The sequence below is a fragment of the Prunus avium genome, chromosome 5 (genome assembly GCF_965620075.1).
Source record: "Prunus avium chromosome 5, drPruAviu1.hap1.1, whole genome shotgun sequence".
NCBI classification, from domain to species: domain Eukaryota; kingdom Viridiplantae; phylum Streptophyta; class Magnoliopsida; order Rosales; family Rosaceae; genus Prunus; species Prunus avium.
The window spans coordinates 21364734-21475450 of NC_142288.1; the positions used below are offsets into that span (position 1 = coordinate 21364734).

Below are 110717 nucleotides of genomic sequence, written 5' to 3' on the forward strand. Positions count from 1 at the left end.
CTCTCTTCTGTCTTTGGGTTGGTCCAAGCTTAAGTAGCTTGCTAGATTAGGACGATACATTCGAGTTTCCAAAATACAATATTGTTTGTGTGTCCAAGACGAGCCATTGCTTTTATGACTCTACACTTTTAGTAGCGGTAATAAAACCCAAAAAGAAAAAAAAACCACCCATGGGTTGGTTTTGGATTTTTAGTCTTGGATGATGTGGTGCTCTCTGTGTTCGACTTTTTTTTTTTTTTTTTTTTTTTTCTGGGTGCTGCAAAACGGCCAGAGAAAGGTTCAAGTCCCACTGTTGCACGAGTTGTGAAGATAGTTCGTGTGATGAAGGTTTATCACAACTTCGAAGTTGCTGGAGTAGGAGGGGAGAATTTATCCTCTATACCAAAAATAGAAACATTAGTAGCATGTAAATGCATGTATAAAAAACAAGAATATATGAGGATTGTAGCTCAAGTAATTAAGAGTAGTTATCATTAGACAGAAGAGTGTTCGATTCCTTTCTAACTTATATCATTTATAGAAAAAAAGAAAAAACTTGGGGATGATATTTAAAATAAAACTGTATGGTAGCGGCATGTGTGTGTACAGAAGAAACATATACTTTTAAGCTTGTTATTTTTAGGATAAGATTTCATAAAAATGAATTAAATTTTAATTAAATTAGTTTATTATTCAGACAAATTAGATTGAATTTCGAACACCCATATTTGGGCCAGTAAAGTTGTAAATGCATGCTAGGCCCATTATCAAATCTCAACCCGGTTCAGTTGGCCCACTACTTCTTTTTCTTTTCTTTTTTCTTTTTCCGGTGCCTTATTGTTTCACTATTTAAACAAAGTGGGTTATGGCAGGGGCTTTATTCTTTCACGCCCAACAAACAACGAACGAACGAACGCTTCTCTATCAGCCTCCGATCGTCGATCTTCGACTCTCTCTCTCTTACCGCAGCCAAGAGCAACGCCATTGCGGTAAACGTGAGTATGAAATTTCCATTTGTTTAATTTCTCATGAATCACTTACTGGGAATTGTGCATAATCCAAGAAATTTCAATTGGATTAGGTCTGCGTATGTTCATGGACACGGGAGAATTTTCTGACAAACTAGGTGTATAATTGTAGTAACTTTTTATCTACTTGGAGCTTAATCGCCCTCTAGATTTGAGCGGGGATGAAAGATTGGAAGTTTCCGATAAAAGCATGTTTACTAGCTTAAACTGATTAAATAAAGAGTTCCCAATTTGAAATCTTGTAGGAGCTTGACTTTGCAGCAGTTTTTTATTTGTTTTTCCATATTGGTTGATAGATATGATGCATTCTAAGTAGACGTTGTGCCGCGGACATCCGTGACAAACCATTTATGGTTTATCAACGAAGGGGGAAACGATCAGCCAATCCAACATTATCATTATGGTTGGGTTGAAATTTTAGTTTTCCAGATTTCACTAGGATTTATTTTCCAAGTTTCAGTAGGATTTCTAGTTCCCTAATTTACCTAGGTTAGAATTTCTGTTTTAGCAAGGGATTTTTATCCTATTGTCTCTAGGTTTTGGTTTGCTATAAATACCCCTCCCATGTAATCCATTATGCAAAGTTGAGTTATTGAGTAAAGTTTATTTTCTAGAGATTGGAGAATTCTGGGCCAAGGTCTGGTGTGAAGCCACATGAGTGATTCCAGACCTATTTTATTGTTCTATTTTCTGTTTTCCATTGTTTCACTTCCTCTAATCTACCCAAATCTATAATTCACCCATATCCTACATCACATTGTTAATTGCAGATGTCACTAAAAGAAAGCTTAGAAAGATTTAAGAAGCAGCAAGAGAAGTGCCAGACAACCCTTTCCAGCATTGCCTCTACCAAGGCCGCGGCAGCTCCGAGACCCGCTCCTGCAGCAGCTAGGGCTCCTCCTCCAGCTGTCAAATTTTCAAATGATACCGAGAGACTCCAACATATTAATAGCATCCGGAAAGGCCCTGTTGGAGCTCAGATCAAGCGTGTTATAGACCTGCTGTTGGAGGTTCAAACTAAACCCACATTTCCCATTCTTTCCTTGTTGTAAATTATTATTATATTGTTTTATCAGTCACAATGGTTCATAATTAAGTGGTGTGTGCACTTTAAAGCCTGAAAGGAAATGGCTTTGAGGTTCCCATCGTTGTAAACTTGTGTTTGTTTTGTGTTGGAGATATACACAGCAAGGAAAATTGTAGATGTATTTTTATATACAGATGCAAGTTGTGTTCATATTTTTATAATGATGTTGAACTCTTAGGTGAATATATACTATCCCAATTTAGTAGTTTGGAACCAGTTTTGTGGTTAAAGATTTTAGATTCATGACGGGTTCAATTGGAGTAATCAGAAAGGGGGGCTAAAATTGGTAGCAAATCTGGAATTGAGTTGGAGTAGTTTTATGCTCTCTTGTTAACATCTTTTAGTCTCCCTCCCTTCCCCTGCTAACTTTGCTAGGACCATCTAGTGACTATGAATCTCTGTGTTTACATATTTTTGCAGACAAGGCAAGCCTTTACGCCAGAGCAAATTAATGAAGCATGTTATGTTGATGCGAATGCTAACAAAGCTGTCTTTGACAGTCTGAGGAATAACCCAAAAGTTTATTATGATGGGAGGCGCTTCTCTTATAAGGTAACTTTGGATTGTATCCACCTGCATGCTACAGTAGACTAGCATGTGTTTTATCAGTTGAAGTATTGATAGCATTTTTGTTTATCACATCCATGAAGGATGTATTTTTACTTGTATTTTTTTTTTATATGTAGTCCAAGCATAATGTCACGGATAAAAACCAGCTTCGTTCTTTAGTACGGAAATATCCAGAGGGCATAGCTGTCATTGATCTCAAGGATGCATACCCGAATGTGATGGACGATTTGCAGGTAAATGATTATTAACTAAATAAATTTCTGAATTACTACATCTCCTACAATAAAATATTAATAAGGAAAATTATTTTTTAGACTTTGAAAGCTGCAGGTGACATCTGGCTGCTTTCAAACTTTGATTCTCAAGAGGACATAGCATATCCAAATGACCCCAGGTTGCCTGCGATGAATGTTGATGATGAGCTTAAGGTGCTCTTTAGGTCGATTGAATTACCTCGTGATATGATTGACATCGAGAAAGAACTCCAGAAGAATGGGATTAAGCCGGCCACGGATACTGCAAAGAGGAGGGCCTTGGCACAGAGTCAAGGCATTCCTAACAAAGCCAAACCCAAGAAGAAGAAGCATGAGATCAGCAAGAGGACAAAGCTTACAAACGCCCATCTTCCGGAGCTATTTTCCAGACCCTAAAAAGTTAGGTGAAGCTGCTATGTGAAAGGTCTGCAAGATGTTATGGATGTATGCAGATTGTACAAAAAGTATTGGAAGACAGATAAGATAGCCCAAAAAATGTACTTGAAATATCCGCCATGTTTTTGGCTCCGAAATGCCAGTTTGAGGATTAAATTTGTTCTTATCAAATGCTTTGATATAGGAACCTGAAATTTCTACTCCTGCGTTTCAGTTAGTTCATACATTTCAGCATTCAATTTCATGCAAGCCACACAGCCAAAAGACTGGAATGTTTTTTTTTTTTTTTTTTGGTTGAAATATGATATATGATGACATTCAACAGAAAATTGTCCAGTAGACAAGCTTCCTAAACAAACTCAGCCTCCTTCATCAGCTTCCGCTAATCAAAGCCGAAGAGCTGACGAGCTACATCTTGTAACAAAAAAGTTGGAAGTTTTAAGAGGCATCATCAGCCGTACCTTCACTCAACACATTTTTATTTCTATTTAATTTGTATTCTTTCTATTTTTATGATTGTTAAGTCCAATATCACACAACTTATTTTAAGAAAATGTGAATTCGTATTTACACAAGAGGGTATTTTGGTAAATGTGGATAACTAAGCGCCAATTTAAAAGTTCGGTTTTTTTCCCTTGTCCACCCATTTTATACTGGAGGAGATCGTCCCCCTTATTTTGATCGTCCCTCAACTATGTCTCATTGTCCCAGGCACGGTCTCGGGATTAAAAATGACTAGGCTAACTTTCATGCCAAGTTTTTCAGTCGAAAAGTTTTTATTGAAATTTCGATGGAGTCTATTTTGTTTTTATGATACTTCCCAAATTGTATATAACAAGCATATCAACCAAAGAATTAGGTACTAATAACTTAATAACACAAATTTCATTATAAAAAAAATATATTGCTCCAGACCTTGGAAAATTACTACTATTTTGGAGAATATTCATATGCTGAGCCGATATTGTGAGATCATCCAATATCAACATATTTCCAGAGAGGCATGTTCAAGTTTTTCCTGCTCTACTCTTGGATGTTTTAGGTGGCGGTGTTTGTAAAGGAGCGCGTAGCTTTTTTGGTGTCATTTTCTGATTTTTAATTCATTTTTGTAATTTTTTTTTTAAAGATAAACAACAACAAAAATGCAAGAAAGAAGACATGTGGCGGTCTCATAGGGTGACACCTGTTGAAAGCTCATACGTGTCAATCACTTTAATTTAATATGAATTTTTCTAAAATTCACAATAAATACATTAAAACTAGAAAAATACACCGAAAATTCCTACGAACTCTTTGTGACATTCTCTTTGCCCAAAAGCTCCGAAAATCTTATTTTGACTTTGAAAAATTGAAAGTGATAACAAAAGCTCAAATTTGTCTATAAACAAACCAAAACACTACTTAATGTTTTATAACATAATACCTTTGTTCCCTTGGTCCAATGATTACCATCAAATCAAATATGTGGAATCATGAAATTTTATACCTCTAATATTGAAGGCATTTTCGTAAGGAGCACGTAGATTTTTTTGGTGTATTTTTCTAATTTTTTATTAAAATTTTCAATTTTTTTAAGATAAACAACAAAAATGTAAGAAAGAGGACATGCGGTGGTGTCGGAGGCAATATTCGAATAAGGATTTAATTTTATTTTTTATACTATAACGGTATAAAATTAAAACATATAAGGATCTTATGTCTATGACTAATTTACTATAGTCTATATGTTATATCTATTTAATATGAATAAAATGCATATAACATCATCAATTAATCTAACAAAAATTATTATTAATTAATTTAATAAATATGCATATCAAATTATCAATTAAATAAATAAATCATAATTGATCATACCTAGTCGTGTGCCGCGTACCCTCTTCCTCCTCAAGTTTGCTATTGATTATACAATAGAGTGCCAAATCAGAAAAATAAAATAAAATAACATATTATACAAAAAAACCTGAAGAAAAAAAACGATTTAAAAAAACAAAAAGAGATAAAATATGAATACATAGTTTGCTTCTGATTGGGACTGTTGGCTACTGCAAGAGTCTCAATGTAAGGAGGCTTCTTTAATTCAATTCATTTTGCAATTTGGACTCCGCTTTGTATTAATGGTAGTAGGTTCTACAGTGGAGGTTTTACAAAGGGATTAATGGCAGCAGGTTCTACGGTGGAGGTTTTAAAAAGGGATAACCTTACAAAACAAAGTCGTATTAAGAAAGGTTCTCCGCTTTGTATTAATGGCAACATGTCGTATTATGGCTTCTTATGGAGGTTTCATCTTTCTTTATTTTTTGTTTTTTTGCTCTAGTCCAAAATGACGTCGTTTTTGGCTAGAAATTTAAAAATAAAATAAAAAGGTGCGGGAGCTGTGTTGTGCATATCAGCCCAGCAACACACGCACAACAAACAGAAAGGAGTTTCGCTTAGGCATTTCATCGAGCAGTTGGCGGGCACTTCCATGGTAGACCAGAGGGGCAAAAACTGTGACCTCCAAAGTGTTTTCCGGCAAGGGGAGGTGAAACTGCACCTCTTTGCGCCTTTGTGGGTCCACCAGTGGTCATAGGGCGACACAAGTCAAATATACTGACAGCACAATAGTCATAAATTGCCACGTGTCAATAATTCAATTTAATATAAATTTTTCAATGATTTAACTTCTAAAATTCATAAAATATATATTAAAAAATCAGAAAAATACACTATGAATTCCTTATCACATTCTATTCGCCCAAAAGCTCTAAAAAGCTAATTTTGACTTAGAAAAATTAAAAGTTACAACAAAAACTCAAACAACAAATAAAAACCTAAACCCATATAAGGACACTTCAAATTTGTTTCTATCAATATTGAAACTAGCAAATTAATCTATATATATAAAGCAAAAGGCCGAGAATGGTGAAATATTCAAAATACCAGAAAATGCCCTTGGTTAATCCAAACATTTAGAATTAAAATTATTAATTAAATGAGGATAATATGGTAAATTCACACTTTTTCATATTATAAAAAAATATAAAAATAAAAATCAAATAATGAATCCTATTATTATGGAACACAACTATCCATTATCTTTTTTAATTTTAAAATAAATTTAAATTTGTTTTAAATATAATAAAAAATAAAAATAAAAAAGCCTCTCCCAGGTGTGGAAGTGCATGTGGAGAGGCTAGTGACTTATAACCCAAATTACTTTTCCTACCTTATAATAACACAACATAATTCACCAAAACATAATAATATAATTTTATACCAATTCCATTGTAATTCATCTATATATTATATACTAGTCTCTATGCACGCGCTTCCGCGCTTGCGAGAGGCTTTTTTTGAAAAAATTTAAATTTATTTTAGAATTAATAAAGATAATGGGTAGTTGTGTTCCATAAAAAGAGGATCCATTATCTAATTTTTCTTTTAATTTTAAATTTTTTTATTATGAAAAAGTGTGAATTTACCATATTATCCTCATTTAATTAATAATTTCAATTCTTAATGTTCGCATTAACCAAGGGTATTTTATGGTATTTTGAATGTTTCACCATTCTCTGCCTTTTGCTTTATATATATAGATTAATTTGCTAGTTTCAATATTGATAGAAACAAATTTGAAGTGTCCTTATATGGGTTTAGGTTTTTATTTGTTCTTTGAGTTTTTGTTGTCACTTTTAATTTTTCTAAGTCAAAATAAGCTTTTTAGAGCTTTTGGGCGAATAGAATGTGATAAGGAATTCATAGATACGTTCGATATTTTCGATATTTTAGCGATATTACACCGATATTTTGACAAAATATTGCTAAAGTGTGAGCGAAATTATCGACATCGATATTTTCCGATATTATCGATATTTATACGATATGTACATAGATATGTTTCGAAATAATCGTGATTCGAAAAAACTGAAATATCCTCAATATTTCAGACTATGGACGTGACCAATATGGATGTTGTTGTTAAGTGTCAGAAAATGCAAGGATGCAAGACTTGGACAGGTTCTTCAAAGAGGACTCCTGCTGCTGCTGAATCCAATGAGAACATGAACAAGAGGTTCAAGGTTTAGGTTATTTTCTACCTTTGACTTCTAGCAATAGGTTAACCTACATACTGGATCCCAGCTCTTACTTTTGACTTTGATGAGTTAAATGAGTTTTGAAAATTACATCAAATGTGAATATCCAAAGAAATTATGCCAACATATTATGAATATTTTAAGTTTCAATTATTTTATACTCCACAAGAGCCAAAATTGTGCCCCACCACCCAGGACAAAATCAATTAGATGGTGTTTGCATGTTGATTTGTTATATACAGCATCACAGATGCTTTATAAGTACACACATACTTATAGTTTGTGATGTAAGTTAGCTGGTCATCTCTTGTTCATTGAAAACCTTTTCTGCAAGAACTTGCTTTGTAAGTTTTGATTTGTTTCTTTGAACTATAATATTTGTTCAATGATAGAATAAGAAAATATCAAGATTATTCATATCAGTATATTATCTATTTCTTCAACTAAGATATTCACCGCATAATGCAACACCTCTTGAGAACATTTCTAATAAAAAATTTTACCATTCAATCAAAAACATTTTATAGACTTACACTTTGTTCATTGATTAGAGTTGCTCACATGTTTATCTTCTATATTGGAGAAGAATATAACTTGTTCATAGACTAGAGTTGGTCACATGTTTATCTTTTATATAGGAGAAGAATATAACATGTAAGGAAGAGCTTCTTTCTTTTATTGAGAATATCTCTGATGGTGTTGTTAACTTTGTTGATTCCTATGTCTCTCTCATGACGGATTTGGAGGTAAGTTCGAATATGTAATTGATTCATATTTTTGGTAGGATGTTTTATTGTTTTAACAATTTTTTTTTATTTGTTTTGTACATTGTGCAGGCTTTGGTACATTACAAATAAGTCGTTATCCTTTATTCTGATGTTGTTGGGGATGTGATCTACCCAATCCAGCATCTGGACTTTGATGATGAGTTGAAGGGTTTGTTCTTCAAGTTTGACGTGACCAATATGGATGATGTTGTTAAGTGTCAGAAAATGCAAAGATGCAAGACTTGAACAGGTTCTTCAAAGAGGGCTGTTGCTGCTACTGAATCCAATGAGAACACGAAACAAGAGGTTCAAGGTTTAGGTTGTCTTCTAACTTTGACTCATAACAATAGGTTAACCTATATACTGGATCCCAGCTCTTATAATTGACTTTGAAGAGTTAAATGGGTTTTGGAAATTACATCAAATGTGAATATACAAAGAAATTATGTCAACATATTATTATTCATATTTTTGGTAGGATGTTTTATTGTTTTAACAATTTTTTAAATTTGTTTTGTACATTGTGCAGGCTTTGGTACATTCCAAACAAGTCGTTATCCTTTATTCTGATGTTGTTGGGGATGTGGTCTACCCAATCCAGCGTCTAGACTTTGATGATGAGTTGAAGGGTTTGTTCTTCAAATTTGACATGACCAATATGGATGCTATTGCTAAGCGTCAGAAAATGCAAAGATGCAAGACTTGGACATGTTCTTCAAAGAGGGCTGCTGCTGCTACTGAATCCAATGAGAACATGAAATAAGAGGTTCAAGGTTTAGGTTGTCTTCTAACTTTAACTCCTAGCAATAGGTTAACCTATATTCTGGATCTCAGCTCTTATTTTTGACTTTGAAGAGTTAAATGGGTTTTGGAAATTACATCAAATGTGAATATACAAAGAAATTACGCCAACATATTATGATTCATATTTTTGGTATGATGTTTTATTGTTTTAACAATTTTTTTTTAATTTGTTTTGTACATTGTGCAGGCTTTGGTACATTCTAAACAAGTTGTTATCCTTTATTCTGATGTTGTTGGGGATGTAGTCTACCCAATCCAACATCTAGACTTTGATGATGAGTTGAAGGGTTTGTTCTTCAAGTTTGACGTGACCAATATGGATGTTGTTGTTAAGTGTCATAAAATGCAAGGATGCAAGACTTGGACAGGTTCTTCAAAGAGGCCTATTGTTGCTGCTGAATCCAATGAGAACATGAACAAGAGGTTTAAGGTTTAGGTTGTCTTCTAATTTTGACTCCTAGCAATAGGTTAACCTATATACTGGATCATAGCTCTTACTTTTAACTTTGAAGAGTTAAATGGTTTTGGAAATTACATCAAATGTGAATATACATTATGTTTGTATTTTGGAGCTGTTTTGTGGGTCTTCAAAAGGATGGCTAATAGCTCTAGATGAGAATTTAGCCATGACCTTAATGAATCCATTTTCTATGGTTGAAGGATGTAATGAGAAAGAAAATTCAATCATTCACCTTCCTCCACTAGCGCGTCTTTATGAATATGGAGAATTGGATTATCATGTGTATAAGGCTACAATTTCAGCGGACCCAATTTTAAATGCACATGATTTTATTGTTACGGTCATATATGTGCAGTTTTCTAATTTCGCTGTTATCAGACCTGGTAAAGACACAGATTGGTCGTATATTAATTTTGATTCTGGGGATGATTGGGAATTCCGCCGATTTCATGAAGTTATTCACCTTGGAGATAAATTTTATGCTGTATAAAATAAAGATAGAATTTTAAGTTTTGATGCTCGGGATACAATTTTACGTTTTGACATTATAAGTAAATTGGAAATAAAGTGGGGAAGCTTTACACCTATGGGAGGGTTTGGTTCACAATGCCGCCCAAACAAGACATATATTGTGGATTCCAATGAGAATGGGTTTTTTTTTGGGAAACGGTATAAAAAGTGGAAAGGCATTTGGTCATATGGGAAATTTTTGGTGGATTATTTACCAAATAAATGGCTATTTAAAGAAGATTTAAATGATTTTTTGTGGTCGGTTTTATAAACTGCATGTTGCGGTCGATTTTTGTGATAGATCGGTTTAATTGCGGTAAAACTTCAGTCGGTATTTCCTGTTTATTTTTTCCTTTTTATTTTTTGAGACATAAGATATTGTATTGAAGGATGAGGAATCAAACCTAGGACCTCGATGCAAAGGTAATGTCTTTAACTACTTAAGCTACAAACCCATTACACCTCCTCTTTGATGGTTAATAAATAGATATGTTAGCAATCTTTAACTATATTTTCTATTTGGCAATAAAGAGGAATTCAAATTTAGGATATGTTCCAATATTGATTTGTTAGTCATTATGATGTTGTTGGGGATGTGGTTTACCCAATCCAGAGTTTGGACTTTGATGATGAGTTGAAGGGTTTATTCTTCAAGTTTGAAGTGAGCAATATCCTCAAATGCCTCTATGCACTTACTATCTCTTCAAATGCCTTTATGAATTGGCCGGAGGAGTAGAATGCCCAAATATGTTCATCTCTTCACCATCTCCATCTCTTCACCAATTGTCTCTCCCTAATCTGTCCATTTCTTCGCCCTAAGCACTCCTTATCTCCTCAAATGCCTCTATGGATGTGCCAGAGGAGGAGGAGAAGGCCCAAAGCCTGGATCTGACGGTTGGTAATTTCTTACCGATTCGGTTGCTTTTGTGGTTTTCGGTTTTGCAACAAACTCCTCCTTCTTTCTCATTTCGCCATTGACTGCTTTACTAACTTCCCTCTATTCCGTGGAGGTTGCGAAGATGAATTTTTTCGCCAAATCTGTGCTCTATGTTGGCCAGATCTGGCCACATGTAACCATCATGAGGCTATTGAACATTGGAATCATAAATTCGACGTTTCTTCCTTATTTCGGACAATCGGTTGAAGTTGTTCCTCCCAAATATGTACTTAGTTATGCTATATATAACAAGTCAGCATGCAAACACCATCTAATTGATTTTGTCATGTTAAATCTAAATCTAACAACAATACCTAGGGTTAACAATAGCTAGGGTTTAGGGTTTACTTGGTCTGTGAGGGACAACTTCAGCCGATTGTCCGAAATAAGGAAGAAACGTCGAATTTATGATTCCAATGTTCAACAGCCTCATGATGGTTACGTGTGGCCATATTTGACCAACACAAAACACAAATTCGGTGAAAAAATTCACCTTCGGGACCTCCACGGAATAGAGGGGAGTCAGTAAAGTAGTCAATGGCGGAATGAGAAAGAAGGAGGGGTTTGTTGCAAAATCGAAAACCACAAAAGTAACCGAATCGGTAAGAAATTTGCCTAGGGCATAAAGCACTTTGAACTGAACTGAAGCTTAACTGAGTTCAAATGCTTTAAATAGTGCCGAAACCCTACAAAAAATTAGAAAAATTAGATTGCAAACCGGCCATTTTGTTAAAATTTCTTCTAACATGGAAGTACTAAATCTTATAATGTATGAATAGAGCAATATATTTGGTTGGAAACTTTGTCTATCTTGTCTAAACGCAAAAGTGTGCAATGTATTGCTGTGACTCAGAACCATCTATCGGGCACTCAATTCATCTTGAAAAATCCTCTATTCAAAATTCAAGCAATCTAATCAGTCCAATCGTTAGAAATCATAAGAGGAAAAAGTGTTTACCATACAGTAGGATATGTATATTTTATTTATAATATTTCTGGTATGATTTCAAATCATCACTTGCATTTAGAGGAAAATTCTTTGTGAGTGATCTATATCATTCTGATCAGTCAAACTTTGTTGTATGTGTGTTCATAACTTGATATCTGACTGATCATGAAGATCACACATACAACTCTGATATGCTGAATTATCATGATTCTTGAAATTTCTAATATTTTTTGGTTTTATACAGGAGAAAAAAATAATGTGCAGGGAAGAGCTTCTGTCTTATTTTGAAAACATCCCTGATGGGGTTGTTGTTGCTGACTTAGCAGATGCTTATGTCTCTCTCATGACAGATTTGGAGGTAAGTTATTAATATTTTGGTATGATGTTTAATTGCTTTTGGTACGATGTTTAATTGGTTTAACAATTATTTTAATTTGTTTTGTGCATTGTGCAGGATTTGGTACATTCCAAACACATCATTATACTTCTTTCTGATGTTGTTGGGGATGTGGTCTACCCAATCCAGAGTCTAGGCTTAGATGATGAGATGAAGGCATTATTTTTCCAGTTTGAAGTGAGCAACATCGATTCTGTTGTGAGGTGTCAAAGAATGCAAGGATGCAAGACTTGGACAGCTTCTTCAAAGATTGGTCGTATATTAATTTTGATTTTGAGGATGATAGGGAATTCTAACAATTTCATGAAGTTGTTCACCTTGATGATAGAATTTTAAGTTTTGATGCTCGGGATACAATTTTACGTTTTGACATTATAAGTGAATTGGAAATAAAGTTGGAAAGCTTGACACCTATGGGAGGCTCTGGTTCGCTTGAGCATGATGCATGTTGGTGGCTTGCCTCCCCAAACCTGCGATATACGGATCCCCTTTCCGGGTTCCCCCCGAAACTTCTTCTTCTGGCGGCGGGGGCAGATGCTTGTTGTTTCTAGGGTTTTTTTTGTGACTTGAGGGTTCTTTTCTTGTTTTGGGCCTAAATTATTTGTATTTTGGATTGGGCTTTTATTTTCTTTGGTTGAGCCCTTGCTTTATTTTTGTAACTTTTGTATTGGGTTTTTATGTAACTCTCTATGACAATGACATGTTCACATCCTTCCCCGAAAAATCTGGCTGGGCCATTTGTTTGGGCCATTGTTGCCGGTTTTTCACAAAATGAAAGTGGACCGACGGCCCGTCTCCATTTCCTAACAAACAGAACCGGGTTGCAATCAATTTCTCTTTTCTTTTTTTCTAGGGTTTCGTCAGTATTTAAAGCACTTGAACTGAGTTGCCTTTCTCCCTTTCTCTGAGCGTTTCAACAAGCACTCAAGCAAAAGCGAAAGTCACTTTTCTAATTTTGTTGTTATCAGACGGCCCGTATACAGACACTTTTCTAATTTTGTTGTTATCAGACCTTGTAAATATACAGATTGGTCATATATTAATTTTGATTTTGAGGATGATTGGGAATTCCACCGATTTCATGAAGTTGTTCACATTGGAGATAAATTTTATGCTGTATATAATGATGATATAATTTTAAGTTTTGATGCTCGGGATACAATTTTACGTTTTGACATTATAAGTGAATTGGAAATAAAGTTGGAAAGCTTGACACCTATGTGAGGCTCTGGTTCGCTTGAGCATGATGCATGTTGGTGGCTTGCCTCCCCAAACCTGCGCTATACGGATCCCCTTTCCGGGTTCCCCCCGAAACTTCTTCTTCTGGCGGCGGGGGCAGATGCTTGTTGTTTCTAGGGTTTTTTTGTGACTTGAGGGTTCTTTTCTTGTTTTGGGCCTAAATTATTTGTATTTTGGATTAGGCTTTTATTTTCTTTGGTTGAGCCCTTGCTTTATTTTTGTAACTTTTGTATTGGGTTTTTATGTAACTCTCTATGGCAATGACATGTTCACATCCTTCCCCAAAAAATCTGGCTGGGCCATTTGTTTGGGCCATTGTTGCCGGTTTTTCACAAAATGAAAGTGGACCGACGGCCCGTCTCCATTTCCTAACAAACAGAACCGGGTTGTAATCAATTTCTCTTTTCTTTTTTTCTAGGGTTTCGTCAGTATTTAAAGCACTTGAACTGAGTTGCCTTTCTCCCTTTCTCTGAGCGTTTCAACAAGCACTCAAGCAAAAGCGAAAGACACTTTTCTAATTTTGTTGTTATCAGACGGCCCGTATACAGACACTTTTCTAATTTTGTTGTTATCAGACCTTGTAAATATACAGATTGGTCATATATTAATTTTGATTTTGAGGATGATTGGGAATTCCACCGATTTCATGAAGTTGTTCACCTTGGAGATAAATTTTATGCTGTATATAATGATGATAGAATTTTAAGTTTTGATGCTCGGGATACAATTTTACGTTTTGACATTATAAGTGAATTGGAAATAAAGTTGGAAAGCTTGACACCTATGGGAGGCTCTGGTTCGCTTGAGCATGATGCATGTTGGTGGCTTGCCTCCCCAAACCTGCGCTATACGGATCCCCTTTTCGGGTTCCCCCCGAAACTTCTTCTTCTGGCGGCGGGGACAGATGCTTGTTGTTTCTAGGGTTTTTTTTTGTGACTTTAGGGTTCTTTTCTTGTTTTGGGCCTAAATTATTTGTATTTTGGATTAGGCTTTTATTTTCTTTGGTTGAGCCCTTGTTTTATTTTTGTAACTTTTGTATTGGGTTTTTATGTAACTCTATATGGCAATGACATGTTCATTTTTTCGACCCAAAAAAAAAAAAAAAGTTTACCCTAGGTGGAACTTATTTGTTTGGGCTCTACTAGTTTTGTAATACATGCCAGAAGCCCCCCAATGAGAATTTGTTGAGCACAAACCAATTTAAAACCCAATACCGAAAGAGTGGTTTTAAATTGTTTCGACAAAACTAATTTTCATTGATTTTATACCCAACAAAAAAAATTTCTCGAAATGACAAAGTTGGCCTTTGAGATTAGATTACATATACTTCATTGAGGTTAATTGGGTCATTTGCATAAGTATTTTCTTCCAAAGAAATCATCAATTTTTAGACAAACAATCAACGAAAAGGGGTCTTGTGAAAACAAAATGAAATCTTCGGGTGTGTTTGTGTAATTTTTGAGGGCCGATGGGGTTTTGTGAAAATCGAAAGAAGAAAAAATAAATAAAGTTAATTTAAGATGGAGTTTAGATCCTCTGTCTCACATGTGTCGAAAGATCTGAACTCGCTCTTTCTGATGGACTTTATTCGTGACTTAAATAGTTGAGAAACCCTAAATTTTTGGACTTATTTGTGAGTTGTATATTCCCGACACTCTCCCTTTCTCTGAGCATTTCAATTTTATTAGTTTTTCAAATAATGGAAACTTGTTTTGTGTTAGGAGGAAATGTTTTTAGTTTGAAACTTGAAAATTTAAGTCAAAGAAAAACACACAATTGTAGAAACACTGAGAGAGTATTCGCAAGTACTATTATTGAATGGATAATTAGATAGAAAAATGTGAATTAGGGTTGTTGATGCTCTTTTTGGGAGGTTAACTTAGGAAGGAAGTGTAGGATCTTTGGCAGGGAAGAAGGTGTAGACCTTCGGTAACTGAGTAACCTGCAGAAGACAATGGGATGAAGCAGTCATTAAGCTTCAGACACCAGTGTGATGCCTACCGAAGGCTCTCCGATGCTTAAGTCAGTTATTTATGGTAATTTTGACAGAGTAACAGTAAAAGTGAGAAAATAGTTACATTTTTTTGTCTTGGGCACTGTTCCCTATTTATAGGGAGATGAAAATGGAAGTCTTGCACAACGTTTCAATGTGGGACTTTGTGCAAGTCGCTGTGGTGGTGACACGTGTCCCTGGAGACTAGGTTCGGTAGTCGAGAGTTTCGGCAGGTGTCCGCTGCCTTGGAAAAGTGTCTTCCTTCGGCAGGGAAGAAGGCATGTCTGCCTTGGTGCTAGTTGTTTTGGTGCTAGATATGCTCGGTTGATTATGGTGTAAACAATAGTCCCCCAAGTTCGCCGTCCAGAAGTAACTTCTGGGTTGGGAACTTGTAAGATTTTTGCATAATCTTTACCGAGCATTCTTGGTAGGAGCCGTGGGGCGTTCCCTAGTCCCCCAAGTTGGCAAGCCAGAAGTTGCGTCAAGTTTTAAGAGTATGGCCTTGGTACTAGGCTGACCGAGAGTCGTATAGGTCTTGCCATTCGACTAGGCTTCTGGCAAGGAGAAAGAAGAATGTGTGAGCTTCCAGAACTGTTGGGAGTTGAGTACCAGCGTGTTCGGCAAAGGGGCCGTGTTCGGGCTCTGTGGAGCGGGGCAGCTAGGGGTTAGGGAGGAGAATTTTGCCGTGACGTGAGCCATAACTTGAGCATGGGTCTTGCCGTTCGGCAAGGTCCAATGGTAATGATTTTTAGGGCCTAAGAAACTTCAGAAGGGGTGAAGTTACTTGGCCTAGGGTTAGGCCCTTGAAGCTTCGGTAGGGTTGGTGTGGAGAGAGCATTCTGTGAGCCTCCACTCTCTTCTTGCACACCCCTTGCTGTTCGACAAGCCTGGGTTTTTTGGGAAGGAAAGAAAAATTGTGAAAGGCTAGGCTGTTTGGGCTTTCGACAGGGAGAGGCATACTTGAATTGTGAGCATGCATGCGTGAGAGTGAAGAGAGCCCGTGAGCATGTCTAGACTTTAGTATGACCCTTGCTGTTCAGCAAGGGTGGTGTTGGAGATTATTATTTTGCAAAGATTGGGCTTTTAGGGTTACTAAGGTTCGGAAAATGCTTGGGGACTTGGTGGTTAAGCTCAAGCTTCGATATCTAATTTTTCACTATTTTCAGAAAGTTTGGAGGAGAGGGCCGCCTCTTGGAGAGAATTGGTGAAGGAGGGTGTTGTCTCGAGACTTTGGATCGAGCCATGCCGTTTGGCAGGGCTGATTGGAAACCATTTGCGCAAGTCCAAAAAGGTTCGGCAGGTATTGTTATTGTGGCTCTATCGTTTTTCGTTCAGCCGTCATCATCCAAGGTTGAAAGCTCTGTCTGACTTCGAGTTTTGGGTGATTGATTTGCTCGAGCTTTTGCGAGTCTGAAGCTAGGCTTTGAGGGATCCTTTGGCAAGGGAGTTTCCGTGAGTTCCTTTCTCCCTGCATATGCCTTTGCCGTTCGGCAAGGCTCTTTTATTTTTTTAAAGTAGTGATTTATACCTTCGGCAGGTGGATCCTTTGGTATGGCAAAAGGGGAGCCTCCCTTGCGGCTGCCGAGAGTAGAGACAAGGTTAAGGAGAAACACAGGTTCGGCAAGGTCCATTTGTTGCTTGGTTTGAGCTTATGGTCCAAGATTGCTACGGAGCTAAGCTGGGCTTCGCAAGGTTGATCCTGGGCTGCGGCAGGGGGCTAGGGTTTGGAAGTTGTGTGTACATCTTCGACAGAGCTGGAACACTAATATGCGTGAGAGGTGGAGCACGAGTCTTCAGCAAGAGGTCCTTGCGAGTGCGCCCTTGAGTTCGCATAGCCCTTGCTATTCGACAAGGGTGGTCCAAAGGAATTCCGTGAGCCTCCCAGCTTTCGTCCTCGGCTGGAAGTGTCGATCATGACGTCATATCTTCGATAAGAGTATCCTGGAGAGGTGTTTTCGAGTTTGCCCTCTGATCTGGAAGGGACATGCCGTTCGGCAGGCCAATATGCTCGGGAAATTCTCGTTCACCAAGATTGGAGGTTTGACACAAAGGTTGATCCCAGCCAGTCACCAAGATTGGGGTCATCACGATGTCGATAAGAAACCTGAATTTCTGTAGGGTATGTTTTTTTTGTGACCCCCGAATTTCTCCATTTCCTCTCTTCCCTTCTGTACAGCCCTTGTCGTTCGGCAAGAGGTCTTTGTTGTTTTTTGTTTTGTTTTGTTTTGTTTTTTTGTTTTGTTTTTGTTTTTTGGTTCTCCTTGCCCATTGGAAAGCAACGTGGGTCTGAGCCTTCGGGGCCTTCGGCAAGGACTGTCTCCAGTCTGCGGGGCCTCGGATGTGTCGGCATGGGGTTCTGGAAGGGAAGGATTGGGTCTGCCTATGTGGGCTTATGGCGTGATCCTTGCCGTTCGGCAACGGAGGCCTGGGCTTCGGAATGGAGCCGGGCAGTAAGAGTCCTATTTTGCGTGGGCCTCCATTGTTTCTACACGGGCCATGCCCTTCAGCAAGGCTCTTTCAAACCTCTTTATTCCTTTTTTTTGTACTCAATTTGAATTTTGAATTTCAAATTATTTGGAGCAGGTGTACAAAATTCGAGCGAGAAGTTGAAATGGTGCTAGGGTTTTCTCGTGAACCAAGGCATCGGTATCCTTGAGCTTTTATATACAGGAGCTTGGGGTGGAGAAGGCCTCACACTTGAGACTTGAGAGAAAAATTTGGAAAAAGTGAAGAGGAGAAAAGGAGATTCCGGCGAGATATTTGGTGGTGGTGCTGTGGCCAAGGTGATTTCTGGCAAGCTTTTCGTGGTGGTGCAAACAAGGTGAGGCTTCATTTTCCTTGAATTTTCGAATTAAAATGTACTGTTTGGCATGAACATGTTGAATGTTAGGATGAACACCTTGAATATGGGTATGAACTTGTTGAATGTTGTTCGTAGAGCAAAGAGCATATAGGTGTGCCATCTTTTTGTGTTTTGATCTTTCATGCATGTGCATTAGTTCATTTTCCTTGTTTCTGCATGTTGTAGATGTCTGAGAGTTCTGATAAAGAAAGTCATGACCCCCCTGCCTTTGGTGGGGAAGATACTGAAAGTGATAGTTCCCAGTCAGAGCCAAGCCTTTATGTGTGTTCTGAACGTGAGAATTCCTAGTTAGAGCATGTGGTAGAATGTGTAATAGAGAGTAGGATGGCAGTTCGTGATTGTGAGAGGAGGGAACCATCAGTAGATTCTCGAGAGGCTAATTATAGGGAGATGCAGAGAAACTATAGCATGTTAGAGGCTATGGCTAATCGTGTTCTGGCTTTGCCTCATACACCAGAGGTGGGCTCGAGCAATCAAGCTGGGCCATCAGGGTCTGTGGAAGTAGCTGTGACTTCTGCGTCAGAAGGGTTGGAGGTACGGGTTGGTGTCCCATTACCGAGAAGGAATACATTGACAGAGGTAAGATTGGTGGAGATTCAGACAGAGTTCAGTGTTCCACCTTCGGTGGGGTTGAGGTTACCTACTGCGGCCGATGTGGTTAGATATCCTCCAGAGGGATGTGTGCTTATTTTCACGGATATGTATAAGCATGGCTTCAGACTACCGTTTCATCCATGGGGAAAACCCAAAAAGAAAACAGCTATGGATTCAGGTATGTCTTTTCCAAGAAATTATTGTTGTTTTTCTATTAGTTATATATCTTTCTTTCAATCTAAATTTTTTCAGTATTAATATTCCAAGTTTTTTCTATTTTGGAGGCGTTTTAGTTTTGGTTCATTCTGGTTTTACCCATTTGTCTTTTCCTATTGGGAAAATTTGCCTAAGGACCTGTTAGATCTAGTTTTAGAGAGATTAAAATCGATTTCAGACTATTTGGCTTTTAGTGTTGTTTGTAAGACATGGAATGGTGTAGCAAAGAATAATCGGAGCCAAAGTCGACACACAGCTCCAATGCTCTTAATTTCTAGTGACAAAGAATATACATGGAACTTATACAACGTCATCAATGATAGGGTTCTTGATTTACAATTAAGACTTCCAAGTAAGCGATTTGTGGGTCTTCAAAAGGATGGCTAATAGCTCTAGAAGAGAACTTCGTAGTGACCTTAATGAATCCATTCTCTATGGTTGAAGGATGTAAAGAGAAAGAAAATTCAATCATTCGCCTTCCTTCACTAAGGAGTTGTTATGACTTTGGAGAATTGGATTATTATGTGTATAAGGCTACAATTTCAACGGACCCAATTTTAAATGCACATGATTTTATTGTTACTGTCATATACGGAAAGTTTTCTTATTTTGCTTTTATCATACCTGGTAAAGACACAGATTGAACGTATATTGATGATTGGGACTTCTCATTCTTTCATGAAGTTGTTCACCTTGGAGATAAAGGTTATGATGTATATGCTTGGGATGCAATTTTAAATTTTGACATTACAAGTGAATCCGACATAAACTGGGGAAGCTTGAAAACTATGGAAGGGTTTGGTTCACAAAGGGCGTCTGCCAAGACATATATTGTGGATTCCAATGAGAAAGGGTTTTTAATCGTGAAAAGGCATAGAAAGTGGGAAGGTATTTGGCCAGATGTGAAGTATGTCACATTTAAATTTGAAATTTTCGAACTAAATTTTGATAAACACGAGTTGATTGAGAAAGAAACCTTGGATGATGCTGCTCTTTTTTTGGGTGATAATTCTTCCGTGTTTGTTTTGGCTTCAAAATTGCCAGGATGCCAGCCTAATTGAATATACTTCACCTTAGATGATCAAAGTACGCCTTGGGTACCTGAAGATTTTGGCGTGTATAACATCAAAACTCAAAGCATTTCAAAGCCTTACACGACAACTGCTATGACCCTGTTAGGGAGGGCTAAGCGACCATCAATTTGGGTTATGCCAACTTGTCGACTGTGAAAAGCTCCTTTTGCGTCTTCTTGTTTTTATTGTTAATTTGTGACTTGAATGTCTTTTTGTTTTACGTTTCAAACCATTTTGTTTCGTTGAAGCTCCTTCTTGTGCTCTTGTATTTGACATAGTGTGCTCTAAGTATTTGCCATATATTTTGTACAATGAACACTTTTGCCATGGCTGAAGCTGGATATAAACTCATTTTATATAATTATTTTTTTCATATCATACATTTTCTAGACCACAATTTCATATTCGAATGAATGTACAAGTCAAAAGTATGGTAGTTTGTGTTGAGTTTTTAGGTTTTCTCGTCATTTGTCCTCCTTAATGCAAGTGTGCTCGAAGCTGGATTGTTGTAAATTAAATATGATGGATGAAATATTAAACACTATGATTGGGTTTTAAATTTGTGTGCTTGTAGCTATATATGCTAGATTACTAGTTTGGTCTAGCTGCCCTAAATCTCCACTTAAAAAAAGGTTAAAAGTTTATAATTCCTGGATATTGACAGTATTGGGTTTCGAAGAGGTGACCATGAGGGGCGAGGGGGGTAGCTTACCGCTATGGTAAACTAAACTTTATTTTTAAGAAAATGTGAACCCAAGAGGGTATTTTGGTAAATGTGGATAACTAAGCGGCAATTTAAAACCCACAATTTAAAAGTTCGGTTTTTTTCCTTGTCCACCCATTTTATACTGGAGGAGATCGTCCCCCTTATTTTGAATTGATATAAAATCACACTCAGAGTCAGAAAGATGCACAGATAGCAAAGCAAGAAAGATGCTCATTCAATCTCAGTGCTCCGTACTCTCTCCCATTCGCCTCACAAACCCTCACCGCCGTTTACCAATCATCTCCCGCCGTGCCCCTTTTAACGGTAATACGAATTTCATTCTTTGGATATATATTTCTTTAAATTCAGTGAATATTTTATGATATTTTGTTTTCTTTCTACAATTTAATTTATTATTGTTCAGCATGTGGAATGAATGGAGCTGTTGTGACCAGTACATGGTTGGGGAGGAAAAAGAATCGGGGAGTAACAGTTTCTGCTACGGAGGAGCAGAGCTCAAGCCTCAATGTGCAGAAGAAAAGGTTCCATTGCTCTTCCAACTTTTTTCATTTTCTTTGATGAATAAATTTAAGAGGCAGACTAAAATATAATTTTACCCAATTTGGGGTTTTGCATTTTTACTTTGATAACTTTGAGATTGGCTTTACCATATCTGAAAGTTGCATTCTTTTGTAATTTTACCCAATTTTGGGGTAATGCTGCATTTTTGTAACACTTTAAGCTAAGCCTGTGACGTAGCCGATGGGCGTTACTTGTTACATTAGTTGTTATGTTCAGTTGTTAATGTGGTCAGAAAATGTGATCCTTCTCATGTTATGAGGTGAGTGGTAAGCACAAAGCAACATTTATAGTTTTGTGTTTAAGTTCGTTTTATTAGTTGAATACTTATTGGATATGGTTCCCCAATCTGACACGCGCAATGTAACATTTCTCTAATTTCCATTTTACTCAGAAAGGTGGTTGACCACATATGCCTACTGAAAGCAAAGGAGGATTTATCTGATGAGGAAGAGAAGGATATGCTGGATTTTCTTTATACAACCCAGTATCAAATGAGAGGCATTCTTGCAGTATCATTAGGTGAGCTTTACTTGTATAAATCAATATACAAAACAATGCTGTCTCCAACTTTCAAAACTCAAATACTTGTTTCAGTTTAATCGTTTTTCTGTTGTCTGATTTTCATTAAAACATGGCCTTATATGTTCGATCACATTTGTAGGACGTATCTCCAACGAAAATATCGACAAGTATACACATGCTGTCTACATGCGTTTCCAGAGAAAAGAAGACATTGGGAAGTTTTACGAGAACCCTTTCTACTTGCGAGTACTCAATGAGCATGTATTGCCTTACTGCCATGTATGCCCTGACATGTAAACGCCGACACTCTGTGCTTTAGGCTTCCATTTCAAAAGTTTCTGCTTTATCAACTATTGGTCTGACATTTAATGTACATAAACAGGGATTGACTAATGTGGATTACGAATCTGAAGTAGAAGATGATATCATACCTATATTCCGAAAAGGAGAGGTTGGAAGCAACATCCTTCCCAATTTGGTTTTATTGATTGAATAAAATTATTTCGAGTTCAGATACTAGATTCTTTGTCTAGTACACAGGAGTTCACGTACTTTATATCTCATTTCTAATTATGGCAATGAAGATGCGTACATTCAAAAGAATTTTAATGCTTTGGAAACTATACATGACTTTGCTTATTGGCATTTAAGTTCTAAGTTTTCTGAACCACTTTGGTTGCAATCTAACTTTCTAAAACTCTTTTGGTTCTAGACATTTCCATGTGCTTTTTGTTTCTGATTCTTTGGATCTAAAAGTTCTTTCTCAAAAGGGAAGCTAATTGCTCTTGCAAGCAGGAATTCAACTTCGGTGTGGAGTTTGTGCTTCTGCTTTCCTTTGTTGATAATGCATCTGGACGCGTGGAAGAGGCATTAGTTTCTTTGGAAGGGCTTATTATGGGATTTCCATCCATAATAGTCCAATCTACTCAAGGTTTGTTTGAGCTAAAAGCTGATTAACTGCAAAACAAAGCATATTTTATTTTCTCTTAGCTCTTGTTTCTGTTTGTACAATATTTATTCTGAAGATATAGTAGAAAATCCTATGTGTTGTACGAAATAATTATGTATCATATCTTATTAGTATTTGATTTTCAGGTCTGAATTTTAATCCCAGCAGCAAGGAGTATACACATGGAGTAGTGATCCGATTTCGGTCTCGTGAGTTCTTGTTTGCATTATGTAGATTCACATACATGCTGCCTTTGTTTTGTTGACTGTCATTCACTGGTATATTTTGTAGTTGACGGTTTTGAGATATTTGTGGGAAGCTCAGAGTACAAAGAAGTGAGTAGTTTGTTTCTATTTGGATCCTACTTTTCCCATCAACTTCGGCATGAACCTAAATAGAATGCATGCTTATCCAAATCTTACTCTAAACCCAAAAAAGAAAAAGAAAAAAATGTAGTTCTAAACATCTAGAGTCCATGATGAAAACTTTCAAGTGTTCCCAATCTTTTATACCAGCTAGTATAGAGTTTGATTCTTGCCTAATTTGAGGTGCAGACACATTTTGGAATTATAGCTCTTGGATTTGTCTCCATTGCAGTCAACCGACATTTCATTAACATTTGGAAATTTTACAAAATTGCAGATATGGAAGTCTAAGTTTGATCAAATGACTCGGAAAACACTTTCGCTTCATTTTTCAGTTGATCCAGTCGGCAGTGAGATTATGTAGCGAAAATTCTTTGAGGTTTGTTTCCCCTATTTGTCCAAACCACGGAATCTATGAAGAGTACTAAATCGTATAATGTATGAATAGAGCAATATATTTGGTTGGAAACTGTGTCTATCTTGTCTGAACGAGCACTCAATCCATCTTGAAAAATCCTCTGTTCAAAATTCAAGCAATCTAATCAGTCCAATCCTTAGAGATCATAAGAGGAAAAAGTGTTTACCAGACAGTAGGATCTGTATATTTTATTTATAATATTTCTGGTATGATTTCAAATCATCACCTGCATTTAGAGGAAAATTCTTTGTGAGGGATATGTATCATTCTGATCAATCAAACTTCCACAGCGTTGGGTTGCTTGTAACGTTAATCTTCTATGTGTTTTCAGGAAGAATAAAGGAAACTAATTTTATATACATTACATTGGCCTATGTACTTAAAATTTTCTACCTTCCCATTTGTTTTCTTCTAACATGGAAGTTACATCAGAGAATCCTTCCAAATCTATTGTTTGACCTCATATGGAAAAACAAACTAACACATAAATATGCAAACAGATTATGAATATTTTCAACTATTTTATACTCCACAAGAGCCAAAACTGTGCCCCACCACCCAGGACAAAATCAATTAGATGGTGTTTGCATGTTGACTTGTTATATACAGCGTTACAGATGCTTTATAACACACATACTTCTAGTTTGTGATGTAAGTTAGCTGGTCATCTCTTGTACTTTGGAAACCTTTTATGCAAGAACTTGCTTTGTAGGTTCTGACTTTTTCTTTGAACTGTAATATTTATTTAGTGATAGAATAAGAAAAGATCAAGATTATTTAGATCAGTATATTATCTATTTCTTCAACTAAGATATTCATCACAAAATGCAGCCCCTCTTGAGAACATGTGTAATAAATTTTTTTACCATTCAATCAAAAACTGTTTACAGACTTACACTTTGTTCATAGACTAAAGTTGCTCACATTCTTTCCCAATTGGATCTATTAGACTATGAGTACCAAAAAAAAAATATTTGATTTACACTAGAAACTGATGAAAGTATTTGTCTAACTGAATAATACACTTAATTGCAAGAGGGCTGATCAGTTGTGAAGAGGGTTTGGTCCCTGTGGAACTTCTCGTAGAGAAACGCCTTTGCGGGGGCCAATCTCATCTCTGCTGCTGGATCCCTCTGGAGATTCTGTAGAGAAATGCCTTGAAAACCTGGAATAGGATTCAGATTTATCTGTTTGCTTGGATTCTTTAGCTGTCACTCTGTGGATGTGACGATAACTTGATATCTGACTGATCATAAGCATGATCATGAAGACCACACATACAACTCTGAGATGCTGAATTCTCATGATTCTTGAGATGATAAATTTCAGTATATCTTACAAAGAAAAAGGAAGCAAGTTAGGAAAACTGAGTATGTTCTCTCATTCCTCAAATGCAAGCAGGCGTGAAGTCTTTTAATATGGGATGGCAACCTGTGGGAAAGATAGAGCCAAAACTCACAATTAATTCTACTGAAATGACATAAATGCCCGATCGTCGTTGCGTATTTGCGAAAACATCCTTTAAAATACCCAAATTGCCCAAACTTACAAAAATCATCTTGCATTTGTCATCTCATTCTGCAGTTTTATGCATGTAGCTGTTGTTCCCAACTATACTAATCGAAGATGGTTTGTGTTGCAGCCTTGCAGGTCATTGCAGAAAGCTCTGAGAGTGTGATTATATGCAAACAGATGCATGTTTCTGTACTTTTTCTGAACTTAATTCTTTACATTTGAAGGCTAATCTGGTCTTTTAGTACCCAATGAAGTGTTAATGTGAAAAACGGTTTGTGATGGGCTGTGGGGAGTTGACTTGAACATTAATTGTTTCTTTCTATGCTGATTTTAGGTTCATAGTTTTATTTGTGCTGTAATTATCGGTGAAGACTTGAGGTACAGTTAGAGACACTTGGTGCAAGATCCCACTGACACGTGGCATCCACGGTCTGTGTTCTTAGGGTTTGCTTGCTGCATCACCATCACGTGTTTTGGCTTCTAAGCTATTGATTTAATTCTAATTGGATATCAAAGGATGGTCATTAGATGACTAATTAAGTATCTTCCAGCAGGATTATTTATAACAAGTTGTACCATATATACACACAAACACAACCACCCAAATGTGGGCTCCCATTGATCCTTCATCATTCTTCCAATCTTCCAATGATAAATAATTGGGCCCATCAAAAAGGAAAAATTCATGACAAGTTGATTAATGCGAAGAGAATTTAGAACAAAACAGGTTTGTTGTAACCCGGCAAGTGGCAAGGATGAATGAGAAAATGAATTATAATTAGGTTTGGTAAAAAATACAAGAAAAAGAAAAATAGCAGGTATAATGTCAATCGTATATATATCAACATTTGACAGTTAAATGCGGACTTAATTGACCGTCATGATAATAGTTTTGGTGGACACGAAAACTGATGAGGTTTTGAAGTTTTCAAAGTGTGGCGTGTCTGAGTTGAAGTGAATCCATTCAAAGACAATGTTGTCTTCTAGCTTTTATAGTTTTCTTTGAAACGTCATCAGCTTGCACCGACCCTGAGAAATAATGCTCTTGTCGTTGTTTGCAATTCGAGTCAAGATGATTATTTAAGTTCAGATAAGTGCCATATTAATAACGCTGGTGACGGTGAGAGAATGTTTATATAGTCTCCTTTTATGATATGTATGTGGAATCTAAAACACGTTAAGAGAGAAAAGTTATATACAACCGGCACATACAATGAATTCTCAAATCTACTATATTATTGCGATATTAGATGTTAAGCATCCAACAATGATTTATTAAAAGAAATTTTTTTCAAACATGGCATCTTAAACGAAAATCGTGATGGCAAAGTGGAGCTTTTTCTATTAGATTTATATATCAATAAATCAATTCTAGAGATTAAGTCTACGAAATATAGGAGATCAATCATCTGATTGGATGCAAGACTAGGGCGCAAAGAGTATATGGTCTTCTGTCATTCGTTTTGGCATCCATATATGATAGGCTAGAAGCCTAGACTATGGTCTAGTAGTAGCTTCACAGCAGCCTGAAAGGTTAGTTTTGCAACAACATTCTTTAATAGCTTCTTTTGGATCCTTAAAAACTTGCATGTCACGGCTATCCCCAACCAATCACGTTCCGTCACTCGTAACAAGAATTTCACATAACATAATGTAATTAGATGGAGATAGCAAAATAGTGCTATTCCCGTGGCATGCAAATTCTTCTCCCTATTATGGGGCCTGAATAATTAGATTTGATATTTTGATTAGGACAGGCTCTAAAGCCTTGTACACATGCTCTACAGCCTCTATTGCTAGGGTTGTGAGAGACACACACATACCTACCCATGACCTCTCACCTAATACAAGTTTTGGTATGCCTTTGTTTTGTTTCGTTTTTTATACAAAGGATATTGGGGAGGGGACAATCAAACCTCAGACCTTGAATGCAAAAGTAAATGCTCTTAAGTTTTTACCCAATTGAGCTAGAAGCCCCTTGCGCTTTTATTTATTTTTCTTAGTTTGAGCTTTATTTGACCATAAGCATTTTGTTCAAAGCCTCTCCATGTTGTTTTAAAACTGAATTGAGAGCTTGATTCGGCTGTAAGAAGAACATCTCAGTAATGTTTTTGGCCCTTTGAGCATTAAAACAGCAGCTGCCTAATTTGACTTCCTTTATAATAAAAGAAAACAATATTTGCTTCCCATTTTTCTTGCCTGCAAACATTTGTAAGTGATGATGGCCATTGGCCGCCTTGTCTTTGATTAAAGAAATGCACGGCAGATAAATTATTTCAATACTTGTGACAGAAAAATGGGGATTCTTCTGACGTCAGTGATGTTGAACTTGTATGGAAAAATTCACGATTAATGTCCTTATCAAGGAACATTATCAAATTGAGTGATGGCTTGAATTTGCAATCTATTGCGTACTAGCCAGGCGCAATCAAAATGACTGTTGTAGAATACGGTATTCACCTTCGGAGAAGTATGTAAATCACATTAGACTCTAGTATAATTTTTGGACAGCTAAGGTTACAATTGATGATCCTTCTAGTCCAGAAGTTCTGGAGCTCAGAAAATGTCTAAGGTTGCTTTGTTCATCAGAGAAAAAAAAGACCTTTATAGACGTATTCAGGCTTAACACAAGCTATCTGCAGCATGAAAAGGAAATAGTCTACAAAAGCAAACTTTATTTACAGCATGTCCACATTTATAGTTCAGACATTATGACACTCACAAAGTTCAACCATGCAATGGTGCCCCTTACATTATGCAGGACTCTCTCTGACAAAAAAGAAACGTATTGAGCCGTGAGGTCAAGGATTGACTTGTCGAGATGTTTATGTTCGACAACGGAGCCTGGAGATTCGGAGTCCTCTGTGAGGAGGCAGTGAGATATATTCAGCACTTCTAAATGTTACATTTTGTCCAATATAAACACCAAAGCTTCCTTGTGCACTATTATGCTCTGAAGACTTAAAAGACCTTAAGTTTTGATGTATAGGCAGCATGGCCCTTGCAAAATCTATGTCAAAAGGGAACATAACTTCAAGTTCTTGCAATGAGTGCCAATAACCTTGATGAATTCAGCGCACAATAAAGACAAGGAACAGCCAATGACACAAGCTCTTTCCAATTAATTCTTGATAGCTTGTTCATATCCACCCACTGACATGACATTCCAGGCTGACATTCGAAAATCTGTGAGTTGGTGGTTCTGATAGAGCCGTATAGGTTTGAGCATATAGATTGTGCGAATGTGTTGCTCTTATTTCTCATTTGCTTTTGAAATTGAGAATCAATCAATGACTAAATATTTGATTTTTTTCCTCTTCATTGACCAACATTGATGTGGTGCGAATGCCTAAATTTCACATAACAAGTTGTTTGAGGTAAGTCTGCAAGGAAATAGAGTGTCAGCATTAGTCCCTGATTCAGTATGATCAGACAATTTCTGTTTCAATCGAACACCAATTAGTACACTTTTGGAAGTGAAATTTAGACATTCGGGCTGCGCAAATCAAGTGTACATTACTCTTGAATGCATGGGAATAGAAAATCAAATTTAGACATTTGGGCTGCGCAAAAAATTTACTCATTCTTTCCAAAAATATCATTGTTTTTACTACGAACAATAATAATTGACATTCACATATATATAATATGAGTTGCTCAAATTCCCAAACTCAATTAAAAACTGCCATTACCTTCTAAAGCCAACATAGATTTTGTCCGATTGCCATTCTACTACTAGCGATGCTTTAGTTCATATCAACATTTTTATGAGTTGCTCTAGTTTTTTACACTGAAGAGGAAATAAGAAAGAGAAATGCAGCTTCATATTATAATTAGAAAGTTTACAAAACGGATAGAATGTACAATGAGGCATGCATCTGCTTCACAAATATCACTATATAGCATGATGCAACCTAAAGAAACCATTGTATATGGCAATAACATGCGATAAAGGTGTGCTTCTACAGCCATTTCAACAACGACCAGTGCTAGACCAGGCAGGCATTCACCTCAAGACAACTTTCATGTGAAACAACTTCTTGAACTAGGAATGGAGGTCCTTGACTTCCTTGTCTTCCTATCCCAGCCAGTCAAATCAGCAGGTTGCTTATCCATGTTCCAAATGTATGCTACTTTCGTATTCTTATGCCAGGTATATCTCTCAAGCCCATCTTCAATGCTGTCTTTCTAAAGAGAGAAGGAGGTTTTTGCAAACCGATTGATTGACAAAATTGGTTGGCTTGCTCAACAAGTGTGGTTTTATCCCTGCCAATTTCCCTGATCGAGTTATAGTACCCAAGCCAAGCATGAAAGGCTGCTTCTTTGACACTACCGTCAATCTTGGCTAATGAATCCTCAATCTGCAAGAATAAGCAAAAACCCAGTATTACAAATAAGAAACATGCACATGATTGTATTTCAAACTAACTGATACAAACAAGATAATGAAAACCTAGAAGCTACTAGCAGATATATCCTAAATACTAATAAAACAAATATGGGAAATTTTAATGAACAAAACCTTTCATCACTAGGATTGAGGTACTGACTGCCATGTCTAGTAAAAATTCTAGAAATCTGAAATCTACAAATTGACTTAATTAATTATTTCATCAATGGTTGGATTGGACCATGAAAAGAGAGCAAGCTTTAAGAAACTTCAACTTGTAAACTGTAAACACCACCTCTTTTTGATTCAATAACTTCTTCTTTTTTCAGATTTTATTCAACTTCATTTTAAATTTTGTTCTTTCCCATATGGCCAGAAATAGTATCTGAACTCAATAATGTGATTCAGAATTCAGATACAAGTACAAAGAATAGAATTGGAGGTGATGCAAGAACCTTAAGTTTAGTGCCTGGGTCCAATCGCAGTGTAGGAAATTTTTCAACAGGCAAATCTTTTAATTCATCCAGAAAATACTCCTCCCATGGTGCTAGTAACAATATGCCTTGTCCTTCTTTGCCTTCTCGTCCCGTTCTTCCAAGACGATGTATATATTGATCCCGGTCAGAAGGAATACCCACCTGGTAACAATCAGACTACGTATTACTTTTACTACAAGGCAATGCAGCCACATGCAAAAACTCATTCATCAGTTATATTTTAAATCTTTTTTTTCCTTCTTTGTTAGTTTAGCGTGAAATAGTTAATAGATGCAGACATTTATGTTCTAATGTGCTAGTGTGAGTAGCTCTTTATGCATTCAAATATGTTCGAGTCCACCACAAACCTCGATGCTGAATGAGTAATTTAATAGAAACAAATATGTGGCTGTTGGAACCTCCACATAGCTGAATGAGTGGATCAATGCAAAGTGAGCTAGTTCTGCCTCTTAACATATTTTCAGAAAAACAATTCAACAAATCTCATAACCCCTAAATCTAAGTAATGATTGGGAAACTAATACTCAAGAAGAAACTATATACATTAACGCTCAATGTGAGAAGCACTACCATCGTCATTAAACATAAAAGCCAACACTATACACAATGTAGGCTTGGGAATGCTATGTAAATCTAAGAAGAAGAAAAATTGAACTCCTGCTGAGCCACGGCCTCTGTATTCAGTTAGAACATATTAATGTTGGTCCACTACATCATTTATGTACACAGAAGATAGATATACAAGTAATCTTTGCATATGTTAGAAAAATCAACTAATTCACATGTCAGTGATATAATTAAGGTTCAACCTATAAGAAAAACATAACTGAGATGGCAAATACCTGAATGACCAAGGTAACATCAGGGTAATTCATTCCACGTGCGGATACATCAGAGGTAACAAGAATCAGCCGTTTTGATACCTTGAATTCCTCAGAGATACGAGTTCGATAGAGTTGAGGCTTCCTGGAATGCATCTCCTTAACATTCATTTTCATTTCACGAAGAACATGAAAGAGGAGGGATGTTACCATTCCAGTTGTACAGAAAACAATAACCTGAAAGGTACAACGTTAGGCCTCAGGCACAAACAACACAACCAAACATTTGAATCCACAAGCTATAACATCAAACCTTATAATCAGGTGATTGCGAGATATGCTCCATCAGAAGCTGGTGCACTATTTGAAAATGCAATTCATGTGGTTCAACAAGACATGACTGCTTAACCTGCGCTCACAAGTAGAGATGGATTCATGACTCCAATTGTCATATTTTATGCTTCAGGTATTATCAGAACCATTTCAACCATATATAATAAAGTAATTAAAATGATGAACACCAGAACTGTTTCACATTAACACATTAAGAGGCTGAACAGAGATGTAAAAGCAAGATTCATAATAAATTCTATATTGGAAACTACACCAACTGGTCAATGTTATATACCTTATCATGAGTTTCAACACAACCTAAACCCACTGTGTCAACAAAAGCATGGTCCTTCTTCAAGACAAGCTGTGATATTCGGCGAACCTGCATATAAATAATCAAGTAAAATCTGGGGTTTGAGTGGTTTCATACAGCAAAATATACCAAGTGCCTAGTAAAATTGTTCCTTTAAACTTCAGACTTGAAGTATAAGGATAGTCGAACCTCTTTCGGAATTGTTGCAGTAAAGAGCAAGGACTGCCTTCGACGAGGCAAACAATCAACAATTTTCTCTATATCCTTCCGAAATCCTAGGTCTAGCAAGTGGCCAGCTTCATCAAGTATCAGCATTTTCAATCCCATCAATCGCACCGACAAGCCTGACTTATTCTCAATGTGGTCCAGCAACCTGCCAGGAGTTGCAACTATTATCTGCGAAATATTTGTACAATAGATTCTTACTCTCTTCACAACCACACTAAAATTAAGCAGGACTTTCAATGACCAAGCCAAATGTACAAACCTGGCATGGATTTGATTCAAGACGTTTCTGGTCCTCTTTGAATCGTGTGCCTCCAACTAATGTTTGCAGACCTATGCCATCATGGTACTTCAACAAAACATTTGTTTCTGCAGCTATCTGACTTGCAAGTTCTCTTGTGGGGCAGAGGATAAGAACAAGAACTGGAGACACCCGTTGATTGGTATTGCTAGTCTTAGCCTTCACAACTGCTTCAATAGCGGGAAGCTGTTTGTGTTTAACAAGAGAATTGAAAAGAGAGAACCTAAAATGCTATGAATCACTCCAAAATAACAAAAAGGTAAAATGATGTACCACAAAAGCTGCAGTTTTTCCAGTGCCTGTTTTAGCTTTGATCAACGCATCTTTTCCTGTAACAAATGAGAGTGAAAATCATCGCATACCGTCTGATTTTTTTTGTTAAAAGAATCGTCACACCCATTTTTCAAGTCAATTAGGCCGGAGGACCAAGAAATTAACTATTGATCATAGGATATGATCATATGAGTTTGGACAAATTGATTAACAAAACGTCCCCTAGAGGACACCTTAGCGGATTAGGATCTTATCCACCCCTAGGATGACTTGGGTTTGAACTACAAGTGGAGGTGTTCTATGTAATTTAGCAAGGAAAGAAAAAAACCAAATAACATGGCTAAAACGAGTAGCCAACTCCTCACCTTCAAGGCAAACAGAAAGAGCAGCCTCCTGTACCCTTGTCATTTGAATATAGCCAGCAGAAGTCAGTGCCTTGACTGTCAATGGAGATATACCACACTCATCAAATCTGTGAAAAACCAAAAACCAACAGGATCACCAATGGGCACATACACATTTAACTGATCAAAGACTGAAATTCTAACATGTCCACAAATGCAATCTAAGAAAACCAACCGAAGTACAATAATTTTGCATACCTCTTTCCACTAAGAATTGTCTCCTCCAGTTCCCTATCCTCCCCTCCTTCATTTCCAGCAGCATTTTTCTTACTAAGCTCGTACCTTATCGACTTAACCTGCTGCGCAAAATCACTCTCCTCGTCTAATGAATTAAGGGGCACCCTCCTCTTAATAATCTTCACATCATACTTCCCCAATGAAGCACTACTCCCTAATTTCCTCACATTTCTCCCAAATTTCGAATTCTCATTAGCAAAGGGCTGCACGGACTCACCCTCTGAATCGAAATCCGAGTCTTCATCGCTTGAATTATCGCTTCTCCGAAACCTCCCTCGGCTCTGAACTGAGTAGTTCCTACCCCTAACGTGATTGCCACTCAAATTTATCAAATTTACACTTCCACTATTTCCCGCCAAATCACGACCTTTCGATATCAGCTTACTCAGGTCTAACGGCGGTGCGGTAACCGATCTCGTCCGTGCGTCCGAGCCAACCGGTGGAGGCCGGTCATCAATCGGCCCATCCTTTTCGTTCCACAAATCTTCTGCGCCTTCTTTCATGAACCGATCGGCTAGGGCTTTAAGGTGCTCGTTGGGGTTCATAGGGTTGTGCCCGGTTTCTGAACCCTGATTTGAAAACGGGTCGGGTTTCCCGACGACTTTGGCCCGGATTTGGGAGCGGAGACGGGCCTCGTAGAGCTGTTTCTCTTGTTCTAAGAGGCGCTTTTCCTTCTCTTTGGCTCGTTTTTCGTGCATGCGCTTCCATTTCCATTTGGTGACGCCTCCCGGGAAGGTCCGGGGCCCGCCGCCCATGGGTCGGGTCAGTACGAGCCTGCATAGAAGCTTCGAGAAGTCTCTCGACCGTTCCAAAAGGATCGAAGCGGACATTGTGTGTGGTTAGTGATTCAGTGATCGGAGAGAGAGAGAGAGAGGGGAAGGGTTTTACTGGTTTAGGGTTTAAGGAAGACAATGGGGATGGGCCTACATTTTAATTTGAAGCTGAGGTTTGTCATGCTTCGCTATAAAATGGGCCTTTGTTGTTTAGGATTGAAGGAAGACGATGGTGTTGTTGGGCCTCCTTGTGTGTGGGTTTCAAATTTCAATAAAGGGCCATTTCTTGTTATTTTCAGGTTTTTTCTTTCTGGTCGCAATTTGTTATTATTTACAGTTTAAGGAAGAGAAAAAAAATGTCGTACAAGTGATTAAGAGCGTTTAACCCACACACGAGTCCGAATCTTATATGTATCTTATTTCTAAATTCAACGAAAGGATACGGAGTTATACATTTAAATACAAAAATATTTTGTTAAAAATGTGACGAAGTTTGACACAAGCATTTGAAGTCAAGTTTGCTAAATGTCTAACTAGTGGTCCATTAATTTCTCGTTCTAATGTTAGAAGACACTGGAAACTCAAAGTGTTGCTACCAACAAGTTGCAACTTGCAAACCCATTGACGAAAACAAACAAAAATTCATGCAAGTTAAAAACCTAAACATAGAAATAATAAGAAGCTTTGTCAGCCCTTACCTCAATCATGGACAACAGAGAACTTAAGACCATGTCATTAAAAAAACAGTCAATGTCGTCCCAAAGTTTCCGCCATCTCTAGCCAACCAGACAAGACAATGGTTAATTTGTGATACTATAATTTAAGACCATTTCATTTCACTCGTCATGCATTGTTAATTTGTTAGAAAATTTAAAAATATTGCATTAGGTCCCAAAATGGTGAATAATTATGATTTCAATTTTCCACCAAAAAAAAAAAAAAAAAAAAAAAACAAGAAAACCACTTTCTTGTCTAATCCGTCGAAAAGCCTCCATGGGGTCCTAATTTCTTGAAACCAAATGAATGCATCCCAATTTTGAGGAGTATGCATCTCAAATTGTGCAAGAACAAAACTTATGACCATCTCTGCCAAGAAAACAAATTAGACAATAATGTATTTGAAGTTTATACGCATAATTCCTTTTTCTTTTTTTTTTTGGGTTACTCTTATGCTGTTGGGGTAGCCTCTAAATTGCTTTTGTCACTTATTGCTTGGATTATGGTAGCACTCTTGTAGCTATGGTGGCTTGCCCACCACCATTTTATGTTCGTAGCATTGGTTACTGCCTCCTCTCCGGTGGGTGTGGCCTTGTGTTGATTGCACTGCTATTCGGTTATGGGTGGTGTGGCATTTCCCTGTCCCGTTTTCTTTGCTTTTTGCATTTTTTTGTTTTTCTGGGCTTTATGTCCTCTTTAAGTTTTATGATGTAGTAAGTTTTTTGCCTTCATGTGTTGCAGTCTCTTTGTTGTCAAATTTGATTCCGTCCAAAAAAAACCCATCTTAAGAACATTTAAATTTTAATAATTTAACTCAAGAATTAACTAACTCTTCATATAATGATATATATTTTTCCAATGTTCGAAGCAGTCTCAAGTTCAAATTTCTTTCTCATTGATTTAAAAAAGTGTTGAACTCAAAAGTGATTGACAATGAGCACTTTGGAAAGATGTCATGGCATACGTGACCAGTAAAGAAAGATGTCATGGCATACGCGACCAGTAAAGACTCATAGGTTGAACCAACTTTGACAATTTAGTAGATAAATAAACTATAAATATCTTCAAGAACAGAAAGAAAAAGCACTTGGAATTCCTTGTAAACCATCATCTACGAAAATGGAAGAAACAACAATCACTTTTGGGTCTAAGAGGTACATCATTCTTTCAATTTGTTTGTTAATTTCATCATTTAATTAAAATTCTTTCTTAATTTTGGTTTTGAATTTCCTCAAAATAGGATTGCAGTTGTAACTGGAGGCAACAAAGGGATTGGATTTGAGATAAGCAGGCAATTAGGTTCTAATGGAGTTGGGGTGATATTAACTGCAAGAGATGAGAAGAGAGGCACAGAAGCTGTTGAAAAGCTAAAGGCTTCTGGCTTCTCTGATGTGCTCTTTCATCAGCTGGATGTCACTGACCAAACTAGCATTGCTTCTCTGGCTGATTTTCTTCAAACTCAGTTTGGAAAGCTTGACATATTGGTAACTCTTTTGATCTCTCTCTCTCTCTCTCTCTATGCATCTTCTTGTGGAAATTGTATGTTATCTTTTCTTCTCATCAGTTTATTTTTCTTAACCACTTATAACAGAAATGTGTGTTTTTTTATTTTTATATAAATATATTGCAGGTCAATAATGCAGGAGTTATTGGATCTTTATTCCTCACTGATGACAAAGAGAAGTTGGCAATTGGGCCTGAGGATGTAAGTCAATAAAATTCAGATATTTCTTTAGACAAAAAAAACTAAAACTCAATCTGTATCAAGCTAAGCTAACCCTTATGATATATATTTGATGTACTTGCATCACTTACTAATGAATATATCATTGACAAGAACAAATACCGATGCAGCTTATAGGTCCCAATTGTATCAAGAATGAATATGTAAAGCAAACCTATGAGACAGCAGGGGATTGCTTCAAAACAAACTACTATGGAATTAAGCAGCTCACAAAAGCACTTATTCCACTTCTTAAAAAATCCAACTCGGCAAGGGTAGTCAATGTCTCCTCTGCATTGGGACAACTAAGGGTACACAACCGAACCCGAATCATAAATCTAAATACAACATTATGTTATGTTGTTAGACTGATATAAACGTATTGGTTTATTGATTTTTAGGTTATTCCAAATGTGGAAGCCAAGAAGGAGCTAGGAGACGGTGATAGCCTCACAGAAGAGAAAGTGGACAACTTAGTTGAGGGATTTTTGGAGGATGTGAAGCACAATTTGATTGAAGCCAAAAGCTGGCCTATTAATCTATCTGCCTACATTGTATCCAAAGCAGCTCTGAATGCTTATACCAGAGTCTTGGCTAAAAAGTATCCTAGCATTGCCATTAACGCAGTCTGTCCTGGTTTTACCGCCACAGACATGAACAATTATACCGGTATCCTCACAGCTGAAGAAGCTGCTAAAGGTCCGGTGAAGGCGGCTTTGTTGCCGGATATTAGAGTTTCTGGCCGCTACTTTGAACAGACTGAATTGTCAACCTTTGAATGAAAATTTGAGATGTAAAATGATATAATTGTTTGCTTTTAATATACCTAATACCTATGTACATGTGACATGTACGTGTGTATGCACAATGTGTTTTGAACAACAAATTTTAGTTTTAATAAAGATTTCAATTTCCAGATCTCTTCTCTTATTTTGACTTACTTTCAGTTGCCTGGTTAATTTATTTGAAAATTCTTTCTGTTGCAGTCGATCGGTTGCTCAAATTTGTGCTGGTTTTATGGATCGTGTGGGACAAAGGAATGCCAGGACATGATCTTAGCCTGTTGTGTCAACTCATGGTTTTACGAAGTAGTTAATGGATTTTTTGGTGTAAAACTTTTGCTATGATCGTTTGGATGTTGAGGAAGATTTTCTCTTCTACAGTACTGTTTCACAGTCACATCTGCTTATTGATGATTACAGACCTTCCTATACTTTGGATTTTTCAACTGCTGCTCAATTATTTACTTGTTTAGTTGATAAACCCTACGACGTTTCAAAGTTCTTGAGTTAGACAGTGTATTAACCCTTATGATTGCCTGAGGATTTTTTGGCTATCTACTGAGTATTTAGCTGTTCTGCTGCCCAATTCTTTCTTTTCGATGGAAAAAGCTCTCGTCCCAATCTACTATATTTCATCTTCAGCCGATATAAGTTTCTACAACTCCAGTGTAAACCTTGTGTTGCCAGACAAAACAATTTCCACCCTACAGTGTATTTTGCGTACACCCAAGAGTGATCCAAACCAGACGTGACAAACAATACAAACTCGTCTCCTCATGAATTCCTATGATGCTGGCTTTGCCAATTCTTTTGATGATATTCTCGACGAAAGTGAAAGTACCACGTCGGATCGGAAACAAACATGATAGAAAATAATACTTCACACTCAAATCTCTGACTGTTAAAGAAATTATATAATTTGTTTCCATAGAATCATAAATCATTTTTTACAAAAACTTTAGACAGAAAGCCTCAAGCCAGAAAGTACTGACCCATTGTATAAAGGAACAATTTCTTTGTTTCAATCAACAAGAAGAAGAAATCATTCATGGGTTGCACAAATCGATCTTCAGGAACAGTAGTTTTCTTCCCCTTGGAGGGTTTCTGAGGTAGGGCCATTTCTAATCTTTAGAACGGACTGTTGCAGCATTTCGTCTCGCGCAGCATCCCACAAAATATATCATAGACTGACATTGCACAACAAAAGGAAGGTCAGGAAATCAAGCACTCACAGGAGCATATTGAGAGTAAAAGATGGTGGAAAGTCAGTTACTGAATCCTTCTCGGTAAGAGACCAAATATATGAATGTAGTAAATCTTTTTTCATTAATCTTCAGCCAATGCACATTGCATAGAAAAAGGCCACTCTTGTGATTAAAAGTTTTTGGAATTCGATAGTCTTATGATTTATAGGCAGTTCAGCTTTCATTATTAATTCAAGAGAATCCCATCAAGTAGTAAGAGAGAATGCTTCACCAGAACAACAAATAGAGCCACGTTAAAGATCGCAACCACTCTCCACTCAGTTTTCATGTATTGTGCAACTCCGGCCCTTGAAAATGATAGAAGTATGGCAAATATGAGTGAGAAAATTTATACAAAAGAAGAAAAGAAAAAGTAAATTGAGATAGAGGTGATGCTTACTTGCAGGAATCGCAGTTGTAGCACTTGATGTCCCGGGCATTTTTGTAAAGTTTGCAGTCCTTGTTTGAACTAACTGGGTGGAAGCTCATGTCATAGTATGAAGCATTAACAGCAGGATAACCGCATCTAGGAATAAAGTTGAATCCCAGCAATTGGTAATATCAGTAAGATGGAGTTTCACTAGTCTGAATTATGTCTGAAATAAACTGCATATAAACTAATTAAACTTCCATGGACCATGAACCACATAAAATGATTGAGGAAAACAACTTAATTTGTTCTCTCCCCCCACCAAACTGATACAATAATATAATAAACACAAATATGTATAAAAGTGGGAGGCTGTCTAACAGTTGAGATACAAATACATATTTAAACAATTCGATCAAGGACCTTATTATAAAATAATTATATATACATAAATATAAAGGGAAGCATTTTGATTTTCCCCTGGAAAGCAGAAAAACGCCCAGGAGGGTGATGGGAAGGAAACTTACCAAAGAAAAAAAAGACACAAAAATGAAAAATAGAAGTATGACACCTACTCAGATGGTGGTCGACAACAACCAGCCTCGATAGGGGTTAGCTTTGCCAATTTGTATTGCTTGAGAGTCTGCATCCGACAAGTGCAGTGAAATATCTTTAGTCAATGGAAAAGAAAAGGGAAAGAAAATCAAAACTAGGTGATGGGAGATAAATGAGAAATTTAAACAAGTTAAGAATTGGACCTTATACTTTTTGTATAGGTTTTTGCAGTCATCAGATTTCACAAGACAGCTCTGTAAGTGCTTCCAGTTATGGGTATTGTTCAACTAAAACAAGAAAGTGAATAACTGATATCAAAAAATGCATGCCAAAGTTGGCACTTCATATCAATATTTTACACGGCTAAAAGAGCAAAAGAAATTTACTTGTTTTACAAACCATGGACTGTAATCCTGGAGTTGATACTCCTTGTACCTGACCAGACAAGAAGATATTAATTGCACCCATCATACCAATCCTAGCTGACCAGTGCATACGAAAAAGAAAAAAAAAGGATAAAGAAATAATTTTCTTTTTATTCCTAAAGAGTGGTCTTCTGACAAAATAAAGTTGAAACTTGTGGCTGCATTCCTAAGATGATTTGAAGCTGCTAAACTTTTACAGATTCTTTTTTTTCTCTATATTTTTCATAGTACTGCTCAGATACTTTCAGGAGTAGATATTATAAATCAGCATTATACCCATCCGAAAAGCAAGATGAGGGACCAAATGAATACTAACCTCAAGCCAGCTATGCTATGACCAGAACCATTATTTGTGACAATGAACCTACAAGTAAAGGCAAAAAATTGTGCAAGATCAAATTCATGAGCACTAGTAAATCTGTGCACTCATGAAACAGGCACAATGAAAATTAAACCATTGAGGAGCAGATGTTGAATTGGTGTAAGCCAGCGAGTCAAAACTCACAAATTGAATTGGGGGAAAACTAAATTCACAACATTAAATACAGGGAGATTGAGAAAATATAGTAACTATTTAAAAAAGATCACATATCAACTGTATCTTTAAGGGGGAAAAAAATGTATCTTCACAAACATATTCCAGCGTAACAACATATTGACACAAGAAGATACTTCATCATCCTAAGATACAAGCTGAACCCCTGTATCAGCTTGCATCTTAGGATGATGAAGTACCTTCCAAATTAACCAACGTTTAGTATTATCTACATGAGGACTGGCCTTACTAAATAAAACATGTCCAAGCACATAATACATCTTTCTACAACAACAAAATTCAGACTAATCGCATCCAGGATATCTTTGTACATGATCTATATACTAAATTGATTTTATTCTACCTCCAAACCATCTAGGATATCTCAATAAATATTGGTTATTATTTTATTTACCATGACGCCTAGGAATCCACCAAAAGAAGACAATAAGTTAACATATCCCATAGTAGACAGCACTATCGCCAGGTCATAAACAAAACTTCCTTTCTGTAGTACATGGAAATTTGGACCTTTAGACCAACCAATTTCATTTCAAATCCCAGGAGGTAAGCCAATAATATTTTGTCTTTCTGATCTAAATTACCCTATTCGGTAAATAAAAAACATCCCACTTGTGACTGAAGTTTTTCTAAAATGCCCCATCCAAATGTTACAGACCTTTATATACATCTCTTCAGACTTTTCAATCAACTGTTGCAGAAAAATCGGATAATACAGAAATGCGACATGAAATATAAACACGAATTACATAATGTTGAGCTTCTGCATGATGTTTACTTACGCTAATACTGTGAACACCAAAACTCCCACCGATATGAAGCACAAGAGAATCAGATACTGCACAAGAAAAGTCAAGGGACTAACAAGAAGGAAGATGAAAACACAATCTTAATAACTAATAAATCAATACTAATTTAGTAAGGATACAATCCACAACAGTATGGAGTTATTTTTCAGCGCGCCCAAGAAGCCGATTATAGAACTAACAGTCAAAAAACACAAGCATAAGTAGATTCCTTGATATTAACGGAGTTAAAATTGGAATATCAACGCATCAAAGAATCTGGTGATGGAAAAAGCAAAGCATACACTAAAAAGATGACGGCGCCAATGCCTATAACAGGGAGCGTGAGGGATCTTCGACAGTTATCATGATGTGTGCTCATCCATACCCCAAAAACTACAACGGCAATTGCTAAGAGCTGCAGAATGAACATAATAACATAGTATGAGCATACCGCCAAAACAGAATGCCATCAAAGTTCATGTAAAGCAATAGCACATATCAGCTAGAGCTTCTCACTACTTAAATTAGCTAACTAATAACATAAATTTCAACAGGTTTTCTTCGACAATTTGAAGTTGAACAAACAAGCTAAAAACCTTATGCCGCCGCATGACAATGTAAAGACTAAAACAGAAAACTTTGCACAACCATGTTCAAATCAAAAGCATCAAAATCAAATGGTCAGAAAGAAAACCCAATGCACAATAACAAAACAAATTTTAGACCTTGGAGCACAGGCATTGAGCATCAAAACCCAGCAACAGAAACAAACCCATTTAGTCATTTAGGAGATAGCTGGCCTTCAAATAAGCAAATGCCCAGAAATGGAGTTAACAAAAAGAACAAAAAGAAGCAATCTTTTCAGTTTTCGCAAAGCTCCCACAAAGAACAAAAGTTAAAAACATACCATGGTGAGAAAGTTGATCCATCTGATGACAAATGTGCTTGTTCCCATACCCATATCTCTCTTTTCTCTTCCTCCACCCCACTATTTCTCTTTATCTAATATTTTCTAAACTTCGCACTAAAGAAGAAGCAACAGACACAGAGAGAGAGACAGGGGTGTCAGTTTTTTTTTTCTTCAGGGTTTTGAATATTCTGGTTCTGAGCTGATGAAGCAAGTGGCATTTGGAGATAATTAAAGACAGGGAGGGGGCCAGAGGGGGATAATGATGATTTGTCAAGGGTATTTTCGTCAATAGAGAACCGCCTACACATGGTTCATGACCCCATGGATTTTACTAGCAGACACGACACGACACCGAGATAACCGTAACAAGGCCACGCTTATTCAGGAAGGTAACCTTGCAGTCAAAGTTGAAAGTACGACGTTAACTGTTTTTGTCGACGTAGTTGGGTTCACTATGGCCAACATAGATTTGTTGAAATTGGATTCTTCAAACATTTTTACCAATAACAAACATGAATTTATTTATTTATTTATTATTCTTTTTGGTAATCTATTCTATTGGACCGAAATTTGTTTTCCCTTTATATTATCTAACCTATATACTAAATATATTATCAAATTACTTAAAAATAATGAGGTATTGTAGATTTCATAAGTGACCAACAAAAGCCGAATTAACTAGCTCATGGTCTAATAGTATTTTTTTCTTCTCAAAGTTTGAAGAGGGACTCTCAAGTTTGAATCCCTTAGTAATAGTGCTAAATTAAATAAATACTACTTATGTTGATGTGATTTTTCATTATAGCTTGGAGGATTTACAGACCCTTGCCTCTACAAAATGAACAAACAATTTTGATCCTTTTCTACCTCTCTACAAAATTTCTAAAGATGTTTGTCATGAACGAAACTGCCTTCTCCAAGTTTACAACCCAGAACAAAACTAGCCTACTCTACTAATCCATGTTAGAATCACAGACTTCATCTCTTCCTTGTCCAGTGATGCTTAAACTATAACCTGCAAAAAGTAATGCAATCAATTATAGATTCTTCCCTTTAATATAACTGTTTGTACCATATTTTGCAAATTGGCCAAAAATGGTCTATCTCTCAAAGGAACACATTTGTTAAGCTCAAGCCCAATATCTTTTCTTTTCTTTTCTTTAAAACAAAAGGGACCCTTTTGTTTAATGGGCCGTCAATAAATAAGAAAAATTAATGAAAGCCCACAGCGTCAGGGAGCCCAAATTTTTGAGCCACGTTAAAGTTAAAAAGATTGGTAACCGTTGCACATAGATTCACGTGAGGGTCTGAAGACGGATTGTCGCCATTAATGGCGACTTGACCTTCTTCTTGCCCAACAAGAAAGCAAGCTGGATAAAAGCCACCATAACCAGAGGGAGTCGAATTGCCAACTAGAATTCCAAGTGCAGAGAACTCAAGCCAAAGAAGCACCTCGAAAAACCAGCAGTTTTGTCAGAGATATTCCATCCTTTCACCTATGAACCGATCCAGATCAACAGATCAATAGCTAACTTTGGATAGCAGCCAAGTATCCTCTTTCAACTTTCATCATTGAAGCTTCTTGCCTATAAATAAAGAGCTTGCACAACGAGTACTCTCTCTCCAAAACTAGACGCAACGTCTCGAAAACACTTGAAAAACTCAAGATCTTTTCAAACAAGCCTACTTAATTTCTAGATAACAAGTTGACAACTCATGTGTTCATCTTTTTATTGCTCTGCCATCTCCATGGTATGATTTTCTTCAAATGATCAATTTGAATTCATGTATCCATCTAACTAGATAGAGAAATTTCCAGTTTTTCCTTGCATTGTAACCAATATTTTGAATTAGTGAATGGATAAATTCAGAACTCTTGTTCTTCCTTGTTATCAATTTAAAATCAAATAAAGAGACTTCAGAGTTTATCTTAACTGTTTCATTAAGTATCTGTCTAATTGTTTTTACATATTTTAAATATCTCTATAGATTAATTTAATTTCCCACCTTCGTGTTATTTGAATTTATCATTCGGAGACCTAAAGCAAAGGTCTAGGCCCGAATAGGGCCCTGTTAGTCCAAAAGTAAAAGGTTGATTCAGGCCAGAAATATATTGTTGGGCCCAAATTGACTGGAATCTTGATCTTGACCCAATCTAAGGGCCGATTAAATTTAAATTAGGTTTCTAGACCCAAATAGCGCATCATTAACCATGATTCTGGTTCCCTCCTTGTTTGATTAGGTATTGCTTGTATCTATCAGACCGACACGCATAGATGAAATAATATTGAAGTCTTCTTGATTTAGGCATAGAAAAGAACTCATTCAGGCCAGTACCCCCTTTGGAGCACAATGGCTTGAGCAGAAGTCCAGAATAAGCGCAAACACAATAGATCAACATACTACACCACTCACGCCATGTCTATTGGGCTAGTCTTATACCCAATAGTGGCACGCCTACACAACTCTTGATCAAGATAGAAGGAACAAGCCGATAGGGCCCAGCCCGAGCGAGCTTGTTCTTATCAACTTGATTCAACTTTCAATTTTGTTCAGAAGTTTAAAGAATCCTCTTCGTGAGCTAGAAATCCAATCAGGGCATTGGTGTTGATCCAACGACCTCTACACTCTGCAGAGCAATTAGATCCAAAACTCTCAAAGACCATCAAAAGGGGCGTTCGTGGGAAAGAGGACCAACAATAACCACTTAAGGCTGTGTTTGGCAGGCCTCACTGGACTGGACTAGCTTATATAGTACTTGAAACCCATGTTTGGTGAGACAAGGGACTAACTTAAATGAGATTATATAGTCCTACAGTAAACAAAACCCCTCACTCGCTCGGCTAATTTAGAGAGGTTGAAAAGTGGTTCGCAATATAGTGCCCTCGCTAGATTGAACACGCGAGTCCGAACTAATTCTTCTTCTTCTTAACCTGAAATTGGATTTTCTTTATTTGTGTTTTCAGTAAACCATATTCACTGAAGTCAGATCCTTAGCCTGAATCAACCACCCCCACCTCCCCCCCCTTCAATCAACCCGTCAGACCACCACCATGAGTTTACCTAATTTCTGCAACTAAACAAACCCAAATCACCGGCTGGACGAGATCGAAGAGGACGTGTGTGGAAAACGCAGTTGCTGAAGCCTTTGCCTACGGCTTTCTCAATTGAATAAAAAGGAGTCAAAGGGGGAGAAGAAGAATTGGGGGAGAAGGGGATGTGGAGGTGGGTTCCGATGGGAATGAGAGAGAGAATCAGGGAGGTTTATGATTAAAGGAAAAAAAAAATAGAGAGAAAAAAGGGATGTGGAAGTGAGTTGCGATGGGAGAGATAGAGAATGAGGGAGGTTTTTGAATAAAGATAACAAACAGAGAGAAAAAAAAAAGATAAAAAGAATGGGGAGGTTGGGTTGCGATGGGGGAGAGAGAGAGAATGAGGGAGGTTTCTTGTTAACGAAAAAAAATAATAAAATGAATGGGGAGGTTGGGTTTCCGATTAAAGAAAAAGAATATAGAGAGAAAAAAAAAAGATAAAAAGAATGAGGAGGTTGGGTTGGGTCTGAATCTGATGATTTTTTATTTTTTATTTAACATAATTTTAGCCTTTAAAAAAATATCAGAATTTTAGTTGTTTTCTTTTTATTATTGTTTTAAATTTAATTATTACAATAATTATTTTTTAGTCCAACACATCACCAAACATAGGTCTTCACTATTTTTACAATCCAGCTTCTTAGTCCGACGCAGCACCAAACGTAGGTCAGGACTTAATCCAGCTTAGGCCAATCCAAGCCAATCCGAGACAGTCCCAGGATTTAGTCCAGTCCATGCCAGTCCGCCGTACCAAACGACCCCTAAGTGTCTACTTCAGGAAGATGTACATTTTGGTCAAGGCTTTGTTTATCTGCAGTGGTGAGGCTCAAACTATAGCATTTTAGAGAGAGAGAGAGAGAGAGAGAGAGAGAGAGAGAGAGTGTGTACATTTAGGTAGACTTCAGGAATTAGATTCTTCAAACATTTTTACCAATAACAAACGTGAAAATTGTTTTTTTTGTTGTTGTTCTTGGTAATCTATTGGGCAGAATTTTTTTTTTCCCTTTATATTATCTAACCTATAAACTAAATATATTGTCAAATTACTTTGAAAAAACGAGGTATTGTGGATTTCATAAGTGACCAACAAAAACCTAACCAACCAGCTTATGCTCCAGTAGTTTTTTTTCTTTTCTCAAAATTTGAAGAGGGACTCTCAAGTTTGAATCCCCTTGTAATAGTGCTAAATTAAATAAATCTTACTTATATTGATGTGATTTTTCATTATAGCTTGGAGGATTTACAGACCCTTGCCTCTACAAAATGAACAAACAATTTCGATCCTTTTCTACCTCTCTACAAAATTTCTAAAGATGTTTGTCATGAACGAAACTGCTTTCTCCAAGTTTACAACCCAGATAACAAAAAAGAACAGAACTAGCCCACTCTGCGGGTACATGTTAGAATCACAGACTTCATCTCTTCCTTGTCCAGTGATGCTTGAACTATAACCTACAAAAAATAATGCAATCAATTATTGATTCTTCACTCTAATATAACCACTCAAGTGTTTACTTTTAAGAAATGCTACTAATGTCGCATTTCTTTTTCTAGGTTTTGGTTGGGAAAAGCAAATACAATCATATATTAGATGGAACAGCAATAATGGATGACATTTTTGGAATTATTTTCAATTAAATTTTTGTAATCGACCATGAAGGGTAGGGAAGCAGGAGGGTCATTTGGTCAAGGCATAAAATTCAAGACTTCAGGAACATGTACATTTAGATGAGTTCCATAAAAACTACTGCCTCTTCAGCAATGAATTTATCAAAAGCATGAGATTTTCAAATTCGGCAACACTAGAGTATCGTGATCTAGTTCTGTTGGATAGTCAATAAAACTAGCAAAACCTAATTAACTTACCTCTTGTACTTTATTTTCAGATCGAGCAAGTAACTTGTACTGATTCTCAAACATGGATGCCATATAAACCTGCATTTAGAAGATAGATTGAAGAAGATACTTGAGTATGGCAAGAAAAGTTTAAACTATTTTGAAAATGTATAGAGATTTAGGAAATGATAAGCTGAACTAGTTTTTCTAACATGATACGAAAACATATTTATGCATCTGCAGTGGCGAGGCCCAACATAGTATTGAAAATATAGCATTAAAACGGGGCAGAGAGAGAATCAACACAATGAGATGCCTTGAATAAATATTTGTATCACACACACATTGTTAAGTACCAATATGTGCAGTTTGTTAAACAAACTCATCAACCATGCATCATTGACATGTTACTTTTTTTGAAATCTAGATTACTATACACTACGCAAATAATTCCTAACCAAATATCACAAATCTAAAAGTTTTCGTGATTTACTTAGACGAAGAAAGTTCCAAGACAACACTTCTTAAAGCACACAATGCTATCCACCTTCCTGTCAACCTTATATTTTTATCTACCTAATTGAATCTAAGAAATATAGATCTTCATACCTGAAATGTTGGAGCTAAGCCCGGGCTCAAGAAAAAACGACCTTTTAATACAGACTGGATTCCTTCAGTTTGTTGCAGCTCTTTTATAAGAGATTCTACATCAACCCACTGTCAAAAAACCATGGAATTAGGTAATATGAATTAGCAATGGAAACATAATTTACATAGTCCATTCAATCAGTTACAAGATAATTTACATATGTATCATATAGGTTCATGTCCTCCCTATCAATCCACCAAAGAGATCAACATATGATGAATGAACTTAGATTGATGATCAAAGAGATAAATTAGATTGGCAACAACTAATAGCTTTCTGAACCAAATTCTGAGACACCTTTACTAATGCAGGTAGAAATACAAAGAGGCAAAATAAACCATATACATACTAACTTTTTTTTTCCCTAGTCCAAGCATCTTAAACAAAATAAGTTCTTGGCTTCTTGCTAATTTAAACCCTTGCAACTACAAAATTCTCGAAAACCTCCCACTTTACTAGCATTAAAGCCTTTTTTTTCTCTGTTTCATTGTCATGTATATGTTTCCTATTATTCTTAACTATAGATGATTTTAATAATTACAGGTCACGAGTATGCTCTGTTCAGTGCACAACTATGATGATTTAACCAGCTAATAGTCCCTACTCAACATGTGAAAAAAAAAAAAAAAAAACCTCAGTATCTGCTTGTGCTGCTTCCAATCTCCCATCCACGCTATCACGATCACCAACCACAGACTCCAAGGCCTCCATCAATGGATCTGGCTGCCACAGATAGGAATATTTCATTGTAATTGCATCTCAATCAAAATTAGAAATTTGTAGTACAAAAGGTATAAAATATACATTACCATAATCTCCTTTAATGATAAAAATATGCGTTCAAGTGAAAAATCCAGTTGGTAAACTTTTGCCTCCAAAATCTGAGATCAGAAAAAGTTTCTTTACTTGTGTAACAAGATACATAGAGAAACGTAACCTATAGAAATGGAAAGAATATAAAGCATTTCATAGGGTTCAGCCAAGAGAAAAACACAGAATAATTGAAGGGATAAGACAGCTTTTACTCAATCAAGATATATGTTCACCGTGCCCTCATTACTAGCTTAGTCTCAAACTTCAGAGATATAGACTTAGTAAACAATAGTAAATATGCTACAGTTTGATCATTCATCAAATTACCTGACCAACTTTGAAGTATGAAGAAGGATCCACAGTGGCATCCCAAGATATTTCTGTCTGATGGATTAATGCAGGCACTCCTTCAACCTACATCATTTTAATTAGGATCAGTTTTGATTAGAAAAATGGTTTAGTGATTATATCACAAAGCATGGAGCTCAAACCGGATGGTACCAAGGGCAGTCCATCAAGAAATAGTTTTGATTAGATTAATAAATACAAAAATCCTCATCATGGAACCAAACTGTAATCAGAACACTAAAGTAAAAAAACTTCCCAAGAAAATGAGCGGCAAACCTTTCAGTTACCTCAACAAAAATACCGAAATAAGTAATTTTCTTGATGCAGCATTTCACGACATCCCCAACTTGAAGTTTGGCCTGCCATAAGAATTTCCATAAGAGATTAAGACTACATAGTGCAGATTCTCTAAATGCTCAAAGAGCTCTAGAAAGAACATGGCATTCAGACACCTATCAAGGATGACATTACTTCCCAGTTATTTGGATGAAATAATAAATCCCAATTTTGGGAATAAAGGATAAGGGTTCACATAGAATTCTAATATATCTATCATATACAACAGTCATTTAAAGAAAAATTTCCTTTCCAAATTCCAACCACAAAAAGTAAACCCCTTAGCATGTCATACTCAAAAAGCTACTATAAAAAATGTGGTTTTCACCACCCTTCGTAAAGCAAAAATATTTGGTTTTCGGAAAATATTGAACATGAAAAACTCTTGAATTTAGAAAATGGAAATAATTGTTACCAAACAGTGTAATTTAAAGAATAGATGCAAAAGATTAACAGAAAACATGCCAGATACATCACAACTGGATGTGGTCTCTCACCATGAGACTTCTTTTTCTCTCAACTGACTCTTCCTTCTCTTTCGGCCTCACTGAAAATACAAGCTTCCCAAACTTTCTGTTGGCCAACACCACATTTACTTTTATTTTCTACAAAAGTAAGTTTTAAATAATAAATATTCATTAAAAATAAAATAGTGACAATAGAGTTTCCAAATGCAACTGTCATTTTTCGAATTGCAGTTCACTTTCTTCAAACCTGGCCAACAAATGATGACAAGAATTTGATTTTCTCCTGGTCATAAATCATAAGAAGTTTTTCCAATTTCATATCTGGTGAAACTTCTCCATCGTTTTTTATAACTATATTAGGATCCAAGCTTGGATTAAGAAGAGCATTCTTGTCCACAATATCATAACTTCCAATAATCCCCAAATTTCGCCTGTACAATGATGGGTCTAAGCCCTTCCGTCTCAACCATGACTCAAAAGCTAAGAACTTCCACTTGGAAGCAAGATTACGGTATGGCAGAAATCCTATTAAAGAGTGAAAAGATACCTGTCACAAAGGTTAAATCAAATTCAGAAAGGTGAAATGCAAAGATGTATGGTTAACAAAAAATAAAAGAAGTGCATTACATTTTAAAGCCTAGGAAGAATGCCTGAAGTGTACTTACAACAAAACCTCTGGTGCTAGCACTTATCAGTTCTACATCTCCCCTATCTCCTGTCTTAACCAGATTTTCAGCCATAACCCAATCAGCATCTTCATGTCCCTATAGTAATATTTATAGAGAATGAGGCCTTTGTAACAGGAAATAAATCAAATTAGGGAAATAACTAAGTCAAAAGTAAGAAATACCCTGACCTCAATGGGTGATGTAGAAGGGAGATTCCCAGACTCAACAAGATTACTTTCTGCTTCTTTAACAGATGCTTCTTTCACAGGTAGGTCAAATCTATAAGAAAACAACCTATTAATCAGACAAAATAGAAACTTAATGGTGGAGACAAACAAATTTTAAGACTGACTTGACTTACCTTTTTGGTTTTCCTTGTAGTGCAGTGTCTATAGACAACTCAACATTAGAAACAGGTAAGTTTGTATCGGACAGTTCACTCACAGCTGATACATCTTCATTGGACTCCATAGTGCTCTGCTCATATTGCTGTATTCCTTAAAATTTCAAGCACAATATTAATTTGACAATCCTAGATGAATAAATTCTATAACGCAACATAGAGTAGTACCTATAAGGGAGTCATCCTTGGATTCTTCAAGACTGTTTCTTGTTCCTTTGCTAGTTGCAGTAGATCCAGACAAATCCTTCAATCTAGTTATATCTTGAACATTATCAGTGGCACTGGATTCTTGATTCTCAAGTTGCTCATTATCATTTTCACTCTTTGTTTCGACGCCGATTGCTATGGGCTTTTCTAATAGAGTAAAACCACTAACTTCATCATTTTCTTCTTCTCTCCACTTCTCCAATTCTGCATCACCAATGACATTTCTGTCTACATCACTAGATTGCTCTTTTTTATTTTCACTACTTTTATCAACACTCACCGCTTGGGGCTTTCTCAACAATGTCATATCACTAAACATCTCCTTTGGTTGCTCATTTCTCATCTTCACCGATAAATTCGGTTTTATTCTCAACCTCGACGACATATCTTCATTGTCATCCTCATAATAGGAAGTTGGCTTTCTCAAAATAACATTAGGAACACTACTTTTAGTACGTTCCACAGGCTTGGCAACTGGGCGTCTCAGGTTCTTAATCTCGGACACTCTTGGCTTATAATCCACTTCAAATTTGACTCCTTTCTTTGGCACCGGTCGAACCAAGTTCAAACCATCCAAGGAACTAGATGACTGAACTTCCCTGGGCCCATCAAAGGGTACCTCCTTTTCTTGGGTGGTTGGAACTTCCTTAGACCCATCAAAAGGTACCTCCTTTATCTCAATCAATTTACCCTTGTTCTTGTAAAAACTTTTCTCAATTTCCATATAAGTAGCTTCTGGGTTTGCTTTTCTACCCAATATCTACAACACAAAATAATAATATTCTCAAAAAAATTACATTTCAACAGAACCACTCATTACAATACACACACACACACACACATATATACACAGAGAAGAGAACTCTTCTCACGTTCAATATAACTAACTTCGGGGTTTTCTTTTCTACCAATATGACAAGTTCATATGCAACTTTTAGCAAACAACTGGTATGCCATAATACACAAACAACACTTACATACCTTGGCCAAAGTAAGTTTGGGGTCCTCGCCGATCAAGCGACCGAATTTCAGCTCCATTTGGTCCATTGGGTCTAGCTTCGGCTCTTCTTTGGAAGTGAAAACAATGAATTTAGTATTCTTCGGCGGGAAAATTTGGGTTTTTAGTCTTCTTGATGTTCTGGATGAAAGTAAAGGAATTCTAGTTGAAGTAGGAAAGAAAGAGGTGGCGTTGGAGGTGAGGGTGAGAGAGAAACCGTCCATCTCTTGAGAGATAAAGGAGCAGCCACGCTCTTCAGAATTCAGAGAGCGTTAATGGAGGCCATTCAGATAATCATAAGATTACCGGGTAAAGGCTTTGAGCTGTGAAACTGAGAGTGATGACAGAGTGAGCTCTTGGAGATTTTGTACCAACGTGGCATTTAATTACCTTTTTCTTTTAAAGGAAGGTAATTTAATTATCTTTTAACAAAATCATATTTGTGAATTTCTGCCCACTGTAACTTTTTCCGTGGGAAGCAATTACCATTCACCACCCCCAGTAATTATACAACAAATAATATTCTTTTTTTGGTATTGGTAGTATAGAATTAGTTAATGTTTCTTTCCATGGGAAGCAATTATCAGTCTAATTTCTTTCTAATTTTTCCTTCACTCTATAATAATTGAAAATGGAGCCCTTCTCCTTTCAAAGGCCTATCTGAATGAGAATTAGTATTTTTTCGTCGTGAATATCTGAATTGGATTAACCGCTCTATGAATTTGCATATATGTTTTTAAAAAATCAACTATAAATGAAGAGTTGAAAAATAAATGATTCGAGTTCGATATTTCAATATAATTATATATTTTAAAATAAAGTTTGTATGTGGTCCATAACTTTAGAGCCCAGTACGACAAAATTCCATTGGCCCAACCAAATATGGCATCTTGGGCCTTTAATTGTAAGAAAGATCGAGAATGTTAAATTTGATTTACTTTAATTGCATTGAAATTTCAACTTCCACAAGACATCGATTCAAATTATCAGCAAAGAAAAAGCAGAAATTCTGTTTTCCTTTGAACATGTTTTACAAATCATTAAAACAAAAATCCCAACACCACTAGCTTAGTGGAACATGGCATTGGGTGGTGCACATTTTCATGATTGTTCCTGTGGGGCTGAATCCTGTGCTGCTTCTCCTGCCTCTGCTTCTTGTTTTGGTTCTTCTGCTACTTCTTGTGCCTTCTCTGAATCGGCTTCCTCAGGTTTCATTTCGGGCATTGGAGCTCCATTTTTCCTGAGTGAAGCAGTCTTGGTGAGGTGGTTGTAGCTGCCCTTCTCCTTGAACAGTTGGGCAAAGTGGTGCTTGCAATAAAGAATGCCATCCAGAGCAGCACAGTTTGAGGGTGAGAGGACGCAACCCCCATGATTACACCTGAAGCATGACTTGTGGAAAAACTCTCCCTCCATGGTAACCTGTATTACAAAATATCTTTTAGAATTCACCAAATCTAAAGCCAAACCACAGAATATTAATCTCACGGTGCATCAAATTACAACTGAAATAATATTCTTATTCTCAATTTGTTATCATTTACCCAATTTGTAAGCGCTTCAAAATATTAATTTTGAAGTGCATGATAACAAATTTGTACTTTGCGGTCACTTTGCAACATGTTAATTAGTGAGAGAGAAATGGGGAGATATGGGATTCAAACCTTCTCTAGTGGATACACAGTTTTGGTGCAGACTGCACATTTGTCTACAGTCCCAGAGAACATTGAGGACAGTTTGCTAGCCGTCTTAGTCTATACATAAAAAGAGAAGAAAGTGTATAAGCTTTAGCAGAAACCAAGAAAAAAGAAATATTAAGCATATAATAATGAGTTTAGGCTATAAAATGTGTACCAATTCAGTTTGTGACTTTCCACCTGTACATCAAACATATGGAACGAAACATTGTTAGGTCAAAAATGGGAAATCAGAAAAGAAGAAAAAAGAGAGAGAGAAAATGGATTTGTATACCAAGAATTTTGCAATGGGAAGAGGGATCTTACATGCAACTTTCTTAGAGAAATTTCCAGACTCCCTGAAGAGTTGCTCGAAATGAGGCTTGCAGTACAAAACTCCCTCCATGGAGGAGTAGCTACTCATCTGTAAAATAAACACAAGCAAACAACTGCCTCATCCTCCATCCAAAGCTTGTTTATTTCTTTCAGCCCTAAACCAAGTTGATTTAGAACACCAATTTTAATTACGAGCCCATATTTGATATGGTCCTTAATTCTCCGGATTTTTCTACAATACGAGTTTAATGGAAACATGAATATAGTCTTCGTTTGATCTATGTTTCACCATTCTCCACTATAGAGTAGATGGATCACAATCCAACATATTAACATTTAAACAAGCATTCAAATATATATATTTATATATATATATATTTATATATATATATATATATATATATATATATATTCAAGCACTAATCCGTTAATAAGTTAATACGGTGCTAACCAGTTAATAAGTAATATGTACGTAAACCTACCGAAAGTTGTCCATTGCAATGACTGCATTTAAAGCAGGGCCTATGGTATGTGACACCATCAGCAGATAACTGGTCAATGAAATGAACAGTCTTATCACAAGCCTTGCATTTCTGTTGGGTTCCACTGAACGACATTTTTCCTGTTGTCCCAAAGATATCAAGATCGCTCAACAGAAAAGATGGTTTAATAGGAGACAAAAGAATTTGCAACAAGATTTAATGAGCGTTCAGCAGGAAACCTTGGAAGTTCAATCTCCAATTGCTTACAATTTGAGATTGAACTAATTCGGTTTTTTGCCCATCAACTATCACCTTTTTCTTGTAGTTGGGGAAAGTAAATTAAAGGTCCAAAATCAAATGGGTAAATGAGTGGAGAAGGTAAGTTCCAAGGTGTATGGAGGACACGTGAAGAAAGTTCCATTGGTTTTGGAGCTTAAAATAACTCAATGGCAGATTGGTTTGACTGAGTTTTCCAGAAATAGGATCCAGGTAAGTTTTAGCTTGTTCATTGTGGGATTATTACTATTTTTAGATCATATATGTAACTCGATCAAATGGCTAGTAGCTAGAAAAGCGTAATTGATGAAGGAAAATAGAACATATATATATATACATTTTGATTGTATCAAACCCTAATTTTATTTAGGTTTTTTTTAATCACAAATGGTCCCTTAGGTTTATGAAATTATCACCTTTCGTCCCTAACGTTTTTTTGCGACACTAATGATCCTTAAGGTTACCCTCTACACATCAAAATGGTCCCTGTTGTTAACTTCTGTTAATTTTTCTGTTAAACTGATGACGTGGCATATGTGTGGAGTCCACACATCCAATGGTATAATAAATATAATATAATAAATTTTAAATATTTTTAAAACTTAAAATCCATTGAAAAAAATAAATTAAAAGCAACTAAAATATATTATATTATATCTATATGTATAAAGCAAAAGACAGAGAATGGTGAAACATTCAAAATACCAGAAAATGCCCTTGGTTTATGCAAACATTAAGAATTGAAATTATTAATTAAGTGAGGATAATATGGTAAATTTACACTTTTTCATATTAAAAAATTTAAAATTAAAAGAAAAATCAGATAATGGATCCTCTTTTTATGGAACGCAACTACCCATTATCTTTTTTAATTCTAAAATAAATTTAATTTTTTCTTTTAAAAACCCTCTCGCAAGCGCGGATGCGCATGCAGAGAGGCTAGTTATATTTAAAATCACATGGCTCTATACCATTGGATGTGTGGGCTCCACACATGTGCCACATCATCAATTTAACAGAAAATTTGACGGAAACTAACAGCAGGGACCATTTTGATGTGTGGAGGCTAACCTTAAGGACCATTAGTGTCACAAAAAAAACATTAGCAACGAAAGGTGATCATTTTGCAAACCTCATGGACCATTTGTGATAAAAAGCCTTTTATTTATAACCTATATTATACAATCATGCATTTGTCAAACCAATAAAAGGTTACCAAAAATTATTTTTAAATATAAACAAAAAATTTAATTAAATATTCAACATCTTTTGAGGCTATCCAAGGCAAATGCATGTAGGCAAAATTTATATATGTATAGCTTCGTTCATCTCACTATATGTGTTATTGTTTACCTAATAGTATCACTTTATTATGTGTTATGTGTTAAGAGCGTTCCCACATACCCAATGTTCTATGTTCGATTTTCCATTCCTATATCGTTTGTATTTTTTTTATTTTAAAAAAAGTTGTATTTTGTAATAGACAAAATTTAGGTTTACTTTTGAAGAACAACATTGATATATTCGTACAAAATCACATTTCCTCGTCTTGAATATCCATGAACAAAATAGTTATGAAACAGAAACCATATTTGACTGGCTTTGAAATCGATTTGGACATCTAATACGTCCCGGACAGTAAAAATAATTAAACAACTCATTCTCTTGCTTATATCACTTACGGAAAAGTATTAGTGTAGGAATTAACTTCGAGAGTTTCTCAAGCCATGGAAATCGTGGTTGTGGTGTTCAAGTTTCAACAATTTTACAAGGTCACCCTGCCCAAACCCAAGGATGATCTGCACGGCTTCTCCCATGGACCATTCAACTTTCCGACCACGACAACGGCGACCACTTCCAAGGATGAAGCCAATGACAATTGTGTTTTCTGGAACGAATGGTGAATGTTTACTTGGTTAGTTGATCTCATACATATTTCTTCTCTCCCATCTCATGATTTTTCCCAATCCAACTAGAATAATAAACATGCCAAGCGTAATCAAATTGTTTTTGGCAATAAAATGCAAAGTCACGTGTTAGTAGGGAGGGAAGTCAATAAAACGGTGTCGTTTTAGTTTATCAATTCAGCAGCACCACATCAGCTTGGCAAAGAATCGATATTTGATACAAGACTGATAAAATCGGCTTCATTAATTATTTCTTTTTGAAAAGACGAATTTTATGTGTGATTGGCTCATACAAAATCTCATTAGACAAAAATGTACCACAGAGATGTTTTAGCATTGGGTTACATAAATATATGCCCAACATTAGCATTAAATTTCACATGTTCTACACTAAAAACTATTGAGTGAAGCACACAAAACAAAAAAATAGACAAACACACACAAATTTCAAAAGTTAAAACATAGGATTTTCTTTGGTACATGCCCAATTTCACGGAATTTGCCAGCCTTCTCTTCTACCTTTGCACGTTCTTCCCCTTTCACATCTTCAACCATCGCCCTTTTCTCGTCTGCTTTCTTATGAATGTCAGCAATTTTATTTTGCATCTTTTCTACGTACACTGCCTTCTTCCTTTCTAGTTTTCGCTGTCACATTTTTCAAAAGCAACAATAATCAATGGCCCTTTCTAATTAATTAATACATATATTCTTATGAGAATAAGTGGCGAACGTCAAAGTTTTGAATCGCAACTAATATGACAACGTTTCATAAGTTATGTGTTGGTATCATATCTGGACTCATTTTCAATCTCAATCTTCTTTTGAGGCTCTAGTATTATCGTCAAAAGAGTAATGCCTTGAATCTAGAATTAGTCCTATTAATTACCTCAAACTTCTTCTGTCGCGCATCAATATATGCTTGCTTGCTGAGCTCCCAGGCAACAACATTAGATAACTTTTTATTTGTCCTAATCAACAATTTCAATACATTATTGTTAGAAAATGTGGAAAGTAAAAATATAAGCTCTTAAAATAAATGTAATCAATTGTGCCAACTTTCTCCTATCAAATCGAGAAATGTGGCCAAAATGGTTTGGCAAAATGTGGAATTAGCATAGAGATTTGAGTCTTACTTGTTGTCTACTTTTGTTTTCTCGCTTTCTTCCCATGCTTTGATTAAACCCAATGACTTAGTTGACAAAACTGTTGTGCAAGCACAAGATAAACAGATTATTAATACAAGCATATAAACTAAATGAACTTCAAGATGGTGCCCGGAAATTACCTTTTTTTATTGCACTTGTATCCTCTGCATGCAAAACAAAATATTTCCATAATTAGAAGTCGGTCGAAAACCATTTGAAGAGAGAGAGAGAGAGAGAGAGAGAGATGTTTTACTTTCAGGAGCAGCCTTTCGCTTTTCATCCGCCATGGGATTTGGACGTAAATGCACCCTAATACCTTTGTAGTAAATCGAATTAGAACACGCGAACAACGAAGAAGAGAAAATCGAAGGCCTAAGAAGTAACTTCTTAGACGCTTCAAAATTATCTCTGCTTTTTTCTTCTTCGATGGCTATCTGGGTGATCTCAGAGAGGAAGGTAATGAGAAAAAGAAAATATGAAGAAAAAAAATTTAATATTATATATGCTGGTGAAAAAAGAATTAGAATATTTAGTGTCGAATTTAAGCGACCCTAAAGTTAATCTAAACCACCAATTGCTATTGGAGGTAAACGAAGATAGTCCTCAAAGCTAGCCGTGGGTATTACGTTTTCCTAAATTTTGGATTGTGGGAACGTAGGTGGAATTATGTGGCATTCTTATTAAAAAAAATTCACTTCTTTTCTAATTTTGTTTACATTAGAGTATCATAATCCAATAGGTTTAGGGGTCTTTTTTTAGTAGCTAGTGAAATGATTCATTATATGTTGTTGTTTGGGCTTAAATTCTGCGTCTCAATCCTGACACAAAATAGATAAACAATTATATTTTATTTTGTCAAGTTTCCGATGTCAGATTTTACATTGTTCAACAGTGTAAGGACGTTGATTATTGGTTCTCAACCAGATTAAAATGGTTGATAAAAAGAGTATATCTCTACCCAATCGACCAAAACTGGCTTTATTATTGTTTTCTAAATAATAAAATTGTGAGAGGCAATAGTGTAACTGTCTAGTCTAAGCCTACAATTATATATTCATCAAAAGTTGACCAAATATCAACCGAACATTATATTCGATTAAGGCTAGATTCACACCCAGTAAATTTAAATTGCATTGTTTCTAGTAAATGTTTATATATATAGACCATATCTCAAAAAAACCCACATGCATGTACCTAGCTGGCTATGAGCTCTAGGGGCAATCCTGTAATTAACGAGACCAAATCTCAACCCATCGAACAGTTTTGGAATGCTTCAAAAGCCAAACATAAAACGAACATCAAGTTGAATAAAATACAATAAAAAAACGAACCATGATCTATTTGTATGTGTAGCATTATTTCATGCCATGCCACAATACACAAATTTGTCCCAAGGCAAGGATCCTTGTTACTGTGCACGCCATTGCATGCTTGTTTATTGTTTAAGGTGACGTACCACTTTTTATATGGTTTGAAAAAATGAAGGTCCTCAATTGTTTATCATAAACAAATCAATATATATAGTTGGTCATTAGATTTAATTAGCCGGCTTAAGCAGGCTGGCCCGCCCTGCCGGCTGCTCTCTTATCATATATATAACCTCCATGTCCCGTAGAGTGGAAGACGTACAATTTCGTCAAAACTTATAGCTTCTGAGATAATTTAAGTGTATTTATCTTTGTATTTAAGATCGATCATACTACGTTGAACTTTTAAAGAAATGAGGCAACCGGGAAGGTACTCAGGATTCATGATGTGTGGAGGCATATCCGGGAGGACTGGGCCCCACTCATTGCCCTTGGCGAGGATCAAGAAGATCATGAAGAAGTCCGGGGAGGACGTGAAGATGATATCTGGCGAGGCTCCAATTGTGTTCTCAAAGGCATGTGAGCTGTTCATAGAGGAACTCACACGGAGGTCTTGGATGACAACCCTGGAAGGGAAGAGAAGGACACTGCACAAAGACGACGTTGCCTCGGCCGTCATGGGCACCGATATCTTTGATTTTCTTGTGAGTTTGGTTTCGGATTCTTGCCATTCTGAAGACATCACGCCGGAGGAAAAGGAGGCATTGGGGGGATCATAGTTCATCTTTCTCTCAAAATCCCAAAGTGTATCTACGTTACATATGAATATATATATATATATATAGATATATTTATCGTCAAATTAATTAGTATATATATATATATAACTATGTTATTAAGCGTAGGCTATGGTGGCGTCTTTTGTTGACTCAAAATTGAGTTGACAATTTCGGCATTGTTTTTATTTTATTTTTTCAGTCACGACGAGAACCAACCCCAACACTCAGAAGAAGGCTCAAGGGTTTACTAGAAAGAAACTATTAGTGCAGTACAATATTATAGTGTCCAGTGTTATCTATCTCTCAACATCCAAGACATCTGAATATATATTCCATAAATTAATATGTGTTTTAAAAGATTGGCTATAGACTGGTATTTAATTCGTTGACTCAAATAGGATGTCCATATTTTAAGGAAAATAATGACATAATTTCTAAGGAAGATAAATACTTTTATACCCATGTGCATTGTGCCCCACTTTCTCTATCTCTCTTGTCACATGCGTGATAGATCACACAAGAAGAAAGATAGAGAGAACGAAAGTTGTAGCGTACGATAATAAGGTAGTTTTCCTCCTCTCATGGTCAAGATAGGAGTAGTGTGATCCCCAAATCCCATCCTGAAATTGCAATTGAAAAATCTCGAGTGCTTAAGGTTTAGAAGTCACCAACTCACTCTTGGTCTAGTGATACTTCTCTTCCTAATATTGGAAGAAGTTCCAACTTCGAAACCCCCTAACTTCCATTGATTTTTAAAAAAAAAGAAAAAAAGAAAGAGGGTTTAGAAATCCATAAATAAACTTCAGGTAGCACTTTTAGACGAGACCTTGAGCAATGCTCCCCTTTATAATTTCTGCATCCTTCTCAGAGTATGTCGTGCAGAAGTGTCAAAGATACATGTTCCCGGCGATGCACATTGGATTGGATTAATTTTGTAGAGGCATATATCTCTCAAGTAATAAAAGGTCTAAAAGTTAATTTCTAGCTGCTAATAAGACATTAAAATTTCAAAACACCATATACATATACAATATCTCATCATCTAAGTAAATTAGGCTGAGAAGCAGCTAAAAATAATGCCATCACTCAGTTCACTAGAGACCATAACATCATGGTTATGATTTGGCCGAGCTTTTCTTCTCTTCTCCTCAGCAGACCTTTTCGCAGAAGATTCAGACGCCATGCTTGAACTTTTCCCATTTCCACCAGCAGCAGCTGCCTTTCTCTCAACCCTTCGCTTTACAACATACTCTTCTGAAATAAAAACATCCATTTTTGTAGGGTTTTTGTTGTGCTTTTTCCAAGTTTGGTGCCAAAAGAGAAAGGGTGAGCAAATATATATATCTATGGGGTTATTGGAAAGGAGGGGGATATACCATGGGCTTGGACCCATGTTTTAATTCAAACAAGCAAACAAGTACTTTCTTGAAATGAAGCAATCAAGCGACAATTGTTTGGTTTCTTGGAAACCTTTGGCTCTTGTGCTTGTGTGTAACGGCTGCAAAAGCGCATGTGGAAAGCTTCCTTCCAGACAAGTGCTGTTGTGAACTGACTAAAATTTTTGCGGGATTATGTGTCATGTCAGATTGTATATGATAAAAAAAATGTTTAATTTTTGTTTTCTATTTGAATTCAGAATTTCCTTTAACAAAAATAAGAGCCATTTGTCATGTTTACTAGAATATATATATATATATATATATATATATATATATATATATATATAGGGTGCCTCTCCATTACGGAGTTTCGCGGATCCGTTACGAAGTCCTGCTCTTGACCGTGAGATGATTTCAACTGTTTATATCACTCCTCTCTCTCTCTCTCTCTCTTTTTCTTTTTTCTTTCTTTCCGTTCTCTCTCCTCTCTCCCTCTCTCTTTTTTTCTTTCTCTCGACCAGTTTTCTTCTTCCTCTTGTCATGGGGTGATTTTTTTTCTTCTCTCTTCTGGTTAGTTTCTTCAGTCAGGTCATGGTGATGGAAGGTTGACCTAGGATAGCAGGATTCTTGAATTGATTGTCGCTCTCTTCAATCAGGTCATGGGGGAGAAAATAACAGAGGGGAGGGGGAGCGAATGGGTCTGTGTCTGGTATTTTTGTTCTCTTTTTCTTCTTCTTCTTCTCTCTTCTGGCTATAGGACAAAAAAAACAAGGCAAAATAGCCTTGGGATTAAACACATACAATTTGGAGCAAACTCCCACAGCTCCAGCCACAGAGTCATACTCTTCCACACAGCTCCTGCAATCACACAACAAACCAGCATTGCCCTCTTGTCACTGTGCTCTACAACAACCACATCCTTATTATGCTGCAGATATTGCGACGAGGGATTGAGTTGCAGAGATTGGAAGAGAGAAGAAGAAAACTGGCGGAGAGAAAGAAAAAAGAAAGAGAGAGGAGAGAGGAGAGAAGAGAGAAGAGAGAAGTAAAAGAAAGAAAACAGAAAGAGAGAGAAAGAAAGAAAAGAAAGAAAAAAGATTGTAGGTGTCCAGATATGTTGTACAATGTTCAAAAGCGGGATTTTGTAACGGATTCGCATTGCGGGACTCTATAATGGCGAAGCACCGATCGCTTGCATTATAAACCTTGTATTAACTCTTGACAATTTCAAGGTATGTAAGCGCATGTCTAATGCAAGGACAAGGGGCAAGGGGCTAGGTGTTGTTTTAGCCCTTCAAAATGATACTATTAACAAAATCTAGCATTTCAAATTTTTTGTGGTTCTAGTGGTGGTGAGGGGCTAGGGGCTAAAACTCAAAATTTGTTATTTTAGTTTATTATTTTTTTATTTGTGATAAAACAAATCAAAACATAAGAAAAGCAACACAAAAATTTATTTTCGTAAACAAATTTGAGAGGCTTGGAGTATATAAAAAAAGCAACACAAAAAGAATAAACAAGTAAAAAGGGTTTGGAGTATATAAAAAAAGGTCAAAAAGACGAAACTAATCGTTGAAAACTAAAAACTAAACAGCCCAACAATTAGCCTTTAGGCAGTTGTTATTGAAGGCATCACGTGGCAGATCCTCATAGGCCAAAGCATTTGGAAAAAGCAGTTTTTGCTGCGCCACCTTTTTTATCCCAAAAATTGACCATGGGGCCCACTCATGATCAGGCCAGCTCTTGGGCAAAACCAACCCCTTATCTTGCCTTAGGGCAAACTGGACTGGGCCAAACACATGCATTAGAAAGTGTTTTTTTATATTTCATTTGAGGCCATATCTGAACCTAGACCAGGCTAAATAAGTCCCATTAGACTTCCTCTTAAGGAGTTTGTAGCTCAAATGGTTAAGAATATAATAGTTATACATGTACCAATATTTATGTTCGAATCTTACATTCTCCAATATCCGTCGTAGAAAAACATTAAAAAAAATTGAAAAAACAATTCCAAGGTATAAGAAAATGATACGGGAATGCATGTAACTTTATTGATGTTAGAGGATCTGAGCTCTTATGATCAATGCATACGGTAACAAACATATTAATGAGGAAGAAGATGAGCATGTGGATTTTCTATCTTATCTAAATAGTTTTTGCGATGAACTCTTATTTGAGTATTTTTATTTTATTTTATTTTTCTTGTGATGAATCTTATTCAAATAATTAAAATAATATCTAAATGGTGGTCAGTGTTTGTGGCTGATTGAGCATGTGTTTTCTGGTCCGACTAGGCAGATTCATCCCTCCAAGTCCAAAGCATTTCGTGGTCGGTTAATATCTATTAGTGTTTTGTTTAAGATAATGTAATTAACCACCGCCAAAAGTTTATAAAGTTCAAAGTATAAAAAAAAACACGTGTACAAAATCTTTGGAGCTTTTAGCTTTAGCTTTTTGTGTGTGTGGTGAAAACCAAGGTATCCCCGCGCGATTGTGGGGACTAACCTTCGAGGTACTGTTGGGCGCAAAACGGGGACCTCGGACTAACACTCGAGGTACTGTCGGGCGCAAAGCGGGGACCTCTCCCAACAAAGTTTGCTCTATTCGCAAGCGCCTGGGATCGAACCCAGGACCTCTTGTTTAAAGGATCCAAGCCCCTTCCACTTGGACCAACTCCTGTTGGTTAGCTAGCTTTAACTTTTACTAGAGTTAAAAGTGAAAAACAAACCGACATACTTTTTCAGGAAGGAAATGGGAACTTTTTTGTTTCTTTACCAAATAAAAAAATAAAAAAATCTAGCATCGTTAAAAGCAAAGTATAGGCCGTAATGAAGTTGAAATATAGAGAAATTGGTGCAGACCAATAACTTATTGGGCCTCTCCACCATGTTCCTCAGGAATTTCAAAGAACATTGAGGTCCCACCATTAAACGGTGCCCTTTGGATTAACCTTGCATGGGTTGGAATTTTATTTTATTTTATTTTTTTTGTGAAGAAATGGGGATAAACCCCAAACAATAAAAGGTAGACAGCACAGATATCCAAGGCTTAGCAGGCCCCAGCAAATCATCAGTAAGGCAGGAACTGATCCACTCAGGAGCATCATTAAAAAACGAGACCCTCTAGATCCATATTATAGCTCCAATTTGCCAAACAGTCTGCAACAAACCACTTTATTAAAACCAACCCATAAGGTTACAAATAAGTTTGGTAGTAACCTAAAAATAAATTTGTAAAAATACAACTTTAAATCACAACCTCAACAGTCTATAATAAAATCTCATAGGATGAAATGATAACACAACTTCTCAGCAGAATAAGAATAAACGACTTGCCCACAATAACAATTAATTTGGAAACAAGATCGGAGTTGACAAGCAGCAAGCTACTGCAAGACCGTCGTCCAAGAACCTCACGAGTTGTGTACACAGTACCTGCAAGATCTAATGTAGGGGTGAGCATCACTTACGCGCATCTTACCCAGTAGGGAGACCCCCAGCTAGGTTTAAACGTAGACAACGAAAATAACTAATAAATATAGCCTAGGCATTGTTTATCTTAAAACCAAAATCATAATGCACAACAACATAAAAGAAATATTTCCACGTACTTCCCATGAAATCGGGATGTCTAGATAAAACATGGATGCTCTTACAAACTTTGAAACAAGTTTTTGGATATCCAATAGTAGTTTCTTGATGACCGAGCACTTTAGGCCAACTACCCATACCACAAATTTATCCAACTCGGTGGCAAGGTAGTGAGAGTGTCCATTTCTTGGCTATACCTCATAAAACTATCCTGACAGCCGCATGGACTGCAGGACTAGTCAGTCCGTATAACCCCCGGTTAGGTTTAGGGTATCGAATTCTAAGGTGGTTGCTATACCCCTTTCACTCTCAGGTCATTTGGGATCACCGTCAATGAAGCCAATGCCCAAAGTACATTTAAATCCATACAATAGATACGCCAACTAAAAGTAATGTAGAGTTATCGTGCAAGCATATTTATTACTTTATACATACAGTAAAATACAAGTCTGGGTTTAGTGGTCCCCTTACCTTGAGTCCAATGTTGCTGCTTGGTCCTACACACTTAGAGGTGTCAAACGGGCCGAGCCAGGCCTGCCCATCCCATTTAATCTTGTGCTTTTAACGTTTTTGCGCCAAGCCGGCCCGGCCCAAGTTTTTGTGTCGTGCTGAGCATAGCCCACTACTCTTTGTGCTCGTGCCTTGCCTAACCTCATTTAAATGGGCTGGGCTTATATCGTGTTGGGCCAGCCCGTCCCGTTTGACACCTCTCCACATACTCCACTTGTCAAGTCCGGCTCACACCACATCACATACACGTTCGGCTAACTTGAGCTCCTAGTCATACAACAAGTAACATGTTAAACCAAGTTTGAAGTACGACCTTGACGTACTAGGGTTAGGTCGAATCACGTGCTCTTTCGATCACCTATATCACCTGCATAGTCACTATCTGTGTAACCAACAAAACCAGCACCATCAGCCTTTTTATAAAACACATCATAATCAATTGTTCCCTTCACATATCTAAGAATTCTTCTAGTTGCATTTAGGTGCATTTCAGATAGTTTTTCCATGTATCAACTAATCAAACTTATTGCATACATAATATCAGGTCTAGTGGAAGTTAGATGCATGAGACTACCAATGATTTGCTTGAAAAGGTGTTGTCGACCTCTTTCTCACCACTATCTTTTGCACATCTTTAAACTAGGTTCAGTTGGTGTTCCAAACGGCTTGCAATTGGTCATTTGAAACATCTCAAGAAATTTCATGTGCATACTTCTCATGATAAATGAAATTACCAGTAGGGGTTTGAATGAATTCTAATCCAATAAAGTAATGCATTAATCCCAAACATTTTAACATCTTTGCTAGTGAATATTAAATCGTCAACATACAAACACACAATGAGTAATTTACCTCATTTTTTCGTCTTAACATAAAGAATGTGCTCAGAGGGATATTTGTGAAATCCAATCTTGGTAAATGGGTGTCTATGCGACTGTACCAAGCTCGTGGAGCTTGTTTTAGTCCACATAGAGCTTTCTCCAACCGATGCACTTTCTCTTCTTTCCCTTTACTCTCATAACTAGGCAGTTCGTCAATGAACACATCTTCTTGCAAAACACCATGCAAGAAGGTTGACTTCACATCTAACTAAAAGATTGACCATGAATTTTGAGCTGCTAAGGAAATCACCAACCTGATTGTATCATGCCTAACAACTAGGGCAAAAACTTCCTTGTAATCAATGTCATGCTCCTGCTTGTAATCCTTTGCCACTAAACAAGCTTTGTGCTTATCAATTTCTCCATTTTCATTCAGCTTTGTTATGAAAACCCATTTGACTCCAATGGTTTTCTATCCCTTAGACTAGTCAGTTAGTTCATAAGTGTGATTCTTTTCAATGGACTTGATTTCATTGTCCATTGCTTCTCTCATTTTCTTCTCTTTAACAGCCTCATCATATGTGATTGGATCAATATTTACAAACAATGCACAATGAACATTATCATCATTAGAAGTTGAGTAACTTACACCATAATCGATCATCCATGCTGGCTTTTTCTCGTGTTTTCATCTCTCAAATTGTAGCCTATTTCTTCTTCTAATTGTTGATGAGCTTGAGCTACAGGCTGGAGAATTTGTTGAGCTTGAATTTCAGAAGTTTCTTCTGTGTCATCATCCGATGCATCATCAACTAGTATTGGCTTTTTAATTGAATCGCAATCAGTCTTTTTTGTTCTTCATCAAACACCACGTCTTTGCTTACTACAACTTTCTTTGTCACTGTGTCACTGGATTTAACAGTTTGTAAGCCTTTGAAGTTTTACTTACACTAAGAAATATTCACTTCTAACTCTTATCATCAAGCTATGCAATGCACCCAAAAAATACATATGCAATGCACCCAAAAAATACACATCAATGGACCCAAAAAATAGTTTGTAAGCCTTTGTAAGTATATGCAATGCACCCAAAAAATACACATCAATGGTGCCTAAGTCTTATAAGGAGTCGATATCAATTGATGATAGTGGTCTGGGGTGAAAGTGGCCAAGAGAAAGCATATGTGGGATCTCTTTTTTTCTTTTTTCTTTTTATTTTTTATTTTGTTAAGACTTAAATTGCATAAATAATCTTATCATGTGTTATTGTGAGTTGCTTTATATATAAAGCATATAAATTGAATTATTTTATGTATGCCTTATTTTTAGGGATTTAATTGATGTGGATGCACGATATACAATTGCTTTGATTACAAACTTAAAAAAGTATTTGGTAAATCATTTCCCAAATAAGGACGTGATTTTGAATATTATATACCCCCTCGTTTGTATGGTTGTTTTTTTTTTTAAAGGTCCCTAGATTAATGTACTCATAGTAATTTGTGGAGTGGAAAGTCCCTAGGAACTCATATTATATACCCCTTCGTTTAAAGGTCCCTAAGTAAATCATTTCCCGAAGAAAAATTTATATACCCCCTCGTCACTTTTTTTTTTACCCCTAGAGGATATGTTATTTTCCTTATTCTGAGTACAAAGAAGAAAAATTTATACATAAAAACTTAAAAACAAAATACTATTGCTAGAATTTTTCAGGATCATCAATATAATCATGGTAGTTTTGATCCATTTTGGGATTATGTCCCTCCTTTTGATGCTGTTGATGATTATTCGGAGGACTACATTATTTTTTCTGCGGAGAGCTCTCCTGTTGATGATGCTGATGATGATTCTAGATATGTGGGTGAGAGCTCTCATCGCCGTCCAGCAATTCGCAAGCCGACACATAGCACTGTGATTAACTGTTTGTTGAAGTTGGTGTTTGATCGATAGGTATTTAAATATTGGACAAACTGAAATTTCATCATTAACAATGTTGTTATAAGTTTAACTAAGTTATCATGTGTTATTGTGAGTTGCTTTATATATAAAGCATATAAATTGAATTATTTTATGTATGCCTTATTTTTAGGGATTTAATTGATGTGGTTCGTATTAAAATTGGCAAAGAAGAACAAAAAAAAAAAGAAGCGATTATTTTATGGCTTGGATTGGACCTTTTTTTTATCAATTAATTAATTATATATGGTTCAAACCTTTCCATAAATGCACGATATACAATTGCTTTGATTACAAACTTAAAAAAGTATTTGGTAAATCATTTCCCGAATAAGGATGTGATTTTGAATATTATATACCCCTTCGTTTGTATGGTTGTTTTTTTTTAAAGGTCCCCAGATTAATGTACTCATAGTAATTTATGGAGTGGAATGTCCCTAGGAACTCATATTATATACCCCTTCGTTTAAAGGTCCCTAGGTAAATCATTTTCCGAAGAAAAATTTATATACCCCCTCGTCACTTTTTTTTACCCCTAAAGGATATGTTATTTTCCTTATTCTGAGTACAAAGAAGAAAAATTTATACATAAAAACTTAAAAACAAAATACTATTGCTAGAATTTTCCAGGATCATCAATATAATCATGGTAGTTTTGATCCATTTTGGGATTATGTCCCTCCTTTTGATGCTGCTGATGATTATTCGGAGGACTACATTGTTTTTTCTGCGGAGAGCTCTCCTGTTGATGTTGCTGATGATGATTCTGGATATGTGGGTGAGAGATCTCATCGCCGTCCAGCAATTCGCAAGCGGGCACATAGCACTGTGATTAACCGTTTGTTGAAGTTGGTGCTTTATCGATAGGTATTTAAATATTGGACAAACTGAAATTTCATCATTAACAATGTTGTTATAAGTTTAACTAAGTTATACTTGCAAGATGATGCAAAGCTAATATGGAGAGTTGCTGAAGCCAAAGCTGAAAATGCTCGGAGAAGGGTTGAGGAAGCTGAAGCTAGTTGCAACAGATGATGAGAATGCCTCTAAAACCAACAACAGATGATGAGAATGCCTTAACCATTAAGGTGCACATGCTAGATGGTAGCTTACACCGGTGTCAAGGAAACTGTATTTAACCCAATTATGGTCATGAATTTTTTCATTTATCTTTTGTTCTTATAATTTTTCATTTTTATGGTCGTCACTTTTTTCCTTTATCTTTTGTTTTTATAATTTTTCATTCTTATGGTCATGACTTTTTTCCTTTATCTTTTGTTTTTATAATTTTTCATTCTTATGGTCATGACTTTTGTCCTTTATCTTTTGTTCTTATGTGTTTATTGTTTTAAATGTACATATTCATTATGTATTGTTCTTCATTGCAGGAAATAAAGAGGCAATTATCAATAAAAGAAATAACTCTTCCTCCAGAACCTGCAACAGATGATGAGAATGCCTTAACAATTAAGGTGCATATGCCAAATGGTAGCTTACACCGGTGCCAATTTCTTAGGACACACACGTTGCAGGTAAAATTGTTGTGAAGGAAACTGTATTTAACCCCATTATGGTAATGGCTTTTTCCTTTATCTTTTGTTCTTATAATTTTTCATTCTTATGGTCGTGACTTTTATCATTTATCTTTTGTTCTTATAATTTTTCATTCTTATGATCATGACTTTTATCTTTTATCTTTTGTTCCTATGTGTTCATTGTTTTAAATGTACATCTTCATTTTGTATTGCTCTTTATTGCAGGAAATAGAGAGGCAATGAGCAATAAAAGAAACAACTCTTCCTCCTGAACCTGCAACATATGATGAGAATGCCCTAATCATTAAGGTGCACTTGCCAGATGACAGTTTACACTGGTGCGAATTTCTTAGGACACACACGTTGCAGGTAAAATGGTTGTGAAGGAAACTGTATTTAACCCTATTATCTATTCGCACTCTTAGATAAACTCGATTGTTATTCACATTGCAGTCCCTTTTTAACTTCATTGATATTTGGTGAAGGGTCAAACCCGGCTCTTACATGGTAATGAGTAAAATTTGCAACCTATGTTATCCGTCTGTGCAAATTGTTATGTTGTTAATCTATGTTATGTTGCTATAAAATAGGCAAGACTATTAAAATTCAACCTCATTAATTACTATAGCTACTCACTCTTTTAGTTGTCATTTTTACCCCTCATCATGTATTGTTTTCCTTTCTTTTTACCATCAACATGTGATTGTGTCATCATTTTTTTTTACTTCTTAAGAATATGTTTTTTTCATCATTTTTACCCCACGCATCTGCCGACTGCCAGCTAGCCATGTCCGGAGCTGCAGCAAAAACTCTAAAGTGTGGCGTCGATTATCAGCGTGAGGGATGATGTTACCGTGATCCTGTCCTGTATAATCCTTCACCAACAGCAAGGCTTCAGCGACATCCCTAAAAAAAGCGCACAAACAAAATAAGAACATTAAAATAAAACTATTTAGAAAAACTATTTAGTTACACTCGCCTATAGATAACTCTAAGCTGAGGAATAATGAATCCATTGGAATCCACCAAGCGCTTACGACCTTTCCACCACTGTTCTAATGAACAGTGAACGCTGCGAGTGAACACCAATATGTGTCCACTGTCAACTCGATGTGCAAGCTTTGGTTCAAGCACATATTTTGAACCGCACGTTGCTGATAATCGACGCCACGCATCTGCCGACTGCTAACTAGCCATGTCCGGAGCTGCAGCAAAAACTCTAAAGTGTGGGCAAATACTGAAAATATTTCCCAGTCGTCTAGTACACAACCAAAACATTTTTATATCAAACCAATCTCAACCCTGTAAATGAAATTTTTTTCATTCTTATGGTCATGACTTTTTTCCTTTATCTTTTGTTTTTATAATTTTTCATTCTTATGGTCATGACTTTTGTCATTTATCTTTTGTTCTTATGTGTTTATTGTTTTAAATGTACATATTCATTATGTATTGTTCTTCATTGCAGGAAATAAAGAGGCAATTATCAATAAAAGAAATAACTCTTCCTCCAGAACCTGCAACAGATGATGAGAATGCCTTAACAATTAAGGTGCATATGCCAAATGGTAGCTTACACCGGTGCCAATTTCTTAGGACACACACGTTGCAGGTAAAATTGTTGTGAAGGAAACTGTATTTAACCCCATTATGGTAATGGCTTTTTCCTTTATCTTTTGTTCTTATAATTTTTCATTCTTATGGTCGTGACTTTTATCATTTATCTTTTGTTCTTATAATTTTTCATTCTTATGATCATGACTTTTATCTTTTATCTTTTGTTCCTATGTGTTCATTGTTTTAAATGTACATCTTCATTTTGTATTGCTCTTTATTGCAGGAAATAGAGAGGCAATGAGCAATAAAAGAAACAACTCTTCCTCCTGAACCTGCAACAGATGATGAGAATGTCTTAACCATTAAGGTGTACATGCCAGATGACAGTTTACACTGGTGTGAATTTCTTAGGACACACAAGTTGCAGGTAAAATGGTTGTGAAGGAAACTGTATTTAACCTAATTATCTATTTGCACTCTTAGATAAACTCGATTGTTATTCACATTGTAGTCCATTTTTGACTTCATTGATATTTGCAGAAGGGTCAAACCCGGCTCTTACATGGTGGTGAGTAAAATTTGCAACCTTTGTTGTCAGTCTGTGCAAATTGTTATGTTGTTAATCTATGTTATGTTGCTATAAAATAGGCAAGACTGTTAAAATTCAACCTCATTAATTACTATAGCTACTCACTCTTCTAGTTGTCATTTTTACCCCTCATCATGTATTGTTTTCCTTTCTTTTTACCATCAACATGTGATTGTGTCATCATTTTTTTTTTACTTTTTAAGGATATGTTTTTTTCCTCATTCTTTGATTTTGGAGGCAAAAGTTTACAAACTAGATTTTTCACTTGAACACATCTTTTTATCATTAAAAGAGATTATAGTAATGTATATCTTATACCTTTTGTACATTCAAATTTCTAATTTTGATTAAGATATGCAATTACAACGAAAGATCAATTCCTATATGTGGATACTGAGGTTTTTTTTTTTTTTTTAAACTTGTTGAGTAGGGGGAACTATGAGTCTAGTTACATCATCATAGTTGTGCACTGCACAGAGCATACTCATGACCAAATGACACTCATGCTTTCCTACCCTTCATGGTTGATTATAGAATTTCTATCAAAATATTTCCAAAAATATCATGCATTATTGTTGTTCCTTCTAATGCATGACCGTATTTGGTTTTTCTCGACTGAAACCCAGAAAAAAGAAAAAGAAATGCTTAACTAATCAAATCATCTTGCTTTTAAGACATTAGTAGAATTTTTTAAAAGTAGACACTTAAATGGTTATATTAAATTGAAGAATCCATATTGGTTGTATTTCTTTTTGCAAGATGTAGTTCAAACATCACTAGAAAAGGAAGTGATGAAAATTGTGATTGTAACATGCATAAGTTGAGTAGGTTAGTTCTAGTTGTATACTTGGAGTACCATAACAAAATCAGATGGTTTCCACCTTCAGCGGTACTTGACAAAGCCAATCTTCTTGGCGTTACTGTGGAAGAATGTCATGCCGTACTTTCGAATCAACCCATGAGGATTTCCACATGCTTGGCAAGTGCGGGAACGACGTCCATAGTTCTTCGGATGAGAATTCAAAATGTTCGAGTGCTGCTGTGGCTCAGGCCATCATCCTCAGTAGCTCCAACGTGGATGGTTGAGTTTCCTCCCACCAATCTAGATTCATTCAAAACAACCTCATCATAGATAATGTGTAAATTTTAAATAACAACACAAGACATTTTGGTATGAAAAAGAACATACCTCTGACAATTAACCTCATGAGAACAAAGTTAAGGAGAATTAGGAAATGATTTTGCACGAAAACAACATTCGAACATAAAATCATAAGACTCTCGGGATCACCCAATATCTGTTCACAAAGCCAAAGATCTCCATCTTCTTTCACAAAACCTTTGTAACAAGATCACACAAGATGGAAAAAAGATAAAAAGATACGTTCAAGTGAAAAATCCAGTTGGTAAACTTTTGCCTCCAAAATATGAGCCTGAATCTGACATCACAGCTGCTGAAAAGAAGGATGTGAGGGTTGGGGTTAGGGTTTAGGAGAAAATCAGAAGAAAAAATCACAAACATTCCCCTCAGGATCTCTGCCACATGCAAACAAAGCTAAAAACTCAGAAATCAAAATCAGAAAGGAAAACACAATTAAATAAAAAAACATAGCTATTCACCTGCAAAACCAACATCAACCTCAGCCACCTAACCTTTTTTTCAAAATCATAGTCCAAACAGAAACGAAAGAAAAAATCACACACAAACTCAAAATTGTAAAAACTATCTATGACAGAAGGCTGGCTATCTGAGCCTGAATCTGACATCACAGCGGCTGAAAAGAAGGATGTGAGGGTTGAGGTTAGGGTTTAGGAGAAAATCAGAAGAAATTGGGTTTTGACTAAAAAAATCACAAACATTCCCCTTAGGATCTCTGCCACATGCAAACAAAGCTAAAAACTCAAAAATCAAAATCAGAAAGGAAATCACAAAATTAAATAATCGTTCAAAAAAGAATGCAATAATATATTCTCAATTTCAGAGCATAAATTATTCTGATATAGGTATAAATTTCAAAGCCAAAAAAAACCTAGAATGTACAGAAGAGAGAATTTACCTTCAGCAAGGGAGGTGGTTGTGGCTGCTGCCTCAAGAGTGCAATGTACTATGCGTGCCTGAAACAGAGAGGGGTGATGTGGGTTAGGCTTAGGTCGACTTCAGAGAGAGAGAGGACCACTTGAAACAGACCTACCCAATATAGAGTTTATGTCAACACAAACAATCGGTACGTCAATAAGCGAACTTAGATAATATTCAATGAACAGAAAATCAGGATAAACAGAAAATGAAAAAACTGTTTGACTCCACCAACATAAACAGAAAATCAAAAATAAATCTGCAAAGGAGAAGACATAAATCGAAGAGGACCACTTGAACAATTCCAATCGAATTTCAAATAGAAATCCTAGATAGTCTATGTCATGGCTCTACTAGAGAGCCTTGTCTACACTAAGACTTAGTAACAGAAATAGTGGCAAATGAGTGGGACATACATATGATGAGAATGCCTCTAAAACCTACAACATATGATGAGAATGCCTTAACCATTAAGGTGCACATGCTAGATGGTAGCTTACACCGATGACAATTTCTTAGGATATACACGTTGCAGGTAAAATTGTTGTAAAGGAAACTGTATTTAACCCAATTATGGTCATGAATATATATATTACCATACTTTCGATTTAACAGGTTCAAAATGAAAATCTACAAATAATTCTCTCTGGCTAGCATTATATCACAATTTTGACTTGTACATAAATTCGAATTTGAAATTGTGGTCTAGAAAATGAATGGTGGAAAAACTAATTATATAAAATGAGTAAATATCCAGCTTATTCAGCCATGCCAAAACACAAAACATATGTCAAATGCTCGAGCTACATACAACATCACAAGGAGCTTCAACGAAACACTAAAATGGTTTGAAAAAGAAAAAGAAAATTTTGATTATACACACCAAAATCTTCACGTACCCAAGGTAAAGTAATCCAATCTGAGTTGAAGTATATGCAATTAGGCTGACTTCTTGAAAATTTTGAAGCCAAAACAAACAGAAGTGTTAACACCTAAAAAAAAACCAGCATCACCTAAGGTTTCTTTCTCAATCCACTCGTGCTTATCAAAATTCATTTCCGTATATGACCATAACAATGCAATCATCTGCATTTAAAATTGGGTCCGTTGAAATTGTGGCCTTATACACATAAATTCTTTCTCAATCCACTCGTGCTTATCAAAATTCATTTCCGTATATGACCATAACAATGCAATCATCTGCATTTAAAATTGGGTCCGTTGAAATTGTGGCCTTATACACATAATAATCCAATTTTTCATATCTCTGACGCCTCAATGAAGGAAGGCTAATGATTGAATTTTCTCTCTTTACATCCTTTAACCCTAGAGAATGGATTCATTAAGGTCACTGAGTAGTTCTCTTCCACAACTACTAGCCATCCTTTGGAAGACCCACTGAATCGCTTATTCTTACAATCTTAATCGTAAATCAAGAACTTTATCATTCGTGATGTCATATAACTTCCATGTACCTTTTTTATCACTAGAAATTAAGAGCATTGGACCTGCTTGGCTACGATTATTCTTTGCTACACTATTCCATGACTTACAAACGACGCTAAATGCCGAATAGTCTGTAATTCTAATCTCTCAAAAACTAGATCTAGTAAGTCCTTAGGCAAGTTTTCCCAATCTGAAAAGACAAACGAGAACAAGTCATTAAAACAGAAACAGCTGAGAGCTCTCTTACTCGAAGTTACATTTTGGTCACTCAACTCAAATATTAGTTGCAGAGGTCACTCAATTGGGTGTTGTGTTGCACCATTAGTCCCTACCGTCAAGTCTGTGACTTTTTCTGTTTAAAATGATGACGTGACAAGCATCTCTTAGATTATTGATGGGCAAATGTGACTTTTCAGTTAGGATTATCTGTAGCAATGATCCCTCAACTATACTCGAAGTTACATTTTGGTCATTCAACTCCAAAAATAGTTACAGAGGTCACTCAATTAGGTGTTGTGTTGCACCATTAGTCCCCACCGTTAGAGAGACTTGACGGTAGGGACTAATGGTGCAACACAATACCTAATTGAGTGACCTCTGCAACTAATATTTGAGTTGAGTGACCAAAATGTAACTCCGAGTATAGTTGAGGGACCATTGCTACAAATAACCCTTTATTTTAAGTTTGCAATTATTTAGTGTTTTTTTTTAGTAAGCATATATATGAGCTATAAAAAAATGGGATTTGTGTGCCCCTCTCAAATTTGGGCCCTGTGCCATCGCCCTAGGTCAGAGCCGGCTCTGCACCTACTCAATTGGTGTAGTGATCAATGTGTATGAAATTACCAATAAGCCCATGCCAAGTCTTCTGTTTTAACAAAATATTGACTGAAGTTTCAGGGTGCATTGGTGTCATTAAGCCTATTTTTAACAACCCTAATATACGGGAAATGAAATCAAACTTGGATGGAAAAGGGTACCTTGGTCACTAGCGCAATTCACATTCACATTATTAAATGATTTTTTTTCCTTCGAATACAAGTGATAGTCTAAACTACAAGGGGGTGAGGGTTTCTCATACACTACCAAGGTGTTATGGAAGTTCGAATAAGAGATCACTAATCTCTAAGTTAAGACCATTTTCTACTGTGCTAGACCTCGTTGCTATTAATAAAAGACATTTTTGATAAGCTAGGTGGGTGCTTTCACTTAATATATGAATTTAAAAGTATATGAGGAGTGTTTTTAGCAAAGAAGTACATTCAATAGATGGGGGATGACAATAAAATTCATTTTCTCTAATGGATAAAAAGGAGGTGGTTGAAAGTAGCCATAGCTTCAATTTTTCTTGTAACAAAATGATGTTAAACCACTTCTTTTAGAGTGTTTGGGGAAAAAAAAAATTACACTACTAGACAAAATACTGATAAACAATCATAACATTCGATGGTATGCGTCTATTTTTTCTTAGACTTTATTCTTCTATTAATATACTAATTTTTCACATGTACATTTACATTATGGTAAAAGACCAAATGCACATAAGTATTAATGGAGACAAAAGACATTTTCTTGTATATTTTCACTGCACTTTCACCATCCGTAGTCAATTTAAAATTAAACTAGAATGACTATTTTGCCCCGTATATTTCTTTTTGATCCATGAAGACTCCATTTTGTCCTTTTATGGAAGCAATCCTCTTTCTTTTTTTTTTTTTCTTTTTTTTTTTTTTTAATTTGGTCAAATGTATAATTAGATTAGAGTACTGCTATTTTCACCAACTTTATTTTTAAAATTTTAAAGACAAATTTATCTCTTTGTAAAATGACTTACAAGAACAAATGCCCCTCCTCCCTCTCCACGCACTCCTCCTCACTCTCTCCCTCTCCGAGCTTTCTCCCAGTCTCCTCCGACCTCTCAAGGTGTTCCCTCTCTGTATATACTTTGCATGTTTTTGAACTTTGAAGTAGAACTTTAGTTTGCACAGTGTTCTTATAGTAAAGTTAATTATGTCTAATACCTAATTTTTCTCCTTATTATATATGTAACCTCCTATCTAGCTACCACACATCACCTTTCATATTTCACCTAGGAATTTCCAGCAAAACATATGTTTCTTGCTACACAAGACAGATTTTCGGAGTCGTCGAAGCCAGCTCTTTGTGATCATTGGGTTTTGGCTATAAATTTTGATGATAGTTGCAGTTGATTTCATTTTTCTCTTTAATTATTTTTTGTTGAGTGTGAATTGTGGCAAAGTTCAAAGACTACGTCATGGGAGATCAAGAGCCCAAGAAGCAGGCTAATGAGCTTGAAGCTCCCTTTGCGCCCACAACAACGCCACCACCACCACCACCAGAAGCCCCCGGTGTCGTTGAGAATAAAGAAGGAGCTCTAAACCATGTCGCTGAAGACAAGACCGTGATCCCAATTTCTGAGGAGAAGGCATCTCCTCCTCCTCCTCCTCCTCCTCCACCACCTGCTGCAGCTGTCAAAGGTACACACACTCTATCTCCCTCTATGCTATTACTTACACAAATATTATTGATTAATGTTGCACACAATTTTCAGTTGCTATGATGCCTACCCTGTTTCAGCAATTGGATATAGCCGATGAGGTTGTCTAATGTTTAAGTTATCAGCCCTTAGCTTGAGCATGGGTGAATTTTTTATTTTTTATTTTATTTTCGAAGGTGTACGTATCATACCTTGGACACTCTTAAGCCAATACTTTTTTTTTTTTTTTTTTTTTTTTTGGGGTAAAAAGGAGGGCCAAAGGCCCAGCAACAGCAGAAAGACTACAAAAGAAGAAAGCGAGGTCTGGAGGTGCCAATGGCATCAGCAGCCAGAGCATCAATAATAGAAGTCGGAGGCAGGTCAAAATAGTTAATGCCAGGAGCCAAATCAGCACACATTGCAGCCAAGGCATCAGCAGCAGTATTCATCTCACGGTATATATGCTGGACAACACAGTTCCAATCACCATGAATCTTTAGTTTGCAACAATTGATGATATTATAGAGAGGATGGTTGGCTCCAGTTGGGTTATTAATTAAGTCCACAGCAATACTGGAGTCACACTCAATCACCACATCCCGAACCCCAGCATCCCAAGCTAAAGAGAGCCCCCAGAAAATGCCCCATAGTTCTGCCTCAAGGATAGAACCCACTCCCAAATTTCCAGTAAATCCCTTAAGCCAAGCACCATCAGCATCTCTTAATAAACCACCAGCACCAATCATTCCAGTAGTATTATTTCGACTTCCATCAGTGTTGACCTTGCAAGTACCAAGCAAAGGTGCTTGCCAATGAAGAAAAGTAACGGTCCGAATACAGGTGCTAGAGGAGGGTCTAGTGGCAGTAGCCCAATCCAACGCATACTGGAGAATCAAAGTATGGGGATCAAGAGGCATAATAAAATTTTGATCAAAGACTTTTTTGCATCTCCATTTCCAGACAAACCACAAGAAGGTAGCATAAACCAGCTGCCAAGGTAACCCATGATTTACCTTATTTTTAGATTGCAGATTCAACAAAAGCCAATCTTCAAAGTCCATAGAACCCATGTTGTTACCAACACCAGATCTAAGGGCATTCCAAATGTCAAGAGAGGAGGGGCAATCCTTGAAAAGGTGAGCAATAGTCTCCATTAGATAGCCACATCTCGGACACGTGGGAACCTGAGTGAGGCACCTCCTCTGCCGTTGGACGTTAGTGAGTAATTTCTTATGACAAACAGTCCATAAAAAGGTTTTCACCTTAGGGGGGAGGGGGAGCTTCCAAATGAAGTGCCATTTCCAAGCAACTGCATTCTCATCAGTGAGGAAAGTATTATAAGCAGAATTGACAGAGAATGTACCATTAGGATTGAACTGCCAAATACATTGATCAGCCCCACTACCCTGAAAACCAGCATGAACACTGAGAATCAATTGAATAATATTGTCAGGAAGACATTCCCTTAAGCTATTCAGATCCCAGACACCATCATCCAGAAAATCACTAACTTTTGAATGCAACATATCCTGTGAAAGATCATTGAGAGCATATTGATGTAGAGGCCCGCAACTAAGCCACTTATCAGTCCAAAACATCACATTATCTCCATTGCCCACACGCCATTTAAGACCCCGAGATAGCACTGGAGTCCCATAGAGAACACCCCTCCAAACATTGGAAGAGCAAGGAAATTGAGAATCCTTAGCAGTTAAAATATCATGATGTTTCAGGTACTTGGCATTGAAGACCTTAGCCCACAAGCCCTGTTCATGCTGAAGAATTCTCCATCCAGTTTTAGCCAAAAGAGCTTGGTTCATCCAGGAAGCTTTTTTAATCCCCAACCCACCACCAAGTTTAGTTTTACAAACAGTCTCCCAATTCACAAGATGAGTCTTGGCAGTGTCAGCGGTGTGGCCCCAAAGAAAATTTCTGTTGAGTTGATCTAGCCTGTCACAAACAGCAGAAGGCAACTTAGCAGTCTGCATCGTATACAGAGGAATTGCAGCAGTAACAGATTGGAGAAGGGTCATACGGCCAGCCATCGAGAGGGTGTGACTTTTCCAAGAAGCCAATCTCTTTTGTACCTTGGCAATAATCTCTTGGTAGGTGTTTTTAGTTACTCTGGTGTGAATAAGAGGAACGCCAAGGTACTTCCCAAGGTTGGTAGTGAGCGGGGAGCCACTTATGGTGGCAATGGAGGAAGCCAAGTCCGCATGGATGTTTGGGGAGACACAAATAGTGGACTTTTCAAAACTCACCCTTTGACCAGAGATATCACAGAAATCATCTAGACACTTCTTCATCAGACGAGCTTGATGAGTAGAAGCCTCCCCAAATAGGATTAGATCATCAGCAAAGAAAAGGTGTGAGATAGTAGGTCCTCCTTGGCAAATCTGCACAGGTTTCCAGGTTTTGTCTTGGAGTTTTTGCTGGATGATATGAGAAAGTTTTTCCATACACAGCACAAAAATGTAAGGGGATAAGGGATCCCCTTGTCTAATTCCACACTGAGGGTTGAAAGGATCAGTTAGCTCCCCATTGAGGATAGCTTTGTACTGAACAGTGGAGATACATTGCATTATCAACTCCAGGGTTCTTCCTCTGATTCCGATTTCCCATAGGACCTCCCTAATAAAAGGCCAACGAAGGCGATCATAAGCTTTAGAAAGATCAATTTTCCAAGCTATAAAACCTTTTTTGCCTTTGGTAATTTTGAATTTGTGAAGCACCTCGTGGGCAATAATAATATTATCTGTTATTTGCCTCCCAGGAACAAAACTCACCTGGTTCGGGCTGACCAACTTAGCCATGTGGGGACGGAGGCGAGCCACAATAATTTTGGAGACCACTTTGTAGAGGGTATTGCAAAGACTAATAGGCCTAAGTTGAGTCATGGAAGCAGGTCTTTCAACTTTAGGCACCAAGGCAATAAAAGTCTCATTGAGATGGTCTGGAAGGGTGGCTGTTTGGAAGCAGTTCTTAACATAAGCAGTGATATCGGGGGAGCAGACCTCCCAAAAATTCTGGTAAAAAAGAGCAGGGAAGCCATCAGGACCTGGAGACTTTAGGCCACCAATGGAAAAAAGGCTGTTCTTAATGTCCTCATCAGAGATAGGACAACTTAACCAATCAAGGTCCGCCTCATCGAGATGAGGAAATAACTGAGGAAGAGAGTTGTAATCAGCAACAGAACCCGAGGCATCGAACAGACCTTGGAAATAGTTTACAATTATTTGTTTCATGGCATGTTTTTCAGTAATCCAAATACCTTGGTCGTTGTTTAAGCCTTCCAATTTATTTCTCCTTCTTCTGATGACTGTAGATAGATGGAAAAAATGAGTATTCCTATCACCTTCTTTGAGCCAAGTATTTCTGGATTTTTGAAGCCAAAATTCCTGATCAAGAATGAGATTATAATCATTTGTTAATTCAATTTCTAGATTGTGGAGAAAAGGATTATGGCACACACACAGCTTCTTTTGGATACCTGCAAGTCTGGCAAGAATAGTCTTTTTCCGTTGGAACAAACAACCAAAAATCTGTCTATTCCAGGAGATAAGAGAAGACACAAGAGAAGTAGTTTTTGCCATAGCAGAGCCATTTCCAGAATTCCACTTATCAGTAATAAAATCATTAAAATCTGGATGGGACATCCACATAGCTTGAAAACGAAAAGGGACATTATCACTATCAGGGCGGTGATTAGAAGCAAGTTTTACCATAATAGGGCAGTGATCCGAATTGACTCTAGGAAGATGAGACAGCTGAGCATCAGGAAACAACATGCGCCAATCAATATTACACAGCCCCCTATCAAGCCTTTTCCAGATAATACCCTCCGCATTCCTTTTATTACACCAAGTGTACTTAGCACCAGAGAAACCTAAGTCGACAAGGTGATTACGCTCAATCCAGTCGATAAAGCACTTACCACCATGGTTTGTGTTTCCACCGCATTTTTCAGTCGCATTTACAGTGTCATTGAAATCACCAATCACAAGCCAAGGAAGAGAGGAAGCAAGAGCAAGGCCATCAAAGTACTTCCACAGAGCTTCTCTAACCCCAGGACAGGGATTAGCATACACCACTGTGAGGAGCCACTTATGGTTACTTGACTGGATAAGGGCAGTAATGGATTGGCTTGAGTGAGCAACAACTTGAAGAGAGACAGAGTTATCATTCCATAGCAACCAGACACCACCAGAGAACCCAATAGCATCAATAATATGGTAATGGGAAAAACCCGGACTTTGCGCAACTCTGAGAGCCCTAGGACCACTAATTCTAGGCTCAAGAATAGCAAAAACATCAATGTCGTAGGCTTTTTTCAAGTCCATAATAGTACTAGCACATTTATCTTTACCAGCACCCCTGACATTCCAAGCAGCAATAATCATTAAAAATTTGATGATGGAGAAGATAACTTAGGGAAACCCTAATTCTGCAAATTTCCAGCCTCAATGGCTGTATGCTTCTCATGAGTAATAGACATACCAGTGTCCAAGCCAACTTCAGACTCATTGTGTGTCGTTCCGTCACCCTGTTGATCCAAATCCACATTTGCGTTACTCATATCCGAAGTGAGACTAATCTCAGGGGGAGTATGTCCACATAAGCCATCCTCACACAACGCTGTAGTGGTAGAGAAGGGACCACCCACATTGAAGGAAAATATCCCCTGTACATCATTTTGAACATCAGCACCACTTGTTTGTAGTCCCACAGCTTCAACCACAGTAGGATTAACGGTTTTAGTCCCAAGTTTGCTTTTCCAAGGCCTCCGAATTTCAGGGCCAGTCTTATTCAAACCTCCTCCAGTTCCAGGGATGGCAACGTTAGTTATGTCTTTCAAGGCCCTTTTGAAAACCCAGGGGGAGGAGTTCTGGGTTTTCTTCCCAGCAGTTTTGGCCTTGGCTTTGCTGTTATCTGGAAGAAGAGCCACTTCCTTACCATTTCTTTTTGCAGGGGTCACAATCACCATCTCCTCTTCATTATTGTTTTCCTCATTCAGAACATTAAACTGAGAGCCATTGGGATTATTAACTTTTTTAGGACTGGACTCCTTTGAGTTTCTCAAGCTAATCTCAGCAGTCTTCTCTGAAGTGTTCAGGCTTTTCTTCTTAGTATTTCTTGGCTTACACAGCATCCATTCCCCATGCATCTTGGGTGGCTTCTCAATGACTTTATCCTCACATATATCCATGTTTACCTCATTCACCTTGTCAGAGGTATTGGCCTCCACATTCTCAGTATTAGTTGATTCTGCAACTTTTTGTTTTGCTTGTGGGATAACAGGACAATTGTCTCTGCCATGGCCATAACACCCACATTCAAAACAGACCAAGTTGATTCCCTCATAAACAACTCCAAAGGTGCATCCTTCAACCTCAATGAAGGGGGTAAGGGGTTTAGCTAAATCGAGCTCAACACAGATTCTGGCGAACTTACCACGAGCCTGACTCATGGTATGGGAATCTACCTTAACAGTAGTCCCACTAAGGCTTCCAATATGTTCTAAGACATCCGAGCGGAAGTATTCCACATTCAGCCCATTGATCCGGACCCAGGCAGTCATATGGGTTATTTTCTCTTCCTTGGCATTGAATCCAGGTTTCCACTTCTGAGTTACAATATATTGGCCAGCAATTTGCCAAGGGCCACCAGTTAATACATACTTCATATCTTCCTCATAAAGGAATTTCACTATAAAATAATTGTTTTCCAGGTCGAATAGGCTGATCGGCCCCTTGAGGTCCCACTTCTGGAGAAGCCTAGTTCTCAGGAAGGTGAAAGCCAGGGGGCGTCCCATGAGTTTGATTATAACAGCTGTGCGCCAGGGTCGGTACAAAGCGTTTTTAACCTTGTCAGAGAATTGAATGGAAGGGTACGCACCTTGTATGATTACAAAATCATCCTCCCCAATATTTGTTTGCTCATCTACCAAGCCAAAATCCCCAGATACTTTGTCTTTGAAGCTTATCGGAATTGTGGGCAGGGGAGGAGGCGGTTCGTCTGGGTCTGAACCACCCACATCTACCATCTCAAGGGTTCGGGCCCTTTTTCCTCCCACATTTTGTCCATCAGTAGCAGATCCAATCTTCCCAGCAGAGAAGGTGAATGCCGACATCATAGTAAAATCAAGATCTAGAAGAAGAATATTAGCGTGAGGGAACAGGAGAGAGGAAAAGTCAAGGCGCGTGGGGCGCGTTCCTTTCTGTCATCAGGCTCTCATTTCATTCGTGTTAGTACTTAGCGTACAAGCCAATACTTTTTCACTTCTAACTAAAACACAATTTTAAAAAGGGACACCACATAAATTAAAAGTTGCCCATGTATTACCGTTACATTGTCATTTTTGTTACCGGACCCATCCAATTTTCTTAGACAATTACTAAATTCTAACTTTTCAATTATTCTAAATTTGCTAGAAAGTTAACACAATATACAGATATAACTGTAGGGGGCTTTTTCGTTCCGGCAGCTGCAGATTGGGCTGGGCTGCTGCAAAAAACCTAATGTGTGAAATGTTGGAATTTCAAAACATTTTTCCAAAGTTCATTTGAATATTAAACATGCATTTAATCAAATGAATCGCAGCGGAAGTCTATGGTGGTTGTTTAAATTCAAAAACAAAACTTCTTCCAAGTATCTTAAGCCATGAACATTGATATGTTTTTCATAAATGAAAATTCAAGAGAAAGGATAAGATCTAATTACCCTTGAAGCAATTATATGAACCAATTTGTGTTTGGTCTTCTCTTGATGATTTCCTCTTTGTTGATCTCCTCTTTGATCTTTGATCTTTGCTCCTTGATCTTTCTCCTCCATGTGAGCCACAAAAGTATATGGCCTCTAAGTCTCCACACCATTGGAACCTTGAGATGAGAAGAAGTATCTTGAGAATACTTGGATGCTAGTGCAAGATTCTCAAGATTGGTTTCAATCTAAACCACTTTGAAAGATGAAAGTGTTTCACTCTTGAAAACTCTCTTTTTTCTCTCTTTGATCTCCCAAACCCATTTGGTTGATGTTGGATTGTGTTTTTGTGTTAATGAGCTTATGGAAACAATTCCCATACATACTTACTTAAGCATTTTCGCCCAAAACCCATTGGGCTTCCAAAATTGGGCCTTATGACACTTAAACCATAATATTTAGGTGTCTTAAACCCTTGGGCTTGATACCCAACCATTTGGGCTTCCCGTTAACTATTACCGAGGCCCAAATACGTTTTTACACGTAGTAAATCATCCACATCAAATCAATCAAATTGATTTCCTCATTCTCATTTGTATTACTCAAAGTTAACCATTTAAGGTGTGCGATCCATTAGGTTCTAATTAGCAAGGCAGTGGGAAAATATTAGAACTCTTTCTAACCAACTGGAATTAAAACCCCTTTTTAATTCTTCCTTTATTTGGATCGATCACAATCAATCCTAGGACTTCCACAAGCCAAGAGTGACATCTAGCAATATATCAAGGCTACCCAAGCTAACCAGAATAGATGAAGAACCTATTCAGTTGGAATTGCAATGCAATACGGTCCTTCTCTTATACAATGTTTCAAATCATATTATTAGGGTACGGATTGTTTATGTCAAACCCCTAATATGATTTATAACCTCATGTGATTCAAAAGAACATGATTAAGAACAACTTTCTAAATCAAGCTCAAAATACTTTGGCCAAAGATTTACTGAATCACATCTTGAAACATTCTCCTTCTTTATCGAAAGTAGAGATTCCTTATTGTACATTCACATGCCCCTATGATGAATTAAGAGATCCCAACAACACTTAAGACAAATCTTTTACGGCTTGCCTTTAAGAGCTATCAAAGATCAATAACGGATCACAAGACAACCATGATGCCTCAGGTCTAAGGACTAATTTGCATTATTGCAACTATGAGTTCTCATTTGACATGTAGATAAATACTCCATATGAGAACTACGGTTGATCGCGTTCAGTGTACTCATTCACTAATGAGCACCCACATACTTGTATTAGTGTCAACTACACAAATGGTTTGAGACTAACCATCCTCCCAATTGAGCATACATAATATGCACTAATCTTGACGGTTTATCAATGCCCATTTGATAACCTATGATTAGGAACATTTTGGGATACTACAATTAGAGATTAAAGGTCTCATGAATCTAATCTTCTTTAGATTACTTTATCTCTTATTTAGCATACCCTGGACATTTGTTTCTTTACACGATGTAAAAGATAACAGATTAAGTTTGCCCTTTATATATCATATACGAAATGTATTCTAAGGAGATTACATCAAATGTATTGGCTCTTAGGGCACATTTCTAACATGAAAGTACCCCTTGTGTCTGAGTTCAAAAACTAGGCCCCAAGAATGTTTCGAAAGGGTAGTGGAACCTTAGGAAACACCCTGGTTGTCTTCACCAACCAAAATGATAATGGCTTACAAGTAGATTTTTAGTTTGGCATGAGGAGCTTGTGGCATGGAAGCAAAGTGGTCATGAGTTTAGCACTTAAAGAGAGAGAGATGTGGGTTCCTATGAGAGACGGGGGTTCTAAGGAAAAGGGGAAGGGATTCTAAGAAGGTTTGCTAAGGAGGGAGAAAGATGGGAAAAAACGATGGGTGGCTTAAGTAATTTCCGGCAGCTCGATGCAAACTTTGTCAAACTCTGGAATAGCTTGCCAGAAGATAAAATGGGAAGAGATGGAGGAAAGGGGCTCGAAATTGCAAAGGGTTTCAGGGGTGAAAGATGAAGCTTGCTCTCTAGATGTGGGTTGCCTTTGATGGGTGGAAGGTGGCCCTTTTTATAGCCGCTGGAAGCTTCTCCTTTCCAAGAAACTCTAATGGTTTCCATCCAATTTGGCCAAGTCTTTCCTTTCCTTTCTCCTCTCTCCCTTTGACTCATCCTATTTTGGTGAAATCCTTTCTACCCATTCACACAAAGACAGGGTTTTTGGGAGCTCTAGGCTCTTCCCGCAACTGTTTCAGTGGGGGACTCCCCTTCTCAGCCATCTCCCTTCTTTCTTTCCTTCCCTCATCCATGGTTAGATCTGATGGAGGAAAGAAATAGGTATGTACGCTGGTTTGAAAGGTGCCTCCCCTCCTAGCAGTCTTCGCGCGCCAATACCCCCTGGTTCTTTGAATGCTTTTGCTTGAAATTCATTCCCCCCATGTGCTGGGGCTTCCTTGTATACATGGGTATCTTGGTTTCCTTCGTGGCCCTTGTTCTCCAGCCAAGTGTTGGGGCTTTTGCAAATCCTTACTATGGTTGCATGGGCCTCCCAAGACAATAGGTTGGCTTATCAAGTAAATGGGCTAACTTCATCAAGTGTTGGGCTATTTTCTCTAGGGTATTGGTATTGGGCTACTTTCTCTCTCTCTCTCTCCTTTATGCTCATCCATATGTTTGGGCTCAAGAAATGGGCTTGAGTTTCGAGGCTCCCAAGCAGCCCGAGACTTCCATTTTTCGGCCTATCAATGGGCCTCATGACAACTCGTCACCATCCATACCACAACCCACTCAAGCAAGCCCCGGACATTCGAGTGGCTTGGGCCCACCTAAGCTTGTAGCGTGGTTGGGTGTGAAATAATGATTTCCTGCTTGGCATGGCATGTTACTTGGCGTGCTTTAACTTTATCGTTCTTGAAAAGGGACATAATGCTTGACGGGGTAATTAGCATAGGCTCGTAGAGCTAGTGCATTTTATAAGCTTTACCTTAATTCCTAGCATGACAAATTATTTATTTGGCATGGCACATGGACTGTGACTCGTGTATGGCGGCCTTTCGTGCGCTCCAAATTGGGTCTTTTCTTAATAAGGTGTCGCATTGGGCCGAGAATTCATTCAGGCCCAACCATGAATTTTTTGGGCCTCAACAATAACAACTATCAAACTTTAAGTAGGGGTATTTTAGGAATCTGAAAAATATAAAATATGAGACATTAAGTTTGATTAGGTAATTTGCTTAGTTGGATTCTATTGATCGGGCTTTACCCAAGAAAAAATAATAAAATAGGTTGGAAGTAAGAAAAAAAGAATTTGAAGGAAAAAAATTCTAAATAAAATATGAAGTCAACAAGTCGCTCCACTATATCAATACTGCTCTACTATTTAAATAAAAATAAAAATAAAAGTTCTCAACAAACTTAAAATTTCCAACTCCGCCCATCCCAAACAATATATAACCCATGTTTTCGTTTCTTTGTTGTAACATCCCCCATCTCTCCCTTTAACACGCATACACCATAAGGAAATTACCTCTTTGTTTTCAAGGAGTATGATGAAAAATGAAAGCATGAAGTTCTAATATATGCTTTCATTTTTCACCTTCTCCTTGAAAACAAAGAGATTAGTTCCTTATGGTGTATGTTAGAAACTAATTCTTAGAACTTCATGTATGTTCCAGAAAATTTTATATATATATATATAGTAGAACTTCATGCATGTTTCGGTTAAATGTCATGCAAAATCAAAGGGACCATGCAACTTATCTCTCTCAAAAGAAGGGTGGAGAATGAAAAGGTTGAGGAGAGGAAGCATGGGAATTGCATGTGAATCCACTTTTTCTATTGGAAACACCGCAAGCATGAACTGAACCCAAGGAAATTTTTTTTATTTTTAAGTAACTATAATTTTCTGTTGCCCAATTTAATATGTAAATTACAATTCAACTATGATCTGTTTTTTAATTCTTGCATTCGATCTGTTTCCGGAGTTCAAATTTTGTGCATATTCTTCATCTAACATGTAAATTTTTCGATCATACGGTCGTACCAGAGAGTGCATACCCTGCTGTAAAGAAAGACATAATAGGTGGGGGTTCAACTGAGAGAGGTATGTGACTGATGTTCTTGTTTCTTTGGATCAGTTTTGGTCCATCCCTCAATTTATGAGATGTATAAATCATCATCTTCTTCATATTGTTTATTCAGATGCATTGTATGCGCAAATTGAAACAGAGAAACGGTTGGCCCTAATTAAAGCATGGGAGGAAAGTGAGAAGACAAAAGCAGAGAACAAGTATGAGGGAGGCTATTGTGCTTTATATAAGCTTAAACATGAAAATTATTGGAGTATCTATTGCTTTACAATAATCATGATCTTTCATGCTTGATTAAGGTAATTAAATTAATCCAACATTTTCAACTATTGACAGGGCATATAGACGAATGTCAACAGTAGAATTGTGGGAAGACAGCAAGAAAACTTCTGTGGAGGCAGAACTCAAAACAATTGAGGTAAGAAAACCATGTTTTGTAGTAGATTATGATCTTTAATAAAAATAAAATGAAAATTGGAACTTTGTCATCGTCGTGAAATAATCTTGTGTTACATGCTTCTGGACAGAAATTCTTTTTTTGTCATAACATTTATCTGACAATGTATTTTGTACCGACTTAACATGTACATTGCTTGAAATTAACACTAATTCATATAATCTAACTAGAACCCCTTTTTGATATTTGACCAAAATGTGTTTCCATCGACTAATCTGTGGGGACTAATGACAGGAAATATTTGAAAGAAAGAAGGCAGAGTATGCTAAGAAAATGAAGAACAAAGTGGCTGAAATTCACAAGGCAGGAGACGAAAGGAGAGCTTTCATTGAAGCCAAACAAAGAGAGCAATGCCTCAGGGTGGAGGAGACAGCTGCAAAGTTTCGTTCTACTGGAATTACACCAAAGAAATTGCTACTTGGGTGCTTCATCTGCCAGCATTCTGCAGTTAGGTAATTAACCATAAAAAAATAAGGGAGGGGCTTGTTTTCCACTTTGGTTTGAGCTTTTTATTTCTAATGCAACATTTATAAAAATAAAAAATAAAAAAGCAAAAATATAAACTTTTAGAAATTCTCCTATGCGGACGTTCGGACGTTATTATCGTGTGGACGCCATATATTTTCTACTACCCCACTTTGCTTTCCTTCTTGTTTACAATAACATCCACACGATAATAACATGCGAACATCTGGATGAGAGAATAACTGTATAAACTTTTATTCTTAGGATTAGTAAAGTGTATAACAATTTACATATATGGCAAAGAAAAATGGGCAACTTTTGAAATTTCTGAGCTCATTCCAAGGCCATTGCAATAACCCACCCCAAACACTTGGAATTAAACCTCCACTTCCATAAGCCCACTTGAATGTTGAGCTTCTAAATTTTGGGCCATTACTTTTTCCCATGCTATTATGTTTTTATTTTATATTTTAAATGGTGATATTGTCTCCTCCCTTAACTCTTCCTACCCATCTACTTCTTGTTCCATCCACACAAAAAATAAAATAAAAGTAATAATTTTACTCAATCCACCCACTAAATACACTATATGGTGTTTTTTTTCCGGAACATTGAGACATTCTTAATTAATTTAATTTACGAGAAAGAGATTTTAGACTCAGGTGCAGAGAGACGGACACATTACCTTAACTAATTAGCCTAACTCACATTTACCATACTCATCTACTTCTCATTTTTGTTTTGATTCTTGCAACCATAGTCTGAAATATCGATAATATCGACTAAATATTGAGGATATTTCGATTTTTTCGAATCATGGATATTCCGGAACATATCCATGTAAATATCGTATAAATATCGACAATATCGATGATAATATTGGAAAATATCGATGTATATAATTTCGCTCACACTTCAGCAATATTTTGTCAAAATATCGGTGTAATATCGCTAAAATATTGAAAATATCGATGTAAAAGAAAAAAAAAAGGGAAAAAAGGGAGAAAAAAAAACACAAAGGGGATTTGAACCCCTCCCATTTTACTCCTCCAACACCTTAACCACCATATCACTTATGTTTTTGTGATAATATGCTAAAATATTTATATTTATATGGGTGGCATGTTAACAATTACGTGCAAACCTATTTTTGGGATTTATCATTTGATGACTACTCTTCACAATACACTTACTCTACACATAGAGATGATGAAGATAGTGAAAAATTTGAACCTCATAAGAACTCTATGTGGTACTAAGTCACTCATGTATCTTACCATGCAATGTATAAAGTGTAAAATATTGTAGTAAATCATTATATATAAATGATTGTGGTGTGTTTAATCTTTTTTCATTAATTACTACATATTTTATACACTCACAGTGTTTGCCAGCTAGCTATATAATCAACTTAAATAAGTTAAATCCATCATGCAATGCATTTCCTTCTAATTTTTTGTGATAAACTAATAGATAATTGACTAAATAAACATTCTCCAAAGTTTCAATAAAAATTTCCAAGTTTTTCTTACAATTTCCGTGATTTTTATTCAATTTTTATCGATATCGATAATATCCCGATATTTCCATCGAAATTTCCGTGTTTTTGGACTACCGATATTTCCGATATTATCGATATTTTAGACCTTGCTTGCACCTAACTTATGCCGAATAGTTTGTGTCATATAGGCCCCATTTGCATTACTTGCTCCCAAAATTGGTTGAAATCTTAAAAATTGGTAGTTGAGTGAGCAGTGCTTGAAGAATTATGGCCCAATATTCGCGTATTGATTTTCTCAGTAACCAAACACACGTTGCCAAACTCTTTTGGTTCTCTTGTTTCCCAGATGCTCCGTTTAAATAAAGTCAGATTCTGTTTCTAAATTGGATTTCATGCGTTTGTTAATTATTATTTAACGAACAAAAAAAAAAGATTCATGAGTTCGTAGGCCCACTCAAAGGTCCCCACTCCCCTCCTACCCTTTTTTCCACCCTCACTTGAGATTTCTTTCGTCACGTGATACCTGCTCACTTTGGGCTGTCTTAGCACGTGATTTTCTTTATTTATTTGTGTTTTCACTTTCGTATTTTTTATTTTCATCTTTTTCCCTTTGGCACTTGATACTTGAACTAGACGTCTTTTTACATATAACACTATTTTTTAGCTCATACATACATATATAATGTCAAATAAAGTAGGCCAAATATTTAGATATGCTCAGATTATTATTCTTCTCCAATATGGAGGTATTTATACAAGTACAAAAATGTGTTAATCCTAAATAAAATAGGAAATATATCTAAATTACAATAGGAAGTAAATCTCTATTACAATAGGACTAAATAATAATTGGTAAGTAACCAAAATTCTAATGAAATAAGGAACCAAAATCCTAACTAAGTAAGCACTCGCCAACACTCCCCCTCAAGTTGGGGCAAAGATATTTCGCATGCCCAACTTGACAAGCGAGTCACAGAACACCATACTTGAGAAGCGACAATTTAGAGAAGGTCTTTTCGTCAACCACGAGTGAAACAAGTGACAAACTAAAGCAAAGTTCGCAGCAGAAACACAAGAGCAAACCCTAAAAAAATAGGGCACATAATAGAACACAGAAACCCTGCGAACACGGCAAAGGACACAAAAACCCTATGAACATGGCAAAAGCAAAGGCAACCAAACCCTAAAAATAGGGTAAGGCAAGGTAAGACAAATAAAGTTCAAACAAAGGCAAGGTGGCATAGCATGGCAAAGAAAGCCCAGATAGGGCAACAAAACCCTAAAAATAGGGTAAGGCACGACAAAGGTAAGGCAAGGCATGGCAAGGCAAAGCCAAACCCTAACAAATAGGGTAAGGCAAGGCAAAGAAAGCCAAGAGCAAAGGCAAGGTCAACGGGCATGACCACAGCGGAAACACACCAGTAAAGGCATGAGCAACAATATTGGCACCAACAAGAGCAATACAAGGCACTGGTACCAGCAAGAGCAATATAAGGCACTGGCAACAATAACAGCAGAGACAACTTCTCTTCACTCCCCCTCTCCCCCTAAAGAGAAGGGGTCGACAAACCATAAGAGCAGTGGCACTTGAGAAACAGAAGCTAACTGAAGCTCAGATGTAGAAGAATCACCCATGCCAGATAGGTAACTGAATTGCAGCATAATAGATGAGCTGGTTCCTTATTTCATTAGAATTTTGGTTACTTACCAATTATTATTTAGTCCTATTGTTTTTCACTTAAGGTTATGTTCTAGAAAATGCGGGAAAGCCAAGAATTGACATAATTCCATTTCTTCTTATACCCATTATTGATAAGTGAATATGTCATTAAAAGAACTTCGGAATCTCTTAAAGCACCCATAAATCTCTCGGAGATTTCCTCTATTTTTGTTAAGGTGCAAGGAAAAAGACTTCTCATCTATAGTAGCAAATTAGCGATTTTTCACACTTACGTATTTGCAGTATAGTAAAACATCTATAGTAGCAAAAAGTACAGAGGAATTGAAAGATAGGAGTTTGCATGATTGTTGATCTATGCAAATTAAATGCAATTCACAGGAACTCACAAGCACACCAAAAGGATGAAACTAATGAATAGATAGAGCCATACGTGTGTGGTAAATGAAACCAAAAACAATAATGGATATGTCAGTGTGATGAAATTTTTTAAATTGGCGCATGATAGAAGTAGTGGCGCATTACAATTTTGCATGGCCCTCAGCATTCAAGTAAATGGACCCCTTGTTCTCTTCTCAAACTTGTCCATCACTTGCAACGAACTGTAGAAAGTTTAATGATGCAAATACAGTTGGCCACACTGATTTAGGCCAAACAACATATGGAGTTGTTTGTTACAAGACACAAGCATCCTTTAGGGTCCTCCTAGCAAATTGCATGTCGTCAAGTTCAGTTTTTAATTTTCTTATGCGTGGGGCTTTTTCTTTTTGTTTGCTAAAATGTGGGTCTAATAAAGTTTCTTGTGGTGGAAGATATTGGAGAAGTTTCCTCTTAACCCTTTTCCCCACCTCACTCGGACCCGTTTGATAACCATTTCAATTTTAGTTTTTAGTTTTCATTTTTTGTGCTAGAGTATAAAGGAAAAAGAGGGAGAATGGAAGTGAGAATGAAAGTGGAGATGAGATTGAGAGTGAAGATGAGAGAAGAGGATGGAAGGAAGGAATAACAAAAGTGAAAACAAAAACTAAAATCTATTTCAAATTGTTTTTACTTTAAATATTTTGTTTTCACTTTTGTTACTCCTCTCTCTCATCCTCACTTCCATTCTCTCTCTCATTTTCCTATACTAAAAACTAAAATTGAAATGGTTATCAAACGGGCACTTTACTTAAAATTGTAACATCTAAGCCAAAATTAATTACTAAAATACATACAAGTTTACATTTAGCAATTTATTTTTCAAGATTTTTTCACCTCACTTGTACAGAATTGTAACATTGAATTCAAAATCAATTAGTAATATAGAGAGAGGTTTACGATTTAATCTGTTGCAAAATTTACATTATGTTGAGACTTCATATTAGCCAACATAGAATGCAATGATGTGAGACTTTTGGTGATCGCAGCGCGCCTTTTAAATAGATTGTCAAACTATATTAAGAATTTTGTTAACGTCAGTCATCTACGAGCGTGTGATAAATTTTAGGCCGCTAATAAAATGTGAGCTCCATATGTATGGTATGTGAGTGGTTCATCGTAACAACAACTCCTACGTTATAAACTCGAAACATCCAATCCAAAAAATCAAATGTAAATTAGTGAAAGAGGCTCAAAGTTTTTATTGACTTAAACGCAAGGCTTAAAATGTCGGATATTCTAAACAACAACGTCCCTGTAATAGATATGTGCATAGACAGACAGACACAGAGGACCACACATCCACAAGATGAAGAGCCAAAAAGCAAAAGATGTACATGGGGTTGGGCATGGAGCCCATTCAAGGGCAGTTGGGTTGACAGTTATTAAAGTTATATACAAAAATGATCTGATTCTAATTAAATGTAATTCAGAAACCCTCTTGGACGTTAGAAATTGTAAGATATTTACATGTCACATGTTGTACTTGGAAGAAATTGAGGTGGTGAGTCTGGTGCTGCCTGCAGACGCACGCTTTGGTTTGGAGCTGTGGAGGTGGAGTCAGTAAACTACTTATTGACTGTGGTTATAAGCTTCGGCCAACAGAAGAGAACAGAAAAGATGAGGCAGCTTTAAAGCCAAGCAAAGAAAAGAAATACAGAGACAGACAGACAGCAGCAACCCCAACTCCCTATCATCTTCCCACATCTAAAGCTTTCTTCTCCTGTCTCCTCCCACGTACCACACCTTTAAAGGTGTACCAGAATTTCATTCTTCCAAACCTACACACTCTAGCTACCCCATTCTCCGTCTTCTATCTTTCTTTTTACCCTTCCTTTTTCATTTTGTTAATGATTTTTAATTTTGTAACATATGTGAATAAAACTATTTGTACCATATTTTATACTGCTAAACATGCATCTTTTGCGAAAATGATGTCTACATTAGAGTCATGGTACCCACACAAATGTCTCATATTCAAATGAAATGTGGTGGTACATACGTGCATGTAACACTCTTTTTTAGTCATGTGAAAATTTAACGTAAATATCAAATTTTAAAGTGAACTTCAAATGTATGAAATAAATAGTCAACATTTGAAATGAATTTCAAGTGATACATTGCGTATAGTTATTTCACATTCAATTCAAATATTCTACATCTAGTTAGTTCAAGTACATCAGTCTAACATATTTTCTAATTCTTGTAGAAAATTTAACCTTGTTAATGTGAATTCTTTCTTTCATAATCTTCCGTCTATAATGAGAAAGTATTTGAGTGTACACCACATCACCCCATGTTCATATCTTAATTATCACTGTGTCATCCATAGGGTTGCGGCAACATTACTCATGTTGTATGGGTTGAAATTTATGGTATAAACGCTTCTTGGGAAATTAAAGTTTCTCTGCTCCATGTCCCTAACTTACCTAACACGCAGTGCCATACAATACAACAGTCAAATTATACATATATTAACGTGATTCGCTTGGTAAAAGACATTAGAACCAATCCAACAAGCTACCTAAATCTTCTAATTCTAAATGCTCAATAAAAAATATATCAACCGTTCATATATAAAAAATGTTAAAAGCTTTTTCTAATCTCCATCATAAATATTTAATACTATAATATTTTATTATGATTTTTAAAAGTTTTAAAAGAGAGTAAATAATAGCGAGCTCTGCTGTTAAAAAATATTTTTAAAAAAAATTTGACATCAATTTTGCTACTTTTAAATCTATTGGTTGGAACCATTTTGTCCTTTAATTTTCATTATTTTAGATTTATATGCATCTCAATTGAACATATCGGTTGAAGACGTTCACTCTTTTCGAGAAGAAGAGTCAAATGTCTTAATGCACCTTTGTAATTGTGAGCATTTTATGCACCAATAAGCTAACAATGTGTGGTTTTTATACCAAGTCAGCAGGTATTGGTAGGCATTAATATTCAGAAAATTATGTGCTAGCTATAATTGAAACCTTTATATTAAAAACGTTCAATAATTTGTTGCTTTTTGGCTCGAGAACGCTCCAATTTGGTTAAATGTCATTTTCTTCAAATTTATATAATCAAGGAAATTAAATTAGTCATTGCTGACCGACCGTTGATGTTTCCTTTTAGGCCTTTTTTTCCCGATAACTGGAATGACTAAATTGACACTTCCAAATTAAGAAAAGCCAACCAAATCCTTACATCATAATCTTCACATTCTTTGCGGTAAAATAAAACCCAGCAAAACCCAGATGCAAGTTTCTTGTCTTTGTCTTCTGCCGTAAACCCTGCAAGGGTCAGAATTGAAATGCAACACATTTGGTTGGAAATATCTGAAAGCTCTGTTGTTTGTGATGGGGGCATTTGTGGAAGCCAAGTGCCAAGGAGCCCTGGCTACTCGCTAGTTTGTTTAATTTAGGAAGAAATAAAATTAATGGACCAAGCAAGCAAAGCTTGCATTCTTAGGTGAACTATAAATAGGAAAAAATATGTGTAAGCTGTTTCTGGGGTCTTTTCATATTCAGAAGAATCCATTAGAATGATAGTACAACCAGTCTTATCAAATTGAAGTTTTTTTTTAATTTCTTTTTTCTTGAGAAATTAAATTGGATGGGAGAACCATGCTCAATATATGAAGAGACATATTATTTGTTAAATCTTGCTGGAAAACCCAGTCTTATTATTGTACAACCATTCGAATAAACTTCGGATACTCCATAATCACTTTCTTCTAATGCGTAAGGTTGCCAAATAAATTCTAAACACATACGATCGTATGTAAATTACACGTTGTTACTTATCTGTAAAACGCACAAGGAAGTTTGTAAAAAAAGGAGATGATTTTGTCAAAATTGTCATCGGGTATTTTAAGAGGGAAAAAAAAATCTTCTGCTATGTGACAATGTCCAAAATTTGATAGCAATTTTAACCACAATACAACTGGACAGACATGGGAGAAACGTTAAATTTAAATATCTGAATCAAATCCAAATAAAATCTTAATTGCTTTGTTGGAATTTACCAAAAATAAAATAAAATAATATAACTCCTGAAAACACAAGGGCATGTATGTCAAATATAAAGTTTCATACTTACTGTTCCCTTGACCCAATACATAAACCACTATTAAAATTGGATAAAAAACTAATTTTATTTTCCAAATCAATTTTCTATTACCTTAATAAATCATAAATTATTTGACAGAAGCTTCTCCCTCAATTTTTAACGACATAAATATAAATTTCCTCCCAATTTTCTTTTGAAAAAGTTAGAATACATGTGTCGGATTCGGATCCTCTGCTCTAATTTTCTCTGCCATGATCTGCTTTACTTTTATTCTCCATACGCCACCTCATTAAAATTTAATCTAAGGGATTTAAAAGTTGACACATCATCTTAAAATAAAAATCCAATTTACTCCTAATTAAAAAAGAAAAAAAACCCTAACACCCAACTAACGGGATAGAATACATGTGTCATCTCTCTCTAAGGGGAGTGTATTCAATTAGGATTGTATACGATTTTGAAAGATTTTTTTTTAGTGACAGATTTCCTGGAATTGTATAACACCTATAGGTTTTACCTGAATTTTTAATAAATTTGTATAGACTTTTATTATAGACTTCCATACTTTTGTATGAACTTTTGTTATAGATTCATATCTATTTGCATAGCCGCTAGTCGACCATCCCTTTTTCTTATTTTTCTTATTTTTCCCAAATTCTTCCTTTACTTGCGTGCACAACAATGAAGTTTCCTTTGAAATTTCCACGAGTTGGAAACTTTCATACCTAAATAATAAGAACAGCAACCTCTTTGTCCAAAAATTCAATACCCAAAAAAAAAAAACCCCTTTGTCCAAAAAGTAAGGGCCCTATCATCTGGTAGTGTTATAAGTGATGGAAATATATCTCTAGCCAAGCTTTCCGCCCAACAACTCCAACTAGTTGATTTGAAGAAATCACTAATGGAGGGGCTTTGCTTAATACAGGACGCTTGTAACCACCCAAGGTCAGTGCATGGCTTAGTGCATTGTTTTGCCAAACGATGGAAAATTTTCTAACACTATTCTCTATACATAAGGATGCATTGGAATCAAAGTTTGTCTTCACGAAAGTATAGTGAATATTATAAGAAATTCAAAGACACCCATCACAAATTCACGAAAAGCAAATATTATAACAAATTCAAAGTAACTGGCGTTCACGAAAGTATAGTGACAAATTTATAACAAGTTTGAAAGCAATGCTGAAAGAAAAATATGCAACATTCATTCGTTATTGTTAATTCTCATTGTGGTCAACATTTGTCCACATATGCAAAGCTATACCAACTCTCCATTCATTAGCATGTGCTCGTTGTTGTTCTTATATTCGGAAAACTAGTTCAGGATCCCCTTCATTAACCGGTAATGATGAAGATGAAGAATATTTGTTCTCCAATTCAATAGGAAACTCGTCTGAGCGACATTCCTTTCGAAGAAAGTTGTGTAGTCCAGCACAAGCTAACACTAGCTCTGTTTGTGTCCTATATGGGAATGGAGGTGCATACTTGAAAATTGTAAATCGTGATTTAAATATACCAAAGATCCTCTCAATGACATTTGTTGCGTCGATTCAGCTTCACCAAAATGGATTCAGCTGCATCCTCAACTTGTGATACTCGCAAGTGCACGAGCCGTTCGGTAGTATAGCATACGTAAGTGCGAGGTCGATTCCACAGGGATTGGTGATTAAATAATCCAATTCAGTTTTCCTACACAAAACAGAAAAACAAGAAAGAAAATAAATAAAACAAGAAAGAAAGAAAAGAAAATAACTTAAGCAGATAAGTTCCCAAGTTCAACTAGATTAACGGATTGATTCTAGCTAAAGTATGATTAAGCCATGGTGTCTGGTCCTAACCTTGTATTCCTAATTCCCTAATTTGATCATCTGTTGTCTAACCTAAACTAAGCATTAGGAATCCATTAAGCATAGAAGAACATTTTAAACAACCAAGTATGTATCTAATCCCTGTTGTCGAATGTCCATACATACTCTTCCTATTCATAGTTCAATTCGAATTAAAGCATGGTGTCTACTCTTAATTCAAACCAAGATAGCTAACATGCAAGCCTAAATGGTGATCAATCATTCAAACTAGCACATTAACTTATAAGCATAATGAATAAGAACAAAAACCATAATTGAAACTTGGAAACTAATCAAACTTGAAACTAAAGAAAAGAATTTACATAACAATGAAAAGTAAAGTGGAACTAAGAAAAACTTAAGGAGAATTTCAGCACAAAGATTTCATTACAACAATTGAAAACTAGAAAGAGAAACTAAGAGAATTTGAGGGAGAGAAGGGAGGGGAGCTCTAGAGAAGTGTTTGAGAGCTCCCCCATTTGGGGGTGTTTTTTTGAAGCTTGAAGACTTCTCTATTTATAGGGCTAAGAGGGAGGAACACCATGATGAAATCCAACACCACCATTCCTCTTTTAATACAATCCATAACTCTCACTTCATCTTGTCTATGTTAGTGTGGTTGGAATCAATTCCATCCCATACTTCTTTTGCTGCACCTAAAGCTTTCTTCACATGGGTTTTCAAAGGTGTTCAATTGTGGCTGCCTTTTGCTGCCAACCCATGTGGGTTTTCTTTTGGTTGTTGGAAAAAAAGATTCTTCTGAACCAGGCTTGGTGTAGGAAGGCCTGAGGTTTCAATATGTATCCAATAGGGCTCAAATTTGGATATGTAATAATAGACACCCATTGGAACAACTTTTATGAAGAAAGTATTCCCATCTGAGCAGTACAAGTGTACGTTTTAGGCCTTGCAAGTTGACTGCCTAAAATAAACTGGAATTGACTCATGGTGTGCATTTTGATGGGCCCACGGATTGGGCTTGGCTTCATCAATTGATACGTTTGAGTAGTCCATCTTGCAGTTTAGAATCTCTTCTTTCCAACCACATATTAATTGGGCCAATACAAGTTGGGATGAGAAAGTTAAGGCCGAAACAAATTGCTAACTCAGTTTGCTCGTTTTTGCACCATTTTGCATCTTTTCCGATCCAAAGCCACCATTGCTACCTAAGGCCCAATGAACTGAATGATAAACAGAAAAGGGATTAAAAGCACAAGTTTAACTCAATAACATAACCAAATCATAAGCTAGAGGGGTAAAAAATGATATACAATTATGAACTGATCAAAATTCCTCAAGGACGCATGACGAAGAGTGAACAACTCAACTTCATTTGCAGGGTCACGAGCTTGACCTGCAAACTCTTGGAGATGATATCGAACACCTCGAAATTTAGCCAAAAATTGGCGTCGATTTGGAAATCCACAATCCACTAAGAAATATTTACCTGATAATTGAATACACATATTTTAGTATCCAATGTATGATCTAATGTAAACAGTAAATGAAAAAAGAAAAAGAAAAAAAAATACCTTGTGGCACTTTAAGTCCATTCCTCCTTGTTAAAACATCATTTAGTACTCTTGAATCATAAGCCGAGCCCTCCTACCCACTAAGCACATATATGAATTCTAAATCAAAGTTACAAGCTACTAATACATTTTGTGATATTGTTCCGTGACAATTACGATAGCTGCTTACGTCAACTCATGTTACCATTGCTGGAATATGTGTGCCATCGATAGCTCTGATGTAGTCCTGAAATAAATTCAAAGTTTATATTTTGATTTAAAAAATATTACGTAAAAATAAACAAGATGCACAAGACAACACTTACTTTAAAGTAAGGGTAAAACCTTGTACTTTCCCTTATTTTGGCTGGCACTGCAAATTCAGGTTTGACTAACATCTCTGGTGCTAATGTGTTCAAAGCCTTTAAAACTTTGTTAAAACTTCTACTAGCAGTGAAATGGGATCGACCAAATGTGTCACGTATTACAGAAAATTTGTTATTTTGACCCACAACACGCAACAATGTCGCAAGCATTTCTTCTACACAAATGAACATTGTATCTTGTAACAGTGTTTTTTCTCTAATAATACTGCACAACTTGTGAAACACATCTGGATACATTCTATACATTTGTCGGAAATGCTCAGGATCCTCACTCAAAACATTATGTATATAGTTATATCCTTTTCTAGTAACTGTTCGCCGAGTTAATGGACGTTCAACATTTTCACTACGCATGATAATCATAAACTCATTCAACGTATGAGCTACTGCTTGGATCGCCATTAATAAATACCTAATGGTTTCATAAAGTTCTTCTTCCCTCTCAATTTCTTGCCTTTCAATTTGTTCTTCCTCCATTATATAAATTGATATTCAACCACCTGAAAAAAAAATATTATATGAAATCCGATCTTATAATTCTGAATTTATTTTGGGTTCATGCCCAACTCAAGACAAGGACTACCAAGAGCAATGACAGACAATAGGAAAAGCTATCATGCAACAGTCGTGCTCTTCCAAATAACAATAGGAAACCTATCATCAACACCCAATAACAAGTAGTACAAAGAAAGAAATTAAAAAGAATCAACCAGCGCCTAATTTAGAACCTAGAATAAAAACAATAACCAAGCACATATTACAACCAAGCAAAGCTATTTCATCATCAATATAATAAAAACTAGTTCATCATCAATTTAATAAAAACTTAAGTCAATATGTCATACGCAAAATAAAAACAAAATAGAGTATTTAAACATACTGTTTGATAAATCCTAATGCATTATCAAGCAAAAAACCACTCATCCCCAAAACCCACTCATTCCCAAAAACCAGTCATTCCAAATTGTAGGATATCCAACTTGAGCGCTCTTCAGGGGACATCAACAAAAATGCTTCCTTCTTTGTAGTAGTATTCAACAAAGAAAGGGCTTTATAACGAGCACGTTCATCCACATTTGGGGTCTCCTTAATGGCATCCCATATATAACTCTGCCTCTCCCTGTCTTTTTCCCTTTTTTCCAATAGGCTATGGACTCCTTGAAGTCAGTAGCAATTGAATCAATGCTAAAACTAATTATGTCCATACATGTCTCATATTTTATGGTTATAGAACACAATTCTCCTTAAATACCAAGAACAAATGAAAAAAAGCCAATGGTTCCCACCACAGTGGTGGTGGATTCTCCTCCTCCATGCCACCATAGCACTTAGGTTCGAAACTCCAAGAATTTCTTTCCTCTAATGTAACAAAAAAAACATAACAAATGCAAAAAAAAAGTCTATTATTAAACCTCCCCAGGGCAAACAAACCAACGTGAATACATTGTACATACAAATGGACAGAATTAAATAGAGAAGTGATAATGATAAAGTGCAACGTGTAAGTTTTAGTTCAATAACATACATATACATCTGTCTCATACACTGACAAACGGATTGAATATAATTGAAGGTGAGAGAGAGATGCATCATGCATGCATGGCAATGGCAATGGCATGGCCAACAGACACATCCTTTTTTTTTTTTTTTCTTCTTTCTTTTTCGTGAATTGTGGTGGTGGGTAAGGTATTATATGGCATAATAAAAGGTGAGAGAGAGACAGAGAGCATGGCCCAACCGACCGACACTTTCTTTTTGGGGTTGCTTTGTTTTGCTTTTGTTTATTTGTATATTTTCCGTAATTTGGTGAAAATATTAATTGAACAGTAAATGCGTGAGCAAGTGTTAGGGTTTATGTGGAAACTTCCATTTTCGGTGTTGGAACTTATTGGCAACTTGCACCGAGCGCCTTGTGCATGCATGTATGCCTAATTATTTTCTTAATCGTTTTTAATTACACCCTCAATTCTTTATTCTATTGCCTAAATTATGCATATATACGAAATTATGATTTTTTTTTTTGGTTATATTGGGAGGAAAGAAACCCCTTGGGCATGGGCGGAACTACTCCTTTTAGATATCACAATCATCATCACCCTATAATGCATGTATCCAAATAAATAATTATGTACATAAAATACACATCAATGGTGCCTATGTCTTGTAAGGAGTCCGATATCAATTGATGATAGTGGTCTTGGGTGAAAGCGGCCAAGAGAAAGCTAGCATATGTGGGATTTTTATTTTTTGTTGGTTAAGATTTAAATTGCATAAATAATCTTATCGTGTGTTATTGTGAGTTGCTTTATATGAGGCATATAAAGCATATAAATTGCCTAATTTCATGTATGCCTTACTTTTAGGGATTTAATTGATACGGTTCATAAAAATTGGCAAAAAAGAACCCAAAAAAACAATTGGGATTATTTTATGGCTCGGACTGGACCCTTTTTATCAATTAATTAATTATATATGGTTCAAACCTTTCTATAAATGCATGAGATACAATTGCTTTGATTACGAACTTAAAAAAGTATTTGGTAAATCATTTCCCGAATAAGGACGTGATTTTGAATATTATATACCCCTTCCTTTGTAATTTTTTTTTTATATAAGTTCCCTAGATTAATGTACTCATAATAATTTGTGGGATTTCAAATTGCGAGTTTCCCATTGTTGTTTAGTATTGCTTAATTGTTTTATAATGGAGTGGAATGGGCTGAATTAGGGTTTGCGTTGGTGTTGGTTTGTTTAAGTAATTAAATGTTACTTAAATAGATATTTCCGTGTTTTATTTTATTTATTTCCCTAGATTAATGTACGCAGAGTAATAACTTTTGTTTCTAGATTTATGTACCAAGAGTAAGGGCTGGTTTGGGGTTGCTTAACTTAAAAAATAAGCAGCTTTAAAAAAAGTTTTGGGGATTTGGGTGTTTGGTAAATCAAATCCAAACTGCTTATTTAATAATTTGCTGTCATTCAAAGCTGAAAAACAGAAGTAGGTGGGGAGCTGCTTCTGAAATCTGCTGCCAGGAGAAGCATGCGGAGGCTTTAATGAAACTTTCAAAATGCCTATACTGCCCTAATCTATTTTAACAAATGACACGCTATATCCCATCTTTTTCTTGATCAAACCCTACGAAGCTCATATCGCACTCTCCAATCCTTGCAGCCGTTCCACAAGTTTTCTGGAGTTGTCTCAGCAAGATGGGCTCTCTCAAATCTGTTCACTGAAGCTGCGTTACAGGTATCTTCCATGTCCTCCTGAGTATCTTTATTCTTCTTGGGTATCTCTATCTTTCATATCCTCTTGGTAAAACCTTTCTGGAATTTGGGGTTTCTGTGTAAAACCTTTCTCTGGAATTTGGAATTTGGGCAAAACCTTTCATATCTTTGCTTTTGTTTTCTGGAATTTGGGGTTTCTGTGTAAAACCTCTCTCTCTGTTATTTGATGGAATTTGGGGGTTTATGCGAACTAGAGATTGAAGATGTTTGAGTCTGCATATTTATTATTTTAGTCCCTTTCCTTTCTTTGTCATTTTTCTGATTATTGCGATTGTTGTTTATATTATATTGGGTTTGAAGGGCCCTTGATCAAAAAAAGAAGTAGCTTTGTCAAAACAATTATTTGTTTCATCGATTTTTTTTTTTTTTTTTTTTTTTGTGTGTGTGGGAAAAGTGTATATTATAATTAAGATTCTTTAAAAAAAAAATTGTAAGTGTATTGAACTTCCTTGTGTTTTACAAAAAATAAATAAATAAGTAATACTTTTGTATTATGCCCTTTTTGGTCATTATACACTCTCACAGCACTTCTAAAAAAAAGTTTACCAAACGCTATGACACTGCTTTTTACACTCACAGCACTTTTACAAATACGAATTACCAAACACCTAGCCGCTTCTCTTCACAGCTGTTTATTCTCGCAGCACAGCAGAAGCAGTTTTTTTAAAAAGCACAGCAATTCCAAACTAAGCCTAATTTGGGTAAGATGGCAAAATGGGGTGAAATTTAAAATCATAATGTCAGAATTACCATCAATAGATTAAATAACTTATGGGAATTTTTCACCCAACTTAATTGCACCACACTAGAATAAATATATAATACTAAAAAGGGGTTATGCGTGTCATCAAAGCCATTAATTGTTCTATAATGGTCACGATAAGGAGAAGAATTCAGATTGGGTGAGGGGGGGTGTATTAGGGTTGGTGCCGGTTTGTTTAAGTAATTAAAAGGTATCCAACCAAAACAAAAAGTAATTAAAAGGTTAATTACATAGATATTTCCGCATGTTTGGTGGTAGAAATTAACAAGTGAGGAGACCCTTTTTACTCTGTTGTTGGCATATTTATCGGGTCAACTTGCAACCGATTCTCAATCACGTTTTTATCTCTAGCAAACCAACTAGGTTACGCATCTTCTTTCTATTTTATGTCGGTGAACGTTTGGAGAAAGAAAAAAACTAGCATCGTTAAGAGCAAAGTTTAGGCCATAACTTAAGCCATCATAACAAACAAGAAGACAATAAAGTTGAAATATGGAGAAATTGGTGCAGACCAATAACTTATTGGGCCTCTCCAGCATGTTCCTCAAGAATTTCAAAGAACATTGAGGTCCCACCATTAAACGGTGCCCATTTGATTATGGTTTGAAATTTGAAATCTGAAATTTATTTAAAATTTGAAATTGATAATAAATATCGACATGTGGCAACCGAAAATATTATTTGAAAAATTGTTTCGAATTATGAGATATGAATTTTATAATATATATTGACACGTAGGAATCCAAAATCTTATCCGAAAATATTTCTCCAAACTAATTGTTTAGGTTTTTTAAATTTAAAAAAAAAAACCGAAAAAGTGAATAGTATTTGCCATTTGCCATGGCAATGAGTGGAAACACACCTTGCCTCCCCTTGTCCTTTGCCATGACAAATGGTTGGATGTGCTACTAGGGTGGAGGTGCTCTAATCGAAAGTGCAAATCTAAAATACTTAATATGGTGGAGGATGGGAGTTAAAGTTGTCATAAGAACTGTGGATATCTTTTAATATAAGAAGTTGAGAAGAAAAGAAAATATAGGTCAATTGACTTCGATCACAATGCAAAGAAAGCTATATAATTAACAAAATGGGGAAAAAGGTTAACCAATTTGTAAGATGGTTTAATCCCATTATTGTTTGCGATGACCGTGAAATGAGGTTTAATCAGTGGCGAGCACTGGCTTAGAACGACTATTCAAAAATTAAGAAATTATTTAATGCAAACAAATAACCCACCTTGAAAACATGTAATTTGAATAATTTAACTGAAACGAACTCATTCTTAGTTCAATAGTATTTTCTCAATATTATGAGAGCAGTTGCAGCCCTTTGTCAACGAAGATGGCAGCCAATTTGAAGTCTTAATAGCATGGTGCGCTCACCGAGTTTGGGTCATGAATATGGAAAGTAATTATATCACAATTTTGACTTGTACATTAATTCGAATTTGAAATTGTGGTTTAGAAAATGTATGGTAGAAAAACTAATTATATAAAATGAGTACATATCCAGCTTATTCAGCCATGCCAAAACACAAAACATATGTCAAATACTAGAGCTACAAGAGCACAAGTAGGAGCTTCAACGAAACATAAAATGGTTTGAAAAATAAAAAGAAAATCTTCAAATCGCAAACTAACAATAAAAACAAGACACAAAAGGAGCTTTTCACTGTCGACTAGTTGGCACAACCCACATTGCTGGTCGCGTGGTCCTCCCCAACAGGGCCATAGCAGTTGTCGTGTAAGGCTTTGAAATGCTTTGAGTTTTGATGTTATAGACACCAAAATCTTCAGGTCCCCAATTAGCAGGATGCCAATCCGAGTTGAAATATATGCAATTAGGCTGACATCCTGGAAATTTTGAAGCCACAACAAACACAGAAGAATTATTACCCAAGAAAAGAGCAGCATCATCCAAGGTTTCTTTCTCAATCCACTCGTGCTTATCAAAATTCAGTTCGAAGATTTCAAATTTATATGTGACAGCCTTCCCGTCTAGCACATTGCCTTCCCAGTTTGCATGCCTTTTCACAATCAAAAGCCCTTTCTCATTGGAATTCAAAAGATATGTCTTGGACGACATTCGTAAACTGTTCTTTACCTCTTCACTAAAGTTTTTGCACTTTATTTCGGATTCACTAGTAATGTCGAAGCTTAAAAGTCTACCACGTTGATTAACAGCATAAACTTTATCTCCAATGTGAACAACTTCTTCAACTAATGGAAATTGCAATCCCCTGTCATCAATATACGTCCAATTTGTGTCTTGGCCAAGTCTAATAAAGGCAAAATGATCATGATCTCCGTATATGACTGTAACAATGCAACTATCTGCATTTAAAATTGGATCTGTTGAAATTGTAGCCTTACACAGACAATGATTAAGATCTTTAAAAGATTGATCAGGATGCATCAGTGGAGGAAGGCTAATGATTGAATTTTCTTTCTCTTTACATCCCTTAACCCTAGAGAACGGATTCATTAAGGTCACCGCGTAGTTCTCTTCCACAACTACTAGCCATCCTTTGGAAGACCCACTGAATCGCTTATTCGACAATCTTAATCGCAAATCAAGAACCTTATCATTCGTGACGTCGTATAACTTCCATGTATCTTTTTTATCACTAGAAATTAAGAGCATTGGACCTGCTTGGCTACAATTATTCTTTGCTACACTGTTCCATGACTTACAAACGACGCTAAATGCCAAATAGTCTGATTGTAACTCTAATCTCTCAAAAATTAGATCTAGTAAGTCCTTAGGCAAGTTTTCCCAATCTGACAAGACAAACGGGAAAATTGAATTAGAGAGATGTCTATATTCTTGACAAATAACAATAATAGATATTTATAAAAATACCCAATCCTAGACATGTATTTATAAAAATACCCAAGCACTATTTAAACATAGAAACATACCCAAAATGGGTTTTGGGTATGTGTGTAATGATGGGTTTTGGGTATGTTTATAAATGGGTTTTGAGTGTGTGTAATGATGAGTTTTGGGTATGTTTATAAAGTGTTTTGGGTGTTGGGTATTTTTATAATTTCAGCCCCCATTTTGGGTATTTTAGTAAAACTCCCTAAAAATAAATATAGAAACTAAAGATTTTTTTGTGAAACACTAAAAAGGCAAACAAACAAAACTGAATGAATCATCTGCAATATAGAACCAAAACATAGATCCCTTGTTTTTTTGTTTGATGGACAAAAGAAAAGAGGTGAAGAGGTGTGTCTTTACTAAAAGATATTGAAGATCGGGATACACAAGTAACAAAGCAAAAACTAAAAATAGTAATAAATAAAAACTGTTAAGTTGCACAACCATGGAAGAAAAACAAACCCTGAACTCAAAAAGAGAATTAGAATTCTGAAGCAGATCTAAAAGGATTTATCTAAGTCTGAAAGTAATACCAGATTGAACCAGAACTGAAAAAAACTCAGCCTGTAATTCAAGAACTAAACCCTAAACTTTTCTCCTCTATTCTCCTAAATAATTTTGGTGCACCTAAGAAATTAAACCCTGTTATCTAGGATTTGAAAAAAATTCTTATTTTCCATTCTTTAATTTGGCTCGTAAGGTTTTTTCTGAGAAATTAATTTTCTACGGAACACACAAGTAGAATTCATCACTTTTTTTTATCGTCTACTTTATCTAGAAATATTTTCAATATCGAGATTCAAGATGCAATATATACGAGACTGAATTTAGAGTTCATGAAAAATTCCTTTGTGAAAAATCAGGAACTATTACTAGTTCCAAAGCAATACATACAATAAAACCAACAATAACAACTTGGAATATTAATACTGCGAAAATTTAGATTAAAAGAAAGGTATAACTAATAGAAAAACGACAATAATTTCTGGGAAAAAAACATACCTGAATCCATAGCCTTCAAGACCATAAGAAAAAGTTTGTATTTGTGTTTAATTTTGGTGAGAAAACGTGCAAGAATATTGAAGACTGAAAATTGAAAATTTTATCTCGTTATATATTGATAACTGATGCATGGTTTATTCCATGAAAGAATAGGATTACTCTCCAATTAGATTTAGGAGGACACGGGGATCCGGATCCAGGAAACAGATTACCCTTTTCTCTATGGAATACATGTTAGAAAATTAAAAGATAAATATTTAATTTTTTAATTGTGAATGGAAATTAATTATGGAACTAATTGGAGTAATTTTTGTATATGCCGGGGTGGTGTACCATCCAATTCACATGGAACATGTGGATTTATTCTTCAATACACGTAGGACATAAAAATAAAATATTTCCACATGTCCCATGTGTATTGGATGGCATATATCACCACGTAGTGTACCCGGAACATGATCCCTTAAAAAATGAATAAAAATTCTGAATTTTGATAATTTAATCAACTAATTTGCAATTTGTAATTTTTTATTTTATTGTTTCATATAAAAATAGTGATTATATTTTGCCTCTTGTATGTACGAAGATTGAGAAAGAAAAATTTTAAATTTTTTTAAAATGAGAACAATAAAGAAAAGGAAGAAGAAACAAAGAAACGGGTTGGTGGCTTGGTGGATATTATATGTGTTGACATGACACGTTTAATAAACGGATTACATCGTATTTTAGCGGGTTGGGACGTTGACTTGGAACCCACCCGAGTTATGGAGGATTTACTCGAAAATGACCTAAAATTTTGATGGTTCAAATTGAACCGTTAATTCTCCATGTGGGGTTCAAATCGTGTACAATGTATCAGGTTGTATAAAAAATTACCAACCTATCAAACCCAGCTATATAAATCAACTTGTAAAAGATGCATCCTTTGGTAACTTTTTATATAATAAAATACTAGCCCCTTGGCACATGCTTTTCTTTTTATTTTTTATTTTATTTTTAGAATTAAGAAAAGATAACATGAATAGTTATGTTCCATAAAAGTATGACCTATTATCTTATTTTGTTTTTAATTTTAATTTTTTTAAATATGAAAAAAAAATGTGAATTTACCATATTATCCTCATTTAGTTAATAATTTCAATTCTTAATGTTTGAATTAACTAAGGGTATTTTCTGGTATTTTGAATGTTTCACCAATCTCGACCTTTTGCTTTATATATAGATTAGCATCTCTGCACATACGGAAGAGAGACTTTTTTTTAGTCATGCACGCTACGCAAGCCTTATAGAACTTTTTATTTTTATAATCTACACATGGGATAACTTTTTCACGTGTCATTATGTTATTGGTTGGAGATAGAAAAATAATGCTACATTCCATTAAAATTGCGACATGTGGATATTAATATATTTCTCCAAAACGACGTTTACTTCCTCCAAAACCTCCGTCTATTCCTTTCTTCATGTGCTCAAAATACATTTTCTGAAATATTGAGACTGTCGGAAATTCGCGAACTATAATTGGAAATCACTATACGAATTTGCAACTTCTATCTACAAGGATGTAGTATTTTGCTCTAATGGTTTACCCATGAATACATCCACTGGTAGACCCAATACATGCCTATTATGGGCAGCTGCCCACACTTAGGTGGTTTCTTCACCCATCTAGCCAAACACTTTGCCAATAAAAATAAGACACTTGGCTAATATTTTGCATGCAAAATCCCCACTCATCACCCTACATAAGTAAAGCCTTTAAGGTCTTAGCCCAAAACCTCTCATACATTGAAATTATCAAGGCCCAAGACTTAACAAACATGTGGTCCAATATATACAGCCTTAGATTTTGGCCCAATATCATATATTAAAAAATTATTAAAATAGATTATGTGTTATAATATATATCGTATTGCTATGAAAACCTAGACTTTGTAGGAGTCAGCTATGAAATTGTTTTTTTATGCCCCAGATGGAAAAAAGTCTGGGTCTGCCACTGAATACATCATGTGAGTTTGGTGCACCCATGACCCATCAAAGATCGAAGTGTTGAGAAGGCGAGAGATTTA

General features: G+C 36.3%; 14 protein-coding genes and 3 pseudogenes across 15 annotated transcripts in view; 6 read left to right on the forward strand and 11 right to left on the reverse strand.

Annotated features, from left to right (window-relative positions):
- LOC110759144 (uncharacterized) overlaps positions 1-55 on the reverse strand; it is a 7048-nt gene extending 6993 nt beyond the window's left edge. For both annotated transcript variants that reach the window (XM_021961177.2, XM_088253432.1), the window contains exon 1: positions 1-55. This exon is cut by the window's left edge and continues 337 nt beyond it. The gene's annotated coding sequence lies outside the window, so the exon portion shown is untranslated.
- Positions 56-832: 777 nt separating this feature from the next.
- LOC110759185 (transcription initiation factor IIE subunit beta) lies at positions 833-3514 on the forward strand. Its single transcript, XM_021961221.2, has 5 exons — positions 833-974; positions 1778-2017; positions 2515-2646; positions 2781-2897; positions 2979-3514. The coding sequence occupies exons 2-5, from the start codon at positions 1778-1780 to the stop codon at positions 3312-3314; spliced, it is 825 nt and encodes a 274-aa protein (XP_021816913.2). The 5' UTR covers positions 833-974; the 3' UTR covers positions 3315-3514.
- Positions 3515-19230: 15716 nt separating this feature from the next.
- On the forward strand, positions 19231-20348 carry LOC110745643 (F-box protein At4g35733-like; annotated as a pseudogene).
- Positions 20349-21048: 700 nt separating this feature from the next.
- On the forward strand, positions 21049-25588 carry LOC110759138 (Stress responsive alpha-beta barrel domain protein). The gene is made up of 10 exons (XM_088253018.1): positions 21049-21222; positions 21323-21440; positions 21872-21999; positions 22142-22281; positions 22385-22453; positions 22798-22933; positions 23098-23160; positions 23243-23286; positions 23594-23695; positions 25377-25588. Exons 1-9 carry the CDS (start codon positions 21126-21128, stop codon positions 23678-23680), a joined length of 882 nt encoding a protein of 293 aa, XP_088109144.1. The 5' UTR covers positions 21049-21125; the 3' UTR covers positions 23681-23695; positions 25377-25588.
- A 3465-nt stretch (positions 25589-29053) lies between these two features.
- Positions 29054-33955, reverse strand: LOC110759180 (DEA(D/H)-box RNA helicase family protein). The gene is made up of 10 exons (XM_021961215.2): positions 33005-33955; positions 32768-32874; positions 32403-32458; positions 32091-32315; positions 31793-31999; positions 31586-31672; positions 31271-31366; positions 30979-31194; positions 30095-30277; positions 29054-29610 (listed from the first exon to the last, which is right to left on the reverse strand). The coding sequence occupies exons 1-10, from the start codon at positions 33871-33873 to the stop codon at positions 29380-29382; spliced, it is 2277 nt and encodes a 758-aa protein (XP_021816907.1). The 5' UTR covers positions 33874-33955; the 3' UTR covers positions 29054-29379.
- Positions 33956-35543: 1588 nt separating this feature from the next.
- On the forward strand, positions 35544-37172 carry LOC110745644 ((+)-neomenthol dehydrogenase-like). Its single transcript, XM_021945766.2, has 5 exons — positions 35544-35687; positions 35774-36017; positions 36164-36238; positions 36388-36567; positions 36658-37172. The coding sequence occupies exons 1-5, from the start codon at positions 35653-35655 to the stop codon at positions 37036-37038; spliced, it is 915 nt and encodes a 304-aa protein (XP_021801458.1). The 5' UTR covers positions 35544-35652; the 3' UTR covers positions 37039-37172.
- A 729-nt stretch (positions 37173-37901) lies between these two features.
- TET10 (tetraspanin10) lies at positions 37902-42097 on the reverse strand. The gene is made up of 11 exons (XM_021961165.2): positions 41884-42097; positions 41279-41391; positions 41117-41171; positions 40971-41026; positions 39949-39996; positions 39594-39642; positions 39411-39494; positions 39228-39295; positions 38683-38808; positions 38515-38590; positions 37902-38225 (listed from the first exon to the last, which is right to left on the reverse strand). Exons 1-11 carry the CDS (start codon positions 41935-41937, stop codon positions 38160-38162), a joined length of 795 nt encoding a protein of 264 aa, XP_021816857.1. The 5' UTR covers positions 41938-42097; the 3' UTR covers positions 37902-38159.
- A 4042-nt stretch (positions 42098-46139) lies between these two features.
- Positions 46140-52058, reverse strand: LOC110759156 (Nucleic acid-binding, OB-fold-like protein). Its single transcript, XM_021961192.2, has 14 exons — positions 51687-52058; positions 50667-51465; positions 50457-50592; positions 50284-50374; positions 50093-50191; positions 49675-49974; positions 49458-49565; positions 48912-48983; positions 48604-48690; positions 48273-48344; positions 48097-48186; positions 47424-47531; positions 46845-46913; positions 46140-46430 (listed from the first exon to the last, which is right to left on the reverse strand). The coding sequence occupies exons 1-14, from the start codon at positions 51924-51926 to the stop codon at positions 46356-46358; spliced, it is 2346 nt and encodes a 781-aa protein (XP_021816884.1). The 5' UTR covers positions 51927-52058; the 3' UTR covers positions 46140-46355.
- A 562-nt stretch (positions 52059-52620) lies between these two features.
- LOC110759157 (LIM domain-containing protein WLIM2b-like) lies at positions 52621-54494 on the reverse strand. Its single transcript, XM_021961193.2, has 5 exons — positions 54194-54494; positions 53703-53799; positions 53554-53576; positions 53364-53453; positions 52621-53121 (listed from the first exon to the last, which is right to left on the reverse strand). Exons 1-5 carry the CDS (start codon positions 54326-54328, stop codon positions 52804-52806), a joined length of 663 nt encoding a protein of 220 aa, XP_021816885.1. The 5' UTR covers positions 54329-54494; the 3' UTR covers positions 52621-52803.
- Positions 54495-56691: 2197 nt separating this feature from the next.
- On the reverse strand, positions 56692-57965 carry LOC110748392 (remorin-like). Its single transcript, XM_021948379.2, has 5 exons — positions 57775-57965; positions 57662-57685; positions 57510-57579; positions 57263-57344; positions 56692-57021 (listed from the first exon to the last, which is right to left on the reverse strand). The coding sequence occupies exons 1-5, from the start codon at positions 57806-57808 to the stop codon at positions 56824-56826; spliced, it is 408 nt and encodes a 135-aa protein (XP_021804071.1). The 5' UTR covers positions 57809-57965; the 3' UTR covers positions 56692-56823.
- A 1265-nt stretch (positions 57966-59230) lies between these two features.
- LOC110759133 (nuclear transcription factor Y subunit C-3-like) lies at positions 59231-59608 on the forward strand. The gene has a single exon (XM_021961168.2). It carries the CDS (start codon positions 59242-59244, stop codon positions 59605-59607), a length of 366 nt encoding a protein of 121 aa, XP_021816860.1. The 5' UTR covers positions 59231-59241; the 3' UTR covers position 59608.
- Positions 59609-60585: 977 nt separating this feature from the next.
- LOC110759136 (nucleotide binding protein) lies at positions 60586-60896 on the reverse strand. Its single transcript, XM_021961170.2, has one exon. It carries the CDS (start codon positions 60878-60880, stop codon positions 60659-60661), a length of 222 nt encoding a protein of 73 aa, XP_021816862.1. The 5' UTR covers positions 60881-60896; the 3' UTR covers positions 60586-60658.
- Positions 60897-72427: 11531 nt separating this feature from the next.
- On the reverse strand, positions 72428-72868 carry LOC110759168 (small ribosomal subunit protein uS14 pseudogene; annotated as a pseudogene).
- Positions 72869-74780: 1912 nt separating this feature from the next.
- LOC110759169 (F-box protein At5g25290-like) lies at positions 74781-75925 on the reverse strand (annotated as a pseudogene).
- A 1941-nt stretch (positions 75926-77866) lies between these two features.
- LOC110759170 (uncharacterized) lies at positions 77867-81964 on the reverse strand. The gene has a single exon (XM_088253781.1). The coding sequence runs from the start codon at positions 81962-81964 to the stop codon at positions 77867-77869; it is 4098 nt and encodes a 1365-aa protein (XP_088109907.1).
- Positions 81965-88272: 6308 nt separating this feature from the next.
- LOC110759171 (remorin 1.4-like) lies at positions 88273-89749 on the forward strand (the record flags this gene model as incomplete). The annotated part of the gene is made up of 4 exons (XM_021961207.2): positions 88273-88405; positions 88504-88591; positions 88728-88809; positions 89083-89749. Coding segments are annotated over 4 exons (525 nt in total), but the record flags the coding sequence as incomplete, so codon positions are not given.
- A 16545-nt stretch (positions 89750-106294) lies between these two features.
- LOC110759184 (putative F-box protein At3g25750) lies at positions 106295-108789 on the reverse strand. Its single transcript, XM_021961219.2, has 2 exons — positions 108649-108789; positions 106295-107543 (listed from the first exon to the last, which is right to left on the reverse strand). The coding sequence occupies exons 1-2, from the start codon at positions 108671-108673 to the stop codon at positions 106432-106434; spliced, it is 1137 nt and encodes a 378-aa protein (XP_021816911.2). The 5' UTR covers positions 108674-108789; the 3' UTR covers positions 106295-106431.
- Between the last annotated feature and the right edge of the window lie 1928 nt (positions 108790-110717).

Coding starts and splice junctions, on each gene's coding strand:
- LOC110759156 (XM_021961192.2), bottom strand. CDS start 51,926: ATGGACGGTTTCTCTCTCACCCTCACCTCCAACGCCACCTCTTTCTTT. Junction 50,375..50,456: donor CTACAAGGAAAACCAAAAAG/GTAAGTCAAGTC, acceptor GTTTTCTTATAG/ATTTGACCTACCTGTGAAAG. Junction 50,192..50,283: donor CTTCTACATCACCCATTGAG/GTCAGGGTATTT, acceptor ATATTACTATAG/GGACATGAAGATGCTGATTG.
- LOC110759180 (XM_021961215.2), bottom strand. CDS start 33,873: ATGTCCGCTTCGATCCTTTTGGAACGGTCGAGAGACTTCTCGAAGCTT. Junction 32,000..32,090: donor TTGAATCAAATCCATGCCAG/GTTTGTACATTT, acceptor AATATTTCGCAG/ATAATAGTTGCAACTCCTGG. Junction 30,278..30,978: donor ATGTTACCTTGGTCATTCAG/GTATTTGCCATC, acceptor GATTGTTACCAG/GTGGGTATTCCTTCTGACCG.
- LOC110759185 (XM_021961221.2), top strand. CDS start 1,778: ATGTCACTAAAAGAAAGCTTAGAAAGATTTAAGAAGCAGCAAGAGAAG. Junction 2,647..2,780: donor GGAGGCGCTTCTCTTATAAG/GTAACTTTGGAT, acceptor TTTTATATGTAG/TCCAAGCATAATGTCACGGA. Junction 2,898..2,978: donor ATGTGATGGACGATTTGCAG/GTAAATGATTAT, acceptor ATTATTTTTTAG/ACTTTGAAAGCTGCAGGTGA.
- LOC110759170 (XM_088253781.1), bottom strand. CDS start 81,964: ATGATTATTGCTGCTTGGAATGTCAGGGGTGCTGGTAAAGATAAATGT.
- LOC110759138 (XM_088253018.1), top strand. CDS start 21,126: ATGCTCATTCAATCTCAGTGCTCCGTACTCTCTCCCATTCGCCTCACA. Junction 21,223..21,322: donor CCGCCGTGCCCCTTTTAACG/GTAATACGAATT, acceptor ATTATTGTTCAG/CATGTGGAATGAATGGAGCT. Junction 21,441..21,871: donor CTCAATGTGCAGAAGAAAAG/GTTCCATTGCTC, acceptor CATTTTACTCAG/AAAGGTGGTTGACCACATAT.
- LOC110745644 (XM_021945766.2), top strand. CDS start 35,653: ATGGAAGAAACAACAATCACTTTTGGGTCTAAGAG. Junction 36,018..36,163: donor TTGGAAAGCTTGACATATTG/GTAACTCTTTTG, acceptor AATATATTGCAG/GTCAATAATGCAGGAGTTAT. Junction 36,239..36,387: donor TGGCAATTGGGCCTGAGGAT/GTAAGTCAATAA, acceptor ATACCGATGCAG/CTTATAGGTCCCAATTGTAT.
- LOC110759184 (XM_021961219.2), bottom strand. CDS start 108,673: ATGGTCTTGAAGGCTATGGATTCAG. Junction 107,544..108,648: donor CTTGAAGGCTATGGATTCAG/GTATGTTTTTTT, acceptor TTGTCTTGTCAG/ATTGGGAAAACTTGCCTAAG.
- TET10 (XM_021961165.2), bottom strand. CDS start 41,937: ATGGGTATGGGAACAAGCACATTTGTCATCAGATGGATCAACTTTCTC. Junction 41,392..41,883: donor GGATCAACTTTCTCACCATG/GTATGTTTTTAA, acceptor TTCATTCTGCAG/CTCTTAGCAATTGCCGTTGT. Junction 38,226..38,514: donor TGGCTCTATTTGTTGTTCTG/GTGAAGCATTCT, acceptor GTGCAATGTCAG/TCTATGATATATTTTGTGGG.
- LOC110759157 (XM_021961193.2), bottom strand. CDS start 54,328: ATGTCGTTCAGTGGAACCCAACAGAAATGCAAGGCTTGTGATAAGACT. Junction 53,454..53,553: donor GAAAGTCACAAACTGAATTG/GTACACATTTTA, acceptor TTTTATGTATAG/ACTAAGACGGCTAGCAAACT. Junction 53,122..53,363: donor CTGTGTATCCACTAGAGAAG/GTTTGAATCCCA, acceptor TTTGTAATACAG/GTTACCATGGAGGGAGAGTT.
- LOC110759133 (XM_021961168.2), top strand. CDS start 59,242: ATGAGGCAACCGGGAAGGTACTCAGGATTCATGATGTGTGGAGGCATA.
- LOC110748392 (XM_021948379.2), bottom strand. CDS start 57,808: ATGGCGGATGAAAAGCGAAAGGCTGCTCCTGAAA. Junction 57,580..57,661: donor TACAAGTGCAATAAAAAAAG/GTAATTTCCGGG, acceptor CTTGCACAACAG/TTTTGTCAACTAAGTCATTG. Junction 57,345..57,509: donor AAAACAAAAGTAGACAACAA/GTAAGACTCAAA, acceptor ATTGTTGATTAG/GACAAATAAAAAGTTATCTA.
- LOC110759136 (XM_021961170.2), bottom strand. CDS start 60,880: ATGGATGTTTTTATTTCAGAAGAGTATGTTGTAAAGCGAAGGGTTGAG.